The sequence below is a fragment of the Staurois parvus genome, unplaced genomic scaffold (assembly GCF_062004578.1).
Source record: "Staurois parvus isolate SC_StPar_1 unplaced genomic scaffold, SC_StPar_1.0 ptg000347l, whole genome shotgun sequence".
NCBI classification, from domain to species: Eukaryota; Metazoa; Chordata; class Amphibia; order Anura; family Ranidae; genus Staurois; species Staurois parvus.
The window spans coordinates 7255700-7383827 of record NW_028318143.1 but is presented as its reverse complement, the minus strand read 5'-3'; the positions used below and the strand labels follow the sequence as shown (position 1 = coordinate 7383827).

The following is a 128128-nucleotide window of genomic DNA, read 5'->3' as shown; positions in this document are numbered from 1 at the left end:
AAGCATTTGTCCCCTTCCTGATTGTTTTTTTTTTATATATTTCACACTTAAATGATTCAGTTCATCAAACTAATTTTAATATTACACAAAGACAACTCAAATAAATACAAAATGCATTTTTAAATCAATATTTAATTTATTAAGGGAAAATAGCTGTCCAAATCTGCCTGGCCTTATGTAAAAAAGTGATTGCGCCCCCCCCCCCCTCCCAGCTATCAGGGAGTGTCTCTGGTAATAGAGGGAGAGGCAATAGGGCTGGGGTATGATTTTTCTTTCCTTTTTGGCCAACTACTAGCAATTATGTAACATGTGGTGCATGCTGGGGAAAGGTATGCAAATCTAAGTCAACTCTGGGCTTAGGCCTGGGGATGAGTGCTGTCAGTGAGGCTCACCTCCTAGACCTGCTGCTTAGATTGGGCAATACTTGTTTGAGTGTCAGACTTGTGCACAGCCAGCCTTTAAAACCAAACACATATTAATGACACAGGTTCCGGGGCTGATTTAATGAAGATAAGGCATTAAGTGAGTTTAATTACCACCTTAATCAGCCACAGAACCTGTGTAATTAATGTGTGTTCGGTGTTAAAGGGATGAGGTGGCAACCCTAGTTCTCAGTACTCCTGGACATTGCAGTGATCAAATTCATTGCATGAGCATACCCCCCCCAACTGTCCCCGATTTCGAGGGACTGTCCCTTATTTGGAAGAAAGTCCCTCTGTCCCTCTTTCCTCCTCATTTGTCCCTTATTTTGGTCTGATCTATATAATTGTATATAAAATGCATTATTTATCTTTTAAAAAGTGTTTCACAGTGATAAACCTTTCATACAGTTTCTAAATGATTGCATTTGTAAACTTCAAAAGCCAGTATAAAGGATAGTAGTTGTAAAAAAAAGCATTTGTGGGTTTAACTAATTTTTTTTTGTATAATTCTCTTTTAAGGGGGGTGTGGCAGGAGGTGTGTCCTATGCCTACATACCTTTGCTAATTGGTGTTCCTCATTTCCATCTCAAAAAGTTGGGAAGTATGTATGAGCAGCATACTTTCCAGATAGACTGCCAATCATTGCCACTGAGGAAGAAGATAAAGAACCTGTGACATCAGCAGAATGGCCAGAGGGCTGCAGGATTTAAAGTGGTTCCAAAGGCAGAAAGTTTTTTTTTACCTTAATGGATTCTAGGCATTATGGCAAAAAAAACCTTCTGCAAGCAGCTTCCTCCCAGACCTTCTACTTACCTGATCTTGATCTTGATCCAGCAATGTGCACGAGAGCAGAGGCCCTTTCTCTCCTCATTGGCTCAGACACAGCAGCGGGAGCCATTGGCCATCACATCCAATGAGGACAGAGAAGTGGGGCAGGACCAAGCCATGCTCTCTGTGTCTAATGGACACTGAGCCAGCTCGGGGGCAAGCATGAATGAGTGTCCCCCTAGCAAGTGGCTTGCTACGGGGGAACTCGGTAGGAGGGAGGGACCAGGAGCAGTGGCCAGGGACCTGAGAAGAGGAGGAACATTTTATGGTAAATATGTACTGATTTTTATTGAAAATACACAAAGGGGGCTTTTTTGGGAGAGCAGGGAGTAGGGCGGGGGTGAGAACTACACAAAAAGTAGAGTTAGGCTTTAAGTTCTCACCCTATCCTCTGAAAGGGTAGCCATGTGCCATATACCTAAAGTGGTTATAAACCTCTGACATGAAATATGTACAAAGTATATCCCTCTATAGTGTGTATATCCCGCTATAGTGTCAATCCAAAGTGTAATTTCTATCTGCTGCCCCATTTCTCTGCTATCAGCATGAATCACTTCTGTCAAGTTTTCCTGACACCAGGAGAAAGGTGGGAGTAAGTTCAAGAATAGTTAGTGTTTGACTACAATTTGACTTTAACTCCAGCCCCACTCCTGGGAACTTTTCAGTGTCGCCTTGTCTGGCACAACCTGTACTGTGAAGTAAAAAATTATGGTCACAAGCAGCAACTATTACTCAGACCTATGAATTATTATGGCTGGGGTATGGACCCCGTCATTGGAATGAATGGGTTAATAGTACCATATGTGCAGTGGTAGCTGGACATGGCCTGCCTTTAATATACGTCCCTTCACATGCTGGAGGAGGAGTCATCTTCACCCTGCACACGGCAGTACCTTTTTCTGCAGAGCGTGTTCATCAATGCTCAGGACCAGGCGGAGACTGCAGTCAAGTGAAAAATCTAACTTTAAGGCACTTCCCTGACTTAGAGATGAGCTTACACTGTCAAATACAGAGTTCCTCTGAAAACGTGGCATCCTATGTCATACACTCTGTGCCTAGTAGTTGTTGCATTAGGAGGGACAGGCTGAGTCTGCCCCCACTCCACCAGTCCAGCGTACCTCTGTTTCCTCTCTCCCAGTAACAGAATGGGGTCCCGCCGAGCACATAGTGTTGACTTCATGCATGCTTAGTGTTAATGCCTTCACTTCCCATACCTTGCAACCAGGTCATGGATCTCCATAACGCAGGTTACAATCTCCAGTTGCTATGGGAGATGGACCATTTGAGAGGGATCCAAACAGAGACCCCCTCGGTAATGAAGGACTTACCAGATACCATGCCTACAACTGGCTGCTTTGTGTCTTGAACTGTGCTTGGTTACTATTAGCAACAGCATTATTCTTCATTGACTTGCTGAGTTAACCTTTTTTGTGTAGTGTGACTTCATACCACATATGTGCTTTACAGACCCTGGCTCTTGAAATACTCCAGAACCATTGTGCACTCCTTTGAAGAACTTCAGACCAGGCTCGGGACAGTTAATGTAGCTTTACTGGAGAAACTTCAGCATTACAGTCCAATTAGAACAAGTCCAATCCTTAATCCTAACTACAGTTGTGTGGCTGCTCAGGCATACCTGTATGAGGTGGTAGGCCATGCTGGTAGTCTCCATAGCTTGGATGTCCTCCTGAACCTGTGGACTGCAAAGCACAGCAGTCCCTCTCACAAGTTGAGCCAAGAGCGGGAAAATCATCCTGGCACCTCTGCCTTCCTCCTTTTTATATCACAGGTGGGCTGGCTGAGAACCAAAAGCCCAGGAACTAAGCACACATAACCTAACCCTTTCCCCCTAGCCTGGGACAGCCACTAACTTACTAAACCAGCATTACAACCTATCTACATGCTGGCAACCACTTTCACTGAGACTGAGAATGGAACTTTCAATGAAGAAATATGAAGACAGTTCCTTGAGGGTGACATATAAAATAACACATGACAGAGGTTCTAGCCCTGCTAAAATTTAAAAAAGATGTGACACGTGGTCTACATTATATACAACATGATAGCTTATTACAAGTACAAACAGATGGACAGTAACAACAGGAAATAATTACAGCCATTTGCAGTTTGGATAACCATTGGCCCAGGGAGAGTCTGTCATCTGATTCATAGTAAACCTACATGTAATAAATAAAATCTAAACATAAATTACCTCATGCCGAAGTTGTCATCCATTTCGAATAATTGCTAGATACACTTTTATGCTGCTGAAGTGTACTAAGTGCTATTGATCTCAGAAAATGCGGGTGTTCTCTAATCTTACCATATAATAAACTGGATTTTAAAAAAGATATATTTACAGTGGACTATTTAGTAACATTATAAGTCTGACATGTCTTGATACATATGGCAGTGGTATATGTTTTCCACAATACTCTTTTATCATAAAAAAAAAATCCTTGAACCGCACTCCAAAGACTTTAGGGAAAAGGAGAGGTTCGGGAGATCATGGAGGATATAACAAGGAGGCAGAAAAAAACAGTAAGAAAAATGTAATGAAAAATAGATTACAGGGCCATTACGTAGTAGATGTGTATGGATTCATTTTGGAGAATAAGGATATCGTTTAGTGTCATTATAAAGCCCAGTCACAATGTAAGAGTTCATTGGAGTTTTCTACCTTCCTTCTACCTCTAACACCTTCCTAAAGCCCAGTCACAGTGTGAGAGTTCATTGGAGTTTTCTACCTTCCTTCTACCTCTAACACCTTCCTAAAGCCCAGTCACAGTGTGAGAGTTCATTGGTGTTTTCTACCTTCCTTCTGCGTCTAACACCTTCCTAAAGCTCAGTCACAATGTGAGAGTTCATTGGTGTTTTCTACCTTCCTTCTACATCTAAGACCTTCCTAAAGCCCAGTCACAGTGTGAGAGTTCATTGGTGTTTTCTACCTTCCTTCTACGTCTAACACCTTCCTAAAGCCAAGTCACAGTGTGAGGGTTCATTGGTGTTTTCAACCTTCCTTCTACGTCTAACACCTTCCTAAAGCCAAGTCACAGTGTGAGTTCATTAGTGTTTTCTACCTTCCTTCTACATCTAACAGCTTCCTAAAGCCCAGTCACAGTGTGAGAGTTCATTGGTGTTTTAGACCTTCCTTCTACGTCTAACACCTTCCTCCAGCCAGTCACAGTGTGAGAGTTCATTGGTGTTTTCTACCTTCCTTCTATGTCTAATACCTTCCTAAAGCCAGTCACAGTGTGAGAGTTCATTAGTGTTTTCTACCTTCCTTCTACCTCTAACACCTTCCTAAAGCAAAGTCACAGTGTGAGAGTTCATTGGTGTTTTAGACCTTCCTTCTACGTCTAACACCTTCCTCCAGCCAGTCACAGTGTGAGAGTTCATTGGTGTTTTCTACCTTCCTTCTATGTCTAATACCTTCCTAAAGCCAGTCACAGTGTGAGAGTTCATTGGTGTTTTTTTTTATACCTTCCTTCCACGTCTAACACCTTCCTCCAGCCAGTCACAGTGTGAGAGTTCATTTGTGTTTTCTACCTTCCTTCTACGTCTAACACCTCCCTAAAGCCAAGTCACAGTGTGAGAGTTCATTGGAGTTTTCTGTCTTCCTTTTATGTCTAACACATCTAGAAAAACTTGAATGACTTCTAGGTTATGAAAGGATTTGAACAGGTTCACCGGTGGAACCTCCCTAAAGCCCAGTCACTGTGAGAGAGTTCATTAGAGTTTCCTAGATTATGAAGTAGCTCTATGATGCCAGTTAAAAAAAAACAGGCTAAACTCATTTAACCCAACTATAGCAATCTGAAGAACTATATACAGTGCCTTGAAAAAGTCTTCCTATCCCTTGAAATTTTTCACATTTTGCCATGTTACAACCAAACACATAAATGTATTTTTTGGGGATTTTATGTAATAGTCCAACGCAACATAATTGTGAATTGGAAGGAAAATGATGAATGGTTTTCAACATTTTTTACAAATAAATATTTGAAAAGTGTGGCGTGCATTTTTATTCAGCACCGAGTCAATACTTTGGAATACCAGCTTTTGCTGCAATTACAGCCACAAGTCTTTTTGGGGATGTCTCTCCCAGCTTTGCACATCTAGAGAGTGAAATTTTTGCCCATTCTTCTTTGCAAAATAGCTCAGGCTCTGACAGATTGGATGGAGAGCATCTGTGATCAGCAATTTTTAGTTGGATTTAGGTCTGGACTTTTACTGGGCCATTCTAACAAATGAATATGCTTTGATCTAAACCATTCCATTGTAGCTCTGGCTGTATGTTTCGGGTCGTTGTCTTGCTGGAAGGTGAACCTCCGCCCCAGTCTCAAGTCTTTTGCAGACTCTAACAGGTTTTCTTCTAAGATTGCCGTGTATTTGGCTCCATCCGTCTTCCCATCAAGTCTGACCAGCTTCCCTGTCCCTGCGGAAGAAAAGCATCCCCACAATATGATGCTGCCACCACCATGTTTGTGGGGATGGTGTGTTTGGGGTGATGTGCAGTGTTAGTTTTCCACAACACATACCGTTTTGCTTTTAGGCCAAAATGTTCAGTTTTGGTCTCCTCTGACCAGAGCCCCTTCTTCCACATGTTTGCAGTGTGTCCCCGACATGGGTTCTTGCAAACTGCAAACAGAACTTCTTATGGATTTCTTTCAACAATGGCTTTCTTCTTGCCACTCTTCCATAAAGGACAGATTTGTGCAGTACATGACTAATAGTTGTCCTGTGGACAGATTCTCCCACCTGAGCTGTAGATCTCTGCAGCTCCTCCAGGGTTACCATGGGTCTCTTGGCTGCTTCTCTGATTAATGCTCTCCTTGCCTGACCTGTCAGTTTAGGTGGACAACCATGTCTTGTTAGGTTTGCAGTTGTGCCATACTCTTTCCATTTTCATATGATGGATTGAACAGTGCTGTGTGAGATGTTCAAAGCTTGGGATATTTTTTTATGTCGAGATACAACATGAAGTGAGAAGAAATACAGTATATTAAGATATATCTTCTCTTATACAGTTGCCACTGGAACAAATGTCTCCTTTGGAAGATTTCCTCTCCATCCCTGTTTTGGTGACAACTCATAGGTCACCATGACAAATAGAGGTTAAATCTCCCTTGTAATAAGGCAGACAGCAAACTGGAATGGGACTCCATCATTTCCCTATTCTATCCAAAGCTAGAAAATAAAAGTTCCTACTGAACAACACTATGACCGCTTCAGGACCACTCACTGTAGGACAGGCAGCCCAGCTGCGCTGGATCATGTACATGTATGCGTGATCCAGCATTTCCAGGTAGAGGGCGCGCGTGCATGCCTGCCGCCCCGGCTGTGCCATCCTTCGTTACAGCACAAGCTGACCAGTGTGCTCCTACCAATGATTTATGGCTGGGACCAGCTGACTGGCTGAATGACAGAAGAGAGCCCTGTGTTGGTAAACAATACAGGGCTCTCTTGGAGTGCAGTGATGTGACTGTTTTTTTCAGTCACATTTATTAGTAAAACCAGCATACGGTACACCTATTACACTTGTTAGGCACACAGTTAACCCTTTGATTGCCCCTAGATGTTAACCCCTTCCCAGCCAGTGTCATTATTACAGTGACAGTGTACAGCATTAGCACTTAGGGGTTTATTTACTAAAGCTGGAGAGTCCAAAATCAGACTCCCTTCTGCATAGAAACCAATCAGCTTCTAACCTCAGCTTGTTCAATGAAGCTTTGGCAATGAAACCTGGAAGCTGATTGGTTTCTATGCACAAGGGAGTCTGATTTTGGACTCTCCAGCTTTAGTAAATAAACCCCTTAGTGTCACTGGATATTTCAGTGTCATTTAATCTGTTCTCGCCCAGCGTCCGTTAGTGTCAGATTGCCTGCCGCACTGTCCCAGTCCCACTATAAGTCTCTGATCGCTGCCATTATTAGTATATTTAAAAATTTCCAGTATACTGTATATACCATTGCTTGTAGACAATATAACTTTCACGCAAACCAATTAATATATGCTTACTGGGATGTTTTACCAAAGACATGTAGCAGAATGCATTTTGTCCTACATTTACGAAGAAATTTGATTTTTTTAAATCTTTTATTGGATATGTTTTATAGCAGAAAGTAAAAAATATAGTTTTTTCCCCAAAATGTTCAGTCTTTGTTCATTTATATAATAAAAAACCCAGTGGCTGATAATGGATCCTGCTGCCAATGTAGCAGGGACAGCTCCTGAGATCTGTGACACATCTGTGCATGGAGCCTGTCAAGCATGGTTTTGAGACACCACACCCACACTGCAAGCATGGAAAAACATGTGTTCATGTGCCAGGAAATATCATATCCTTCTATCTTCCTCTTTGACATAACACAGTTCTGCATTTCCTAAGCATGTGGTATCAGCCCTGCCTACTTCATTTCTGATGTATTACCAGCAATACAGCCCTCTATTCTTCTTCTCCTTGTCACCATAACTCCTCCTTGGGCACAGACAGGGAGCACAGGAAGTTATTAGCCTATGTGCTGACGTCACGCCGCCGTGTCCACGTGATGGTCCGGCGGCCATATCTGTAAGTGCTTTTTATCCATTGAATATTTTATGCTCCACGTGGTTACTATCTTTTTAATAAAACATACTACACTATGTGATGCTGTCTCCGAGCTCAGTCTATGAGCTTGCCCTCTAGAAGGAATCCCTTTCCTTGGTTCACCATGGGCTGGAGTTGGAGACTTGGCTACTCTACTTTTGATTGTTAATTTGGTGTATCACTGGCTTCTGGAGAGATCCCACCTTCAATCGGGTCACCGGCAGGAGGAACAAGCAAAAACACCTTTTAGTGTCATTCCGCTCTGGGCTTGCTTGCTACTTACTTCTAGTGAGTACATTATGGTGGAGGTGCAGTGCGGAAGGCACAGAAGTCACAAACTTTTTTTGATTTGATCACATCACTAATTTTGGTGTTTTTGCATTAGTGGACAGATTTAACAAAACTCTTTCAATGGTATATTTAGAAGGCTGAAATGGAGCACAAAAGAGAAGTTCAATGTTAGGGTTTACATTCCCTTTAATATGGTCTGACTGTGGAGAAATTTTAACTGGCAGTCTCAACCTGTACAAATGTCCAGCTTTTTGTATATTTTTAAATAATATTAATAGGTGGGTGTATGGTATTTAATATATTAGGTAGGTGTCTCAACTGTAAAGTCTTGTCAACAGGATGGAGTACATCGATCCATAAATGGCAAGAAGCGTACTTTACATTCCTGCCCTTTTCTTTGAAAGATGATACTCTGATCTACAGAGGAAAGTATATTATACAGTATAGTTGATTATCACCCTGTTGGGGCCCAATTGGTGTGAAGTTGCATCCAAGGGTGGATGATAGTTCCTCAAGGTAGTCACAACAAAGATAAATAGCAACAATTGGCATGAATGTATATGGACAAAGATAACTCCCTCTGGATGTCAAAGGCAAAAGATTAACAGTAGTAGGGATCCTGCTCTGCAGAAAGAGAGGGGGTCTGTTGATTTGGTTTGCACTGCTGTATCTATAACTGTATGTCTTGTGGTCAGCTTGGATAATAACTGTCTTAAAAGTAAATAGATAGAAAGGCGCTGTAATAAACCACATTATATGTGATCTAAATTCTAACAAAAACGAATCAAACACAAATATAAAGAAGTGCATATGGCATATGTGTGTTTCTAACAGCAAACCGTGAAAAACACACACACGCCATTAAACATACACCATCTCTTAAGGTATGTGAACATGTGATACACTCAATGTCCAATAAAGATGATAGTCTCTTTCTCACAATTTTAAGGTGCCAAAAAATTAATTTTTAAATCTTCGCTGTGTGCTCATAAAATGTAAGTGAATTACTAATTCACCAGTCATTTATGACCCCAGTTACGGTGGTCAAAGAGCATTTGTCTGAACAGATATATCCAAGAATCAGCCCCTGGGTGTCTTATGGTATCTTCCTTTTCATCCATAGACCACAGGCATTGTATCATCGGGGGGATACTAATAGTTATCCAGCAAACCACACCATGTACAAATGCTCCAGTGCCGGCTCTCTTTACTTTTAGTAGAATGCGTGCCACTCAAATAAACCAAAAGTTAAGCCATTCTAAGGCCCCATGTACACGGGACACTTCTGAAAGATGGAAACTGACTGCTGGAAAACGTAGGTTAAAAAATGTCTGTTTAGCCGCGTTTGCATACCGCGTTTATGTGCGTTTCCGTTTAGAAGTATTTTTTAAAGATAAGCACAGGAGAACCTCCCAAATGCCCAGAATGCACTGAAAAGTGGTAAATTATTAACTATTTCAGACTGTTTCAGAGAAATACAGAGAGTAGAAGCAGAGACAGCAGTATGTGTTGAGATAATTAGGTGTGAATTGCTCATTAACATTTCTTTTATTTCCAAGGGTGGGAAAGGTGTCTGGTGGAGTGAATCATTAAGGCCACCTGGCAGGGGGTCATCATGAGGAATTTGAGGTGTGACTGGGCATTAACATATCTTTTGTTTCCAAGGGTGGGAGAGGTCTGAGGTGTGAATTGGTCATTACAATGTGTGACAAGCTTGGTAGGAACATCCTGTGTTCACTTCTAACACCAAAGTTATAAATGTATTTATCACAGTGGCGCCATAACAATAATCTTGCACATTTTCACTGGATAATAACTGTACTGCATGTGTATTCCAGCAATGGTGCCGGTATAACTAGGCCACAACTGGGGCAACTGTATTAAATATTCACAACTATGTGCAAGCAGATAACTCAGGTTACGAACTATCAATGTTCACTCTATTAGTGGATGCCTGGGTCTCTCTCACCCGATCAATGTAGTGCACCAGATTGCCGTGGTCCATCTTTCCCGATGGATAGAGACAGTCCACAGGTCCTCTGTTTCAGACTTGGCGTCCCACTCTGTCTCCTGCTGTCAGAGTGGCCTGCTTGGTAGTGTGGCAAGCCGGATGATCAGGGAGTTCTCTCTGCTCTCTCTTTCTCTCCAATCCAGGCTCTGCGACCTAGCTGTCAGAACACCTCCTTCTCCTTCAATCTCCCTTCGCACTCTTCTGGCCAATCTCCCGCACTTTGATATTTAAATGCCCCTGCCCACATGCTACCTCTCCTGGGAAATGTAGTCCCAGGCACTCTGCATATCAGCTAAGTCCTGCTGTTCAGAAATACAAGTTCCAGAGGGCTGTTCTGTCAATGTGAGCAACCCTGAATAGCAAGCCACCACCATCTAATGTCCACTTTAGTGTATTGCAAGTAATAACATTTCCATGGGTTACATATATATATATATATATATATATATATATATACACTATATTGCCAAAAGTATTTGGCCAGCCCTCCAAATCATTGGATTCAAGTGTTCCAATCACCTCCATGGTCACAGGTGTATAAAATCAAGCACCTAGGCATGCAGACTGCTTCTACAAACATTTGTGAAAGAATGGGTTGCTCTCAGGAGCTCAGTGAATTCAAGCGTGGTCCTGTGATAGGTTGTCCATCTGTGCAATAAGTACATCCGTGACATTTCCTTGCTCCTAAATATTCCACGGTCAACTGTTAGTGGTATTATAACAAAGTAGAAACAACTGGGAACAACAGCAACTCAGCCACGAAATGGTAGGCCACGTAAAATGACAAAGCAGGGTCAGCGCATGCCAAAGTGCACAGTGCACAGAAGTCGCCAACTGTCTGCAGAGTCAATAGCTAAAGACCTCCAAACTTCATGTGGCCTTCAGATTAGCACAACAACAGTGTGTAGAGAGCTTCAAGGAATGGGTTTCCATGGCTGAGCAGCTGCATCCAAGCCTTACATCACCAAGTCCAATGCAAAGTATCGGATGCAGTGGTGTAAAGCACGCCGCCACTGGACTCTAGAGCAGTGGAGACGTGTTCTCTGGAGTGATGAATCACGCTTCTCTGTTGGAAATCCAATGGACGTCTCTGGGTTTGGCAGTTGCCAGGAGAACGGTACTTGCCTGACTGCATTTTGCCAAGGGTAAAGTTTGATGGAGGGGGATCATGGTGTGGGGTTGTCTTTCAGGGGCTGGGCTTTGCCCCTCAGTTCCAGTGAAGGGAACCTTTAAGGCATCAACATACCAAGACATTTTGGACAATTTCATGCTCTCAACTTTGTGGGAACAGGATGGTACCTTCCTATTCAAACATGACTACGCACCAGTGCACAAAGCAAGGTCCATAAAGACATGGATGAGCGAGTTTGGGGTGGAGGCACTTGACCTGACCTCAACCCGATAGAACACCTTTGGGATGAATTAGAGTGGAGACTGCGAGCCAGGCCTTCTCGTCTGACATCAGTGCCCTGACCTCACAAAATACGCTTCTGGAAGAATGGTCAAACCTTCCCTTAGACACCCTCCTAAAACCTTGTGGACGGCCTTCCCAGAAGAGGTGAAGCTGTTATAGCTGCAAAGGGCGGGCCAACTCAATATTGAACCCTACGGACTGAGACTGGAATGCCATTAAAGTCCATGTGCGTGTAAAGGTAGGCAGCCCAATACTTTTGTCAATTTAGTGAATATATATATATATACATACACACACACACCTGCTCTGACTGCACTAGCATAGTAAATCCAACCATGAGTGAAGGGAATTTGTGTATGACCCCTGAATTTGTTGGCTGTCAACTTTTGATAGAAAAAAAGAAATTAGACCTATACCAATCTCTATGATTTAGCACTTTCACTCCATACAAACTGATTCTCCTGGCAAAGGGCAGCACAGTGGCTAAGTGGTTAGCACTTCCACCTAGCAGCCTAGGGTTGTTGATTTTAATTCCAACCATGGCAGTGCCTGCGTGGGTTTCTTCCGGGTACTCCAGTTTCCTCCTACACTCCAAAGACATACTGGTAGGTTAATTGGCTTCTCTCTAGTTAGCCCTAGTATGTATATGTAGGACTGTGAGTTAGGGACCTTAAATTGTATGCTCCATGAGGGCAGGGACTGATGTGAATGTACAATATATATGTAAAGCGCTGAATAAATTGATGGCGCTATATAAGTACCTGTAATAAATAAATAAACCCCATTGGAAATCTACCATTCAGTAGAGAGCTGTCACAGTAAAACAATCATTTGATGTAGTCAGAAGTTTCACTAAGTGTGGAATCCAGGGCTTCAACACCTCAATACCTTCAAGCAACTGGACCGATTTACAAAAAGGAGCAAAGAGAACTATCTAATAAATAATACAAGCAGACCAGTCAGATTTCAGTTTACTGAAACAGGTGTAGTTTGTTATCATATTGGTGAGAGATAACAATTCATTACAATCATTGCCTTTTTTTTTTTTTTTCTTTATTTAAAGTTGAACTGCACTGCATCTGAGCATCACAAACTAAAAATGCTATTTAATTCATTGTTAATATTCAAAGCAAACTCCCCCATCCATTCATTTATTTATTTCAGGTACTTATCTAGTGCCGCCAATTTACACAGCACTTTACATATATATTGTAAATTCACATCAGTCCCTAACCCTGAAGGGATGTACAATCTAAGGTCCCTAACTTACATTCATACATACACATACTAGGGACAATTTAGACAGGATCCAACCAGAGTACCCAAAGGAAACCCACGCAGGCACAGGGAGAACATGCAAACTCCAGGCAGGTAGCACCGTGGTTGGATTTGAACTAATGAGCCTAGTACTGGCAGGTGGAATTGTTAACCATTTAGCCACTGTGCTGCCCGTGTCTCAATGCTTTATTTTTCTGAAAAATCATTTTGAAAAACACAATATTTCTGGCATTTACATGCAGTAAACGTAGGTGATTCATGTAGCACTTATTTCCTGGAATTCATCTGTCCTTAGTTCAGGCAGAGCTAAGAACCCTCCCTCCCCTCCTGAAGACTCCTGAGATGTATGACATCATTTGCCTAGGTAGGAAACCAGGAAGTTACTGAAGAAATGCAGAAAAAAGCCAGTTCACACCACAAAAAAAACACTCCAGATGTATTTTGGATGTTTTTGCTTACAGTTCACACCACACTCTGTTCCCGTGCAGATTTGATGCAGTTTGCTATTTTCCAGTACAGTTCTGTGCAGAAAAATGTAGCATGTTCTACTTCTTTTTCTGCACCAGAAACTGAGTGGAACTGACTGCGCTGGTGTAAACTAGGGCCATTGAAATACATGGAAAACAATGTGCATGCATTTTTGATGCAGACAACAAATGTACTGGACTGAATCTGGTGTGAACTAGCCCTATACGTTCCTATCCTTTCACTAATGCTGGCAGCGTACTGATTAAAAATAGTCCACATTGACTGAGAGGGTGAAGTTCTACTTTATTTTTTAAGAAATTTACAAAAAGGATTACCAGTTCATAAAATTACACTTTTGTCTTTTTGGAAGAATCTATTTTCTTTAGGTACAGATGTACTCCATTTAAGGACCGCAGGATTAGCTGAGCAAGTATTAAGGGTTCCTGTTCTTTATCCGGGTATAATTCAAACCTCTGTAATGTCAGTGCGAGGGCCACCTTCATCTCATTCATCGCAAAATTCTGTCCAATACAGTTTCTGGAAAGAGACATAAAGGGGTGTTCATTTATTTTTTAATACAGCAGTCCTATAGAAGTATCTTTGTACTATTGTCTTCTGAAGTTAAGCTGTGTGTTCAAAACAGGCAAAATGATAAGTATCTGCTTCAAATAGGCCCTATAACATGGCTGCTATACCCCATCCTTCCAGTGGTGTATTTAGGTTTTGTGCTGCCCTAGGCAACACAAAAATTATCTGCTCCCACAGACACCAACCAACACAACCCCGCCTGTGGAGAAAGCCTGACATTGACCAACAACACCCCTGTCCCCCACCCGGGAGAGTCTTCCACTACCCCCCCAGCGATAGAGAGACACTCATCTTCACAGCTCCTGACATCCTGGGGAACAAGAGTCAGGCTCTACATACACCATCAAGCTGCCCGCAGCCTCACTGGGATCCCACCTGATTCCCATGGTGCGCGTATCCCTTCTTTCATCCCTTCTTCTGGGGGGAGGTGCTGCCCCCCTGAAATATGCCACCCTAGGTAAGTGCCTTGTTTGCCTTGTGGTAAATACACCCCTGCATACTTCCATGCAAATATCAGCTTCTGAAAGTCATGATTTGTAGAAGCTTAGTCACACCTCCTCACTAGGGTTGCCACCTCATCCCTTTAAACCCGAACACATATTAATTACCCAGGTTCTGTGGCTGATTAAGGTGGTAATTAAACTCACCTAGTGCCTTATGTGCATTAAATTATCATCAGAACCTGTGTCATTAATATATGTGTTCAGTTTTAAAGCGATGAGGTGGCAACCCTACTCCACACCCTACATGAGCCCAGGGCTGCTGTTAGAAACCACAGGGCCCTGTACAGCCACCCTGACAGGCCCCCCAAACAACAGGGCCCCATACAGCCAACCTGACAGGCCCCCCTAAACAACAGGGCCCCATGCAGCCAACCTGACAAGCCCCCCCCCCCCCCCATCCCCACAAAAAACACAGTTTACTAGGCTTCAATGAACACAGTGATTGATTGGTACCAATCACTCATTGTGTTCATTCAGGAAAGGAACGGAAAGGGCTGGTAAATGTGACATATTTACCAGACCCTTCCCCCACTTTCCATCCTGAAGGATCCTATTGTATGCAGCCGATGGGAATGAGAGGAGGGAAGCCTTCAACATTACAGGGGAGGGGAACATTATGGTGTACAGGGAGGTTCATGGGTGCACCAGGGTGGGGCAATTACTGTAACTGTTTCCCTGTATGGCCCTCTCTGCAGCAGCTGAAAGCTGGCTTTTTCCCTCTCCCTCCCCTTTGCTTTCAACTGCTGTAGAAAGCTTGCTTCTTCCTTCTCCCTCCCGTTGGCTTTCAGCTGCTGCAGACAGAGCCATGCAGGGGATCTGTTCCAGTAATTGTCACCCCCGCCATGCCGATCACTGTCCCTGCCCACATCTAATTCACCCAGCTGCCTGATCCTCTCTGCTGGCCTGGGCCCCATACAGGAGGACTGGTGGTACCCCCTCATCCACGGACCTACATGCACCAGTGCTTGGGCCTGGTGACTTGACACTCAGGTACTCAGCAATGTCACGTAGAGGACGCATCTACTTCCCAAATCCCAGACGTCTTCATAATTTTTCTCTGAAGGGCAGGGTTGCACTGTCAGAGAGGATAGCAAGGTCGGTACATTTAGGCACCTGTTTTTCGACACACAGCTAACCTTTATCAGGATCACTATAGTGAGCAAGGAAGTACAAAAAGCAGATGCACATGAACCCAATCAGAATTTCTCTTTTATAGTTTTAGGCTGATGGCACACTGAAAGACGATTACCAGCTGGCTACTCTGGGTTAAAATGCAACACCATTCAAAGCTGATATTTCCGGGGGGTTTTCTGGATGCCAGAAAGTTTAATCACATTCTAAATTTTAATATTACACAACTCATAAGACATGAGCAGGGGATATCTCATAAATGGCGTCTATAAGAAATATAAGAAGTCAATAGGTGATTCTATCCAGCAATATCCATCAGTAACTGAATTATCACTTTATGGCAGAGTTGACCTATACACAAGTCTGTAGCTGTAATATCCTATCCTGAATTGGGAAAATCTATGAAGAAACCAAGTTCAACCAGGGTTTCAGGGAATCCTAAAGTTCCTCTAGAGGTTTCAAGGGGTTCCTTGAGCTCTGTCTGATTGACCTTTCATTTGATGATGCCCACATATTTCTTAGGCAAATGGCATGACACTAATGTTTTCTAAGCTGTCTGTAAGGGTGGCATTCTGACTACCACTGTAAAGAGGGCATTCTGCACTAAGTGCGAGATGTGAGGGCAACCTCCCTGATTTTTTACATTTGTTTAGTGCTTCCACCTGTGGTTAGGTGCAGCATGGTGCGGTGGCAGAAAACACTCTCCGGTTGCAAATAACAAGACTTGTATTAAAGAGACAACCCAAATATAAAACAACCCAGTGGGAAGGCATCACTCCGGGAAACACTCACAGTTCTGTGCAACTTGCAGTGTAGAGCAGATTTTGATGCACCGACAGCGTCTGTCTCCAAAGGGCAGAATTCGGCCTGGCCAGTCGGAGCCCAATGGGTAAGATTCCAGTGTAGGATGGTGTGTCCCTAGCCTGTCCCTATTCATCAGGAACCTCAATTTCTCTGACTGGTGAGTGCTCTGTCCCTACACTATCTACTCACAAAAATGAGCACCAAAGCCTGGGGGCAGGCACTTAAAAAGGCTCTGTTGACCCAAGATGGCTACCAAGGTCAGCTGTATGCAGTATAGCCAACTGGAACACTGATTCAGGGGGCCAAGGAAACCAGAGAGAAACCAATTGTTTCTCGACTTCCTCTCCAACTGCAGCATCTTCTATGGCCCATACAGCTCCTTTGTCTATCAGTTCTTGGGTGGGTCTGAGAATTTAGGAGCAACAGCTTTTTACTGGAATAATGCAGCCACAAAACAGGAGGTTTTTTCTGCAGCTCATTGACCCTATCAAGGATCAATTTGGACACAGATGGGCTCAAGACGCATAGCCTGCACAGAGGGTCACAAACTCTAGGCCCAGGTTGCAGGAAAGGGGCCACTCTCCAAGCACATGGTCTGCTCACAGGGAAAATTCCCCTCAGTCAAAGATTCTTCTTATTCTCAAAGGTGAGGACTGAACAAAGCTCAATCGTTTTATCAAACTCACCGGTGGCTGGCCGGATGACAAGACAGAGAGAAATCCCCATCTGCATACAATGCTTATTCCAGTCTCATGGACCAGCAGCAATTGAGTTAGGTGTTCTAATGTGGTAGACTGACTATCCCCCCCCCCCCCCAGAGCAGCCAGCTAGATTGGGCAACAGTTGTGTGCATGGGCACCTTTAGATTGATTAAAAGTTTGATCAAAGCATGTATTTAAGATAGAATTTGCCGCAGCAGTGATACCTAGATCCAGCTGAGAAGGGGAGGAAAGCGTGAGAATGTCTTTTGGAGGCATTTTCTGGTGAAAACCTCAATGGATCAAATATCTGAAAGCAAGAAAGACAATTATTGTTCAAGTCTCCAACAGAAAAGCAGTTCCACAACTTTCTTATATTTAAAAACAAACAATTGTCTGCACAGCTGTCACAGCTAAATACAACAAAGCAGAGAATGTAAAAATGAGTCATTTTCACCCACAAAATATGAACGAAAGGGGTTGATTTACTAAAGGCAAATAGACTGTGCACTCTGCAAGAGCAGTTGCTCCAAAGCTTAGTAAATGGGCAGAAGCTCTGCTGACTTTCATCATCCAATCATGTGCAAGCATGTGCAAGCGTGATTGGGTATTCTTTGCAAAGTGAAGCTTTACTTCATTCACTAAGCTCTGGAGCAACTGCACTTGGAGAGTGCAGCTGCGCTTTGAAAAGTGCACAGTCTATTTGCCTTTAGTAAATCAACCCCAAAGTCTTTTATTTTTGGCCACATGGCGACTATCCAAGGCACCATATAAATCATAATTACCTCTGGATCGTCCCACAAGCTAGAGCATCTGTTGATGGCGTATAAACTTAGCAGAACATTAACACCTGCGGAGACAGTAGGGACACAAATCAGTTTTCAGATATTACAAATTTTAATATTGTGGAGAAAAAAGAAACAGTTGCTGACCTTTAGGCAGGCTCCGCCCATCAGAGAATGTGATTGGTGAGGTAAGTTCACGAGCCACTCCTGGCACAGGTGGATACAGGCGCATGCTCTCCTTAATACACATGGTGGTGTACGGCATCTTACCCAGATCTTCCCTGATCACACACACAAAGCATGCATTTTTATGGCAGATAAATACACTTTACGTATATATATCAAACCTCTTTAACTGTTACTAAACCCACAACAGTAATATCAGTCTGTATATGCAGTAAAGCATGCTTGTTATACTCACTGTGGAACTTAAGGGTTTAATTCTCTGTATTGTGTAAAAAGGATGTTTGATCCTGTCTTCTATGATCCTCCCCTTCTTCCAGTGTCCCCCTTTTATCTCCTGATATGACATATTGTGTGGACTCACTCTGCACATGCTCAGTTTGGTGTGTATTGCTAGAGAGGTTTTTTTTTTCTTGGGAGAGTGCATGTGATCAGCACAGGGCCAATCAGCACTGTCCAGACAGAAGTCAGGGGTTGTGCATCCTACTAGAGCAAAATGAAACCCCCTCCTACAAGCTTTAACATGTGCTTTGCTGGACACTGATAGAAGTCACAAAACTGCTCTAACTGCTAATGAGAAAAGGTATTTAGCAGTTTATATTTACTAAAATAATTGCATTTCCATGCCCTGTGTACTGTGGGAGACCAGATATAGTGAATGCAGGGTCCTGGGTTTAGTAACACTTTAATCTCTGTTCCGTATCTAGAACAGAATGTGAAGGGCAATTTCCTGGACAGGACACAGAGAGCAAAAAACAAGAAAAAAATGCTTGTTTACATACACTTTTAAATGCATTGTCCACTCTTTGAAAGAAAACAATACACCCACAAACAATAACGAATGAAAAAATGTACATTATTTGTTTTTTGCAGTAGAGCCAGCAATTCATTGCAACCACAATCAAAGCATCTCGAGTGCAATATACATGCTTCTGCAGACTATTCCGCCAGCTTCAGGTCCATACGGAGGTACAGTCCTTCAGGTATGGGTCTGGAGGAATTATGTGATGTCACCGCGCTCGTACTCTATGGAGATCTACAAGTCCCTCTGGCGTGGTAGCAGATGGGACTTAGGCACTGTTCACACATATGCAGTTTGCTTTTTGTCCATTTTGCAGTGCTTTTCACAGTTCGGTTTGCGTTTTTCTACATGCTTTTTTTACGTGGTTTTACCGCTTTGTTCAGCTTTTTTTTTTTTTTGTCAAGTAGAATTTTTTTGCTGGCAAAAACGTGGCAAAACGCACTACCATGCATTTCAGCAGATTTTCCATTGAACTCTATTGTAGCAAAAATGCTGCTTTTTGCTTTTTAAAAAGTCCCTGACCCTTTCCAAAAATGCAGCAGCTCAAAAAAAAGTATAGATGTGAACATACTATACTTTTAAATCACTTTTACGAGTGCTAATCCAGAAAAGTTCAGGAGCAGGGTTGCTGGAGCTGCCAAAAGGTCTGTCAATGTACATTTCTTATATGCATGTTAAAACCATACTTTTAGGCTGGCATCATAGCTATGTGTTGCAGTAATGCACAATTGGAATTGCAGTGTGTTGCAGTTACATTCATTTTTAATTGCAACTAATGTACCTTGGAAATACACCTGAAAGCACATGAGCCATTGCAGTGCATCACGAAAAAAGTCATTTTAGGTGCATGGTGGTGCATTGGTCGCCCCCATTCAAAATAAAAGAGCTGCCTTAATAAAGAACCCATGTTAACCGTGACATATTGAACATTAATGTGCATGCATAAAGCAACGTACAAGGGTGAAGATCCCCTAAACATTATTGGTACCTCTCTCTGGCTTTTATTGTTGTCCGTGGCTCTGTTAGGAAGATTGCCCCTCACTTCTTTAAAAAAAAAAATACTGTATAATGAAAATTCTCACCATTCCACAGTCTCCCGGTCTCCTAGGACCTCTTTGATCTCCTCTCGACATTTCTCTTGGTGTTCGGGGTATTTGGCCATACAATATAATGTCCAAGAGATCCCACTGGCCGTTGTGTCATGTCCTTCAAACATGAATGTGTTCACTTCTGCACGCAGGTCCTCATCAGACAACCCCTGACCTTTCTCATCCTGCATAAAATAAAAACATCTTATATAATAAGAGGATAGATGATTTATATCATACAACAGAATTCCTGTAAGCAATCTAACTGCAAGATACTGCTAGTCACCACCAATCATTTTTTGTTGACATGGTTCTACTCGCACACCTCAGGGAGGTAATAACAAAATCAAATATCTTCATCTTAGCAATGCTTCTCTACATTAGACAGGTGCAGAAAATGAAATAGGTTCCCTTAACTACCTTAGCACAGAGAAGAATGTCCAGAAAATCCAGATGTCGCTTTTGAAGGATCTTTTCCAGCTCTTTGTCCTCCTTGAGGGACTCTTTCCTTTCCTTAATGACTCCATCTAGTAAGAAAAGAACCATGTATAAGGAATCATTGCAAAATACAAAGTTGTCTTGCATTGCTAAACCCTTGATGTTTGAGATTCCCTATAAATGGGATCCTGCAGACATGGAGAAGAGAGAGGTGGAGTAATAAAACAGCTCCCACATTATAAAATTCAATATATCAAAATGCTCCAATTCTTGTACAGAAATATCTATGCCAGTGGTGGTCAATATACTTGACAAAAGGGAACTCAAGTGTGGCCACTGAAATCACCAAATATTCACAAATAATGTTCAGTAGAGATAATGCTAGAGAGGAGTGTTGAGGGTTATAGACATGCTATAGGAAATGGTAAGAAACTGCAGACACACTACAGGAGTGGTTGGTGACTGAGGACACGCTGCGTTAGAGACATTGCTAAAGATAACATTAGTCTCCTTACAAATCCATGTATCCACGTTTGTGATATCTACATCCCTTTAAAAAATAAAGATGCAACATTTGAAATTCATTTCAGAAACATAAATTATAAAAAAAAAAAAGCGAACTGACAGCACTGAAAAATAATAAGAAAAAAATCGGATGAACTTCATAATGGTCAATGAAAAACTGACGGCCATATTGTTGGATACCCATACAAAATTTCTGCAGATATGGCGTCCCTGGCTGGATATAGCGCAGCCCTCGAGATTCGACCAGTCCCTTTTATCGATATGAGGATGGATTCTGCTGTGATCCCCCCGGAGCCCCTCCCTCTCCCCCCTTTTTTTTTTTTTTTTTTTTCTTTGTGTGTGTGTTGTCCATGTCTCTCTACTATTTGTCTTTTTCTACTCTTCTGTTTACTCTGTTCTTAAACATAATTTACGTATTGTACCTGCTGTTCTCTGCGCTGCATCTGTAAGGCTATTTATGCAATCTAGATTTCTTTTTAAATTCTAGGTCATGAATATGTACTGTTTTTTGATGCGGCCTTTTCTTGGGCCTTTCCTGTTTATTATAATGTTGATGTAGCATTACTTCCCTTTGGAGTTTACATTATCATTGACCCACAAAGGTCTGTTATCCGTTCCCTCCCAACCTCCCTCCCCATCCCTTCCCTCAGGGCACCTATGTAAACTTTTCAGATTTTGTCTTTATCGATACATGCCTTACACCAGCTTCCCTTCATTTATTGTAATATGTAAATGTTGGTCATTGAATTTTTGCTACGATTGTCTGTTCATCTTTGCTTATTATTCAATAAAGCTTTTTGTAAAAGAAAAAATAAAAAGAATAAAAAAGTGCAGCGCTAAAATCAATGAATATACTGTACTGATAATAAATGTAATAAAAATGTTAAAACATCATATCATAAGATACCTCTATATGTACATCAATATCAGGTGATAACTTAATGGCAGGTGATAAATCTTGGAGTGACTCTAAAATATATCATATAACAGTCCAGGTATAGTGCAAACAAATATATATATAAAATAAGGTGCCGAAATGGTTATAAAACTCAAGAAATAAAATATCAGGTGACGGTGAAAGTTCCCAATGGACAATCTCAGATGGAAAACTTCTATATCCGAGTGTGAACCAGTAGTAATCCGGTGATAAGCGACAAATTGTAAGATTGCACAGTCACCGGAAGCGCAATCCTAATGCGCATTGATCAAGTAAATCAACCGGAGGTCTCCTTTAAGGTACAGCCTGGTGCAAGATAACCTCCTCTTTTGATCTGGGTGTTAAAGATGTCAATCAGAGGGCCCCTTTATCAGGATATCTGCAATAGGGTCTGGTCATAGGCTTCCCTCCTCTGGTCCGGATAGATCACCTGGGGTCCTGGGGTGGGTTTAATTGCTCGGTGCAGAGCAAGAAATATAGATGCCCATAGTGTAGTATGTATCAGTATTTATTGGGTAAGCATTAAAATAGAGCATATAATAAACATACAGAGGGTATCTGTGAGTATAAATGATGAAGCAGCATCCAAGCTGCTGAATACACTGACCAGCTGGTGATGAAAGATGGCCGCCGGACCTCCGTGATCCGGCGGCAAGACGTCACGGCGTACAAAGGCTCCTCCTTGACGCGTTTCGTATCAAAATACATCTTCAAAAGGGGTGTTGATTGTCTGATTAGCAATTTGTGTTACCAGGCATTTGAACAGATGTACCTAATAAAGTGGCCAGTGAGTGTATTTGTACAGGCTTGGGGGGGAGAAAGTGCCCCTGTTGGATTTTTAGACACATATAATACTGCTTCTAGTGTCTTGAGGCGATTATGAATGAAAGAGCCAATAAAAAATGAAGTGTGATTTTATTCTATCACACAATGGTGTCAAATAAACAATGTAAAGCGTATTATGAACAGTTCCATGTAGATACAACTACTGTAAAACTGACAAGCGAAAGTTCAAAGAAAAAGTCACCATTATCTGTCATGGCTGTTCTGTCTTTGCCATGTGCTCCATGCTGTCCTTCCAATGACTTAGTGAAGGAGGAGAAGCCGGATGTGACTAAATTGTAGCTGGAAGTGATCTCAGTATGCACCTGTTGCAGCTTCTCAGACGTGTGTATGCAGGAATCATGTAGCTTGTGTGTATCAGAGAGAGTGTGTGTGAGCGTGAGTGTGTCTTGTCCGTTCCGATGGTCTTTTATGAGGCAAATGTACGTCATAGTTAGTGATCATAATACCTTCTATGGAAAGTATTACTGCTTAGCAAAGCCAATTCATAAAAGGGAAAGATGTCAAACATATGATGTTTGATGGACAGGAACATATGTATGCTGATGTACCAATGATGTAACCCTTAGCTATATATTTAAAAGATAGTATAGCTTAAGAACATATCAATGTATAATCACTAAACTATATATGTATCAGTGTTAGAGACGTATACTAAATATACACAGAAAATACGTAATGTAATAGTAAGTCACTTCTAATAACCTTGACATAACTACCAAATACTTTTAACCAACTATCTCTAAATATAGTCTACTCAACTTTCAACTGGTATATACTATTTCAGCTTAACTTGTATATCTTTTGGTCTCAGCTATAATTGAAGAACAGTAAATACTACCATTTGTCACAGACCACTTACATATATTAATATTAATTATGACTAATCATAAAAACCAAATATTTTGCAAGCTTGCCATCAATATAAGTGCCGAATCATCATTTAGATTTAACAGCCCCCTACTCCCTGCTGTGTTTCCCTGGGCAGGATGAACATAACAATTGTGTCTTCCACCCATACAACCCAGTAAGGTAAACGTTATCCAATATCTGTCCAATGTTACTACAGGCTGACCTGTGTGCTGATGTGCTGTCCTCAGGGCTCTCCTGAAGCGAAATCCATGAGGACTCAGATGGAATAGGATATCGCTGTGATAGGGCAGACAGACGAATCTGTAATCCACCAGGAAGGAGAGGTCATATACTGCCTTGATGTAGGCGCTTTCTCTAGGGAGAAAATAAAGTACACACAAATGAAATCTCAAATTTAAAAACCTCACATTTTAATGAGCTGCTCTATTATTTAATTACATTAAATGTACGTCCTTACTAATAAATAAAAGCCTACTGGCCATACATAGTACATACATTGTGAGAGGGTTATCACATCTTGTGCCATTAAAGGTCCCTCCCAAGCTGCGGCCTCTGCTTTTTCGAGACTCTCTGCAGTTTGGGTGGCTCTGTGGGATTCTGATTGGTAGATTGCACATTGCATTTGTACAACAGATCCCTAGTTTGATGATACCACACTTATAGCAGAACTCCAAAACACTTTTATACATGTTGCTGATTTCCTACCTTCACTGAATATGTCCTCCATCCTCTGGTTCACTCAGTAATTGCTCTGATATAGCCTGGTAATTTTCATATAAAATAATTATGTCCCTGTGGTTTCCTGTTTGTAAGACCAGTGGCTGCCGTGCCTCCTACTGCCCCAGCCACTGGTCTTGGCACATCTCTTCTGTAGTTCTTTCTAGCAAGCAGTGATGTACGTCCGCCCCTGGTGGCTGACTGTCGTGGGCAGACTGAGATTCTCAGACTCCCGGTCTGTACCACCCATGGAGGCTGAGTCCTAACAATTACAGCTCAGGACACTCTGGGTCTGTCGTTTAGTTGGTTTAGTGCTTTGTATGGGGGGGTATACTAATGGATGACCTTTTTTTTGCCCATCCAGGAGTTCTTCTTTAACTTGCTCCTGTTCATTTTTTGTTTTTTGTCATAATCAGTCTGAGGAGGACAAAACTATAATGACAAATGCTTGCTGACAGTTGTCTCAAATTTATTAGGACAGTGATTACATAAAAAGACCAAGGGATTTGTATAAAAAAATTGATGAAATGTAGACAGTTCTGGGCCAACTAACCAATTTATTAGAGAATTGCACTTACACTTTAAAACACATAAACAATGCCATAAACGACATGAATCGTATAGATACCAGACTCTCCGTGAGTCACTTCTGATCCACGCTGTCACAGCAACGCACCCTACGCGTTACGTCACCATCACGTGACTTTATCCATACAATACATTTGGCTTATGATGTTGTTTATATGTTTTAAAATGTAAGTGCAATTCTCTAGTAAATTGACTGGCGTTATAAGAATACTACAGTATGGAAGCCCTTTTCATGTGCTTATTCTGCTGAGAGCTCTAACCAAGATCGCATGAAGGCACCTCAGATACTGGTTTGAGAAGATATGAATTGATAGCCCAAGGGAGACCCCTGTGGACGGAGGCTGCAGTGGTACATTGGAAATTTTGATCTGATATGCTGGTATATGTGGATTGGAGGTGAGAGTTTTGGGAGACTGATGGAAGCACATTGTGTTTTGAAAGCACAGAAAGCATTTATGTGATTCACAGTTTGGTGTTGCATAGAATACATTCACAGATGACAAAAGTATTTATAAGTGAAGATTTTTTTATGAATGGACGTGAAGATTTTTTTATGAATGGACTGCACCTTGAACTTTATTGTTTGATTTTGATTTCTTATGGGATATTTATGATACAAGGCTGAAGAGGGAAGAGAGACTTTTTGTAATTTGTAGATTCTCTATGTAATCTATCATGCTTGTTCTGCAATGTAGTGAATGTGTTCACATTTATCATTTGATTGTTTGGCAGCACTACATGTTTTCGATATACAGTATATAAGACAGTTTAACACTTTTCATACATAACACTTAGCCTTTGGGGTCTATGCATAAAACATTTCTTGGATGGATGTCTGAAGCATTCGCATAAACTAGCTGAAATATCCCCACATTTTTTTGTAATAGAACAACTCCAATATCTTCAGCTACATTTAGTGGCCAAAATGCATTATATTTTCTCATTGAGTTATTTTGGAATTAAATACTGGAAGAGAAGAGGAGTTCTTAGAGTGCATCTGCCTTGGAGACCAATGGAGGGGGACAGTGGGAATAGGCACTAGAGCAGCACTTCCAGGAGTAGAAGCAGACTCTGGATAGGACAGAAGAGAACAAGAAGGCACTTCTAAGTGCAGTACATCCACATATTTACACAAATAAATATGTGAATGTACTGCACTTAGAAGCTTCTTCTTGTTCTCTTCTGTCGGAATGATATACTGTATTTTGGCCACTAGGTGGAGCTGATGATACAGGAGCTAATCAACCCTGGGGTGCCCAGAGGTTTCTTCAGGGGTGCCTTGGCAAAATGTCTAAAAATTGCCCAAAACTTGTATACAAGCCAGTGGGTGGAAAAATCCTGCCTTTTAGTTACACAAAGCCACAGGTTTTCATTGTGCACCATTACAACCTTTTAGCTGCCGGCATCCTGACAACCAATGACATCATCAGTTGATAAGGAGGATGTCAGCTGGCTGCACAGCATCCTAATTTGACCCTCCCCTGCCCCTCTCCATCAGTGCTGGGGTCACATCAGCTCAGTGATGAAGAAAATCTGAGGGAGAGTAGAAACATTGGAATACTAGACAGTACCAGGGTGCAAAAGTGTATTTTATTTGGAAGAATAAATCACCTCTAATGTTGGGTGTCCTACATGTGTGGATGTTGCTGTGTTATATAAAACTATTAGAATAGTTTTTCACATTTTAGAATGGGGTGCCTCAAGACTGTCCATAATTTTAAAGGATGCCTCGGGACTGTCCATAATTTTAAATAGTGGTGCACCGAAATGAAAATTCTGGTGCCAGAACCAAAAATTCAAAATGCACTTGGCCGAAAACCGAAACCAAAATGCGCAGTTTTTAAAAATGAATATATATTTTTTGGGAAAAAATACACTTTGATTAAACAAAACAATATATACCCCAATTTTTTTGTAAAATATGAAAAAGAATGTTACGGTGAGTAAACAGATACCCAACATGTCACTCTTTAAAATTGTGCACGCTCATGGAATGGCGTGAAACTGTGGTACTTAAAAATCTCCATGGGTGATGATTTAAAAATTTCTACAGGTTAGCAGTGTAAAGTTACAGAGGAGGCCTAGCGCGAGAATTATTGCTGTTGCTCTGACGTTCGTGTCGATACGTCACATGTGTGGTTTGAACACCATTTACATATGTGGGCATGGCCTACGTATGCGTTCACCATGCGAGCAAGGGGGGATGGGGGCACTTTAAACTTTTTTTTAAAAATGTATTCAATGTTTTTTTTTTTTGCACTGTTCCTTTAAAAAAAAATGTAATCACTTTTCTTCTTATCTAAGAAATGCATGCATCCCTTGTTATAGAAATAATTAGTGACAGGTCCTCTTTATGGAGAGCTGTGGGGTCAATAAGACCCCACATCTCTCCTCTACAATGTAAAGCATTGGATCAAAAAAAAGCATTGATCTAGGGCTTTAGAAAAAAAAATTGGCTGGAACGGGAAGTGATATCGCTCTGGTCCTGCAAGGGCATAGAGATGTGTGGAGGCCATCTTTCCTTCACTCATCTCTATGCCCAACGATGGGATCAATGGTTTCTCAGGCAAGGCTGAACTACCAAGGGGTGGCAGCGGCCGGCGGCGACGGTGGGCGGAGGTGAGGGGCGGGGTATTTTCGGCACCTGTATCGGTGCTTTTTTTCATTTTGGCCAATGGCCGAAATGTTTTGACCACCAAAATTTCGGTGCATCCCTAATTTTAAAGGGTGCCTTGACTGAAAAAAGGTTGAGAAACACTGATATACAGTATGTATTTGATTTTTCCCATAGTTCTTTTAGAATGTGCATTACTAGGTTAGATATGTTAAATAATGGAAACTAGTGATGGAATCCCCGAATACTGACCTGTCATTCTGGCAGTTGCTCTGGTAACTGAAGGCACATTTCATGATGGTGTCCAGCGTCATGAGGCTGACATGATGGAACAGCTCCACTGGCTTCTTATCTGGGATGATGTGTTCCCATTTATCCTGAAATAACAAAAGGCTATGAAAAGAACATACAATTCATAAGAACACAATTATATAAGAAATGATTTCAGCAGTAAGTCATTCAGTAGAAGTTATGACCCTTACATATTTATTTATTTCAGGTACTTATATAGCGCCGTCAATTTACGCAGCGCTTTACATCTATATATTGTACATTCACATCAGTCCCTAACCCTCAAGGGGTGTACAATCTAAGGTCCCTAACTCACATTCATACATACACATACTAGGGCCTATTTAGACAGGATCCAATTAACCTACCAGCATGTCTTTGGAGTGTGGGAGGAAACCGGAGTACCCGGAGGAAACCCACGCAGGCACAAGGAGAACATGCAAACTCCAGGCAGGTGGTGTCATGGCTGGGGTTCAAACCAACGACCCTAGTACTGCCAAATGGAAGTGCTAACCATTTAGCTACTGTGCTGCCCAAAAATGTTTGAACGGAAAGTGCTTTGCTCAGATCCCAGCAGTCTTACCCTAGGTTCATACCTAAGGGTTTTCCGCAGCATTTTGCAGAAACGCACTACAGTCCATTTAACATGATTTCCTATCGGACACGTTCACATCTCTGCGTTTTCACTCGGTGCGTTTTCTGGAAAGGGTCAGAGACTTTTTTGAATGCAAAAAGTAGCATTTTTGATACTTCAATGGAAACGGTACTTTAGACTTCAATAGAAACAGTGCAGAAAAGCATGTAGTGTGTTTTTGCTGCATTTTGAATTTTAATCTGACAAGCAAGAAGAAAAGAAAAACAAAATGCATCAAAAATTAGGCAAAAACACGTAAAAAATGCATGTGCAAAAATGCAAAACACACAGCAAAAAGCACTGCAGAAACAAATCAAACGTAAACTGCATAGGTGTGAACTGAGCCTTAAAGCGGAACTCCACCCTAAAGGGGAAGTTCCGCTTTAAGGACTGCTCCCCCGCTCCCCATTAAGGATTGGCACCTTTGGGGGATGGGGGGGGGAACGGGTACCCGAATTTGACAGGTGCCCGCTCCCAATTCCGGTCCAATCACCTAGGCAATCGGAAGCGGAAGGTGTCCTTCCTCCCTCCCTGTAGTCTTTTGGGACACGTGACAGGTCCCAGAAGACTACAGGACCATTCATGAAGCGCAGCGCTACTCGCACATGTGCAGTGGGTACCCGGCTATGAAGCCGCAAGCTGTCATAGCCGGGTGCCCACACTGAAGATGCCGGTCTCCTAGAATATAGGACGGCTGGTGAAACGGGCTGCGGGGGACACACTGTGGGACCGAGGGACAGGTAAGTGGCTGTTTTTTAAAAGTCTTTTATTTTTTGACAGGTGAGTGGAACTCCGCTTTAAGCAGGGTAGACACATACAGAATTCTAATGACCGTTCATAGACTTGGCAAAAAATAGTTAGAAAATGAAAGGCGTAATCTGATTGTTTTGGGTGATGCAGACACTGTGAGGCTGATTTACTAATGGAGCTCAGAATCTTCACACAATACATGGTACCCAATCATGGGAAAACAAATAACTGTTTACTAGGGATGCACCCATACCCTTCTTTGATTGCCAAGTACGAGTACCGATACTTTCGGGCAGGTATTCACCGATATCGAGCACTGATACCTTGTGGTGCGATTTCCATCCATACAAAATGTATAGACGCAAATTACACCGCAAAGAATAGCATGCGATTTGAACAGGAATGTGAGTCCTGTCCAAAACGCATGCGGTTTCCTCACTGCTCATGTGTAAAACCCAGACTTGTCATAGCCTGAGTTTACATGAGCGGTGCAGGAAACCTCCCTACACCAATCCCATACTGCTCCAGATTCTCAGCTGGAGGACAGGAGAGAAAGATGCGAGGATTTGAAATCTCTCCTCTCCTTGCAGGGATGACAGTAAAGTCTAAACGTCTTTTGATTGGTCAGCACCATTTGAGTTTACAAAGTGTGCATGAAGCCTTATTGTGTGAAGAGTCTTAACTCCATAAAGCTGAACTCCAGGTTTGGTTTTCTGGGCATAGATTGATAAAATTTCCAAAGAACATTCTTAGGAAATGTCTTAGGAAAACTTGAAAGAACATTCATTTGTCGTTTGAAAGATTTTGTTTGCCTTTAACCAGTTCCCACCAGGTTTATTGTAAAATTTAATTCTCCTGGAACGCACTGTGGTCGCAATCTGTCACCAGCTGTGTCCACCAGACACAGCCAAAGACGGATAACTGGACCGGTCCGCTGCCAGTACCATGTGATCACTGTGACCAATCACAACAGATCACATAACAATTGCAAACAATGAATGGCTTCGATTCATGCCATTCTTTGTGTACAACTGTGTTGCTAGCTATGATTGGTCACAGTGATCACATGGTACAGACAGGGCCAATCACAGCCCATCTGTACCATGTGATTAGATGTGGCCAATCACATCTAATCACAACATAACACATTGAATGAATCTGTTTCATTCACTAAAAGTGCTTTCTTACAGCAGTAAAATTCATTGGTATAAGCAATCATGTGTAAAAAAAAAAAAAATCCTGATCACTTTCACAGAGTAGTACAATGTTCATGTTCTGACTGAAAAAGCCCTTGTTACTTTCTATAAGTGTACAAATTCAATACCTGTCCCATTCCTATATAAGCAGAGAATCACTGTAGTAGTCTCCACTACTACAGAGATCCCGGCTATTCTACAGGCCATATGCCAAGCGGCTGCCCTGCGATATAGTAACCAAATAGAGCTGCCATCTTGGCACAGGTGACATTCAGAGAACGCCTTCTACTTTTCTCAATAAAGACATGACAATCTCTTTGATGAGGTGAAGACTGTGACACTATCACCCCGCCTCTCCACTTCATCCAATTAGAGAACGCTTCGAATTCATTGAGAATAATAGAAGGCGTTCTCTAAAAGGAGGTAAAAGGTGTGTTTACTGCTTGATAATACAACACACAGCAATGCAGGGCACTGCCATTGGAACTGCACTCTGGGGGTCCTTTCATTCAGAATGGCACCCCAACGCACAGTACAATAGATTCTGACTGACCCACATTAATGTCACAAAGCACACATGTTCCTGCAGGGCTCGACAAATTTGCTTTGATTCTCGGAGCCATCTAAAAAAAGTTAGGAGCCAGGTTTTTTCTTTGGCATAGCATAGGTTGTCAGCGCTCGAGGCAAGACTTCTGTGCGATAGGCTTCATGTGATTCGATTTGCTGTGTGATAATCTCAGCAAAACTGCACCACGTTTTAGGTGGCACCTGAACCTGCGGTTTGCGATCACAGTGATTCTGTCGCAATCCCAAAATGCTCAAGTGTGAATGGAGCCACCCTGGTCCCCAATATGCGATACTGCATGCGTTTTAAAACTCACAGATTTGCATGAAAGGCTAGATATTCTGTGTTGCTATTGAGGTGGTTCACACAGATGTGATACACACGTATTGTTTTTTGAGTGGAATTACAAAAAAAGGGTCAAGTGCAAGTTTGTAGCGGTGCACTCCAGACTTGCAAGTGATAAAGTAGAGTGGCATGGGGAGATAAGTGTTCTCATAGGATTGTTATTGACAGGAGTTTTTGCACCGAAGTCAATGGGAGGCGTTTTTGCACTGAGGTCAATGGGAGGCAGTTTTGCATTGAAGTCAATGGGAGGTGGTTTTGCATTGAAGTCAATGAGAGGCGATTTTGCATTGAAGTCAATAGGAGGCGATTTTGCATTGAAGTCAATGGGAGGTGGTTAAGCATTGAAGTCAATGGGAGGTGTTTTTGCATTGAAGTCAATAGGCCGTAGTTTTGCATTGAAGTCAATGGGAGGTGTTTTTGCATTGAAGTCAATGGAAGGCGTTTTTGCATTGAAGTCAATAGGAGGCGATTTTGCATTGAAGTCAATAGGAGGTGGTTAAGCATTGAAGTCAATGGGAAGTGTTTTTGCATTGAAGTCAATGGGCCGTAGTTTTGCATTGAAGTCAATGGGAGGCGTTTTTGCATTTAACACAATGGGACGCGATTTTGCATTAAAGTCAATGGGAGGCAATTTGGCTTTGAAGTCAATGGGAGGTGGTTAAGCACTGAAGTAAATGGGAAGTGTTTTTGCATTGAAGTCAATGGGCTGTAGTTTTGCATTGAAGTCAATGGGAGGCGTTTTTGCGTTGAACACAATGGGACGCGATTTTGCATTGAAGTCAATGGGAGGCGATTTGGCTTTGAAGTCAATGGCAGGTAGTTAAGCATTGAAGTCAATGGGACGCGATTTTGCATGGAAGTCAATGGGAGGCAGTGCGTGAACCCAGGCGCCAGGATGCAATTTCTAGTTGACATGCCGACCTGGCTCCTGGGATTTCAAGTCCTACGTTACTGTGTGTTATGGTGCACTATATGAAAGAATAAGGTACAGGTCTTGCTTTCATCATGTTACCATGTGTTGGCGGCCCAATCTAAATGAATACACTTCCTTACTGCAACCCATCTTTCGTTAGTTTTAGCAAATCTTAATATTACCAGATGACTGAAATGAAGGAATTTATCTGTGATTATTGTTCATCGTTATGTGTATAGTTGATATTAGACACACTGACTGCCGCATACTGTTTATTGCAAGATGTGTAATTACCAGCATGACATTCACACAGTCCGACATGAGTCTGACATACGGCTTCAATACATCATAATGGAAGGCAGGGGTCAGCAGCCGGCGGTGCTGGAACCACTTCTGGCCGGATAACACCAGCAGCCCTTTACCTGAGGGATGAAAAAGATTATGACAGATTTTGAAAGAAAACATAATTTTTTAATGACATTTATGGTGTTGTTTGTGCTTTCTCTTTACTGTTCCCTTGAGCACTTGAGCAATATTCAGTTCATGTCTATGTTATATTTGATGCATCATTAATGTGAACATAATTTGCAAAGGCCATCCCCCACTGAGTTCAGCCATTCTCGGACTTGCATGTAGGCCTAGGCTGATCTCCTTATCAAAACCTCACATTTTGGCACTGGTATCCTGGAATACAGAGTTAGCTATTGACGTCTTGATGCAAGAGTCAGGCTTAGTGTTAGACTTGCAGGAAGGTTAATGTGAGCAGTACTGTTAAACCTATAGAGGGATGGTGTGAGCCTTAGGGTTAGACTTAGTGTTAGGGTTATAGGGAATGATAATGGTTATAGGGAAGGATTAGTGTTAGGGTTATAGGGAAGGATTAGTGTTAGGGTTATAGGGAAGGTTAGTGTTAGGGTTATAGGGAAGGATTAGTGTTAGAGTTATAGGGAAGGATTAGTGTTAGGGTTATAGGGAAGGATTAGTGTTAGAGTTATAGGGAATGATTAGTGTTAGGGTTATAGGGAAGGATTAGTGTTAGGGTTATAGGGAAGGTTAGTGTTAGGGTTATAGGGAAGGATTAGTGTTAGGTTTATAGGGAAGGTTGGTGTTAGGGTTATAGGGAATGATTAGTGTTAGGGTTATAGGGAAGGTTAGTGTTAGGGTTATAGGGAAGGATTGGTGTTAGTGTTATAGGGAAGGATTAGGGTTATAGGGAAGGATTAGGGTTATAGGGAAGGATTAGTGTTAGGGTTATAGGGAAGGTTAGTGTTAGGGTTATAGGGAAGGATTAGTGTTAGGGTTATAGGGAATGATTAGTGTTAGGGTTATAGGGAAGGATTAGTGTTAGAGTTATAGGGAATGATTAGTGTTAGGGTTATAGGGAAGGATTAGTGTTAGGGTTATAGGGAAGGTTAGTGTTAGGGTTATAGGGAAGGATTAGTGTTAGGTTTATAGGGAAGGTTGGTGTTAGGGTTATAGGGAATGATTAGTGTTAGGGTTATAGGGAAGGTTAGTGTTAGGGTTATAGGGAAGGATTAGTGTTAGGGTTATAGGGAAGGTTAGTGTTAGCGTTATAGGGAAGGATTAGTGTTAGGGTTATAGGGAAGGATTAGTGTTAGGGTTATAGGGAAGGATTAGTGTTAGGGTTATAGGGAAGGTTAGTGTTAGGGTTATAGGGAAGGTTAGTGTTAGGGTTATAGGGAATGATTAGTGTTAGGGTTATAGGGAAGGATTAGTGTTAGGGTTATAGGGAAGGGTTAGTGTTAGGGTTGTAGGGAAGGATTAGGGTTATAGGGAAGGATTAGGGTTATAGGGAAGGATTAGTGTTAGGGTTATAGGGAAGGGTTAGTGTTAGGGTTATAGGGAAGGGTTAGTGTTAGGATTATAGGGAAGGATTAGTGTTAGGGTTATAGGTATGGATTAGTGTTAGGGTTATAGGGAAGGATTAGTGTTAGGGTTATAGGGAAGGATTAGTGTTAGGCTTACATGAAGGGTTACTATTAGCATTACTGTTGAGGTTACAAGGTGAGTTTAGCTGGCCATAGATGATTTGAATCTTAGCTGGTTCAGCAGGGACTGTCTGAGATTTAAACCATGTATGAGCAGGCTGATTGTACCAAAGTTGATTGATCAATCAACTTAGGTACAACCAGATCTTTCATGCAATTATTGCCAGTGGCTATAGCCGATAGCAATAACCACTATGTGTTCTCCTGGCTGGGATGGCTCCCAACCCGCCAGGAGAACACAATAGCTCCGCGGGAGGGATTCCTCCATCAACATTGACTGTGTTGATAGGGGGAACCAAGGGATTTTCTTTGCCGCAACCATGGTTTCAGGAAAGAAAATCTGTCCATCTATGGCTGGCTTTAGTGTTAGGTTTGGTTGCAGGGAGGATTAAGGCTATCGATAAGGTTACAGGTAGTATTAATGGTATTGGTATAGGGAGGATTAGTGTTAGGGCTGCAAAGTGGATTAGTGTTAGGGTACTGGACGGGTTACTGTTATTGTTACAGGGAGGGTTAGTGTGAGTTTTAGGGTTAGCCTTACTGGGGGGTTAGTGGAAGCAATCGTGACAAGGTTATAGACAAAGTGTTAATGTTTCAGGAAGGGTTAATATTAGATTTTCAGGAAAGGTTGGTGTTAGGGTTACTGTTATGATTATAGGAAGGATTAGTGTTAGGGTAACAGAAAAGTCTAATGTTATTGGTACACGCAGGGTTAGTGTGAGGGGGCCTTAGGGTAGTGCAATGCTCTCAGTACAAATGGCTCTGCACTGAAATTTACCACCTAACGTATCTCCTATACCCATTTAAACATAACTGAATGATATCTCATCTTCAGCTGATTTGTATGTGCTCTCGTGTGAATGATTTTATTTTAATTCAAGACATTTTTTACATCCCCTGGAAATTATAGTTGAAATGTTAATTGCAAGTAAAATGACTTGAATTATAAATGTGTCCTGGTGCAGGGGCCTATAAGACTCTGTCCTAAAGACAATTCATAGTAGGACTTCTTGGTTCAATGACCTCCAGATCTCAAAACTTCTGTAGGATTTTGGACTTAGGCCTGGTTCACACCTTTGTATTCTGCAATCTGCTACGGGAAAAATAAGTCCCTGACTCTTTTTCAAAAACACAGCAGTTGAAAACACATAGATGTGAACTTGTCACATAGGAAACCATGTTAAATGGACTGTAGTGAGTTTTTGCACTAAAAAACCCTAACACTAATCCTTCCCTATAACCAGGGCTTACACTTCATTGCTGATTTTTTGGGTTAAAGACTTACATCTGAAGGGAAGGGGAGAAACTACAGAACTAGGCCGGGCAGGATGTAGGGCAGGATCAGGGGCGGACTGACCATTTGGGAACTCGGGCATTACCCGAGGTCCCGGGGTCAGTAGGGGGCCCCATGAGATGCACCTGGTACCTTTTTAATAGGCTTTTTTTGAGTGTGGGCAAGGACATAGGGGCCCCATGATCCCCTATTGCCTGAGGGCCCCATGAGTTGTCAGTCCACCCCTGGGCAGGATGTAGGGCAGCAAGAGGGAATTATGCATGTTCAAGGCATATGGTCCACCCCAACATTCCTATCTATAATGCACAGTACATAAATCACATTTTTATTTTGGTATGTAGATCTGTTCTGTGTATATTCAAATTATGTTACTTGCCAATCCATGGAGTAATGAAGTAATAGCCAAAATTATCCTTTGGATCTGTCAGGAAAAAGATACTACTATCAGAAGGCAGCATTGCAGTGAATATAAAGTAAATCATTGAGTGTAGTGAATGGAAGCTCTTACCCTGTCTGGACAGAATGGCCTTTGCATAATCGGGATGACAGATAATCAAAGATGCAAAGAAATTCCCCAGCCATAGTGGGTAGGCGTAAGGGTACTGTTCCGCGTAACGCATGATGATGTCCATGTCTTTTCCATCACCGTGGAACTAAGGGTAATAAAAATACACAACAGACCATAAATTCCGAGAACTGCATTTACATAATGTAGCGCCGCTCTAGATAGCGTTTAATTTCTAGTCAGGAGGGCTGAGTCAAATTTTGGTCAGAGCTGCAAGGTTCTGCTGGTCAGTTCCATGACACCTTCTCCTGCTCTAGAATCTTGGAGAAGATTCTAGAAGCAGTGGGCGCGGGTGAAGAGGGGCTGGCCTGCACACTTGGAGGACCTGGACAGCCTTTAAATGTGGTGGAGCCTACTCAGCAGCAAGAGAGTTTCGGTGGAAGATGGAGAGAGAAGGCTGAGGAGCAGGAACCTGGGAGGGTGCCCAGTTGGAAGGGGCTCACCCACAGGCAATGTAGCTGTAAAAAAGGAAAGCACAGGACCTCATTGGCCCCCAGGGTGAGGACAACCTGTGCACCAGGGAAGGAGCGACCCAGCAGAAGGCCTGAGAACAGCGACTGACCCATCAGCTCACAGACAAAGGACTGAGTGAGTAGACCTACACCTCCTGGGCCAGTAAGAGGAAAGAGCACTCTGGTGGGAAGCTGGATTAGCTCCTTACCTGGGACTGTTTCACATTCAAGATGACAGCTTTAGACAGCTGGATAGAGGAGAATCTGGGGTTTGGGGTGGTATATTAGGAGAGGCTGGCTAGCTCTCCAAGAAGAGAATTAGCACAATGGCTAAATGGTTAGCACTTCCACCTGGCATTACTAGGGGTGTTGGTTCATAATCCCAACCATGGCACCACCTGCCTGGAGTTTGCATGTTCCCTGTTTCATCCAGGTACTCTGGTTTCCTCCCACATGCCAAAAACATGCTGGTAGGTTAATTGGATCCTGTCTAAATTGCCCCTAGTATGTGTATGTATGAATGTGAGTTAGAGACCTTAGACTCTACACCCCTTGAGGGTTAGGGACTGATGTGAATGTACAATATGTATGTAAAGCACTGCGTAAATTGACGGTGCTATATAAGTACCTGTAATAAATTCAGCTGTTTAGAGATACTTGTTCATAGTTCCAGGAAAATTGTCCTCAGTTGCCGTTTCCTTGGGCATCCCATACACCCCTTACCCCATCTAAGTTCAACACCCCTAAAAAAACACAAGCTCTGGTTACTGACTCCTGGATCCAAGTCTGTGTAGAAAATGTGTGTTGCCTGGCTGTGCTGGACTATGGGGGGACCCAAATATCTAGCAACCCCTAAGGGGGTAGTGCTACAATAAGAAACCTGATGATCCATAACTGATTAATGTTGCTGCAGATGAAATATATGATTTAAATGCCCTATGCCAGTCAGTGAAGGTTGAGAAATCTGTAACTTCCCACTTTGTTCAGGTTTGGGTGTTGGGGGGCAGGTGATGTGCTTAGGGGGTTATAGGAGAGAAAGGGCTCAAAGTGAACTACATCACTATGGATAGCTAGTTGTCCAACTTGAGCGTACAGAATTACAAGCTCTGAATTGTTGTCATTCCACCATGGTATGTTTCCATATTACATCAGCAGTGGGTGGGTCACAAAAAGAACGCCCTTTCTTTTGCAAATCTTGGCAAGTCAATCAGATTCTGTATGTTTGTTTCAGCTGTGCACTTATCTGTTTGTTCAGTAGGAAGAACTATCCATGGCACATGGATATACGGAGAATCAGAAATCTGAGTGGAAATTTCAAGCACATCATGACCTTAACACAGACAAGGTGGTTTATGTCAACACACAAAAAGTAATATTGTGCTGATTTATTATGTATTATTAAAATGCATGTGATAGAGTTATAGACCATACAGAGTACAACAACAACAGATAACAGGGACACGTTATCAGATTGAAGACATCCCTGAAATCATAAGTACAGTTCAAACTCCAGACCCCGATAAGTGTATAGATTACAAATATTACTGCAACTAATGTAACCAATACAGATCAAGTGCCTATAGATGTCAAGAGCCCCATGCACAGCTCAGCGATCATTCTGACACAAATCCTGTTTGCTGGGACGACAGAACTCCTACGTATGCACAGGAGAGATGTCATCCCTGTAAACATTATAGAGGGATATGCTTTGTTCATTTTTCATATCTGAGGTTTACAAACACCCTATAACCAACTTAAAAAATACAGGTAAAATCATGGAAAAATCAAATATTTAACCGCCTCCTACCCGCCATATAAGGAAATGACAGATGGGCGGCGGTTCTCTTGTTTTGAGAGGATGTCATATGACGTCCTCCCACTCTAACCGCGCGTGCACACCCCTGGGGGCGCACAACGCGGCAATCAGTGGTGCGCTGTGTCCCTGGGACACAGCGGATCAGCGGAAAGAGCCGATGACGCCGGCTCTGTCATGTGTCCAATCACAGCTGATCGCATATAAATGAGGAAATGTCATTCCTCAGAGGGGACATCTACACTGATCATCAGGGCACTGATGATCAGTGTTTCCCCATCAGTGCCACCTGCCATCAGTGCCACATATCAGTGCCTACCAGTGCACATCAATGCCACATATCAGTACCCATCTGAGCTGTCTTTCAGTGCCAACTATCATTGCCGCCTATCAGTGCTGCCAATCAGTGCCACCTATTAGTGCCAGTCAGTGCTGCCTATCAGTGCCAATCAGTGCCCCCTATCAGTACCATTAGTGCCACCTAACAGTGCCAGTCAGTGCCGCCTATCAGTGCCAGCCAGTTTCGCCTATCAGTGCCATATATGAGTGCTGCCTTTCAGTGCCCATCAGCGATGCCTGTCAATGCCCATCAGTGCCACCTATCAGTGCCTCCTCATCAGTGTCGCCTATCAGTGCACATTAGTGCAGCCTATCAGTGCCCATCACTGCAGCCTCATTAGCGCACATCAGTGAAGGAGAAAAATTACTTATTTACAAAATTTTATAACAGAAACTAAGAAAAAAATATTTTTTTACAAAATTTTCAGTTGTTTTTCGTTTGTTTAGCAAAAAATGAAAAAAACCCCAAAGGTGATTAAATACCAACAAAAGAAAGCTCTATCTGTCTCAAAAAATTATAAAAATTTCATACGAGTACAGTGTTGCATGAGCGCGCAATTGTTATTCAAAGTGCGACAGCACTGAAAGCTGAAAATTGGTCTGGGCAGGAAGGGGGTGAAAGTGCCCTGTAGGCTAATGGTTAAAATATTTGCTAACGGTTAAAATATATTTTGCCTTTTCGCTTTTTCGATTTTTTCGCTTGCAATGTGCCCTGCTAAAAAGTTTGACTACTCCAGGAAGAGTCAATTCCTTAGCATAGCCCCCTCCCTCTTTACACATCATAGCTCATTCCTCTTGTAGGAGTGTCAAAAAAATGCTGGCCCAGCTCCTATACCTCCTCCTTTACCTCCCTACATAACTCTTTATGGGGAATAGCAAGGAAGAATACTACAGTGTCACTTGAATGGCCATTCTGAGTCTGCTGAGGCTGCCAACGATGGCGGCCCCCAACAGCAGTCTCATGGCTTTTGGAGGTCTACACAAGGGAAGCTTGTCTTAAAATGAATGGTCTGGTGACCATTCTGAGTCTGCTGAGGCTGCCAACGATGGTGGCCCCCAGCAGCAGTCTCACGGTTTTGGATGTCTACACAAGGAAGGCTTGTCTTAAAATGAATGGTCTGGCGACCAATCTGAGTCTGCTGAGGCTGCCAAGGATGGCGGCCCCCAGAAACAGTCACGTGGCTTTTGGATGTCTACACAAGGGAGGCTTTCTTAACATGATTGGTCTGGCGACCATTCTGAGTCTGCTGAGGTTGCCAATGATGGTGGCCCCCAGCAGCAGTCTCACGGTTTTGGATGTCTACACAAGGAAGGCTTGTCTTAACATGAATGGTCTCGCAACTGGGTGCAAAAAAAAATCGTTATGACACCGTAAATGCGATTTCCCCTCCATTCTGGATGAAATATCCCAGATATGCATCTTACCTCGTGGGCATTGCCATACAGCCAGTGACGTTTAGGACCTGGGAAAGGACTGACTGCTCTGCTCAGATCCCTCCATTTCACATACAGCTTAGAGCCTTTGAACAGAACAAAGAAAAGGCAGAGCCAGGCGGTCCAGTGACACAGATCATGGAAGCTCAGAGACAGAAATCCAAACAGCCAAGTGACAGACATGACACATTCCCTGACAGGAGCAGACTGGAAAAAAGTGACAGCAGGAAGCACTTGACGTGGATGACAGAGGACAGAGGAGGAGAAAGGATCAGAAGGCAGAGAGGTGGAGCTGAGCACGGTGTAATATTGTACAGCAGCTGGGGAGACCTCACCTGGAAATAGTAATACATTTTATGGTCCATTACTGGGACTGCGCAATCTGGCACCAACATCCCTGCTATATCGATCAACTAAACACACACCATAGCAACTGTAATAAATTCATAACATGTACTGTCACTAGTGTCTACAAATTATCCGCAGGTGAATAGCTGATGATTTTCTCAACTTATGGGCCATGAGACTACAGTATACATTAGAGAAATCGTTGTTTTTCCCAGTGGGATCATTAGTTGTTAGTTTGGGCTTGATGCAAAAGAGAAGTCATTCTGCTCTAAACATGTCTGCTCAGCTGTTAGATAACCCATTCACATTGTGGATCTTTTTTTTTCCTTCATCACCAGTTCACACTATGCCCTAAGCTGAATCACACTGGAACACGCTGTGCGCTCCTGCCTATTCATTTGAATGGACTGAAATTGCACTGTACCACACAAGTAGTAGCTCATTCACTACTTTTTGAAACGTACAGCAACTGCATTGCATGGTACTTTCTACTATGCAATTTGGCGCAGGCTAGTGCGGGCAAATGCAATGCATTTGCGACCTGTGTTTGGGGTGTCCTTAAAGCGAAGTTCCACTCAAAGGTGGAAGCTCTGCTTATTTTCTTCCTCCCCCCCCCCTCCACTGTCATATTTGGCACCTTTTAGGGGGGAATGGGTACCTGGTTTTGACAGGTACCCTCTCCTGCTTTTGGCTCAGTTCGCATAGGCGAAGTAAGCCGGAAGTTCAGCCCCTTCCTCCCTGCCACAGTCTTCTGGGAACTTTCACAGGTCCCAGGACACTGCCGGACCAATTAGGAAGTGCAGCATGACTCGTGCATGCGCAGTGGGCACCAGGCTGTGAAGCTGCAAGGAAGAAAAGAAGGGGAGAAGGGATGGTGCAGGTGAGTACATCGCTGGACCTCAGGACAGATAAGTGTGTGTTTATTAACCTCCTCGGCGGTATGATTATTTCCGATTTTTTGTGCTGAAAGCGGTACCATTTTTTTGCATGGAAATATGTAGTTTTTTATTGTAGGCTGTAATTTTTAGGAATAACTCACTCCTGTGCTGCCTGTTTCTGCCTGCAATGGTCAGACATGCCCCGCTGCACAGCTCTTCAATGGGAGAATCTTTCTCTGCCTCTTGCTCTTGCTGACATGGCACTTATGTAGCTGAGAACAGAGGTGATAATGATCATTTATAAAAAAAAAAAAAAGGAAGAAAAAAAAGTATTTACAATGTATATGTACAGGTATATATATATATATATATAAAATATATATCCTTTCATTTCTATTTTAAACCAAATGGGTTGTTTTACAAGGTGATGGTTCACATACACATTGATAAACATACTTTGTTTTTGTCTGCGGTACTCCATTTCTCCCCAGCTTTCACTGATGTCAGAGCCATCTTGGATTCCTTCTTCCTTAATTTTCACTGCTTCCACTTGTATCATGAGTTAAAACAGCTCCCTCTAGTGGCTGGGATACAACTATTACCAACATGTTACTGGCCGTCCAGCAGCTTATTTTTTTTATCAGGCAATTAACCGTTTTGCTACCAGAGCAGTGTTTTTTTTGCACATGTTTTTAAAAAAAGCATTTTAGGCCTGAAGAGTGCATAAACCCCCAAAACGTTATATGTTTTCTGAAAGCAGACACCCTAGAGAATGAAATAGTGATAGTTGCAATTTTTATGTCACACAATATAACCACAAATTAAGTTTTTTTTTCAGTTAAAAATAAACCAGTTATTTTAAAGCACACTAAATTCCCTAATGTTGTTTTGGTAAAATATAAAAGATGACTATACAGAGTAGATACCCAACAAGTCAAACCTTAAATTTTTGTGCGCCCGTGAAATGGCGACAAACTTCAGTACCCTATATTTTGCATAGGCAACATTTTAAAAGCCCCCTATGGGTCATCAGTTTGGTGTTACAGAGGAGATCTGGTGCTAGAAGTATTGCTCTCACTCCAGCGTGTGCAGAGGTAACGTAACTTATGTATCGCAAGGTATAGGCACCCCCAACCTGTGCATTAGTGTATATGTGGTGGAGGGGGCCATCAAACATTTTTGGGGGGGATTTTATGTGCTTGAGTGTAACTTACATTTTTTTTTTACTTTATTTTTTTTTCATCACATAGTGAGCACTGTTTGGGCCATAATCTGATAGTGGAAAGAACATCATTTAACTACAAACCGACCATGACCAGGTGCTCCTCGCAACATTTCTGACAGAGGAGTGAAAAGAGTTATCAGAAGAGTTGTCCAAGAGCCAAGGACCACTTTTGGAGAGCTTCAGAAAGACCTGGTATTAGCAGGTACAATTGTTTGAAAGATAACAATAAATAATGCACTCAACTGCCATGGCCTGTATGCATGCTCACCATGCAAGACTCCATTGCTGAAGAAAAAACATGTTGAAGCTCGTTTATAGTTTGCGGCACAACATTTAGACAAGCCTGTGGGATACTGGGAGAATATAGTCTGGTCAGATGAATCCAAAATTGAGCTCTTTGGATACCATAATACACACCATGTTTGGAGGTCAAATGGCACTGCACATCACCCCAAAAACACCATACCAACAGTGAAGCATGGAGGTGGGAACATCATGGTGTGGGGCTTTTTCAGCATACGGTACTGGCAGACTTCATGTCATTGAAGGAAGGATGAATGGAAAAATGTATCAAGACATTCTTTATAAAAATTTGCTGCCACCTACCAGGAAGATGAAGATAAAATGAGGGTGGACATTTCACCAAGACAATGATCCCAAACACAAAGACAAGGAAACTCTCAACTGGTTTCAAAGAAAGAAAATAAAGCTGCTAGAATGGCCCAGCCAATCGCCTGACTTGAATCCAATAGAAAATCTATGGAAAGAACTAAAGATCAGAGTTCGTGGAAGAGGCCCACAGAACCTTTAAGATTTGAAGACTGTTTGTATGGAAGAATGGGCCAAAAGCACACCTGAGCAATACATGCAACTAGTTTCTCCATACAGGAGGCATCTTGAAGCTGTCATTACCAACAAAAGATTTTGTATGAAGAGGTAAATAAATTTCAGTCAGCATGTTCAATACTTCTTCCCTGTGTCATTCTATTTTATTACATTTCTGAACTTATTTGTTTTGGTTTCTTTGTATGTATAGATTGCATGGGTTGTTACCGACATGTGCTGAAAATTTCAAAATGTCAATAGCACCTTTAGAAATATATTTACCTAGAAAAATGGTGACGTGTTCAATACTTATTTTACCCGCTGTATATGCATTTCAGACACATTATTGAATCTTTTTTTTGCCCTTGCACAAGCTGCTAAGGAGATGGAGAGACAAAGCAGTAGAATGCTGGATGTTGAAGCCTTCATCCATCTAGTCAGAGAGAGGCCATTGCTGTATGGTCCTTCCCACTACCAACAGGAAGATCGCAGAAAGCATCTATGGCATGCAAGGAAATGGTCTGTGAAGTGTTAGATGATTGGGATGTTTTACCCTCTTCACAACTACACATGCAACAACACCTAGGAAGCAGGGAGTTCGAAGGAAGACGATGTGTAATGATGTCACAGGAGATATTGGTTGTTTTTGGACAAAACAAAAAAAATTAATTCCATTCAAAATCCATGAAAACAACATAAAAAAAATCAGGATAAACACATCAAAACGCAAAAAAAGTTGCACAAAAAAAATGCAGACAGACAAGTGTAAACCTTGGCTTAAGGAAAATCTTATGCCATTATTGGGAGATTGCTCCTAAATGGATTGGAGTATCTTCTCAGCATGTTTTGTAGAATGCAGCTACCTCCCACCTATACATACTCCTGTTAGCCTATCACTATGATGGGATGCCTCATTCACCAATAGAAATGTGCAGGAGGCAGGAAGGGATGGGCAGATTTTGTCACTAACCTGGAGGCGGCATTCAGAACTGCTGGCTTAGCAGGGTTTGTAACCTGATGTAGTGTATATAATCGAAACCAATTTCCTCTTATACCTGTAGATTTTTTTTTAATAACAATGTACCAGAATGTTTTGGAGCAGTGTCAGTTTTGTTTCCTATAACTTTTAACTTTTGTAGTTTATCCTAAATTGTTCTACTCCTTTAGAGGAGTTTCATTTGGAAGCAGAATTGCATCATACAGTAAATTTTACTCAATATAACTCAAAGTTTCAGACGTTATCTTCAAAATGTCATTGCCAAACAAGCTGCTGATCAGGCCTGTGCTTTCAATTCACACTGGAATAAATACCATTGTAGGTCCAGTTCACTTAAGGTTTGTTCACTTTGTTGCCAGCCAAGCCCTGATGAAGGGGGCACTTAGACCCCCGAAACGTGTTGGCTACTTTTTGAATTGTAACCCTGACCTTTAATGGAATAAAGTTGTATCTGGACCTCTTAGCAGTAGTACGGCATTTAATTTTCAACTCTTCTTACATTACACCACAAGCCAAGGAGACTGTGGAGATCCTCTGGGGTGTAGTAGCTGCCTGCCTAGGAACCAGAATATTTACACCAACATTAATACCCATAAGATAACAATACCAGTAGAAACCCAACAGGTCCAGTGCTATCTTTGCACTTTCCTCATTTCACAAAGTAAGTCAGTTTCGTGGAACAGTAAAATTTTGTAAAGTAATCATTTGTGAAGCTTTTTTCCCTTTTTTTTTCTCTGGATCAATAGGAATTTGCCAGAGATAGAAGGAAACATGGCTAGTAGTACAGCTAAAGGTTTGTGAGCTTACACTTAGGGCACCATTAGCTGTACCCAAAGCTCCCAACTTTAGAACTTAAGAAAGAGGGAAGTCTAAGGGAGACACTTCCTTTAACCACTTCCGTATATGTATATAAACGGCCAGACGGAAGCACTGCAGGAGCGAGTGGCCGTTTATAAATGTCCTCCCCGCTCCCCACCTGTGCACGCTCCTGATCGCTCTGTGAGGTCCCGATCATGTGATCACTGATTGTTCAATCAGTGATCACATGAATAGTAGTAAGCAAGATGTCACTTCCTGACATCATTGCTTACTACTAGTGAAATCTGTGAATGATCACATTATTGATCACATATTCACAACAGCCTTGTACCATGTGACAGGCTGTGACCAATCACAGCTCACACAGTATTTCTCAATGGCTGCAAGAATGCAGCCAGAGAGTAGGTGAAATTATTGCTTTTACAGCCTTTATGGGTGAAAAGCAATCAGTGTAAAAAATAAATAAATCTTCAACACCCCCCACAAGTAGTACAGTGTCACTATGGTGACACTGTACTGCTAGGGTGACAGTGTGTTAAAAAAACATAAATAATAATATAAAAAAATAAAATAAAAACATCAATTTTTTTTATAAATTATAATTTTTGGTTATAAACTATTTTGGGTTGTTTTTCATTTTACTAAAAAGATAGATGAAAACATTTTGGCCAAGATTTATGAAGAAAGATTATTTATTTGCAAACTTTTATAAGAAAAACACTTTTTTTCTAAATGTTTGGACTTTTTCATTTATATAGCAAAAAAATAAAAATCCCAGTGGTGAATAAATACCCCCAAAATAAAGTTTTATCTGTCTCAAAAATGCTACAAAATTCATATGGGTGCAGTGTTGCATGACCGCGCAATTGTCACTCAAAATGTGATAGCGCTGAAAGCTGAAAATTGGCCTGGACAGGAAGGGGGTGAAAGTGTCTGGACTTGAAGTGGTTAAAGAATGTTATCAGAACCATGTAATAATAATAATAATATCTATCTATTCTGCCATTCTCAATTAGCTTGCTGTCCCCTTGCTATCATGCTGCTCCTAGGGATTCAGTATCACTCAGCTAAGTAGCCATTAAAGTTAGAATTCTTGAGTGCTGAAGCTAAAGGATCATTAGGATGAGCAGATTACTTATATTTTCAGAAAAGGGTTAAAAAGGCAAAATGTGAAAGAAAAACTGAAGAAAATAAATGTCAAATAAAAAATAGGGGACATTTCTTTATCCATATTCCATTAGAGATAAACTTTATTCATCTGCATAAGTAATGTATAAATATGTTATTACAGTACTAACGCTTCTTTTATTAAAAGTTCAGTTCAGCACATGATTTGTGTGCCGTATTGATTATACTTGTTCTGTTATTTGAGTAGTTGTCCTGGGATTGTTCAGAAAAGTTTGTGCTTTTGTATTGCAGGTCTTTGACGTTACCAGTCTTTCTCTTTCATAGGGTCTATTTTCTTCAGATTCAAGTGGATTCCATTTAAGGATTTCAAAACGAATTGCTGAGTCTTTATGGGTTTGTTTCTGGGATCCGGGTACAATTCAAACCTCTGTAAAGTGAGCGCCACAGCAACCTTCACCTCATTCATCGCAAAATTCTGTCCAATACAGTTTCTAGGAAGTGGGATAAATGGTTTCAAGTTCAATTTTTTTCAACATAGGTTTTATAATTTTTAATACTTCTACTATACATACTTTTAGGAAATCTATGGTCACAATATACACTTTTATTTTATAACATCAGCATTGTAATAGTAACACAAAAAAGGGCCTTATGGTCTTCTTGTATGTAACTTCTCAAAGTCCTGCCTAAGAGCTGTCACCACAAGAGGGGGGGGAGGAGCCCGAACATGGCGGCCGAGGAGAGCGTGAGGCACTAGCACTCTGCTAGGCTCCGCTTTCCATCCTTCCCAGGGACCCTCGGAAATAAAAAAATGAAGGGGCAGACTCACCGGAGTTAGGTGGGCCGAGCAGGAGAGGCCGGAGAGCAGGGGAGCTGAGTGGCCCGTGAAGAGAGGCAGGAGCCGGGTCAGCCGGGAGACGAGGAGACGCGGCGGGATCATGTGACAAGCCGCGGAGGATCTCTGGGAGGAGGTGAGACCGGCCGGCATCCCGAGCAGAGAGGGAAGTGCCGGCTCACTCCTGGCCTCGTTCCCCGGCGTGCAGACTGGCCCTGGACCCTGGAAAACTGTGAGAAGCAGCCTGTAGCCTTGTGATGACCTCCAGGTGACCGAGAGACCAAAGGAGACCCGGAGGAATCCCCCTGGGACTGAGAAAGGCCCTCTACCCGACGACCAGAGCCTCTTACAAGTAAAGAGACGGGTGAGTGTGAGCGGCTGGGGCTTTTTACATACTGGAACATTGTGTGTGTACTATAATCTCCTGTGGCAGAGGGGAGAAAAAAAGGTGAAAGAGAGGAGGGGGGATTCCCAAGGGTCAAGAAGAGGTGGAGAAGAGAAGAGGAATAAGGAGACACAGAAAAGTTAAATAAAAGGAAAAATAGCAAGGCAAGGCTGGGTTAACAAGCCATAGACATTTGACTTACATTTGTATAAGGGGTCATAGAAGAAAACAAGACCCATAGAGGACATGAAGAATAAAGGAATTAAAGGAGCAGGACTCAAAGGGTCTCAAACGGGAACGATTAAGAAATATACTACTCAAGGAAATAGTACTCCAGAAAGGCCCCAAGATACTAGTGAAAAGGGTGAAATGGAAATCAGTCTGGGAAGTAACCCTAGATTATCACTGGACATGAATAGCAGCTGTAGTCAACAAACGGTGGAAAGGCTGGAGAAAAACGAACCTGAGGGTGAACTACATGTACCAAATAAAAAAGAGATGACAGAAATGTTTCAAAGTCTGGAGAAAATGATAAAGCAAGAAATGACATCTATTCGGAATGATTTGGGGCACCTGTTGCTGAGAGTGGAGGAAACAGAGGAGAAAGTTAAAAATCAGGCCCAAACCATTGTTAAACTAGACAGGAAGATAATAAATATGGACTTTATTCAGAAAAAACTTCTTTATAGGATGGAGGTTCAAGAGAATAAAGAAAGAAGGAGTAATCTTAGGGTACGAGGAATCCCAGAGTCTGTAAAAGGGGAATCACTGTATGAACTAGTTAGTAAAATTCTAAACTCCATAATGGATAGAGCGGAATCAGAAGTGATTAATCTGGATGGAGTGTTCAGAACAGGAAAGTTCAAACAGATCATGGGGAAGGAGAGACCGAGGGATACAGTTGTTCAATTTCAAAAATCTGGGGACAAAGATAAGATTTGGAGGAAGAGTAAAGGAAGATCAATAATTAAATATAGAGATTTAGATATCCAAATCTATGCGGACTTAACATCAAAGACCCTATGGAGAAGAAGATCCTTGAGACCTTTATTGGAACAAATGAGAAAGCAGAAGGTGCAGTATAGATGGGGAACCCCAGAATGCCTAATTGGATGGAGAAACGGAGTCACAGCCTATCTGAGATTTCCAGAGGAACTGAGAGTCTTTTGTGAGGGATTGGACTTGCAAAGAATGGAAATAGAAGGATGGGAAGAAGAAAAGGGAGAATTAGAAGATATAAGAAAAGAGGACTGGCTGCGGGTTAGGGGAAGAAGAGGGGGAGGTTTGGGGCGGGGGAGAGAGGGAGGGGAGAAATAGAGACTCGATTTTTTTTTTTTTTTCTCTCCCTTCCACGCTCCTCATTTCCCACCCACCTCCTTCTGAAAATAGGGTATTTCTTCTGGACTGATTTCATCTTTTTTTTTTCTTTCTGAGTCAAATTTTTAGAGAGAGGTAAACTGGGGAGGATGGAGGAGAGGTGAGCCGCCCATGGGCGGAGGTCAACCCCAAAGTCTTAAATCAAGGGTGGGAATGATCCCACAAATGATTAGTAGGCACTTTACAAGCCTAAAAAGGGATGGGGGGAAGGGGGGGAGGGAGGGGACGAGAGTTGGGTGGGAGGGAGGGAGGGGAGGAGGTATTGGGTCAATACTCTGCATGACAGAAGGGATAAAGAGGAAGAGGCAATCTGGAAGAGAGATGGAGTTAATTGGGAATGATGGAAGAAATACAGTTTATAACCTATAATGTGAACGGGTTGAGTTGTCCAGGGAAGAGATTTAGGTTGTTTAATGAGTTACATCATAGGGCTACGTCAGTGGTATTTTTACAGGAGACGCATTTTGAGATAGAGGCAAACGTGAAATTGAAATCCAAACACTACCCAACATGGTACTATGCAGATTCTCCAATTAAAAGAGCAAAAGGGGTTGCAATAGGTTTTGCAAAGAATATGAGATTTGAGCTGGAGGATAGAAGAACCGACCCGGAGGGGAGGTTTTTATTCTTAAAAGGTAGACTACAGGGGATTGAGTGTACTTTAGCCAATATATACTGCCCTAATAAAAACCCGGAGATGTATATGAAGGGTCTGCTGAAAAAATTAATGGAATTTAAAAAAGGGCGCCTGATAGTAGCTGGAGACCTAAATTTCTGTATGGACCCACAAAAGGATAATACCTCTTCCGTGCAAAGAGAGGGGAGTAGGTCTCTGAGAGCTCTGAAAAAAGTGATGCATGAATATCAACTAGTGGACACTTGGAGAATAAAGCATATGAAAGACAGAGACTATACCTTCTTCTCTAATGCACATGAGATATACTCGAGATTAGATTACATCTTAATAGACCATCAATTTATAGATCATCTGGTTAAAATTGATATAGAGACAAGGACGTTCTCGGACCATGCTCCGGTTGTAATGAAAATGGGATGGGGAAGAAGGTGGACGGGAGGATTAGGGTGGAGGTTAAATGAGGGTCTTCTTCTGGATGAGGATGTAGTTCAGAAAATCGAGAAAGAGATTAAAGTATACTTTAAGGAGAATGAAACAGAGGACGTATCGATAGCTACAGTCTGGGAAAGTCATAAGGTATTCATAAGAGGAATCTTGATTGCGGCGGGAGCAAAGAAGAAAAAGGAAAGAAGAGAGAGGGTCAGTGGGCTCTTAAAATAAATATTGGACTTGGAGCAGATCCATAAGAAGAAAATAACAAAAGATACGAGACAGAGGTTATCGGATAAAAAAGATGAGCTAGAGAGGTTGATGGATGAGGAGAAGAGAGAATACAACAGGGTTTTGAACGAGAGATATAGATGGGGGGACAGACCAGGAAGATATCTAATGAGAGCTTTGAATAAAAAGAAAAATAGGAACTATATAGAAAAGATAAAAAGTTCAAAGGGGGAGTTGGCCCACTCAAATAAAGAGATTATTAAAGTGTTTACGGAGTATTACAAAAAGTTATATAATATTAGCCCCCAAGGCCCCCTAAAAGAAGCCCAAGAGGGAATTAATGAAAAAAAGATGACATACTTAAAAAATGCGGGATTACCAAAACTAAATGAAGCACAGTTGAACTCCCTAGACGCAGAAATCTCCCAGGAAGAAATTAAAATAGCATTAAGAAGCACAGGGGGGGGGGGAAAGCCCAGGCCCGGATGGATATACAGTTAAGTACTATAAGAAATTTAGTGAAGTACTGCTACCCAAGTTGGAGAAATATATGAATGCTCTGGGAGGTGGGATGGAAGTGAGGAGAGAATCCCTACAGGCCCATGTAGTACTTATTCACAAGGAGGGAAAAGATCCATCTCAGTGCTCCAGCTATAGACCTATCTCATTATTGAACACAGACACTAAACTGTATGCAAAGGTGTTAGCAAACAGGTTGAGGGATCTGATGCCTGAATGGATTCATGGAGACCAGGTGGGCTTTGTATCGGGGACAAGACAGGGCTGTCCACTGTCCCCTCTGCTATATGTATTGTCACTCGAACCTCTGTTGTCAATAATAAGAAATAGTGGATCGGTAAAGGGAATTCAGATAGAATCCATAGAACATAGAGTAGCGGCCTTTGCGGATGACTTATTGTTCTATGTGGGGAATCGCCGAATAACTCTCCCAAATATAATGAAGATTCTGAAGGAGTACGGTGAACTATCAAATTTAAAAATTAATTCAACGAAAACAGAGATCCTGAATATTAATATACCAAAGAATGAAAAAGAAAAACTACAAAAAGAATTCCCCTTTATATGGAGAGAAAAAGAGATAAAATACCTAGGAATAAAACTCACTGCCTCATCTAAGCATTTGTATAGATTAAATTATATCTCTTTAATAAATGAGATCAGGGAAGACTTAAAAAGACTAGAAGGAGGAAATCCATCCTGGATAGGACGTATAAACCTAGTCAAAATGGTAATTATGCCTAAAATACTGTATAGATTTCAAATGGTACCAATTAAAATTCCAGAAGCCTTCTTTAAGATAATGAAAAAAATGTTAACAGGATATATTTGGAAGAATAAATAACCTAGAATAGCATATGAAACATTGGGTAGGACTAAAGAGAAAGGGGGATTGGGCCTACCAGATGTCAAGAGATACTATAAAGCAGTGGTTTTAGCAAGAATATATGACTGGACATTTAACCATAAGGGGAAAAGCTGGGTAACAATTGAAAATGATCTTAGTGGCAATAGATTGAGTCAGATAATATGGGTTCCACCACAGTTCAGGGGAATTAAAGAAAGCACAAGTATCTACACTTTAAAAGTCTTTAGGGTATGGGACAATTTACACAAAAACATGAAATGGGAATTTAACTCTATATTAATGCCTCTCACAAATACTGAGTACTTCCCCCCGGGACAGGATAAGATATCAGGGAGATGGTTTAGAAAGGAGGATACCCAATTGAGAGATGTTTTGGTGGAGGGAGAATTGAGATCACTTAAAGAGTTAATAGAGAAGAAGGGAGATATTTTTATTAGAATAGATGAGTGGAAATATCATCAATTGAAAAGTTTTATTGGAAACCTACCGAAACCCCTGAGAATAAAACGGGAGTGGAATATGTTTGAAAGGTTGTTAGAGACACGAAGGGATGGGAAGCACGGTATCTCAAAAGTGTATAGAATACTCACAGAATTAGACACAAACACAAAGTTAATTTTTATGACAAAATGGGAAAGGGATATGGGAGTTGGGTTTGATGAAGATAGACAGAGAAAGATGTTTAGATTGATACACGATAATGTTAGTATGAGAGAGGTTGAGGTTAATTATAAGTGTGTGACACGATGGCATATTACACCGAGTGGAGAGCACAAGATGAACGGGGAAAACTCAAATATGTGTTGGAGAGGATGTGGAGAGATAGGCACGGTGTTTCACATATGGTGGGAATGTCCGAAAATCCAGGCTTTTTGGAAGATAATAGTTAAATTAATTGAAGAAATAACTGGAATTGACATAGGGTTAGACCCAACAACGTGCCTCCTACACAATGTGGAGACATCTGTAAATAAATATAAAGATTCAGGTATTTGGTACTTCTTGAATGCGGCGAAAGGGTTGATACCCAAATTTTGGCGGAAAGCTGAGGTACCGAAGGAGGTAGACTGGATTAATAGAGTAAACCAGATAGGTAGAATGGAAAGATCATACCATATGCAAGAAGATAGGATGAGAGTTTATTCCAAGAGATGGGAAAAGTGGGAAAGAGCAGGATTGAAAGAGAAATATAGGAAGATATGAACTAGGATGTTAGCAAAAAAATTAATAAGCCTCAAGAGATTAGAAAGGGCTAGAGTCTGCAGAGGGGGAGGAGGGGGGAGGAGGGGCGGGAGGGGGGGGGGGTAGTGGGACGGGAGGGAAAAGAGTTTTTAGTAAGGGAAAGGTAGAAAGGTTATATAATTGTCTATTTGTATGAGAATTATTTCCTTTTTGGGTTTTTGTATTAATATGAAAAATTTAATAAATATTTAAATTAAAAAAAAAAAAAAAAAGAGCTGTCACCACAAGGAGCCTGATTATCCTGTAAGCCGAAAAAGGGGTTACCCAACACTCTGGTGACCATATAAAAGCCCCTTCATGACCGGAATATTTTTTGCTATTCAGCACTTGTTACTTTAACTGGCAATTGCGCAGTCATGCAATGCTGTACCTAAATTAAATTTTTATCATTTCCTCACAAATATTGTTTTCTTTTAGTGATATTTGTTCAGCACTGGGTTTTTTATTTTTGTATAATATAAATGAAAAAACACTGAAAATTCTGAAAAAACGATATTTCTTACTTTCAGTTAGAAAACATATCCAATGAAAAAATTTTAAAAAGCAAAATTCTTCCTATATTTAGGCCAAATTGTATTTCGCTACAGGTCTTTGGTAAAAAAAAAATCCCAAAAAAGTGTACCGTATTTTTCGCTCCATAAGACGCACTTTTTTCCCCCAAAAAAAGGGGGGGAAATGTCAGTGCGTCTTATGGAGCGAATATAAAGCGGCCGGTCCGGTATTTCTGATGCCACCATGTCAGAATGCCGGGCCAGCCGCTCAGCTGTTCTCTCCTGCAGGGCCTTACCTGTTCCTCGCTCCAGCGCTGCACAGTCTTCCCGCGCTGGCTTCTGTGACAGCCGGGTGCCCACTGTGCATGTGCTGCGCTTTGTGAATGGTCCAGTGTTTTCTGGGACACATGACAGGTCCCAGAAGGTGCCGGGCCATTTACAAAGCGCAGCACTTCTCGCGCATGTGCAGTGGGCACCCGGCTGTCACAGAAGCCGGCGCAGGAAGAAGAGGGAAAGACACCTCTGCGGAAGTGGGAGCGGGTATCTGTCAAATTCAGGTACTCGCTCCCCCTCCCTCCCTAAAGGTCAGCAGTCTCTGGTCATCCCCTGCACTGTCTGCAGTCTCTGGTCATTCCCTGCACTGTCTGCAGTCTCTGGTCATTCCCTGCACTGTCTGCAGTCTCTGGTCATTCCCTGCACTGTCTTCAGTCTCTGGTCATCTGTACTGTGTCCCTGGTATTTTCCCTGTACTATGTCCGCAGTCTCTGGTCATCTCCTGTACTGTGTCCGCAGTCTCTGATCATCTCCTGTACTGTGTCTGCAGTCTCTGATCATCTCCTGTACTGTGTCTGCAGTCTCTGGTCATCTCCTGTACTATGTCCGCAGTCTCTGACTGTCTCCTCTAGTTTGTCTGCAGTCTCTGACAATCCCTGTACTGTGTCCGCAGTCTCTGGTCATCTCCTGTACTGTGTCCGCAGTCTCTGGTCATCTCCTGTAGTATGTCCGCAGTCTCTGGTCATCTCCTGTACTGTGTCCGCAGTCTCTGGTCATCTCCTGTACTGTGTCCGCAGTCTCTGGTCATCTCTTGTACTATGTCCGCAGTCTCTGGTCATCTCCTGTACTATGTCCGCAGTCTCTGGTCATCTGTACTATGTCCGCAGTCTCTGGTCATCTCCTGTAGTATGTCCGCAGTCTCTGGTCATCTCCTGTACTGTGTCCGCAGTCTCTGGTCATCTCCTGTACTGTGTCCGCAGTCTCTGGTCATCTCCTGTACTATGTCCGCAGTCTCTGGTTATCTCCTGTACTGTGTCCGCAGTCTCTGGTCATCCCCTGTACTATGTCTGCAGTCCATTGGTTCAGAATATTTTTTTTTCTTGTTTTTCGCCTCTAAAACCTAGGTGCGTCTTATGGTCAGGTGCATCTTATGGAGCGAAAAATACGGTATATTAATTGGTTTGTTCAACAAACTATGGTATATATACTTTGGTATATATTACACAGCTACGACACTATGCTAGTAATGGTGGTGATTAGCGACTTATAGTGGGACTGTAATAGTGTGGTGGGCAATCTGGTGCCAGCTGACGCTGCCTGTGAGGTACATTACCTGACTGACTATGACATCAATAGTGACACTAATACAGGGATCAGTGCTAATACTGGACACTGTCACTGTACTAATGACACTGGCTGGGTTAACATCTAGGGACAATCAAAGAGTTAACTGTGTTGCTAACAATGTGTAATGTGTCATATGTGCTTCTCTTACTTTACCATATGCCTCTTTATTCTCCTTTCTTTGCAGGGAGAATAAACAGCCAGATTGCTGTTCCTTGTCTACAGAGTTTAGTGTTTTCAAAACACAGATCTCTGTGTGTGACTGGACACAGCCGATCAGCTGACTTCAACCAAAGTCATTGGCTGAAATCAGCTGCCAAACTTGTGCTGTGTCCAATCACAGCATGGTCGGCAGGGGGAACGCACATACATGCCACAAACTTAGAAGGATCACAATGTACAGGTACATTGCCTGGCCTGGAGCTGCTGCTCGCTTGCAATACAACTAATGTGGGCGGGCGGCAAGGTTCTATGGTCACTGCATACGCTTTCATTTTATAACATCAGCATTGTGATAGTAATACAAACAGTTATTATTATACAGGATTTCTATGGTGCTAACAGTTTGCTCAGCACTTTACAAAATAAAGGGAGACAATACAGCAACAATACAAGAGGGTTAGGAGGGCCTGATCCTTGGAGCTTACAATCGAAGAGTTTATGACTTGAAAAATCTTGTGTTCATGTTGCGAGTGCTGCCTGTCTGCTGACCGTCTCTTTCTACAACTTCCTAGAATCCCTGCATGCTTTCCCTGTTTGTACCAAAGTGAATATATAACCACAGAGGTACATAGTGGTTAGTTTCTACAGTAAAATGATTATTCAATGTTAAATGTATTGTATGTATTTACTAAATAACCTGTCGTGCCGGTTCACATATATGCGGATTGGATGTGGTTTGAACAAAATCCAATTCGCATGACATGTGAAAGGATTGCTTCCTATGGTGCTTGTTCACAAATGTCCAGTGCACTGGTGGTGTGGATTCAAAACGGTTTTAAAAAGAGTCCTGAATGATTTCTGAGCAGTGTGGTCCGGTTCAGGTGCGGATTACAGGCTATTGACTTCTATGGAAACCGTTCCTAAACCGCATATGTGTGAAGATAAAATTCTGACCTAATCATGTCCTGAACCGGGTGTAAACCTGACATGAACCGCTGAACAACTAGAGTCCTGAACGATTTCTGAGCAGTGTGGTCTGGTTCAGGTGCGGATTTCAGGGTATTGACTTTTATGTGAACCGTTCCTAAACCACATATGTATGAATATAAAATTCTGACCTAATCATGTCCTGAACCTGACATGAACCGCTGAACAACTACTGTGTCAGTTAGCTGTGAAACCTGATCTTCAATCCGCCCGGCACATGTGTGAATCAGCTCTTCTATTGGAAATGCAAGATATATGTAGTGCTCTGTATTGAAGCTGTAATAAAGGATTTCAAACTAAAGTGTCTACATAAACAACTTCTCTTATTGTCCAAAGCAACCAATTAAATCGGTTCCTTTCACTCTCCCTTAATGCAAAAGAAAACTAAATGGAACAATCTGATTGATGGAAGAAAAACAGCTTTTCCCTCAGTTATTTTGATAAGGACCTTTAAAAAAAGCCTGCCAGGTTTTAATCTTTCAGACAGTGCAAAGATACCTTCCTCCAGCAGAAAAGGGCAGGAAAGCGTGTGAATGTCTTTTGATGGTATTTTCTGGAGAAAATCTAAGGGGATCAAACACCTAAAAGGAGAAAGAAAATACACTTTATTAATATATGTGTAGGAAAAAAAAGGAATTGTCAACGTATTTAATAAAGGGTTTTTTTGGTATTGACTACAATGGTCCTCACAGCAGGGTAGAAGCAATTTAACAACAACTTACACCTTCAGACATGTGACTTGAACAATTAACACCCATCCCAGACATGGCATTATGGTTATTGGATTTTCAGATAAGAACAAAATGAATTTACAAACTTTCACATCTCTCATCCTGTTCTTGAATAATCAACATCTGCCTTAACAAATTAATTAGTGATGGGATTAAGATGAGTAACCTGTGACTATGGATGCTGGGGGTATGTTCCTAACGCTCATTAGAAATGAAGAATCTGCCTGGCTGGGAAGTTAAATGTCTTTACAATTATACAGTATGCCCAGTTGAATAAGGCTATCTACTATTATTATTATTATACAGGATTTATGTAGCGCCGACAGTTTGCTCAGCGCTTTACATTATGGTGGGAGACAGTACACGAGACAGTACAGTAACAATACAGTTCAATACAAGAGGGGTTCGAGGGCCCTGCTCCTTGGAGCTTACAATCTAGGAGGGAGCGGATGGTGGTACAAGAGGTAATAACTGTGGGGGATAGAGTGGTTGGAAGAGTAGAGGATTTCAGTATTAGCTGAGGGTGGAATAGGCTTCCCTGAAGAGATAGGTTTTCAGAGTGACCCTAAAAGTGAGCAGAGTGGGCGATAGTCTGATTGACTGGGGTAGGGAGTTCCAGAGGATGGGGGAAGCCCTGGAGAAGTCCTGGAGACGAGCATGGGAGGAGGAGACAAGAGAGCTAGAGAGCAGGAGGTCTTGTGAGGAGCGGAAAGTATGGTTTGGGTGATATTTGGAGACAAGATCGGTGATGTAAATTGGGGCAGAGTTATAAACGGCTTCATACGTCATCTACTACTAGCTATGAGTGTCTGTGCAGTTAATAACGGCCAATCAGATTCTGGCTTTCAATTTTCCAGTGCACATATAGTATGAAAGAAACCTTCTGACATCTGCCCTATTGCCCTGCCATTAAACAGCCTTGTTATTCTATAACATCACCCAGTTTCAAGGGAAACATCACTTCAGATAGAAGAACTGTTATATACAATACATTTTCATAAATATACCCACAGATATAAATATATATATACACATACACATATATATATATATATATATATATATATATATATATATATACACCATTTTATCATTAATTGTTATTAAAGCCTAATTTTCCTTTTTAATCTATAGCTGTTGTGATTTACTAAACCTGGTGAAAAGTTCCAGATTCAAGGCAACCTGGGGTATTCTGTACATCAGAGCGTACAAGTCCCCTCCAGATATTACACTTCCTGTATATATGATTGGATTACTGCTCTTCCCAGTTTCCTGCAAAGGGCTTGAAAGCAGACCTTGCTACAAGGACAGTCCGCTTATTTACTGAGGGCCCCCTCCACCATGAAAAAACACTGCACTACAATAAAAAGAATGAAAAACCTGCAGACTAAAAGAATATTTATTATAATTACCTTACTAAGAGGTAACGTCACCATCCTTCTGCCAAGATGTGTGAGACAATCTCACAAGATGATGCTCTAGCACAGTGATGGAGTGTCCTCTCGCAAGATTTGGGCTACTTGGCATTCCCCGACCTCATAAAAAGGATGTAATGTTACCCTCACCTAGGTGACACGGGCAGAAGCCGGGGGTGAGATAAGTATGATAACTAACTTTTCTTATCCACTACCCGTGCCGCCATTGACGGCTACAGTTGTCGATCACCGGGTCCCGGACGGAGATTACCCACCGGAACCCCGCGATCAAGGAACACTGACAGGGGAGAAGTCTGTATCTAAACCAGGGGCAGACTGACCATTTGGAAACTCGGGCACTGCCCAAGGGCCCGGGGACAGTAGGGGGCCCCATGAGATGCCCCTGGTACCTTTTTCATAGGCTTTTTTGAGTTTGGGCAAGGATACAGGGGCCCCGTGAGTTGAACTCCTATTGCCTGGGGACCCCGTGAGTTGTCAGTCTGCCCCTGATCTAAACAATACAGATCTCTCCCCTGTCAGCACCAGCATGCTGCTTTGTATTGCTCTGCATAGTAGAGCAACACAAAGCAGCATGCTTACACAGTATAACACACACAGGGGACACAGTAAAACAGCACATAGCACACAATTAACCCTTTGATCGCCCCAGATGTTAACCCCTCCTGCCCAGTGTAATTAGTACAGTGTCCATGCTTTATATTAACACTGATCAATGTATTAGTGTCACTAGGGATGTCAGTGGCAGTTAGTCAGTTGCCAACCGCAGTCCTGCAGTCCTGCTATAAGTCACTGATCGCCGCCATTACTAGTAAAAAAATAATAATAAAAATTCCAGTATATATACCTCCATTTGTAGACGCTATAACTTTTATGTAAACCAATTAATTTACACATAATGGGATTTTTTTTCAGCAAAAACATGGAGCAGAATACATTTTGGCCAAAATAGCAAAAAGTCAAAAATATTGGTTTTTTTTTCAAAATTGTTGGTATTTTTTTGTTTATAGCGCAACAAATTAAAAGCGCAGAGGTGATCAAATACCACCGAAACAAAGCTCCATTTGTGGGAAAAAAAGGGCATAAATTTACTTTGGGTGCAGTGCTGCATGACTGTGCAATTGTCAGTTAAAGTAACGCAGCGCCGAATCACAAAAAATGGCCTGGTCAGGACGGGGGGGGTAATGCCTCTGGAGCGCAAGTGGTTTAATGTTGTATTCCGTTTGGAAAATTCCATACCATCCAAAATCTGATGTTAAAAGCAAACAAAATTTTGAAGTACTTTCGAACAACATTCAACAAGTCCCTTATGACATTATCAAATGTATTGATGAGATCTTTCATAGAAATGTTTGTACAAAAAATTGTACAAAAATCTACCAGTGTATGGCCAGCTTTAGACTGCTGAGTTGGGTATAAGGAAATGTAGATCTACCCATCTGTAGTTATTTTTGAAAAAAGGGCATGAGAAGACCTAATTCATTATCTCCAGACCAGGGTCGGACTGACAACTCAAGGGGCCCCTGGGTAATAGGGGATCATGGGGCCCCTGTGTCCTCATCCACACTCAAACCACACCCAAAAAAGCCCATGAAAGGTACCAGGGGCATCTCATGGGGCCCCCTACTGACCCTGGGCCCTCGGGCAATGCCCGAGTGCCCGAATGGTCAGTCCGCCCCTGCTCCAGACCAAAATCAGTTAAGAAACTGCAGTAAAATCTGCTGATATTCTTGCAATGTTGTGTATAGTTCACCAGAGTGGGTTGTTTTTTACTCAGTAAAACTGAACTTTCACTTTAAATATACCATATAAATGTAAAGTATTCTTTTGTTTCCTTTTGTATCAGTCTGACCATATTGGGTCTTTTGATGTTTATGTACCCTACTGTCAATTGTACTCTCTGTAAAAAAAAACGATTGATAAAAAAAGAATGCATAAAAAAAGTACTCTTTTGAAAAAAGAAATGCCGATCCACAGACGAGATATCATTTGTTCACACAAATGTTTTTTGCACAATTGAGCAAACACAATACAAACATTTCACAGTGTAAGCACTTGCCTCTGGATTTTCCCATACATTAGAACATCTGTTCATTGCATATATGCTCAGCAAAACACCTGCACCTGTAGATATAGGAAGGACATGAGTGGATGAGCGGGTGATTTGTATAGTATACAAGAAAACTAGCCATAGTGATTATGTTTTAACATATACATATAAAACCCTTTGTTATATTTCTAAACAAGCAATTCAGGTCAATATATGTTTTGTTCTGATTCCATGGTTGTAACATATTATCTTCTTACAATGCAGCTGATCCTCCCCACAGCATACAATATCAGTGCAGTGAGAAAAACACAGTTCATGTACACCAGAACGAGTGAGAGTAGGCAACCCTGGAGTGATGGAGTGCAGCATGATAACCCAGCAGAGCCCATCAAAAAGTAATGAAGGTTTGAAGAATTCAGGGGTCAGTAGTAAATAACACAGAGTTCAGAGGTCAGTAGTATGTAATGAATAGTGGAGGATCATGTGTAAGTAATGCAACATTCAGGGATCAATAGCATGTATAAGTGTACGGCCCAGAAATAGGTAAGCAATGTTCACAGGTCAGTAATATGTAATGCACAGTTCACAGGTCAGTAGTATGTAATGCACAGTTCACAGGTCAGTAATATGTAATGCACAGTTCACAGGTCAGTAATATGTAATGCACAGTTCACAGGTCAGTAATATGTAATGCACAGTTCACAGGTCAGTAATATGTAATGCACAGTTCACAGGTCAGTAATATGTAATGCACAGTTCACAGGTCAGTAGTATGTAATGCACAGTTCACAGGTCAGTAGTATGTAATGCACAGTTCCAGGGGCGGACTGACAACTCATGGGGCCCCCGGGCAATAGGGGATCATGGGGCCCCTGTGTCCTTGCCCAAATTCAAAAAAGCCTATGAAAAAGGTACCAGGGGCATTTCATGGGGCCCCCTACTGACCCCGGGCCCTCAGGCAGTGCCTGAGTTTCCAAATGGTCAGTCCGCCCCTGCACAGTTCACAGGTCAGTAGTATGTATTGCAGAGTTTAGGGGTCAGGAGTACATAATGCAGAGTTTTGGGAGTCAGTAGTATGTAATGCACAGTGCAGGGGTAAAGAACAACGCAATGTTCAGAGGTCAGTAGTATGTACGTAATACAGAGTGTAGGGGTCAGGCGTATGTACCAGAGTCCAAAGGTAAGCAGTATGTAACATAGAGTGCAGTTATGAAAGGCAGATCCTCCCATAGGTGAAAAGTATGTAAGGCATGTGGAAGGGTCAGGAGTAAGTAACACCGAGTGCAGGGGTCAGTATTATGTAACAGGCTTACGTAACAGAGTCCAAAGGTAAGCAGTATATAACACAGAGTGCAGTCAGTTATTATAAAAGACAGATCCTCCCATAGGTGAAAAGTATGTAAGGCATGTGGAAGGGTCAGGAGTAAGTAACACCGAGCGCAGGGGTCAGTATTATGTAACAGGCGTACGTAACAGAGTTCAAAGGTAAGCAGTATGTAACAGAGTGCAGTCGGTTATTATGAAAAGCAGATCCTCCCATAGGTGAGAAGTATGTAAGGCATGTGGAAGGGTCAGGAGTAAATAACACAGAGCGCAGGGGTCAGTATTATGTAACACAGAGTTCAGAGGTCATGAGTATCTAACACAAAGTGCAGAGGACAGTACTAAGTAATACAGCGTTCAGATGTCAGAAGTACGTAACACAGGAAGCAGGGATCAGGGGTAATTAATGCAAAATTCAGAAGTCATTGATACATACCACAGGGTAGAGAGGTCAGGAGTAAATGACACAAAGTGCAGAGGTTTACTCACCAAAGCCTCAGATGTAGTGGCACGCAGCAGAGTAAGGCAAACCACCCCAGGTCTATTCTTGGCTTTGTCACATGGTATGATAGAGCTTAGAAATAGCCTAGGAATTCTCTCAGGTCTACATTCACATTGCTGCTCTGATCTGGGGTCTGAGGCAGCACAGCGGGGTCAGAAGGTGGTGGCAAGTCGGGGACAGTCACAACCTACCCATCACATGACCATAGTTGCCAGGTAAATTGTGATCAACAGGTTGCCAACCCCCCGAGATAGAGGAATCTAATTTCTTGCTGCTGCTTGGCTGAAATTCTCAATAACATAAAAGTTTCACACTGATGTTCAAATGTAAGATACAATTGAGCTGGTTTATTAAAGTAGCTGACAATCTGCACACAATAAGTGATACGAAAGTTCACTTCAATTTAAGTAATCATGTGCTGATTAAATAAATGCTGAACTGGATAACTCGTTTAGTAAATCAATCGCATTTATTAACTGAATACTTGTAGCTACAGATAGACAGACATATGTCTGCCCAAAAAACAGGAAATGATGTTCCTATTCTTGCAAGAGTCTACAGGAGACCTGCTACAATCCTTGCACAATGCTGACAGACATGCCATCCTCTTTTCTTGGACACAGTTAGGCAAGCCATAGATTATGTGATTTTCTTTCCTGCAACCACGGGTTACAGGAAAGACAATCGCTTGATTCCCCCATCAACACAGTCAGTGTTGATGGGGGAACCCCTGCCACAGAGCTGGAGTCAGGGGGGCTGCCCCTGCCAGGAGAACACAATGATTATTGCTATCAGCTATAGCCGCTGGCAATAATCGCATTCTGAAAATATGACATGCTGATTGATGGATTCATTTTGGTACAATCAGTATATTCAAATAGATAATTTGTATATATATACACTGTATATGTACATTTTCTGGAGAGATGCAAATCTCATCTTTTGGGCAGAAGACCCTTTTGCACCTAAAAAAAGTGCCCCAGACATATTCTTAACTGACATTTTTGAAGCTGATATGTTCATGAATAAAACACACACTTCTGTAAACACTGATGAATGTATCACAACAAACTTTATATTTAACATAAGAGAAATGATGACTGACCTTTTGGAAGGCTCCGCCCATCACAGAATGTGATTGGTTGGTTGAGCTCACGAGCCACTTCAGGTATAGGTGGATACAGGCGCATGCTCTCCTTAACACACATAGTGGTGTATGGCATCTTAGCCAGATCCTCCCTGACCACACAAAAGAAAAAATATTGGTACAGATGGATCATCCAAGCATTTTGACGAATTTCAGTTTAGATGGAGTGACAAACCCAACCAGGACAGGGGCTTTTGGAGGGGACTAGGGCTAGCCTTCTACCCACTGATTATGGCCCATAGAGGAGACCGGGGATTTTCTCTGCTCCTCCCAGTCAGAGCATGGAAAAGAACTCAGTTCAGCCTCTGATCACATGGCGATAGCGGATCACCCTGGGATGATGGATAATAACATGATGAATGCTAAAAGCGAGTTTGGATTAATTCTCTAAATAAAGTCAATAAATGTTCCCTTCTGGAGTGGATGGAAAGGTGTAGTATTGATCTTGTACAGGTTAATGGTCAGAGGAAATATGGTGGTCCTCCTGCAGACTGGGTTGGAGAAGCTCCTTCTTTTGGGACAGAAATATTTATCAACAATCTCCCTCAAGAAATCTAAGAAGATAAATTAATTCCACTTTTTCTAATGGTGACTTTTCTAGTGGACAGATTACACAAGTCACCTGAAAGACAGCATGAGTAATGTACTTTGTGTATTCAGGTTTGGAGATGCCGGGCTGTCTATGGTGGGCTCCTGGCTGGCCTGGGTGTCTGGCTGTTGATTAGCTTACTGTCAATTAGATCAGCCCTCAACATTTCCACTTCAGGACTAGAAGTGATTAGGAGGGGCGATGGTGGGGGCAGTTGCAAGCAGCGATCTCCCTGTATGGATGTCAATGAAGCAGCTAAAAGCCATGGGAGGGAGAGGAGGAGTAGCTGCTTCATTGAAAATCATACAGGGAGTTCACTGCTTGTAACTGCCCTCACCGCTGCACCAATCATCCCCAATCCTTTCTTTCCAGGCCCCCCTATGTGCTCCTTAGTGCCCAGCCTTTCCCCCTAATCTCCACACTGCTCTGCCTCCCCCTGTGCCTGCCCACACTCCAGTCTATGTAGCTTGAAGAGTATGTGCGGGCGGGAATTATTATACAGAGCAGCCAGTAGCCCTGTGATGACAAAGCCATGTGAGTTTTCCTTCCTCTCTTCTCTTCCTTCCCCTTCCTTCTTTCACTCCTTCCTTCCCTCCTTCCTTTCCCTCTTTCCCTTCCTTCCTTATCCCCCTTCCCTTCCTTCCTTCCTCTTTTCTTCTTTTCCTTCCTTCCTTTCTTCCCTTCCGCCCTCCTGCCTTTCCTTCCTTCCTTCCTTCACTCCTTATTTCCTTTCCTTCCCTTCCCCCCGCTTCCTTCCCTCCTTCCTTTCCTTTGTTCCTTTCTTCCTTCCTCTCCTTCCTTCTCTTCCTCCCCTCCCTTCCTTTCCTTCCCTCCCCCCTGCTTCCTTCCCTCCTTCCTTTGTTCCTTTCCGTTTTCCTCCCCTTCCTTCCTTTCCTTCCTCCCTTCCATTCCCCCCTTCCTTCCTATAATCCGTAACCCTCTCCCTGCACTATGCATCACACCACTGACCTCTGCACTGTGCATTATTTTGTTTCCCTATTGATGTAAAGCACTTACTTTCCCTTCATGTTTACAATGTTTTATGTCAATATTGTTAAAGCTGTTGTTGTTAATGTTTGTTTTTGTACCTTTATTTTGCCTAAAACACCTAACAGTGTCAATTCATGAGATAATTTTCGAGGGCGTGTTTAGGGGTGGAATTAGGGGCATGGCAGGGTAGGGGTTGGGTGGGGCAACTGGTGGCGAGTAAGGCCTGGCTAGTAGCTCAGAATTTGACATTTTGAGCCCTGGAATAGATCACGGTTAGCTGTTGGCTGTTCATTAGATGTACTGATGATAAAGTTTGCAATATTTAGGATTATGTGATCAAGCTCTTATGATTTTGTGCGGTATAAATTCTGTGTGGATTTTCAATAAGGGGAGAGTACCAGTTTGCACCTAAGCTAGTGTCGTCTAGTCCTTGGGTGCAATGCCCTGCTATAATACCTTGGTCCTGTGTCCCAATGGTGAGGAAGCAGTTCTCTGATAGATGCACCCAGGTGGTCCGTCACAGATGGAAATCCCCTCTCTGCTTAGGACCCTTCTGAGGTAAAATGAAGGCTAACTGTGGCTAAAACCAGATTCCTATAGGCTTGTTCAATAAAACATTGCAAATATGCAGGCGGCACCTGTAGCAATCTGTTCAAATCTCTGACTGTAGCTATCCCTAAATCTGATTTGACGTTTCATATATGCCTCTGCTGTCCTAAGATATAAAAATAGATAAATAATTGGTTTCTTTATGGTCACATTATGACATGAGATTTCACCAGCAGGTAGCAATGAAATTTGGATATATATAGCTTCTGTTTTCAGGAAAACCCAGAAGATGTCAAAAGACAGGACCTCTTTGTGCTAATAAATGTCTAAGATAAGGCATGGCATGATGACGTTAATTACTCCACACTGCGACTGAGGATGCTGTCAACAAAAATGATTTTTTGGGCTATGTGAACAAACCTAAATTCCCCCCTAATCACACTGAAAACATATTGGGGAAGATTTACTAAAACCGATGCACTGGTGCAGTTGAGCACAGATAACCAATCAGCTTCTAACTTCAGCTTGTTCAACTAAGCTTTGACAATAAAACCTGGAAGTTGATTGGTTTCTATGCAAAGCTGCACCAAATTTTGCACCATGCAGTGTTAGTAAATAACCCCCATTAAGTCTGACCAGATAGCAGTGATGGAAATAGATCCCTGGATCCCAGGCTTGCAGCACTACATTCATGCTGCTCAGAAGTATCTGAACCATTAGTTTAGCTTTGTATTAAACCAGTAATAAACAAAGTAATAAAAATCAACACATGAATAATAAGTTCCTACCACAACACAGTGTCCCGATCTCTCAGCACCTCTCTGATTTCCTCCCGACATTTTTCTTGGTGTTCGGGGTATTTGGCCATACAGTACAATGTCCATGAGATCCCACTGGCTGTTGTATCATGTCCCGCAACCATGAACGTGTCCACCTCAGCACGCAGGTCCTTATCAGACAAACCTTGACCGTTCTCATCCTAAAAATATATACATGACTCTGTTTCTTTTTTCAGAATATTTAAAATTGAATTTAGGTCCAAAAGCTAAATACACCATTGGAATACATCATTGTAAACTGTTTTATATGACAAAGAAATTGTAATTCCTTTCAGCCATTTTTGTGATTCCTACGCCTCCACATCCAGGAGGGTCATACACCCTTCTTTCTTAAGCCGACCACAGAGGGATCGCATATCGGCCAGTTTGGTAAGGATCAGCTGAGATTCAAACCATCTATGTGCAGGCTGGTTGTACTGAAGTCGATCCATCGATCAACTTTAGTACAACCAGCCTGTCAGATTTTTTGCACACAATCATTGTTGATGGCTGCTGCAGTTCTCAGTGATCATTGTGTTCTGCAGGTGGGGAGCCTTCTAGAAAATAGTGCTACAAGAGTGATACTCCCATCAACACTGACTGTGTTGATGGGGGAATCGGGCAATTTTCTCTCCTTCCACCTGTCTAATGCGTGTCAAACGCTATAGGGGCATTTAGCAAGAGTTAGAAATAAAGTCAAGTGTGAACGAGCCCTTATGCAGGCCATACACGGGTCAAAAATCGGCCGATTTAAAAAAAACAAAAAACGAAAAAACGGTGGTTCGATCAGCCGACGTTACCACCAACAGTAAAAAAATCAGCTGATTTTCGTCCTGTCAATGGCTGGCATTATGGCCCGCATTAACCCCATAACTTCTGTCCCTTGCAGAGACAGGGGAGCACGCCATATGTGACAGCAATACAGAAGAAGAAGAAGAATTAGAAGAAGAAGAAGAAGAAGAAGAAGAAGAAGAAGAATTCCAGTCCGCTATTATATTTTATATGAAAAAGTCTTGCGGTTGCAAAAAATGTATTCATTTGTATCCAAATAAAAACATCTGTATCCAAATAATGTATTACAATGTTTTTAAAACATTATTTGGATACAGATGTTTTTATTTGGATACAAATGGATACATAGAATAATTTACCTTAGCACAGAGAAGAATATCAAGAAAGTCCAGGTGTCTCTTCTGATGGATCTTTTCCAGCTCATTTTTTTCCTTGAGCGATTCCTTCCTTTCCCAAACTACTTTATCTGGAAAGAAACACATTATATTTGGTGATTAGGCCTGGCAAGATGAGGATAGGGATAACACATGGTACCTTGATGGCAGCTAGTCTGAAACAGTGCTGATTGGTCAGACCGGGCACTGATAGCACAGCATCAAATCAGCCAGGATGCACATATCATGCAATTACAAACATTGTATACAGCTTAGTGGTGCAGCTTGGTTGCCTGTGAGAAGTACCATGTAAAAGCAAAACAAGGCAACACAATGCATTTTTTTAAATTTCAATGGATTATTGACAAGAGCGTGGCTTTGTGTTAGATATGCCACATTGGGTTTAAATATTCCCCTAGTTACTTAGTCTATCCATCATGTTATCCAACCCTACCCCACCTAAGCTAGTGTATGCAAATTATTTAATGGGTCATAACAGGTCTATAAGCAACTAGCAAGCAGTCATGGCCAAAAAAATTGGCACCCCTGTATTTCTGTCAGATAATGCACCACTTCACCCAGAAAATTGTTACAATTACAAATGTTTAGACATTCTCATGTTTATTTCTTTTGTTTTTATTGGTATCACACAAAAAAGTGGAGAAACAAAAAGCCAAATCTGACACATTTGACGCAAAACCCCAAAAATGGACTGGACAAAATTTTTTGCACCCTCAATATAATATTGGGTAGTACACTCCTTGGAAAAAGTAACTGAAATCAATGACTTCCTGTAACTATCAGTGAGTTTCTTCCACCTCTCTACTGGAATTTTGGAGCACTCTTCTTTCGCCAACTTCTCCAGGTCTCTCAGATTGGAAAGGTTAATTTTCCAAACTTCTGTTTTGAGATCTCTCCTCATTTGCTCTATGGTATTGAGATCTGGACTCATTGCTGGCCAGTTCAGTACTCTCCAGCGCTTTGTCTAAAACCATTTCTGGATGCTTTTTGATGTGTGCTTTGGGTCATTGTCCTGCTGTAAGACTCATGATCTCTGACAGAGACCCAACTTTCTGACACTGGGCCCTACATCACATCACAGAATTCTTTGGTAGTCTTCAGATTTCATAATGCCATGCACATCCAAGACATCCAGTGCTTGAAGTAGCAAAGCAACCCAAAATATCAGTGAACCTCCACCATGTTTGACTGTAGGGACATTATTCTTTTCTTTAAAGGCCTCATTTCTTTTTCTGAAAACAGTAGAATGATGGACTTTACCAAAAAGCTATAACTTTGTTTCGCATGTCCATAGCACATTCTCCCAAAAAGGATTTTGGCTTCCTCGGGTAAGTTTTGGCAAACTCCAACCTGGCTCTTTTATGTTTCTGTGTCAGCAGTGGGGTCCTCCTGGGTCTCCTACCATAGCATTCCTTTTCATTCAGATTGTGACGTATAGTACGAGCTGACACAGTTGTACCCTGTGCCTGAAGGTCAGCTTGAATTTGCCTGGAAGTTGATCAAAGTTCTTTATCCACCATTCGAACAATCCTTCGTTGCAATCTTTGATCAAGTTTTTCTCTTTCGTTAACGTCCAGGAAGATTAGCTACAGTGCCATGGGCTGTAAACTTCTTGACAATGTTGTGCACAGTGGACACAGGAACATTAGGATCTGTTAATTAATACAGGTGATTTTAATTACAAGTTATAAGAGCATCACAAACTTGGAATGCAATTATTTTTTACCATTTTGAGAAGGTGCCAATAATTTTGTCAAGTCCATTTTTGGAGGTTTACGTGGAATGTGTCAGATTTTGCTTTTTGTTTCTCCACTTTTTTGTGGCATACCAATACAAACAAAATAAACATGAGAATGCCTAAACTTTTGTAGTTGCAACAATTTTCTGGATGAAGTGGTGCATTATCTGACAGAAATGCAGGAGTGCCAATATTTTTGTCCATGACTGTTCTTAGAAACAGGGATGAGTAAATAATAAAAAAAATCCACATAAGCCTGACTGAGAACTGGTAAAAAAAAGAAAAAATAAAGAGTCAATCCAAGGGATCACTTACCAGTTCACTACAAATAAAGTGGAAGAGAGGCCCCAGGAACATGCAGCCCTAGGTAACTTCCAGTGACCAAGTAGGATCCAGTGGAGATCCTGCTCATAAAACCGCTCACGTATATAAGGCAAATGGTCGGGTAGTCTTGTAGTCCTTATAATGAAGAGCAGTACCTTCCTATTATAGGAATCATGTCAGACAGTTGAGTAGTTATTAGAATAAAAATGAAACTTTTTTTTCCTTTTTCTTTCTTTCTCAATGTTTATTTTGTATTTTGCGGACCTTGGGGAAACATGCAGACATGGAGAATTTGATGGGCGAAGTCCAGAGAGGTGACCAACTCAATGATGTATAAGTAGGGTCACCTGCACTGCTTTCCACGGTAGCTGGTGACCTGTATTACTATCCTTCTAGCTAGATGAATACTATATAAGTTTCTCACTTCGTGTTACTCCTTATGATGAGACACAAGGTCCTCTTCTGTAATGGACTGTATATTTATGTATTTATTTATTTATTTCAGGTACTTATTAGAGATGAGCGAATCGAACCAGGCGAAGTGGAATTTGTTTCGAATTTCAGGAAAAATTCGATTTGCGTCGAATCCGAATATTTGCATAATTCGGGTGCGCGAATCGGATTTTTCCCGATCAGCCGGCAAAAGTGTCCCTGCAGAGAGCTCCGCTATTTCTGACAGTTCTCTGACAGTTCCTTCACATGTACAGCGGTTGAAACATTGTATCTATTTGTTTCCATTTAGGATACAGATGTTTTTATTCGGAAATAAATAGATACAATGTTTCAACCGCTGTACATGTGAAGGAACTGTCAGAGAACTGTCAGAAATAGCGGAGCTCTCTGCAGGGACACTTTTTGCTGTACTGGAATACTTCTTCTTTTCATTCTTCTTTTCATTCTTCTCATTCTTCTTTTCATTCTTCTTTTCATTCTTCTTTTCATTCTTCTTCTCATTCTTCTTTTCATTCTTCTTCTTCTTTTCATTCTTCTTTTCATTCTTCTCATTCTTCTTTTCTTCTTCATGAAAAGAAGAATGAGAAGAAGAATGAAAAGAAGAATGAGAAGAATGAAAAGAAGAAGAAGAATGAAAAGAAGAATGAGAAGAAGAATGAAAAGAAGAATGAGAAGAAGAATGAGCAGAATGAAAAGAAGAATGAGAAGAATGAAAAGAAGAATGAAAACAAGAAGAAGAAGAATGAAAAGAAGAATGAAAAGAAGAAGAAGAAGAATCTTTTCATTCTTCTCATTCTTCTTTTCATTCTTCTTTTCATTCTTCTTCTTCTTCTTCTTTTCATTCTTCTTCTTCTTTTCATTCTTCTTCTTCTTCTTTTCATTCTTCTCATTCTTCTTTTCATTCTTCTTCTTTTCATTCTTCTTCTTCTTTTCATTCTTCTTTTCATTCTTCTTCTTCTTCTTTTCATTCTTCTTCTTCTTTTCATTCTTCTTCTTCTTCTTTTCATTCTTCTTTTCATTCTTCTCATTCTTCTTTTCATTCTTCTCATTCTTCTTTTCATTCTTCTTTTCATTCTTCTTCTTTTCATTCTTCTTTTCATTCTTCTCATTCTTCTCATTCTTCTTCATGAAAAGAAGAATGAGAAGAAGAATGAAAAGAAGAATGAAAAGAAGAAGAAGAATGAAAAGAAGAATGAGAAGAAGAATGAAAAGAAGAATGAGAAGAAGAATGAGAAGAATGAAAAGAAGAATGAGAAGAATGAAAAGAAGAATGAAAAGAAGAAGAATGAAAAGAAGAAGAATGAAAAGAAGAGGAAGAATCTTTTCATTCTTCTCATTCTTTTCATTCTTCTTTTCATTCTTCTTCTCATTCTTCTTTTCATTCTTCTTCTTCTTTTCATTCTTCTTTTCATTCTTCTCATTCTTCTTTTCTTCTTCATGAAAAGAAGAATGAGAAGAAGAATGAAAAGAAGAATGAAAAGAAGAATGAGAAGAATGAAAAGAAGAAGAAGAATGAAAAGAAGAATGAGAAGAAGAATGAAAAGAAGAATGAGAAGAAGAATGAGCAGAATGAAAAGAAGAATGAGAAGAATGAAAACAAGAATGAAAACAAAAAGAAGAATGAAAAGAAGAATGAAAAGAAGAAGAAGAAGAATCTTTTCATTCTTCTCATTCTTCTTTTCATTCTTCTTTTCATTCTTCTTCTTCTTCTTTTCATTCTTCTTCTTCTTTTCATTCTTCTTCTTCTTCTTTTCATTCTTCTTCTTCTTTTCATTCTTCTTTTCATTCTTCTTCTTCTTCTTTTCATTCTTCTCATTCTTCTTTTCATTCTTCTTCTTCTTCTTTTCATTCTTCTTCTTCTTTTCATTCTTCTTTTCATTCTTCTTCTTCTTCTTTTCATTCTTCTTCTTCTTTTCATTCTTCTTCTTCTTCTTCTTTTCATTCTTCTTTTCATTCTTCTCATTCTTCTTTTCATTCTTCTTTTCATTCTTCATCTCATTCTTCTTTTCATTCTTCTTCTTTTCATTCTTCTTTTCATTCTTCTCATTCTTCTTTTCTTCTTCATGAAAAGAAGAATGAGAAGAAGAATGAGAAGAAGAATGAAAAGAAGAAGAAGAATGAAAAGAAGAATGAGAAGAAGAATGAAAAGAAGAATGAAAAGAAGAATGAAAAGAAGAATGAGAAGAATGAAAAGAAGAATGAAAAGAAGAAGAAGAATGAAAAGAAGAATGAAAAGAAGAATGAGAAGAAGAATGAGAAGAATGAAAAGAAGAATGAGAAGAATGAAAAGAAGAAGAAGAATGAAAAGAAGAAGAAGAATGAAAAGAAGAAGAAGAATCTTTTCATTCTTCTCATTCTTCTTTTCATTCATCTTCTTCTTTTCATTTTTCTTTTCATTCTTCTTCTTCTTCTTTTCATTCTTCTTTTCATTCTTCTTCTTCTTCTTTTCATTCTTCTTCTTCTTCTTTTCATTCTTCTTTTCATTCTTCTTCTTCTTCTTTTCATTCTTCTTCTTCTTCTTTTCATTCTTCTTTTCATTCTTCTTCTTCTTCTTTTCATTCTTCTCATTCTTCTTTTCATTCTTCTTTTCATTCTTCTCATTCTTCTTTTCTTCTTCATGAAAAGAAGAATGAGAAGAAGAATGAAAAGAAGAATGAAAAGAAGAAGAAGAATGAGAAGAAGAATGAAAAGAAGAATGAGAAGAAGAATGAAAAGAAGAATGAGAAGAAGAATGAGAAGAATGAAAAGAAGAATGAGAAGAATGAAAAGAAGAATGAAAAGAAGAAGAAGAATGAAAAGAAGAAGAAGAATCTTTTCATTCTTCTCATTCTTCTTTTCATTCATCTTCTTCTTCTTTTCATTCTTCTTTTCATTCTTCTTCTTCTTCTTTTCATTCTTCTTCTTCTTTTCATTCTTCTTTTCATTCTTCTTCTTCTTCTTTTCATTCTTCTTTTCATTCTTCTTCTTCTTTTCATTCTTCTTCTTCTTCTTTTCATTCTTCTCATTCTTCTTTTCATTCTTCTCATTCTTCTTTTCATTCTTCTTCTCATTCTTCTTTTCATTCTTCTTTTCATTCTTCTCATTCTTCTTTTCTTCTTCATGAAAAGAAGAATGAGAAGAAGAATGAAAAGAAGAATGAAAAGAAGAAGAAGAATGAGAAGAAGAATGAAAAGAAGAATGAGAAGAAGAATGAAAAGAAGAATGAGAAGAAGAATGAAAAGAAGAATGAGAAGAAGAATGAGAAGAATGAAAAGAAGAATGAGAAGAATGAAAAGAAGAATGAAAAGAAGAAGAAGAAGAATGAAAAGAAGAAGAAGAATGAATGAAAAGAAGAATAAAAAGAAGAAGAATGAAAAGAAGAATGAAAAGAAGAATGAAAAGAAGAAGAAGAATGAAAAGAAGAATGAGAAGAAAAATGAAAAGAAGAATGAGAAGAAGAATGAGAAGAATGAAAAGAAGAATGAGAAGAATGAAAAGAAGAATGAAAAGAAGAATGAAAAGAAGAAGAAGAAGAATGAAAAGAAGAAGAAGAATGAAAAGAAGAATGAGAAGAAAAATGAAAAGAAGAATGAGAAGAAGAATGAGAAGAATGAAAAGAAGAATGAGAAGAATGAAAAGAAGAATGAAAAGAAGAATGAAAAGAAGAAGAAGAAGAATGAAAAGAAGAAGAAGAATGAAAAGAAGAATGAAAAGAAGAAGAAGAAGAATCTTTTCATTCTTCTCATTCTTCTTTTCATTCTTCTTCTTCTTCTTTTCATTCTTCTTCTTCTTTTCATCCTACTTCTTCTTCTTCTTCATCCTCATCCTCTTCTTCTTCTTCTGAGGATGAGGATGAAGAAGAAGAAGAAGAAGAAGTAGGATGAAAATAAGAAGAATTCCAAGCCGGCAAAAAGTGTATCTGCAGAGCTCCTCTATTCTGCAGATACACTTAGAGGAGCTCTGCAGATACACTTTTTGCCGGTTTGGAATTCTTCTTATTTTCATCCTACTTCTTCTTCTTCTTCTTCTTCTTCATCCTCATCCTCATCCTCGGAAGAAGAAGAAGAGGATGAGGATGAAGAAGAAGAAGAAGAAGTAGGATGAAAATAAGAAGAATTCCAAGCCGGCAAAAAGTGTATCTGCAGAGCTCCTCTAAGTGTATCTGCAGAATAGAGGAGCTCTGCAGATACACTTTTTGCCGGCTTGGAATTCTTCTTATTTTCATCCTACTTCTTCTTCTTCTTCTTCTTCATCCTCATCCTCTTCTTCTTCTTCTGAGGATGAGGATGAAGAAGAAGAAGAAGAAGAAGAAGTAGGATGAAAATAGGAAGAATTCCAAGCCGGCAAAAAGTGTATCTGCAGAGCTCCTCTATTCTGCAGATACACTTAGAGGAGCTCTGCAGATACACTTTTTGCCGGTTTGGAATTCTTCTTATTTTCATCCTACTTCTTCTTCTTCTTCTTCTTCATCCTCATCCTCATCCTCGGAAGAAGAAGAAGAGGATGAGGATGAAGAAGAAGAAGAAGAAGTAGGATGAAAATAAGAAGAATTCCAAGCCGGCAAAAAGTGTATCTGCAGAGCTCCTCTAAGTGTATCTGCAGAATAGAGGAGCTCTGCAGATACACTTTTTGCCGGCTTGGAATTCTTCTTATTTTCATCCTACTTCTTCTTCTTCTTCTTCTTCATCCTCATCCTCTTCTTCTTCTGAGGATGAGGATGAAGAAGAAGAAGAAGAAGAAGTAGGATGAAAATAAGAAGAATTCCAAGCCGGCAAAAAGTGTATCTGCAGAGCTCCTCTAAGTGTATCTGCAGAATAGAGGAGCTCTGCAGATACACTTTTTGCCGGCTTGGAATTCTTCTTATTTTCATCCTACTTCTTCTTCTTCTTCTTCCTCTTCATCCTCATCCTCTTCTTCTTCTTCTGAGGATGAGGATGAGGATGAAGAAGAAGAAGAAGTAGGATGAAAATAAGAAGAATTCCAAGCCGGCAAAAAGTGTATCTGCAGAGCTCAGCAGTTGAAACATTGTATCTATTTGTTTCCATTTATGGAAACAAATAGATACAATGTTTCAACCGCTGTATGGAGTGAATGTCAGAGAACTGTCAGAAATAGGCTATTTGTGACAGTTCTCTGACATTCACTCCTCAACCACTGTATGGAGTATTGAATGTCAGAGAACTGTCAGAAATAGCCTATTTCTGACAGTTCTCTGACATTCACTCCATACAGCGGTTGAAACATTGTATCTATTTGTTTCCATTTATGGAAACAAATAGATACAATGTTTCAACCGCTGTATGGAGTGAATGTCAGAGAACTGTCAGAAATAGCGGAGCTCTGCAGATACACTTAGCGGAGCTCTGCAGATACACTTTTTGCCGGCTTGGAATTCTTCTTATTTTCATCCTACTTCTTCTTCTTCTTCTTCTTCATCCTCATCCTCATCCTCATCCTCTTCTTCTTCTTCTGAGGATGAGGATGAAGAAGAAGAAGAAGAAGAAGTAGGATGAAAATAAGAAGAATTCCAAGCCGGCAAAAAGTGTATCTGCAGAGCTCCTCTAAGTGTATCTGCAGAATAGAGGAGCTCTGCAGATACACTTTTTGCCGGCTTGGAATTCTTCTTATTTTCATCCTACTTCTTCTTCTTCTTCCTCTTCATCCTCATCCTCTTCTTCTGAGGATGAGGATGAAGAAGAAAAAGAAGTAGGATGAAAATAAGAAGAATTCCAAGCCGGCAAAAAGTGTATCTGCAGAGCTCCGCTAAGTGTATCTGCAGAGCTCCGCTAAGTGTATCTGCAGAGCTCCGCTAAGTGTATCTGCAGAGCTCCGCTAAGAAATAGCGGAGCTCTGCAGATACACTTTTTGCCGGCTTGGAATTCTCCTTCTTCTCATCCTTCTTCTTCTTCTTATCCTTCTTCTTCTTCTCATCCTTCTCCTTCTTCTCATCCTTCTCCTTCTTCTCATCCTTCTCCTTCTTCTCATCCTTCTCCTTCTTCTCATCCTTCTCCTTCTTCTCATCCTTCTCCTTCTTCTCATCCTTCTTCTTCTTCTCATCCTTCTCCTTCTTCTCATCCTTCTTCTTCTTCTCATCCTTCTTCTTCTCATCCTTCTCCTTCTTCTCATCCTTCTTCTCATCCTTCTCCTTCTTCTCATCCTTCCTGCAGAATAGAGGAGCTCTGCAGATACACTTTTTGCCGGCTTGGAATTCTTCTTATTTTCATCCTACTTCTTCTTCTTCTTCCTCTTCATCCTCATCCTCTTCTTCTGAGGATGAGGATGAAGAAGAAGAAGAAGAAGAAGAAAAAGAAGTAGGATGAAAATAAGAAGAATTCCAAGCCGGCAAAAAGTGTATCTGCAGAGCTCCGCTAAGTGTATCTGCAGAGCTCCGCTAAGTGTATCTGCAGAGCTCCGCTAAGTGTATCTGCAGAGCTCCGCTAAGAAATAGCGGAGCTCTGCAGATACACTTTTTGCCGGCTTGGAATTCTCCTTCTTCTCATCCTTCTTCTTCTTCTCATCCTTCTCCTTCTTCTCATCCTTCTCCTTCTTCTCATCCTTCTCCTTCTTCTCATCCTTCTCCTTCTTCTCATCCTTCTCCTTCTTCTCATCCTTCTCCTTCTTCTCATCCTTCTCCTTCTTCTCATCCTTCTCCTTCTTCTCATCCTTCTTCTTCTTCTCATCCTTCTCCTTCTTCTCATCCTTCTTCTTCTTCTCATCCTTCTTCTTCTCATCCTTCTCCTTCTTCTCATCCTTCTCCTTCTTCTCATCCTTCTCCTTCTTCTCATCCTTCTCCTTCTCCTTCTTCTCATCCTTCTCCTTCTCCTTCTTCTCATCCTTCTCCTTCTCCTTCTTCTCATCCTTCTCCTTCTCCTTCTTCTCATCCTTCTCCTTCTTCTCATCCTTCTCCTTATCCTTCTTCTCATCCTTCTCCTTCTTCTCATCCTTCTCCTTCTTCTCATCCTTCTCCTTCTTCTCATCCTTCTCCTCCTCCTTCTTCTCATCCTCCTCCTTCTTCTCATCCTTCTCCTTCTCCTTCCTCATCTCCAAGGGCATTTAAATTAAATGTACAGTGTTCTGCACTAATTTAAAGGCTCTCTGAAGCCTAGAAACCCTTTTTATAAGTTAAATTCGTAGCGAATAAATTCGCATCGAATCGAATTTCTTCCTCAAATTCGGCGAATCAGCCGAATCGAATTTTTGAATAATTCGCTCATCTCTAGTACTTATATATAATAGTGCTGTCCATTTTACGCAGCTCTTTACACATATATATATTGTACATTCACATCAGTCCATAATCCTCAAGGGGCATACAATCTAAGGTCCCTAACTCACATTCATACATACACATACTAGGGCCAATTTAGACAGGAGCCAATTAACCTACCAGCATGTCTTTGGAGTGTAGGAGGAAACCGGAGTACCTGGAGGAAACCCACGCAGGCACAGGGAGAACATGCAAACTCCAGGCAGGTGGTGCCGTGGTTGGGATTCAAACCAATAACCCTAGTACTGCCAGGCAGAAGTGCTAACCATTTAGCCACTGCGCTGCCCATATTTGCATTTTGTTTATTGTACCCAACTCAGGGCGGTTTCTCTTGTATTATTTTTGCTATTCCAATTTGTGTTGGATGTTTTAGAATACATGTAAAATAAATTTTTATTTTCGAAAATAAAGAATGCATAAAAAAAAAAAAAAAAAAAAAAAACATTCCAGGGGTATTTCCTGCAAACCTTTGATAGCTTTGATCGGTGGGTTAAATTATTATTTGGTTTCGGGATCAATTTGGTTTTATCAAATAAACAAAAGAAAATTATGTTTCCATGAAAAAGCGTAGTCATCACAAGACATTATAGTCCATATACTACAAAAGTAGAAAAATCTATTTCAGTGTCATATAAAAAGAGGTTTCTGTCAGTTATCTCATACCTTCATGTGATCACAAAACAACCCGATAATTATTAACATCCTCATATACCATCAGTGTCTCAACCACCTGCTTCTTAATGCCATTGATAGATGGTACAGTCAAGGTGTGTCAAAGATATAAAAAAACAACTGAACTAGCTGGAATAACTACAAGAGGTCACCTTCGACTTACTGAGAGCTGCATCTACCTAATTCTAAAAAACACTAAACCATTTCAATGATAAGCATTATAATACTAAACATAATACTAAAACAAGCAATTTAAAAAAAAAAAGTACTAATAATACTTATATTTATAGCTACATTGGTTACTACAAAATGGTATCAGAAAATAATTTAAAAAAAGATAAATACTGTAAACTTATTTATAGTGTTACTAAACCCACAACGGTAAAATCAGTCTGTAAATGCAGTAAAGCATGCATGTTATACTCACCGTGGAACCTAAGTTGTTAATCCTCTGCTTTGTGTAAAAAAGCCATTTGATCCAGACTTCTCTGCTCCTCCTCTTCTTCAAATGTCCACCTGATAAGACAGACTGAACCCGTAGCCACATGCACATGCTCAGTTTAGTGTGTATTGCTAGAGGGTTTTTTTTCTTGGAGAGTGCATGTGATTAGCACAGGGCCAATCAGCACTGTCCAGACAGAGGTCAGGGGTTTTGCATCCTCCTAAAGCAGAAAGAAAACTCCTCCTACAAGCTTTAACCAGTGCTCTGTTATAGTCACAAGACTGCTCTAACTGCTGATGAGAAAAGGTATTTAGCAGTTTATGTTTACTAAAAAATGTTGTGTGTGCTGTGGGAGACCAGATATAGTGAATGCAGGGTCTGGGGAGACCAGATATAGTGAATGCAGGGTCTGGGGAGACCAGATATAGTGAATGCAGGGTCCGGGAGACCAGATATAGTGAATGCGGGGTCCGGGGAGGCCAAATATAGTGAATGCGGGGTCCGGGGAGGCCAGATATAGTGAATGCAGGGTCCAGGGAGACCAGATATAGTGAATGCAGGGTCCTGGGAGACCAGATATAGTGAATGCAGGGTCCTGGGAGACCAGATATAGTGAATGCAGGGTCCGAGGAGACCAGATATAGTGAATGCAGGGTCTGGGGAGACCAGATATAGTGAATGCAGGGTTCGGGGAGACCATATATAGTGAATGCAGGGTCAGGGGAGACCAGATATAGTGAATGCAGGGTCAGGGGTTTAGTAATACTTTAAAGTGCACCTGTGCCCAGACTATGAACACTAATGCAGGCCATATATGGGTCAAATTCTGAATGAATTTATTTTAGAAAATTGCAAATTTAGTGCGTTTTGTAATCCAATGGTGCCACCATTGATTTCGAAATTCGACCAATCAAGTCTTCAATTTCACCTCATTTTGCTGCAGAACATAATTTTCCTGGCTGGGAATCTTATTTTCCTTCCAGGTCACTGCTCACGCTCATTTCTTTTTTGATTGTATTTATCGCACAATTCTCCTATCATGTCCGATCACTAGAATTCGATAGCCGCACAAAAATCGGCTGATGCTGCGGCCCACTAATGATGCAAATTTTGAACGAAAATTCTTAGTTACGACTTTCAAAGAAAATTTTGTTCAGAATTCGACCCATGCATGGTCCTCATTAGTCTTCATTCACACCTGATCAGAGTGTAATCATAGTGTATTTCTTGTGATTTTGAAGCTTTTTTTTCAAGCATCTTACAGGCATTTTTTTTGTGTATTACAGTAATTTTTGCATGGGTATCAAGCTTCAGGAGTTTGTTTCCTGCGCTGAGGGGGGGAGGGAAATTAGTCCTACTGTAAAAGAGAGGAATTCTTTAGGCATAAAAATGCAAGTATCACTCATTTACATGTATTCCTATTGAAGTCTATGGGATCAAAACTGCTTGAATATGCTCAAAAAGTTTATTTGGAGTGTAGGGTAACTGAACAGGCACAATTAGAACAAATGGGATTCTGCATAGTCAGGCAAAGTAAGATGTAGGGAAACAAGAAGAAAAAGTGTGAATTTGGGACTAAACTATAGCAGATTGTACAAAAATTGTACAAATTGACTAGTTAATGGCCAATTTAACAGCTTACACACTGCAGCTTCAATCAGGTCCCTCAGTCAGTGTTTCAGGTGGAAGAGGATGAAAGAAAGAGCGCACAAACCTTGCGCATTACCTCAATAAATAGTGACTAATTTTATTTTATTTAGGAAATATACTCACAAAAGTGACGGTAAAACAGGCATAGCTTAACCATAATCCACACAGGGTTACAGGTAAATCCAAAGGGGGGGGGATAAAAGCTAACACGTTTCGAAGGGTGCTCCCTTCTTCATCAGAGCTGGGTTTGGCAGTTAGAAACTTTAGTATAGCAGAGTTCCCAAGGCAAGGAGACATTCAGCCACTGAGTGTCAGTATTACAGCAGTTCAGCCTGTTTCAGCCTGTTTCTATCTGCCAGACCCAGCTTTGATGAAGAAGGGAGCACCCTTCGAAACACGTTAGATTTTATCCCCCCCCTTTGGATTTACCTGTAACCCTGTGTGGATTATGGTTAACCTATGCCTGTTTTACCGTCACTTTTGTGAGTATATTTCCTAATCAAAATAAAATTAGTCACTATTTACTGAGGTAATGCGCAAGGTTTGTGCGCTCTTTCTTTCATCTTCTTCTACAGTTTTATCAAGCTTCCCCAGCTTCATGATAGAGCTGCACAACCTCTGATCACCAGCAGATGAACACGCTGTTTGTTACTAATGCCCATTTGATCTGAGTCTTTGAGCGCAGGAGATAATGGATCTTTGGTGATTGTTTCAGGTGGACCAGATTGGAAGGTCCATTCATCCCTAGGGACAGGCAAGTGTAAATGGAGTTGCGTCCATTTACACCCACCTACCTCCTGGTCTGATCTGGTCCTCTAAAAATAATACAGAAGGAGATCTGTACTATTCTGTTTTGTAGGAGCAGATTGGAGGATAGTCTGGTGTATATGGACAGTGGAGTCCATTTACTCCCGTCCGTCCATAGAGCAGAGTGGTCTCTGTCTGTGTCCGTTCTACAGAAACTGAGCAGACACGGAAATCTTGACAAAGGAGGCAGAGTTACTGAAATGCGTTGTGCCCATCCACTTCAACCCTCCCGTGTCTTGCCCCAAACATTGAGGGCGGCTTTAAATGACACTGCCAGGTGTTTTCTTGGTGGGTCTGGCTCTGCACTTTGACATCATCTGCACTTAGCAGTCTTCTGGTTCCACCTTGTTAGATTGTCATCTTCTTCTCCACGTCCAAGCTGCACCATCCTAACATTAATGTAAGTGTGGATATTTGTTTTAAATAAACTGTTATAATGCTTTATAAACGCCATGCTAAATGCACCCTTGGCTACTTTATTTTCTCACAGATTTATCATCCGCCTGCTTTGCCACCATCATCAGGGGATCTTTGAGCTGATACCCTCCTGAAAGGGAAACACATGCTGGCTGTTTTCAATAGAGGACTGGAAGGCTGCAAAGGCTGTGGTGCAAAAGAAAATAATAGGGAAAGAGCTAGAATTTTGACACCTATATTGTACACTTTGAAAATAAATCTATCCACAATACTTATAGATACAGAAATGAATAAGGGCTTGTTCTATAGTATTTGTTCAGAATATGTAAATACTATATTATGCATAATATGGGCAATGGTTCACTTTAAAGCAGAATTAAACTTGTAGAAACAGCCCCCCTGCAGGTTTATGCCATAATGTACATAATGGGGCAGCACAGTGGCTAAACGGTTAGCACTTCCGCCTGGCAGTACTAGGGTTGCTGGTTCAAATCCTGACCATGGCACCACCTGCCTGGAGTTTGCATGTTCTCCCTGTGCCTGCATGGGTTTCCTCTGGGTACTCCAGCTTCCTCCCACTCTCCAAAGACATGCTGGTAGGTTAATTGGATCCTGTCTAAATTGGCCCTAATATGTGTATGTATAGATGTGAGTTAGGGATCTTAGATTGTACACCCCTTGAGGGTTAGGAACTGATGTGAATGTACAATATATATGTAAAAGCACTATGTAAATTGACGGTGCTATATAAGTACCTGCAATAAATAACAAATAAATAATAATGTACTGATATGCACTGCATAATAGCATAATATGACAGACTCTCTGATAAAGGATGTCCTCCAGCACTACGCTGTCATTGCTGGGGCACTTCCATCTTCAGGCTTCCTTTTGAGTTTGCTCTGTTCAAGAGGCCAGGTTGCAATAATGTCACACACATAAATGTACTCTGAACTGCGCATCTGTAGCTGAGTGTACAATGCCGCTGACAAGCAGGGGGAGCATTTAAGAAAGAGACCTGCCAGTCAGCAGTTTATTAAATTTTGAGTATCACTATCTTTATTTGTCATGTTGTCACTGAAAGTGAAAGCAAGGAAAAATCCCAAATTTTGGGTTGTTCCCAGAACAGTAATAGAGGGGAAATCTCCCAATGGGGACACTAGCTCAGGTGGCCCTGGTGACAACCAAGGATTCTCTCACTTTAGAGGGATTTCCTATCACATTCTCTTTTGGCTATGGGACAGGATGTGAAGGGAGAAAAAAACTGACATGGGTTATAACTCTTACTCCATTCAAAATGAAATAAAACAACACAAATTACTAATCAGACAGTCACATGACAGCAACTCAATGCAGTTAGGCATGTAGATGTGGTGAAAACGACTTGTTGAAGTTCAAACCAAATGTGGCATGGTTGTTGGTGCCAGACAGGCTGGTCTGAGTATTTAAAAAACAACTGATCTACAGGGATTTTCACGCACAACCATCTCTAGAGTTTACAGAGAATGGCCCAAAAGAGAGAAAATATCCAGTGAGCAACAGTTGATGTCCGAGGTTAGAGGAGAATGGGCAGACTGGTTGCTGCGACATTCAGATGGTAGGGTCAGAATTTGTTGTAAACAACATGAAAGCATGGATCCATCCTGCCATGTATCAATGGTTCAGGCTGGTGGTGGAGTAATGGTGTGAAGGATATTTTCTTGGCACTAGCAAGGTGTACCTAATAAAGTGGCTAGTGAGTGTATATGGACAGCAAGCTTACCTGTGTGCTGATGTGCTGTCCTCACAGCTCTTCTGAAGCGGAATCCATGAGGACTTAGGTGAAAAATGAAATCACTGTGATAGGGTAGGCAGGCGAATCTGTAATTTGCCAGGTAGGAGAGATCATATACTGCCTTGATGTAGGCATTTTCACTGGGAAGAGAAAGAAAGAAATGTGAATGCAGTAAACGTAGTACTTTGAACCTGTAAAATAACGCTTGAGTCGACTTGAGATGGTTGCTGATGTATTAGTACACTTACAACAAAACCAACTTCGTACTGTCCATGATATTTTTTATTTGCACTAACAATAACATTTTCAGGACAAGTTTTTGGTGTTTTCCCTCCTTTTCGGTCCTAGCAGTACTGTAATAAACTGTATTTCGTATAAATACATATATGTGACTGTGCGTGTAAGGGTCATAACATGATGGAAGATATAAGGTAAATGTGAAAAGGGATCCCTAATTTATTTTGAAACAACAGACATAGAAATATATTTAGTATAATGAAACACGCTGAGAATCCAATTCCAGGTTGTAACCTAAAGAAACTGTAGCTTCATTCTGTAGTAACCTTCTTCAGGCAGACAGGTGCTCAGTTCATCTTTTAACCCTGGTCTAAAGTAGAACTATAGGCAAAAAGTTTTTTTTTTATATTTTGGATAGAGCAAGGGAGGGTTATAACCCCTGCAAGATTTTTTTTTTTTGCCATCCATGTCCCTTTGCGAAGATTTCCCTATACTTCCTATCCCATAGTCAAACAGGAAGTGGTACAAAATCTTTGCAAATTAAGGGAATTCTTTGGGGACCCCCCAGGTCAACAAAACTAGTGTCCCCGTTGTATGATTTCCCCTCTATTACTTTGCTGGGGTCAACCCAAAAGTTTGGATTTTCTTTTACTTTCACTTTTAATGAAAATGTTAAATAGGAAAAATAAAGTGGGTGTAATGGACCGCCTGACAGCACCTCTATCAATCCCCTGGCAGAGCCTCCCCAGACAAGTGTTTGTGCAGAGCTGGCTTAAATAGCCCGCCCTGCACCTGACAGGTGCAGCCTAGGTCCTAGTGCCTGCCTAGTACTGTCAAGACGACGGCTGCGCCTGGGTCCTAGTGCCCTGCCACCTACACGTTTTGGCAGACACCTACGCCTGTGTAGACCCATGCGTCGCGATGGTCCCGGACAGTGGGTGAGTCTTCCTAGTGGGGGTACAGACAGCAATGAAAGCTGACAAGTGCTCTAATCCCTCTCCACTCTATCAAAAACTAATAAAAAAAAGTTTTCCCTTTAGTTATACTTTATAGTGTGTGTAAACCCTAACAATAAACTCTCATTTGGTCTCTTGTGGACTAATAAATATACTATTGAAAGCATTTTGTTACCTCTGGGTTTTTTTAAGGTTTTAAAATTTGTTGATCTTATTACCAACCAAACATTTATATAGATAGCACTAAAGAGGCACTAACCTATAGAAAGCCCTCATACGTTCGGGATATTAGGGATGTATTAGGCAAAATTCACCAGATTAGAGTGGCTGAAAATGTGTTACTAGTTGGTGTTGATGTGGAATCTCTATACAAATCTATACCTCATTAAATGGGATATAGCAGCTGTCTCTCATTATCTGGATCAGAACCATCCAAGCATGTGGGCCCAAAATGAATTAATTTTAGAACTTCTAGAGTTTGCTTTAAATAACATCTGCTTTCAATTCACTGGGCAGTACTATCAACAAATTTGGGGAACCTCGATGGGGGCCCTGTGGGCCCCATCTTATGCATGTCTCCACCTATGCTGGTGGGAAGAGGATATAGTGTTTGCTTCAGAGATGTACCTTGGCCATGTTGGATTATGGCTAAGGTACATCGACGATGTTCTGATGCTTTAGTACAGCACAAAGCCTGAATTGGAACAGTTCATGGTGGAACTTGGGAGGAATAGCCGTAACGTAAGACTAACCTTCTCTGACGATCCCATTGAAATTCCTTTTTTGGATCTTAAAATTTGTGTCAAAGGAAATAGGTTGATGACCAGGACTTATGGGAAGGAGACAGCGGCCAATACTCTGCTTCATGCCTCTAGTCACACCCACAATCCCTAATTAAGGGGATCCCATGTGGGAAGTTCCTGAGAATACGTAGGAACTGCACTGAGGATGGGGACTACAGGCATGAGGCAGAAGAACTTTATGACCACTTTAGAGAGAGGGGTTACCCACATTGGATGCTTAGAGAGGTTTGGAAAAAAGTGGCTAAAATGAAAGGAGTGAATTGCTTATTGCAAAAAATTCTCAGAAAAAGAAAGAAGATGTTGAAGGGCCAGTGAGAATAATAACACAGTATGGAGCACAATGGAAGGAGGTGTATGACATCCTAAACAGACATTGGCACATCTTAACAGTCTCCTGAGATGGAAAGGATAAAGGGTAAAAGACCGCATATGGTGGCTAAAAGGGCCAATAATTTAAATGACTTGTTGGCTCAATCTGAATTTGTTAAAACATCAAGTAGGGATTGACTCACTGATCTCCCTGAAATGAAAGGTATGTTTCCAGGTGGGCATTGTAAGATCTGCAGGCATGTGGATCGCTCAACAATGTTAATCGATTCTGACCATTCTAAAGAATATGAAATTAGGCAGTTTATTAACTATGGCACTGAAAGGGTGCTCTATATTATTGAGTGCTCTTGTAGAAAATTCCATGTGGGAAAAAACAAAAAAGACAACTGAGGGTCAGAATCGGAGAGCACCTGAGCAGTATAAAATTACAGGCTGATACCCCAAAAGCTCAGTATTTTGCTAAATACCATAGTGATAAAGTGGGGTAAAAGTGAAATGCCCTTAAATTGACAAGCAGGAGGGGTGACTGTAAGGAAACATGTCTTATTAGCTGGCATCCATTTTGTATAATGCCTCCATTTCTAGATGTGTGAACAGTTAGTTTCACTTCTAACTCCTTTTTCGTTTCTGAGAATACTTTCATTTCACTGTAAGCGGAACAACCTTACATGGTATCTCTCAGCTATTTGCTGTTTCCGTTCTTCACATAACCATATTGATAAGAGTGACATGTTTAATAGGTCATCCTAAGATGAAGCACCACCTACTGAGTTCTGTATAACAGGTCTTGTTATGCATTAAACTTTCAGAGATTTAGCTTGCACACTTCGGTGTCTGGAGATTTATTTCTCCCAGGCCTAGTGGGGAAAATAATGAGGACAGGGGGCTACAGACATAGGCTGATTCCTATCAGTGACTTAAATACTATTCTCCTTAAAAAATAAAAGAAGTGGATTTTTAAATTAGGAACAATGAGCCCAAAAGGGTTAAATACGGAAATGAGTTTGAAAATCTTGGAACAATAAGCTCTTTCGGTTATGTACATATAACCTAGTTTTTTTCCCAATGTATTTGGAATGAGAGAGATAAGGTGATTTAATCCCACTCAGTAATGCTATGATGAGCGATATACACATTCTTTCTCTTTTTCTTGTTTAATGAATTCATTGTGGTGACTGCTATCTAGAGGTTGGGCGCCCCTGCTGGTGAGATTCGAGATTAAGGTGTAACAATCGCCTTAAAAAGTGGCAGGTGTGGACACCCATGTGTCCTGACAAAGCTCACGATTCAGTGAGCGGAATGCATTGACGACGATAGTGTCTGTGAACTCTGGCTGTGTCCATGCTGTCGGCACCTTGTAGCTGCACCCACTAAGTATGCACCAAATAGTTACAGGACTAGTCACAGGCTGAGGATTCTTCCCACCACAGCAGCATGTCCTGGGATGAGAGACAAGGTGGAGACTGACAGACGGAACCATTGCTCCAAGTGCTGGGTGGATGAGAGCCTCCATGTACTGAAGATTTGACATGCTAGTGGGTTATGAGAAACTTTATACGCAAAGTATAAGTGCCATGGGCATTTGGAACATTTGAATACAGTCGTTACTATAGCATTGTTCTCCCCATTCAAATGCATGCCGCTGGTCTACTCAATGCCATCTGCTGCCTAATCTGCTCCTCATTTGTCTCTGGCCATTGTTTCAATACAACAGTCTATACACGGTGCAATGCTGATTGATCCAGCTGGGGACTATCCCTAGTGGTGCAGTAATGATCTGTCTTTGAATGAGTACTTACATGCGTTATGAGGCAATGAAGGATAGTTACCCATGCAATTAGTATCTCTGTTGCCATCTGCACCATTAGTATAGGAAGCACTGCCGTTTAACCACTTGCCCTCCAGAGGATTTACCCCTCTTTTCTGACCAGGCCATTTTTTGCGATATGGCACTGGGTTACTTTAACTGACAGTTGCGTAGTCATGCATCGCTGCACCCAAATAAAATAACATAGAGCTTTCTTTTGGTGGTATTTGATCGCCTGTGCCTTTATTTATTTTTTTGCTATCAACAAAAAAGACTGACAATTTTGATAAAAATATAATATTTTTGACTTTTTGCTATTTAACATGTCCAGTTTAACCTCCCTAGCGGTATGATTATTTCAGATTTTTGGTGCTGAAAGCAGTACCATTTTTTTGTATGGAAATTTTTTTTTTTTTTTTTTTTTTTATTGTAGGCCTGTAATTTTTAGGAATAACTCACTGAAATCTGCCCAAACAAGAGTCTAGTAAACATCCCGGATTTGATAAATATTGAAACACAAAATCATAAATTATAATTTAATAAATAATCATAAAAAAATAATAATATAATAATATATTTAATTAAATAATATAATCAAACCAAAAACACTGAAATTTGAAATATAGCGCCAAGTTCGCACATTGCTAAGCAAAGTCGCAGAATCGTTTTCAGTGTCTGATGAAGAATTTCCCCACGAATCATTATCACTCAATTCTGCAAGTGGTTCTGATTTACTATCGCTGTTCTCTAGCCGGTCTAACACCGTGTCTGACATAAAGGGACGCTTTTTGGACGCCATGGACTTTTCTAAGTTTCCAGGCAGAAAGAACAGTCAAAATGCAGGCAGGGCACAGGACAAAGCAGTAGGGACAAAATGTATGTGAAATGTTTTGAAACAGCAATGTTTTACTATGTAATAATCATTTTTAAAAAAATGACATTTTTGAAAAATGTCAAATTTGCCGCCGGTTCCGGCGCCCGTACGTCCCGACGTCACAGGGACCGGAACACGGAAGCCGGATGCCGGCATCGGCCGGAGGAGATGGCCGGGGACGCTGCAGGGGACACATCGTGGGAGCGAAGGACAAGGTAAGCGCTGCAGGGACTCCCTGAGCAACGCCGCATGGTATTCCTGAGTGTAGCTCGGGGTTACCGTTTTTGGTACTGAAACTTTACCCCGAGCTACACTCGGGATTACCGCTAGGGAGGTTAATAAAAAAATTTAAATTTCGTCTTAAATTTAGGCCAAAATATATTCTGCTACATGTCTTTGCTAAAAAAAATCCCAATATGTTTAAATTAATTAGTTTATGTGAAAGTTAGAGCATTTACAAATGGCGGTATACTGTATATACTGGAATTTTTTTTTTTACTAGTAATGGCGGCAATCAGCGACTTATAGTGGGACTGTGGGACTGCGGCGGGTATTCTGACACTGGGGGGAACTGACTTGGTGTCACTGACATCCCCAGTGACACCAGTACAGTGATCAGTGCTAATAAAAAGCACTGAGACTGTACTAGTTGCGCCGGGGTAGGAAGGGGTTAATATCTGGGGCGATCAAAGGGTTAACAGTGTGCTGTTTCACTACTTGGCCTGTGTGTGTGCTTTACTGTAAACACACTGCTTTGTATGGCTCTGCTATGCAGAGCCATACAAAGCGGTGTGCAGGAGCTGACAGGGGAGATTTGTGGTGTTTATACACAGGTCTCTCCCCTGTCGGAGATACTCGGCAATCACCTGGTTCCGGCAAGTAATCACAGGCCAAGACCTGGTGATTGACAACCGAGACCACGAATGGCAGCATGGGTAGGGCGCGCAAGCCCCCTACCTGGAACTGCAAAATCACGTATATATACATTACATGATTTTATGTACCCGTGCCGCCCTGTAACAGTGTTTCTGCTATAGGACGGTGCAGAACTGGTTAATATCTTCCCTTGATGCATCTAGGTGTTTGCCTTTACTTGCTTTCAGTATACCACAGGGAATATCAAGTTCTAAGTACCTGATATCTCATATGAGATGGAAATTTTATAAATCGGCTTGAAATGGAGCATTCCTTATGGTACAATTTTGTGGTATTGAACTCAAGTTGTGCTGATTCAAATACTGAGTATTGAGTGATATGCATGTGGGTATGACTGTAGCGTGTGACACTCCGGGCTCAAATGGGGAAATATTGAGGTGACAACGTTGTCAGCCCCTATTTTAAAAGTGGTTTGGGGAAAATCAATTATATTAGCCTTTTGATGATGATTAATTTTTTATATATAATCTGTATTTTATAAAGGTTGTTTTTTTATGTCTTTTCACGATATGCTGCAGTTGGCTTTCTATTGAGACTGCTTTGTATAGGTTAGTTCTTCTTTAGCGCTATCTATATACATTTTTGGTTGGTACTGTGCATAGCCTATGGAACCCCACCCTATTTGGTGAGTCGGTTTTTATGAAGCATTTTCTAAAAAGGGCCACCTTATTATTGATCACATAATCACTGTATGGGTTCAGACTAGATTTAGAACCCAAGACACCCTAAAGTTTTTTATTTTTTGGTTGGTTGTTGTTGATCTTAGAAATTCAGAGCTGTCCTGTGCCCTTTGAGGTTGATTTACTAAAAGCAAAAAAAAAAAATGTGCACTTGCAAGTGCAATTGCACTCATCTTCCCCAGAGCTTAGTGAATGTAATTAAGCGCTGCCCGATTTCCATCATCCAATCATGTGCATGCAAAAATGCTGTATTTTTTAATTTTCCTTGCACCTGATTTGGCATTCTTTATGAAATTAATCTGCAAATGGTATGTATAAGTGAGCGCACTAAAGGATCAGAGTATAAAATGTCAGCCGCTGTGCACAAAGGTAACCAAATAAAACATTAAATAGACAAAAGGTATATCAGAGGGGATCATCTGGGCCAGGTCAGGTGTAGAAATGGCTCCCTCTCAGGGTGGGGTAGATCCTGGGGCTTTATAGGGTGATCCAAGGGGGTCCAGAGTTCCCCTTTAAGGGATGGATGGGTGCAGCTCACAAAGGTTTAACAGGAGGCTCCCTCTCTGGAGGCTTGGGACTGGCACTGGGCATCTGAGAAATTAGTACTCCCCAAAGGAGTCAAGATAAAAGATGCCCATAGTGTAGTATGTTTAAATTAACAATTTATTAGTTAAATAGATGCATCCGAGTAAAAATAAACAGTAAGATCAATGTGACAGATCAATGTGGACCCCCTTGGATCACCCTAAAAAGCCCCAGGATCTACCCCACTTTGAGAGGGAGCCATTTCTACACCTGACCTGGCCCAGATGATCCCCTCTGATGACATCAGGATATAACATACAACGCGCATAATTACTGCGCGTCCGGTGAGTGTGCTTTTTTTCTGTTTTTTGGAAAGCACAAACACCGACCACAATTATCAATATTAGACGGGCACGAATTGTCACCAATACAAACTATCATTTGATTGCTCATTTTTAAATATTATTTATGCATTATATGGACTTTGCATCTATTCATTATTACTAAGTTTTTAGCGCTCCACTTATATACTTTTTGTTTATGAAATGAAGCCTCACCACATTAACTAAGCTCTGGGTAAAATGAGCACAACTGCACTTGCAAAGTGTACAGTCTATTTACTTTTAGTAAATCCACCTTTTGCATGTTATCTTAAAGTATCTGCTTAGGCCTTTTAGTTCTTCGCCAGAGTCAACAAGTCAGTTAGTACCTATGCTTTCCCGATAAAGACAGCTGGAATGGTGGAGTAGTTTAAGCCCTGGTTTACATCTATGTGGGTGGATGCGGGAATCACAGTGATTCCCGTACATGCAATCACCCACAATGAAACTGTGTTCCCATGGGAAAATGTAGGGGGCTGCCAATCATTCTGAATGGACTCCCTCGTGCATGTAAAATCAAAGTGCATTTGAGGCTGCAGGAACTGTAGGGGAATGGTATGGTCAAAAGGAAGATGACATTTCCCTGCGGGACACATTTTTTCTGCGGGTAACATGGGCACAGTAGCCCATTCAAATGACCCGCAACCTGCTCACATGCAAAGGTGTGAACCAGGCCTAACAAACGAAAACTGGGCAGGACCAACACCACTCAGACCACAAAAATCCTGTGTGTTGTCAGTCCACAATGGGTAACTAGAAGTGCTTTTCTGCCAGTATTCTTTGTGCTTGCAGGGTCTTTTTAAACATAAAACACAAGAAACTGTGCATATATTGCAGATATTGTTGGATGTGTTTTTTTTTTTTATTTTGCCTTACGTTTCAACCTAAACACATGATTAACTGCATAGGTGTCCTTATTTCATGCAATTATATAGGAGGGTAGAGATTCACACATTTGACTTCAATTATGAAAATGAAAGGAAAAGGAATTATATTGTTTTTGGTACCAGCTCTATTCCATCTGTTATTTTTCTAGCAGCAGTGAACAAATTGATAGAATCTCGCTGGCTGCCAAGAACAAGGCAAACATTTTCTTTATGACAAGGCTCAGAATCCCTCGCTACTGACCTGTCATTTTGGCAGTTGCTTTGGTAACTGAAGGCACATTTCATGATGGTGTCCAGCGTCATGAGGCTGACATGATGGAACAGCTCCACTGGTTTTTCATCTGGGATGAGGTGCTCCCATTTAGCCTGAAAAATATAACAATCCGTCAACATGGAAGTCCGGGAAAAACTCATGCGTTTTAGACAGCATTCCATCATTCATATAGGAAAAGAACAAAACGTTGATTATTCAGCAGGGAAAGCACAGAATCTATAGGATCTTAATTTAACAGACACTTAAAAGATGGTTGGATATGCAGATTACTTTTAACAAAGACCAGCTTTGCCGACTGTTCATGTTAAACTTATGCAAAGGAGAAAGGCATGTAGACGTGCAAATCTGAAAGAGGGGGAAAAGGAAATATACAAAGGGAGAAAATGGACTTTAAAGGCACAGAATACATATACACATATTAGTAAAATCATTTGTACTTTATTATGACAATAAGTCATGACAGAAAAACATTTTTAGTTGTACAATATCCCCGTGGAAGGAACAAAACTAGTGATAAAACATACTGTAACCACCAGGAAAAGTCCTATGGGGGGTGAGGGACATTAAGCCGCTAGAAGAATGGGGGCACAATAATGGCCAGCAAAACACAGGCCTCATAGGTCTAAAAAACCATATAAGGGATAGAGGGTCATGATATATATGTTACACCTCTAACTACTTTTTTAAACCTATAAGGCCCGTGTTTTGCTGGTCATTGGTATTGTGCCCCCATATCTGGCTCTTGGATGGCCCCCTACCTTATATGAGCAGTAGAGGAGGTCGGAAATAGGAGGTCTTTTGTTGCTTGGCACACAAATACTTAATGTAAGTTCGATTATATATTCATTTGGATTCTCACGTGTTTATGATATAAGCTGTTACAACCAATATATTTACATGTATATGTTTTCCTTTTTAGATTTTATAATTCAGCCCCTGAGGAAGCGATTGTTGTCGCGAAACATGTTGGGCCATTCTTCTAGCGGCTTAAAGTTACTCACACCCCCCATAGGACTTTTCCTGGTGGTTACAGTATGTCTTATCACTAGTTTTGTTCCTTCGGTATGGCAGGATGTGTGACATTGTCCACGGGGACATTGTGCAATGGAATTTTTAATAAAAAAAATGTTTTCTGTCATGGCTTATTGTCATAATAAAGTACAGATGATTTTACTAATATGTGTATATGTATTCTGTGCCTTTAAAGTCCATTTCCTCCCTTTGTCTATTTCCTTTTCCCCCTCTGTCCATTTAGCAAACTAGGACGTGGTCACGTGGCACCAGTGTATTAAAAATTTGAAGTGACCTAACACCCGAGTGCACTCCAAATCTCTTTTTTTGTTTAGTCATGTAAACGTGCAAGCTTCACAGAAAAGATAATAATAATCAGACAAGATTTACTAGCCTGTACAAGTACTGTTTCCCCTGTTAGTCAACCCTAAGTCCTCATGCACACGGGACGTTTTTACAGCGGCTGGTTTTGGTTTTGGATGTTTTTTTCTACAGCCAGTAAACCCCCCAGCATGTTATCCTATGTGTCCATGCACACGTAGACTGTAATCAACGTTTTTTGGCAGGAACGTTTTATGGCTGGAAAAAAACCCCAGAACTAGTGGGTTTCTAGAGGAGTTTTTTAGCTGTAAAAACGCTCTAACACTGAAAAACGTGGTAAAGCACAGTTATTTGGACTTTTTTTGGCCCCCCCCAAGGCAGACCCAGCAACATTATGGGTGGCCAGGTATAAACAGACTTCTCTGTTCATTTTTATCAGGCTACCTCCAGTCCGATTCTCAAAAACAGAAAAGGATGCAGTCCTTTTCCATTGTTTCTTCTGGTAGGTGGGTGTAAATGGACACAAGTCCATCCATGTACATCTGTTCAGAGCATCTGAACAGAAAACAATGCAACCTTGTTCCAATTTAAAAAAATGGACCTAAATGTAAACATATGTAAACGATTGGTCATACGGTTAGATCAGTAAGTCTATAGTGATGCATTGCTGTACATTTTTCATCCAAAAATGGATAGATGAAAAACGGACAAATGGAACGTCCATGTGAAAGGACCCTAGAGTTCTCTCCCTTTTTGTAGCTAGGCTTAAATATATATTATTATTATTATACAGTATTTATAAAGCGCCAATAGTTCGCTCAGCGCTGTACATTACAAAGGGGGACAGAACATGTGACAGAACAATACCAATACAATGCAAAACATGAGGGGATCGAGGGCCCTGCTCTTTCGAGCTTACAATCTAGGAGGGAGGGGATGGTGGCACAGGAGGAGATAACTGTGGGGGATGGAGTGGTAGGAAGAGTGGAGGAGGTCGACAAGTTAGCATGGGGCGGGGTAGGCTTCCCTGAAGAGATGGGTTTTCAGGGTGCGCCTAAAGGAGAGGAGTGTAGGTGATAATCTGATGGGTTGGGGCAGGGAGTTCCAGAGGATGGGTGACACCCTGTAGAAGTCCTGGAGGCGGGCATGGGAGGAGGAGACCAGGGAACTAGAGAGAAGGAGGTCTTGTGAGGAGCGGAGTGTGCGTGCTGGGTGGTACTTGGATATTAGGTCAGTGATGTAGTTCGGGGCAGTATGGTGGACAGCTTTGTACGTCAGCGTTAGGATTTTGAATTTGATCTGTTGCGCAATCGGAAGCCAGTGGAGGGATTGGCAGAGGGGGGTGGCGGAGACCGAGCGGTTGGAAAGGTGAATGAGTCTGGCAGCCGTATTCAGGATGGACTGAAGCGGGGATAGCCAGCGGAGAGGCAGGCCAGTGAGGAGGGAGTTGCAGTAGTCGAGTCGTGATATGATGAGGGAGTGGATGAGCTGTTTAGTGGTTTCTGGGGTTAGGAACGTGCGTATTTTGGCGATGTTGCGGAGGTGGAGTCTGCACGAGTTTGTTAAAGGATGGACTTGGGGCTGGAAGGATAGGTTGGAGTCCAGAATGACACCAAGTACTCTGGCCTGCGGGGCGGGTTTGATGGTAGCGTTGTTCGATGTGATAGAGAAGTCAATGGGGGGTGGTGTCCGGGCTGGGGGGAAGACAAGAAACTTGGTTTTGGAGAGGTTCAGTTTAAGGAAGTGGAGCGACATCCAGTCTGATATGTCGCTCAGCAGGTGTGTGATTTGGGCGGAGACCGAGGGGGTGAGGTGGGGGGTTGAGAGATAGATTTGTGTGTCGTCGGCATAGAGGTGGTAGTTGAAGCCATGAGAGTGTATGAGTTGGCCAAGGGAGGAGGTGTAGATGGAGAAGAGAAGGGGCCCGAGGACAGAGCCTTGAGGGACCCCAACAGAGAGGGGGAGTGAGAGGGAGGTGGTAGCATTATAGGTAACGCTGAAGGAGCGTTGTGACAGGTAGAATGAGAGCCAGGAGAGAGCAGAATCTCTGAGGCCGAGGGAGTGTAGTTTTTTGAGGAGGAGGGGGCAGGAAATCCAATCTGCTTTTAAATATATTAGTTAGAAAATAAATCAATATGATCAATAATGTCCTACTGATAATAATGCGGGTTTAAAATAGCACCAAGCCATGCCAGATACTCCTGGAATTTATACTTAGTGATTGTAGAATGTATATAAAGTATGTGTGTAATTACCAGCATGACATTTACGCTGTCTGACATCAGTTTGACATACGGCTTCAATACATCATAATGGAAGGCAGGAGTCAGCAGCTTGCGGCGCTGGAACCACTTCTGGCCGGATAACACCAGCAGCCCTTTACCTGAGGAAAAGAAATGAGAACAGGTAATGGATGGAAATGTCAGTCCAACATGTAACAATCTGGTGTTTTTCTACATGCCATCTGAAAGTATGCTTTGTGCATCTAACCCCTAACTTCAGGATCTAACAATAAAATTGCTTTACCCACAACCTTAACCATCAAGTCCAAATGTCAATACTGTACAAATTGACCTATTGTAGTGCCACTTGGTGTTCCCCACAGAAAGAAATAAGAACATTTTAGCATCATTATATGGTGCATTTTTATAAATCAGAGTACTATAGTGGCTTATTTTAACATGTTTTGTCATTGCTCTGTTGGCTTCTGGTGATGCTCTATTTGCGTTTGTGGAATCGGTTTTAGTTTAGGGTACCAGTGGGCTCATCTGTGAACCTGGTGTGCTCACTGGTTGTCTTTTTGTAGGCTATAATCAGCCCCACCTGAAAGCCATGATGCGTTTGCTTTGGCCAGCCATCTTCTGTTTACTCTATACACAACTACATTATCAGTTTGCACCATTTAAGAGCTGGAAAATTTAAATTTGAAAAGTTATACAATTTAGAAGGCATGTTTTCACAGGTCAAAATGTCATGGCTTGGTTTCCCTCCAGCAAAACAATTAATTGCCTTGTATCTCCATTGTGGAATTTAGCTTGCGTTTTTGCTTAACCTTCCAGTTTTTCTGGCTAGGGCAGGCAGAATGACTCAAGTCTGCTGCTGGTTGCTTTTCACAAGCCTGTTATAGGCAGGGTGTACACCGCTGGCCTAAAGTTTTGAGAATTACACAAATATTAATTTACCTGCAAGGAAAAACATACAGTCATCATTGCTTTGCAAACACAAAGGGATTCATAGGCAAGGATATTGCTGCTACTAATATTGCACCTAAAAGAACCATTTATCGGATCATCAAGAATTTCAAGGACAGAGGTTCAATTGTTATGAAGAAGTCTTCAGGGAGCCCAAGAAAGCCCAGCAAGCTCCAAGACCATCTCCTAAAGTTGATTCAGCTGTGGGACTGGGGCACCACCAGTGTAGAGTCCTGTGTCATGCCAACAGTAAAGCATCTTGAGACCATTCATGTGTGGGATTTCTTCTCAGCCAAGGGAGTGGGTTCACTCACAATTTTGCCTAACAACACAGCCATGAATATAGAATGGTACAAAAAGATCCTCCAAGAGCAACTTCTCCCAACCATCCAAGAACAGTTTTGGTGATGAACAATGCCCTTTCCAGCATGATGGAGCACCTTGCCATAAGGCAAAAACGATAACTAAGTGGCTTGGGGAAAAAAAAAATTGAAATGTAGGGTCAATGGCCAGGAAACTCCCCAGACCTTAATCCCATCCAGAACTTGTGGTCAATTGTCAAGAGGCATATAAACAACCCTCCCCCCTCCACAAATTCTGACAAACTCCAAGCATTGATTATGCAAGAATTGGCTGCCATCAGTCACGATGTGGCCCAGAAATTAATTGACAGCATGTCAGGTCGAGTTGCAGAGGTCTTGAAAAAGAAACACTGCAAATATTAACTCTTTGCAGAAACTTAATGTAATTGTCGATAAAAGCCTTTGACACTTATGAAATGTTTGTAATTATACTTCAGTATACCATAGTAACATCTGACAAAAAGATCTAAAAACATTAAAGCAGCAGACTTTGTGAAAATAATATTTGTGTCATTCTCAAAACTTTTGGCCAGGGCTGTAGTGTATTTGCAAGCTGTTGAGTATCTGAGCTGTTGATCCTGCATTGGTAGTGGGGGCAATCCTCTACCAGCATGGCAATGTATGGATGTCCATCATTTTGCTTTGCCTGTGAGATTAAATGTATGACAGTGTAAGGAAATTTTCCAGTTAGAAGGTTAAGAGTTACAGTAGGAAGCTCTATATTTTAGCAAACCTTTCAAATTATGTGGGTGCAAAATGAAAATCAGTGTCTGATACAAACCTCTTCTGGAAACACATTTAGAAGAAAATTGTTTTCAGCTTCACAGAGCCCATGCACATTAGGAATGCATGTGAACCGCACAGGAACGCTGTACGGTTCCTGTGTGATTCACATGCAATTCTGTGCAGTGCGATGGGCTGAAATCACACTGCACCAAAAGTAGTGCATGCACTACTTTTTGAAACACATGGCAACTGCATCGCATGTTACTTTTGTGTTTGCGACCTGTGTTTGGGGTGTCCTTAATTTTGCGCTGACACCTGCAGCAGATCGCAAGGGCAATGCGATTGAAAATGTGTTGTGGGAAGCCACACGGGAACATGGCACTGCATTCTAATGTGAACAGGCCCTCAATGATGTAAGCATAGGTGCTTTTAATGGCTTATGTAATTTCAAGTACATTTAAAATCAATTTGAGACCCTACACAGGTAGGTACTGCTGACCTGCATTGACTATCCCCTAAACTGCACCAATCTACCTTTGCATTCCCATTGACTTCTTACATGAGAAAAGCAGTTTTGGTGTAAACAAAACTTATGTACACAAGCCTTAAAAGTTCTGTCTCAAAAAAAGTTGCTGAAATAGTCCTCAACCAAAACATAGTTTGCACTGTCCAGCCGGAAAACATGGGACACAACTGTCTTCTTGGTCTTGAGCATGTGGGTTTAATGGATCCATTAAGTTACAAACACAGTGCTACAAGCAAAGTCAACAATGAAGTATCCTCTCCTCAATATGGACAGTCATTCCTGTCCAGCAGAATAAATTCTAGGTGATGTGTATACAGTTCTCACGTGTCCCTGAACCCTCTATGGAGTCACCTTTTTATGCAGGACTAGAGTTGTGTCTCCTACACTGTGTGCATCACTGTGTTCACAGCCCCATGGCCTAAGATGGCATGGCATCCTGCGAAGGATAAAAGTTCAGGGGAGACAAGAGAAGCCAGTAGCAATGAAAGTAGTAAATTGTAAGTGGTGGGGTTAGAATTTTAACAAATAGTTTACTGAGAAACGTTTATTTTGTTGTGCTCAATGTGTTACGCTAAAAATACTACTTTAATAATTAACTTTTAGCAAAAGTTACAAAACTCTACTAGTGTTGATGTACAGTGGGGATCGAAAGTTTGGGCACCCCAGATAAAAATTTGTATTAATGTGCATAAAGAAGCCAAGGAAAGATGGAAAAATCTCCAAAAGGCATCAAATTACAGATTAGACATTCTTATAATATGTCAACAAAAGTTAGATTTTATTTCCATCATTTACACTTTCAAAATAACAGAAAACAAAAAAATGGCGTCTGCAAAAGTTTGGGCACCCTGCAGAGTTAATATCTTGTACTGCCCCCTTTGCCAAGCTGAGACCTGCCAGTGTCATGGATTGTTCTCAATCATCGTCTGGGAAGACCAGGTGATGTCAATCTCAAAGGTTTTAAATGCCCAGACTCATCTGACCTTGCCCCAACAATCAACACCATGGGTTCTTCTAAGCAGTTGTCTAGAAAACTGAAACTGAAAATAGTTGACGCTCACAAAGCTGGAGAAGGCTATAAGAAGATAGCAAAGCGTTTTCAGATGTCAATATCCTCTGTTCGGAATGTATTTAAGAAATGGCAGTCATCAGGAACAGTGGAAGTTAAAGCAAGATCTGGAAGACCAAGAAAAATATCAGACAGAACAGCTCGCAGGATTGTGAGAAAAACAATTCAAAACCCACGTTTGACTGCACGATCCCTCCAGAAAGATCTGGCAGACACTAGAATTGTGGTACACTATTCCACTATAAAGAGATACTTGTACAAATATGGTTTTCATGAAAGAGTCATCAGAAGAAAACCTCTTCTACGTCCTCACCACAAAAATCATCGTTTGAACTTTGCAAATGAACATATAGACAAACCTGATGCATTTTGGAAACAAGTTCTGTGGACCGATGAGGTAAAAATTTAACTTTTTGGCCGGAATGAGCAAAGGTACGTTTGGAGAAGAAGGGGCACAGAATTTAATGAAAAGAACCTCTGTCCAACTGTTAAGCATGGGGTTGGATCAATCATGCTTTGGGGTTGTGTTGCAGCCAGTGGCACAGGGAACATCTCACGAGTAGAAGGAAAAATGGATTCAATAAAATTTCAGCAAATTTTGGATGGTAACTTGATGCCATCTGTGAAAAAGCTGAAGTTAAAGAGAGGATGGCTTCTACAAATGGATAATGATCCTAAACACACCTCGAAATCCAGGGGGGATTACATCAAAAGGCGTAAACTGAAGGCTTTGCCATGGCCTTCACAATCTCCTGACCTCAACATAATTGAAAATCTATGGATAGGCCTTAAAAGAGCAGTGCGTGACAGACAGCCCAGAAATCGCAAAGAACTGAAAGACTTTTGTAAGGAAGAATGGGCAAAGATACCTCAAACAAGAATTGAAAGACTCTTGGCTGGCTACAAAAAGCGTTTACAAGCTGTGATACTTGCCAAAGGGGGCAGTACAAGATATTAACTCTGCAGGATGCCCAAACTTTTGCAGACGCCATTTTTTTGTTTCCTGTTATTTTGACAGTGTAAATGATGGAAATAAAATCTAACTTTTGTTGACATATTATAAGAATGTCTAATCTGTAATTTGATGCCTTTTGGAGATTTTTCCATCTTTCCTTGGCTTCTTTATGCACATTAATACAAATTTTTATCTGGGGTGCCCAAACTTTCGATCCCCACTGTATATGAACACTTTGCTTTTGGACAACAATTTATCGTATATACAATTATGAAACCTGACAAACCCCAAACTGTGTTGTGAGCAGGGGCGGACTGACCATTCGGGTACTCAGGCACTGCCCGAGGGCCCGGGGTCAGTAGGGGGCCCCATGAGATGTCCCTGGTACCTTTCATAGGCTTTTTTGGGTGTGGTTTGAGTGTGGGCGAGGACACAGGGGCCCCATAATCCCCTACTGCCTGGGGGCCCCATGAGTTGTTAGTCCGCCCCTGGTTGAGAGAATGGGAAAGTGGTAATGAACCCAGTGCCACCTTAATTTTCCCCCCAGATTCACAAGTCTGTAACAAAACTGTCAGAATAAAATCTGTCTATGCTAGGCAGTCACGGAAGGTGACACATTTGCAAAACATAATCCACGGTAAAAAAAAGATATTATACAATTCAACTAGTCAGGGTCTTCAAAGGACTTCTAATGAGACCCTGTTGTAAATGGCCAAGTCATAAATAGTTTGGTGTATAGCTTAAGAAATACACATCTATGAGACTATGTACCTATAGCTGAACTCTCATACATCTTAAACTCTCAACTTTCATTTATATCCCTGAACTCCTACGGTAATAGAGGTACCTTCCCAAAAATACTTACATTAATGTAGAAAAAAATACCACTCAGTTAGACACCACACTTATATTACAAGGTCCAGAAGTATAATACATTAGTCCTACTAGGAGAAAGACATCCTAGATCTCCACTTCAGCCAATCAAAGGAAGCCTTGTATTTATTGATAAAAATACAAGGAATCTCCTGAATGGCAGAGATGCACTCAGCCCTACACGCTTTAATTAGCTATTAAACCCAAAACCAAAAATGGTCTTTTTTCCTCTATTTTCACCTGGTGGTTTGGCCAATAACACACCTCGTGTTTTAGAATTCCCCTACTCTGGATGCATGAGCATAGGAGGCACAGCAGACAGCAACATTGTCAGTCTGGGGAAAGGGAGGTAGTGTTAAATGTTCTCTCACATTTAAATACATTAACAAACTGAAGCCAAACTCCAGCTCACACTTTATAGTCAGTTACAGCAAACAGTTTATTTCCTTTTGGGATAAATACCAGTCTTAAATGGTTTGCCCCATCTCTGTAATCTGATACATCTAGAAGAGAGCTTGTTCTTTTGACAAGCAACAGACGTATTGGCTTGGTCACCAGATGAAAATAGAAGAAAGAAAGCCTAAAAAGAAAATGAATGCAGACACCATGTCTAAGAATTGATAAGCTGTAATATAGTAACTGTTAGCTTTAAGGTTTAACTCTGCTTTAACTTCCTCAGCAAATGCTGATGTAGCACCCTCCTGGGTAGGTGCTAAGATTAGATAGATAGAATTAGTTGTGTTTTTGATAGGTATAAATAGTTGTCACTCTGTAGCCAGAGTAACTGTAATTATTTGTTAGGTAAAAGCATAGGCAGGTCACTGTACTTGGTGAGCTGTGATCATTTAGTTAAGTCTGCTCTGTGTGCTCAGGTCCTGCTAGTCTGCCTAGTCTGCTCTGCATGCCTTTTGTATTGCTCTATGGCATACTGGGTAGCTGTATTTATTCAGTGAGCATACTGAGTTCTGAGTCTTTCCTGTATAGGATCATCCAAGCCTGGGAGAAGGCACGTTGTCCTCCTAGGCATCTACTGCCGTGTGGCCTCAGGTGGGTGACCTGAAGACCTGAATGCTCTGCTATGCTGACTGAGGGGCTCCTGAAGATCTGGTGTGGTACCATGGAAGAAGGCACCCAGCTGCTCTTGGGCCTTTTGAGTACAGACATTCCAAAAGGATCTTTGAGACTTTGTGCTGTTTAACCCCCTCTGGTGCTAGGAAGTCAACTCCAGGTCTAACAAACAGAACACCGTCTGCTGTTCCGAAGAGCTTTGTCCAGCTGTCCTGCTTTTAAAGGGACATTGCTCTGGGCTCTAAAGAAGTTACTACTAGCACTGTTAATACTACTTTGTTCCTACTGCCTTAAAGATGAAGTCCACTGTTTGATCCAAGCAGAGACTTTGACATAGCTTGCCCAGAAGATTAGACAAAGCCCTCAATGAGTATAGTTCCTACTTTTGGAGTATCCCACTCATCTCCCTCAACCCTATCCCAATTCTTCAAAAATTAAAACAACACCCCTAGACTGATTATTGGAGAAACGTGTGAATGAGCCTGCGTACCTGGCTGCAGGGAAAGTAACCGGGGAGGACAGTATTCCTGCGGCTCCTACAGGAGTAGTGCTACACTACCACAGTATATTACAGCACACCACAGTTTTGTAGTGGAAATAGTTAAGTTGTGCCATATTGGTACAAACAAAATATTTTAAACTGAAATAAAGCTGGCATTCTACTTTAATAGTGTGTGTACTGGAGCATTATAAAACATTTCAGCACACCCAGAAAACACTCTGTCCTTTTAATTGGGAAGGGGGGGGGTAGCTTTATGACACCTTCTTCAAAGACTAGAAAACTTGATTGCTCAAGTGGCTGTGAGCTTTTATTTTACCACCACAAATCCTAAAATTACACTACGGGTCACATTAAGGGGGCCAGTGACTCTTGCAAACATCAGATTAGATTTTATCTTCAAGTGATCAAAACTGTGCAATTTACTGAGACCAGGTGAACTCTGATTAAAGTGGAGCTTTACACAATTTTTTGTGTTCCACTCATCTGGCTCCTCCTTCCCCCTTTTAGCAAACTGAACAAAAAATATTTTTTTAGGGGTGATCCTTTTTTTTTCGAGGAGTGCAGCCAGTTCTTCTGCCTTCTGGCCTAGGACAGAATGGCATCACCCCCTACCCCTCCCCTTCCTTTCTGGGATGCGTATATAAGACATACAGTATATATAACCCACTACACATGCACTGTGCATCAGGAGAATGGGTGCAAGAACCCGGATAAGACCGCCGACCTCTTGATGAAGTCACAAAGAAGATGGCGGCGCTGGACCTGACAGTGTGGCACCTTTCAGGGGATGTTATCGGGACAGTACTGGATTCACTGGGAAAAACTTCACTCTCGAAGGGTGAAGTTCCTCTTTAATTATTTTTCACTTTTAAACCCTTTTAGTCTACTGTTGCCTATTTCTGTTTTTGTAATATCTTTTCTGTAAATATTTCTTGCACCATTTTGCTAAATCTTTCAATGCTCTAAGTAGAAAGTAGGAACTCTGCCTCTTTAAAGAGGCTACCGCAGTGTAAACTCCGTTATATTCCTGTCTGGGCATGGCAGCAAGTGACAGACATTTTTTAAAAGTCAGAATCCCAACAATGGATGCAATGAAGGGTGTGTGTTTCAGTTAAAACATGTAGTAGAATTCACTGTGTTTATGTAAACGGTTAACAGCTTATTCTCCCAATATTTGTGGACTTGCTGTAATTTTTTTTATTTGTGTTACATACCAATCCATGGAGTTAGGACGTCATAGCTAAAGGTATCCTTGGGATCTATAAGAATGAAAACATTACATTCATTATATCAGACTTCCTTGTTAGTGATTACAGTCTAATATATTGTAGTACAGGGTATAAAAGTTCTTGTTTTGGCCCATGAGAAGAGTCTTTGAAGAACAATCCTTACAGATTTATTACAGATTCCCCTTACGCATTACTCAAGGTTCTGCGTGGTTGCTAATTAAACCTGGTGACAGATAATACTCGGTGTCATCTGTTTTTTACCTTGGAGCCCATAAGAGGGTCCAGTTTTTACATTCATAATAAATAGTTCTATGACAGTCTGCATAAGCTGATTTGATTGCTAGGAAATTACTCAAAAGAAGGCCATCAGATTTGAAGGTTTAGCATTTTAATCTTTGTAGTGCTCCACAGTGTTACTACTTGCTTTGTCAAATAAAGACCTGAGCTTCTTGGGGACGGTGGAGACTCGGCCATGGTATTGGAGGCGGCAGTTCTAGGATCCTACGAAAGCTTGCGACTTCTTTTGTATCGGGGTTCAGGAGCTACCATCCCTCTCACTGACACATGAGGGTCAAGGCATGGGAGCTCACTCGGCGCATTCTGGCCCCTGAGTGCATGGCTGTCCCTCCAGCCTCCCCACTCTGGTGGAATCCTAAGTTTCCTCATTTCGCCTCTATTCTTGATCCCATTTTGTGTGCCTCCAAAGGTATCAAAACTATAGGGGATGTAGTGGGGGGAGGTGAACTACTCGAGTTTGATGCCCTGAAACACAAATATGATCTTCCCAATGTCTATCCTTTTCGCTATATGCAACTAAAATATGTCTTTATTGCTCAGTTTGGCTTCATTCGTATAGAGACTCAGCCTTCCACACTGGAAAATGTTCTTACAGATGATTCAATGAAAAAAAACAGGTCTGAATTATACAGGGAGCTTTTTCAGACTCCCCCTTCCTAGGTTCTCTGGTGTTGGGTGAGGTGGACGTCCACCTCACAGAATGTATTATACCCCTGCCAGCCTGGCTCGGATGTACCCTCGGGTGTCCACAGAGTGCTAGTGTTGCTGGCACTCCCCGGCCACATGTTTTGGGACTGTCCGGTGGTTCAACAGTTCTGGAAAGATCTACTGCATTGTATTCTTAGGATTACTACCGTACCAGTGCCAGTAACCGTGTCTGTTTGTCTCCTTGGTCTGGTGGAGGGTCTTGCTCTTACTAGGGCCCAGTGTACCCTGCTTAGCCTCCTGTTGTTTTATGCTTGTATAGCTTTATTTATTTGAGGTACTTATATAGCACCATCAATTTATGCAGTGTTTTACATATATATTATACAATGACATCAGTTTCTAATCCTCCTGGGGCATACAATCCAAGGTCCCTAACCTACATTAATACACATACTAGGGCCAATTTAGACAGCAGTCAGTTAACCTACCAGCACGTCTTTTGAGTGTGGGAGGAAACCAGAGTACCCAGAGGAAACCCACACAGACACAGAAAGAACATACAAACTCCAGGCAGGTGGTGCTGTAGTGGGGATTCGAACCAATGATCCTAGTACTACCAGGTGGAAATAATAACCATTTAGCCACTGTGCTAAAGCTTTAATTCTGTACTGGATAAAACCTGAGGTTCCTTCTTTATCATACTGGAAGGGGCTGGTTAACAAAATGGTCCCTTTTTACAAGGTCAGTTACAGGAACAGGGGATGGCCAAAATAAATTTGATAAGGTGTGGCAGGTCTGGTTGGATAGCCCTTCCTTCTCTGACTAAAATGGATCTATCATAGACTTCCACTGCTTTACACTGTGTTACTTGGCAAGTGTTTGGACGCCCACTTTGGAGATTTTTTTTTTATGCCTGGGCATAATCATTAGTAAATGATAGTTCCCCTAGTTTCAAGGATGACACCATATATGAGTATATCACCTCTTGAGGTATATTTTCTTCAGGTGTCATTTCTACTGTACAGGGAGGTCATCTCTTCTACGTATGGCCCACAGAGGCTCCAATATCCGATATAGGTTTACACTTGTGCTGGTGCAGTAACACCTGTTCCCACACCCGCAACCACTTGCAACAAATGCGCTGCTCCTTTGCCGAAGCATTGGGATGCCATTAATTTTTAATGACACCCCCACACATCTGAAAAAAACAGTACGTTTTGTGTTGCAGTAAATCAAATGTTGCAAAAGCACCATGTAAATTTCCTGCAGCTGAGTTTCAAAAAAGGTGCAGGAGCAGCAGCCCATTCAAATGAATAGGCTTCCATGCCTGTGCAAATGCGGCTCACAAGGTCGCATATATGGGAACCTAGTCTAACAACAATTTCTTGAACATAAAAACATATTAAACACATTTTCACAAGGTCTCACCCTGCCTGGAAAGAATAGCTTTTGCATAATCAGGATGACAGATATACAGCAATCCAAAGAAATTTCCCAGCCACAGAGGGTAGGCATATGGATACTGTCCAGCATAGCACATTATAACGCCTAATTCGCTTCCATCTCCAGGGAACTGAAATAATAAAAATGCAGATAATGAAGCTTATTTATAGAAACTGGACCACATTAAGGCTTATGACACGTGAAGTCTCAGTACAAAGTGAGCTGACTACGGGAGAATGACATTGTGGTGGGTTATGACCCTTTGTAAAACGCTAACGCTGGTCACAAAATCCGATTAGACCATCTTTTTTTAAAGTGTTACTGAACTCACAACAGTAACATCAGTCTGTATATGCAGTAAAGCATGCTTGTTATTCTCACTGTGAAACCTAAGGGGTTAATCCTCTGCATTGTGTAAAAAGGCTGTTTGATCTTGTCTTCTCTGATCCTTCCCTTCTTCTACTGTCCCTAATCCATCTCCTGATAGAACAGAGACTTGGGGGCAAGCTGCACATGCTCACTTTGGTGTGTCCCTGGTTTCTCTGATCCTCCCCAACTCATCTTCTGATAAGACAGTCTTTGGAGTCACTCTGCACATGCTCAGTTTAGTGTGTATTAATAGAGTTTTTTTTTTCTTTGGGAGGGTGCATGTGATCAGCACAGGGCCAATCAACACTGTCCAGACAGAGAGTCAGGGGTTATGCAGCCTCAAAGGGCAGTTAGAGCAGAATGAAAACTCCTCCTACAAGTTTTAACCAGTGCTTTGCTGGACACTGATAGAAGTCACAAGACGGCTATATACTGCTGATGAGAAAAAAAATTTAACAGTTTATTTACTGAACTAATTACATTTTCATGTTCTGTGTACTGTGGGTGACAAGATATAGTGAATGCGGGGTCCTGGGTTTAGTAACATTTTAACCTCCCTGGTGGTATGATTATTTCAGATTTTTGGTGCTGAAAGCAGTACCATTTTTTTGCATGGAAATATGTATTTTTTTTTTTTATTGTAGGCCTGTAATTTAGGAATAACTCACTGAAATCTGTCCGAACAAGAGTCTAGTAAACATTCCGGATATGATAAAAATTGAAACACAAAATCATAAATTATAATTTAATAAATAATCATAAAAAATAATATAATAATAATAATACATTTAATTAAATAATATAATCAAACCAAAAACACTGAAATTTGAAATATAGCGCCAAGTTCGCCCATCACTGAGCAAAGTCGCAGAATCGTTTTCAGTGTCTGATGACGAATTTTCCCACGAATCATTATCACTCAATTCTGCAAGTGGTTCTGATTTACTATCGCTGTTCTCTAGCCGGTCTAAAACCGCTTTTGACATAAAGGGACGCTTTTTGGACGCCATGGACTTTTCTAGGTTTCCAGGCAGAAAGAACAGTCAAAATGCAGGCAGGGCACAGGACAAAGCAGTAGGGACAAAATGTATGTGAAATGTTTGGAAACAGCAATGTTTTACTATGTAATAATCATTTTTAAAAAAATGACATTTTTAAAAAAATGTCAAATTTGCCGCCGGTTGCGGCGCCCGTTTGTCCCGACGTCACAGGGACCGGAACACGGAAGCCGGATGCCGGCATCAGCCGGAGGAGATGGCCGGGGACGCTGCAGGGGACACATCGCGGGAGCGAAGGACAAGGTAAGCGCTGCAGGGACTCCCTATGCAGCGCCGCATGGTAAGCCCAAGTGTAGCTCGGGGTTACCGCTTTTGGTACTGAAACTTTACCCCGAGCTACACTCGGGAATACCGCCAAGGAGGTTAAGCTCACCATACATATTACCAACCTACATATATCAAACACAAGGTCCCCAGGCATATGGCCCTCACACCTCTCTTGCAGCTGCGGCACCCCCCTTGCCTCCACCCCCACCTTGTCTCAGCAGTGGACAGCAAAGAGGAGGACAGAACTCATAGATCCTGTGCCTCTCTGCGCAGCCGCAGCACCCCCTGGTAGCCACCTCTCCTGGTCTCAGCATTCAACAGACTCCGGCTGCTGTCTCAAGCTCTCCTCAGGTCCTCCTCCAGACCCTGAACTTTCTGCTTATCAGCTCCTCTCCCAGCTTCTTCCCGGCAGCAGCACAAGGTAAGAGGTGTGCACTGTGATGTAAGGAAAGGTGGGGGACTCTTGACTTATGATGCTGGGGGGCTTTTGACATCTGATGTTAGGGGTGGTTATCTGTTTGCCATTATTTTTCCTAGACTTCTACTTTCAGAGCTATTTATTACTTAAGTGATAATTAAAAGCAGTAATAATTGAGTGCAGAGACAATTCCTTAATATAAAGAGTAGATACATTTATATAGTCTTACAGATACAACCGGCCTTTGAGGGCAATAATGCTGACGCAGCCCGCGGTGAAAATGAGTTTGATGCCCCTGAACTGTACAGTTTCTGTGCAATCAACTTTAGATTTACCATACCTTTGCAATATGAGTGCGCACCTAAATTATACATTCTGTATCCAATCAGGCGGATCCATGCACTACACACAGCTAAAGTACAGACATATTGTAACGTGCATGGTGAGCTTTAGAATCTCCAACAACTCATTTATGAAAGTACCTGTTGATTCGGACATCATTTTAAGTTTTTAAATTGTTTAGCATTCACTCTTACTTATCTGTAAATCTATAGGTCATTGTACGAAGTTTGAACAATCAAGAAGTAATATATGTGGCCAGCTTGATTTACTAAAGGCAAACAGACTGTGCACTTTGCAAGTGCAGTTGCACTCTGCAAAGGCATTTGCTCCAGAGCTTAGTAAATGAGGTGAAGCTTCACTTTGCACAGAATAGCCAATCACATTCAAGGAAAGTAAAAATAAAACAGCCTTTTGCTTGCACATAATTGGATAGTGGAAGTCAGCAGAGCCTCTCCTCATTTACATGAGCAGCACAGTGGCTAAGTGGTTAGCACTTCTGCCTGGCAGTACTAGGGTCGTTGGTTTGAATCCCAACCATGGCACCACCTGCCTGGAGTTTGCATGTTCTCCCTGTGCCTGTGTGGAGGTACTCCAGTTTCCTCCAACAGACATGCTGGTAGGTTAATTGGCTCCTGTCTAAATTGGCCCTAGTATGTGTATGTATGAATGTAAGTTAGGGACCTTAGATTGCACACCTGTTGAGGGTTAGGGACTGATGTGAATGTACAATATAAACATATGTATGACAGAGCTATATAAGTACCTGTAATACACCCTGTTCCAAATGATTATGCAAATTCTATTTAAGTGTCAAAAAGATTAAATATTTTGTTTTTCAGTTTAACTCATGGATGGCATTGTGTGTCAGGGCTCTCTTGATCACTGAAAACAATCTCGGACACCTGTGATAATTAGATTGGCCGGTGGGCCCAATTTAAGGAAAAACTACTAAAGGAGGGTGTTCCACATTATTAAGCAGAGCACCATTTTCAAGCAAAATGGGGAACAAAAAGGATATCTCTGCTGCCGAAAAGAGTGAAATAGTTCAATGCCTTGGAGGAGGTATGAAAACATTAGATATTTCTCAAAAACATAAGCGTGATCATCGCACTGTTAAGAGATTTGTGGCTGATTCAGAGCACAGACGGGTTTGTGCAGATAAAGGCACATTGAGGAAGATTTCTGCCAGATCCATGCATCGGATCAAGAGAGCAGCTGCTAATATACCATTACATAGCAGCAAACAGATATTTGAAACTGATGGTGCCTCTGGAGTCCCACGGACATCAAGGTGTAGAGTCCTCCAGAGTCTTGCAACTGTGCATAAACCTTCTATTCGGCCACCACTAACCAATGCTCACAAGCAGAAACGGCTGCATTGGGCAGAAAAATACATGAAGACTAATTTTCAAACAGTCCTGTTCACTGGTGAGTGCCGTGCAACCCTGTATGGAGTAATGGATGGTTGGTGGACAGCCACCCTGTTCCAACAAGGATGCGACGTCAGCAAGGCGGCGGTGGAGTCATGTTTTCGGCTGGAATCATGGGAACAGAGCTGGTTGGCCCCTTTAGGGTCCCCAAAGGTATAAAGATGACCCCTGCAAAGTATGTGGAGTTTATGACTGACCACTTTCTTCCCTGATACAGAAGGAAGAACTATGCTTTCCGTAATAAAAGCATCTTCATGCATGACAATGCACCATCTCATGCTGCAAAAAATACCTCTGCATCAATGGCTGCTATGGGGATAAAAGGAGAGAAAGTCATGGTGTGGCCTCCATCCTCCCCTGACCTCAATCCTATTGAGAACCTTTGGAGCATCCTCAAGCAAAAGATCTATGAGGGTGGGAGGCAGTTTACATCCAAACAGCAGCTCTGGGAGGCTATTCTGACATCTTGCAAACAAATTCAAGCAGAAACTGTCCAAAAACTCACAAGTTCAATGGATGCAAGACTTGTGAAGCTGCTATCAAAAAAGGGGTCCTATGTTACAATGTAATGTGACCTGTTAAAGTGTTTAAAAAGTTTGATTGAAATAGCTTTTGATTTCAGTAAATATGCTGCAAACCCAACAAATGACAATTTTCAGTTCTTTACAACCTATAAAGTGTTTTGAAACTTACTGTCTGTAATAATTTGGAACAGTGCATTGTACGTTTTTATGTTTAAAAAAAATCCTGTTATCATTAGGAGGTTTGTTCAATAAAATGTGAATTGTACTCTTAATAGTTGATAACATGAGAATTATGCTGACTGTTATTTACATCAATTATTTAGGTAAATGAGAAAAATATCATTTGCATAATAATTTGGTACACGGTGTAAATACTAAGCACTGGGACAAATGCCCTTGCAGTGTACTACTGCACTTGCAAAGTGTACAGTCTATTTGCCTTTAGTAAGTCAACTCCATGTAGTGTTTTTTTTTAAATAAAAAGTAAACATTTGTGATATTTTACATGAGTTCTTTGACTTCCTAAAAAAAAAAAAGATATGCACATTATACATTTTTGACATACCACAGTCTACACAGGTGACACACCTAGGTGATCTAATGTTTTTTTCTCTGGGTTTATTATTCTAGATTTTCCTAGCTGTATATTTACGCACATACGTCTTACCTCGTGGGCATTGCCATACAGCCAGTGACGTTTAGGACCTGGGAAAGGACTGAATGCTCTGTTCAGATACCTCCATCTCACAAACAACTTAGAGACTTTGAACAGAACAAGGAGGAGGCAGAGCCAGGCGGTCCAGTGACACAGATCATGGAAGCTCAGAGACAGAAAGCCAAACAGCCCAGTGATAGCCATGAAGGACAGTATCCAGCAGCAGACCTGGAAGCACACTGGAAGGTGACAGCATGTTCACAGACCATAGTAATGCAGAGTAGGAGAATGAGGTAGATGGGAGGGGGGGGGGGGGAGGAGCTGATATAGGTAATGCCTGCAAGGAAGCTCCATGACTGAGGACTGGTTCACACCAGAAGCATTGCTCTGCACTCGGATGCATTTTCGAAAGCAGCAAATGACACGGACAAGAGAACACGTTGTTTTTAGCAGGACAAGTTTTCACCAACGCAATGTATAATATGGATTACAAAACACAGACATATCCTGCATGCCAGATTTTTTTAAAAGGTTAAACTGAACTTTGCCATTCACATCAGTTAAATAAACCTTCTTTGCAATGCAATCTCATCTCAAGGTAATGGGGCTGATTTACTAAAGGCAAATAGACTGCGCACTTTGCAAATGCAGTTGCACTCTGAAAGGTGTGTCGTTACGTTTGTCGGGTTGTATTAGATATGTGCAGGGAGATCACAGAAATACAAAATAAGTATAACATTTCATAAAAGTAATGACAGATACAGATGACAAATATTAGAAATATAAGAATACTTAAAGTGGTTGTACAGGCTGAAGGTTTTTGCATAGAATACATGAAGGTAAAAAACCTTCTATTTACAGCAGCTCCCCCAGCCCCTCAATACTTACCTGAGCCTCATCGTGATCTAGTGATGTGAATGACAGCCTCGGCTGTCCCGGGTCTCTGCCTCCTCACTGGCTGAGACAGCAAGTGGGAGCCATTGGCTCCCACTGCTGTCAATCACAACCAGTAAGCCAATGAAGTGAGAGAGGGGGTGGGGCCAAACCACCGCTCCGTGTGTGAATGGACACACGGAGCAATGGGTGCCCCATAGCAAGCTGCTTGCTGTTGGGGCACCAGACAGACAAGAGGAGCCAGGAGAGCCTGCAGGGGCCTTCCTGGGACACAGCTGATCACCAATCACAGTAAAGAGCAGATAACACAGGCTCTATCATGTGTTCAGCTGCGTCCAATCACAGCTGATCACATGTAAAACGAGGAAATGACGGTTATTGGCAGTCCTCTCCTCACGCTGACAGTGGGTGAGGAGAGGAGAGCCGGTAAGTGGCATTCCTCAGAGGCGACATCTACACTGAGCATCAGGGCACTGATGATCAGTACCCTGATGATCAATGTAGACCTATCGGTGCCACCTGTCAATGCCATATACCAATGCCCATCAGTGCACATCAATGCCACATATCAGAGCTGCCTTTCAGTGCCAGTCAGTGACACCTATCAGTGCCACCTATCAGTGCCTTTCAGAGCTGCCTATTAGTGCCGCCTATCAGTGCCATATATGAGTGCTGCCTTTCAGTGCCCATCAGTGATGCCTGTCAATGCCCACCAGTGATGCCTGTCAATGCCCATCAGTGCTGTCTATCAGTGCCTCCTCATCAGTGCCGCATATCAGTGTCCTGCAGCCTCATTAGCGCACATCAGTGAAGGAGAAAAATTACTTCTTTACAAAATTTTATAACAGAAACTAAGAAAAGAAAATGTTTTCTTCAAAATTTTCAGTCTTTTTTAGTTTGTTTAGCAAAAAATAAAAAAATAAATACCTCCAAAAGAAAGCTTTATCGTCTCAAAAAAAATAACAATTTGGTTTGGGTACAGTGTTGCATGACTGCGCAATTGTCATTCAAAGTGCGACAGCTCTGAAACTTGAAAATTGGCCTGGGCAGGAAGTGGGTAAAAGTGCCCAGTAGGCAAGTGGTTAAAAAATGAGGGGAAGCTCTGTTGACTTCCATCATCCAATCATTAGCAAAAAAATGTTGTTTTTTTTTTATTTTCCTTGCATGTGATTGGGAATTATTTGCAAAGTGAAACATCACCTAATTTACTAAGCTTGGAGCAAATGCCCTTGCAGAGTGGATGAGCTGAAGTAAATGATTTGCCTTTAGTGATTCAATCCCAATGTATCCAAATGCACACATGACATTTTTACTAATGCAGGATGTTATCTAAAGATTGAATTAATCTGATCCGTGTCACAGTTTAGGACAAAAACTACCCTTGCAGTGTTATATAGGTGGGCCCTCAGTGTCCTCATATATAATGCAGGAATTCTGGTCCAGCATTGTACACAATGACCAATATAAATAATAATTGGTTCTAGAAAGCATGACACATCCCCTTAATTAGAAATTCTATAAAGGTAAGAAATGACAGGACTTTTGAAGCACTGCACTGCGACAACTTTGTTCTTAAAAACTTACTGGGGGAGACTTACTAAAACTGAAGCATGCAAAATCCGATTGATTTGGGCAGCACAGTGGATAAACGGTTAGCACTTCTGCCTGGCAATACTAGGGTCATTGGTTTCAATCCCAACCACGGCACCACCTGCCAGGAGTTTGCATGTTCTCCTGGTGCCTGTGTGGGTTTCCTCCGGGTACTCCAGTTTCCTCCCACACTCCAAAGAATTGCTGGTAGGTTCCTGTCTAAATTGGCCCTAGTATGTGTATGAATGTGAGTTAGGGACCTTAGGCCCCAAGTACACGGGACACTTCTGAACGATGGAAACTGACTGTTGGAAAACGTAGGGTAAAAAACATCTGTTTAGCTGCGTTTGCATACCACGATTATGAGCGTTTGCGTTTAGAAGTGTTTTTTTAAGATAAGCTCGGGAGACCTTCCAAAATGCCCGGAAAACACTGAAAAACAGTAAAAATTTAAGAGAGAAATAGAGAGAGCAGAAGCAGAGAGAGCAGTATTTGTTAAGATTAGCTGTCTTTTTTTTGTGGTGTTTGGATGTGTTCCAGTTCATTTCTGTGCAGAAATTATTGCAGTGGTGTCTAACATATTTTCTTTCATGCAAAACCTCAAAGTATGGTGTACCAAGTCCATTTGAGTACCAGGAAAAAAGGTTCTGGACAGCATCTGGAAATGAGAGAGTTAAAAAAAAATTTAAACACAAACGCCTATAAATGCGGTAAGCCGCGTTTAGCCACGTTTACAAGTGTTTTGCGTTTGGAACGCTGATAAAATCTACTCCTGAACGCAAGTTTTCTGCGTTCAAAAAAACTACTGTAAACTCAACTGCCTGTAAACAACTGTAAACGACGATGTGTACATGGACACATAGGAAAACTTAAGGGAGAGTTCAGGGGCTGCTGAAAAAAACGCTGAACTGCTCCTAAACGTGAGTTTATCAGCTGCAGTGTACATGAGCCCTTACATTGCACACCCCTTGAGGGTTAGGGAGTGATGTGAATGTATAATATATACATATGTATATTTACACACATACACACATGTTAAGTGCTTTGTAAATTGTTATACAAGTACCTATAATAAATAATACTTTTTGACGAGTGTTCCAGCTTTAGTAAATCTCCCCCAAAGTCTTTATTCATAACATACAACACATTACAATCAATCTTAACTTAAATTCTATCGGAAACTCCAGATATGACCCCAGTAACATGCACTACCACCCGCTGGATCAAAACACAACTCACTAATGGGTTATTCCCTAAATAACATTTTTACATATTTTAATCACGGTGATTATAGGCTCTATTAGAAACTCAATGCTATTCTCTAATTTGAATGTGGTGGTCTGAACTACCTCTTGTTCATCCAGAGAGTCAAAGAGTCCAAGCAGGGGTCTAGGTGGGAACCCCCAGGAAGGGTCTTCCCCAAAAAGATAAGCACAACCATTAAAGCACCCTGAACACACTCAATACAAAATGATTAGCATTCCATAATAAGAGGTCTACATGCAAAACATTTTTGAACCATAAAACTATATTAATAGAATAGAACACAGTAACAGAAAAATGCTCTTATATATCACTTTGAGAAGATATTGTTATCCCCTATATGTTGTAGATTATCTTTGATAAGTTACCTGTATGGTAAAATTGCAGTATTACAAACTGAGTATCAAGGGTAGGTTTCCCCACAGAGATTACTCTCAGGCATAAAGCTTAAAGAAAATGCTACTGCAAATAGTGAAAAGAGGCCAATCTCAGTAAAGATAAAGTAAAGGCCAGTCATTGCTGTGGATTCTTTTATAGCTATTTGAATATATTCATGCATGCACCTTATAAATGGGAGCACAAACTTAAAGCGGAACTAAACCCACTGATTTAACGGATTCCCAAAATGAATGATAATTGTCACTTTATGGCCTTGTTCACACCATATGTGCAGAAAAACTGATGGGAACTGATTCGCAGATTTCACTTGCAGAGACAGTTTACATCATTTTTAATGCGTGCTTCAATGAATTTTTTAACCACCTCCCGCCCGCCATATAGTAATATGATGGACGCAAGGTGGTTCTCTCGCTCAGGGAGCGCGCAGCGCGGCGATCGGCAGTGCGCTGTGTCCCTTGGACACAGCGGATCACCGATCACGGAAAGAGCCGAATATGTCGGCTCGGTCATGTGATCAGCTGTATCCAATCACAGCTGATCACATGTAAACAGGGAAATGCCAGTTATCAGCATTTCTCTCCTCTCGAGCTGTCACACTGACAGCTCGAGAAGAGAGGAGAGCTGGTAATCGGCTTTCTGTGGAGGGGACATGTACACTGATCATCAGGGCACTGATGATCAGTGTGCCACGATGATCTGTGTAGCCCCAGCAGCGCCACCTATCAGTGCCCATCAGTGCCCTATGTCAGTGCTCATCAGTGCCTTGTGCCAGTGCCCATCAGTGCCACATCAATGCCACATATCAGTGCCTACCAGTGCACATCAATGCCACATATCAGTGCCCATCTGAGCTGCCTTTCAGTGTCACCCGTCAGTGCCACCTATCAGTGCGCATCAGTGCTGCCTATCAGTGCCTGTCAGTGCCGCCCATCAGTGCCAGTTAGTGCCGCCTATCAGTGCCAGTCAGTGCCGCCTATCAGTACCAATCAGTGCCGCCTATCAGTGCCATATATCAGTGCCATGTATCAGTGCTGCCTTTCAGTGCCCATCAGTGATGCCTGTCAATGCCCATCAGTGCCACCTACCAGTGCCTCCTCATCAGTGCCACCTATCAGTGTCCATCAGTGCAGCCTATCAGTGCCCATCACTGCAGCCTTATTAGCGCATATCAGTGAAGGAAAAAAATCACTTATTTACAAAATTTTATAACAAAAACTAAGAAAAAACTTTTTTTTTTCAAAATTTTCAGTGGTTTTTGTTTTTTTAAGAAAAAATAAAAAACCCAGAGGTGTTTAAATACCACCAAAATAAAGTTCTATCTGTCACAAAAAAATGATAAAAATTTTATATGGGTCCAGTGTTGTATGACCGCGCAATTGTCATTCAAAGTGCAACAGCGCTGAAAGCTGGAAATTGGCCTGGGCAGGAAGGGGGTATAAGTGCCCTGAAGGCTAGTGGTTAAATGTTGCAAACTCCTGTGCAGAAAAAAAATCTGTGCACGATACTAGTGTTGTGGTGTAAACAGGGCACATAGAGAACAATTGATTTTGTTGTGCCCTTGTAGAACGCATGCAGAAAAACTGCCATCTCTGCCCCATGGTGTGAACGAGCCCTTACTTATACTCTCAACTGAACTGTTAAATCTTCAAATTGCTGAGTCATAACTGTGCAGCACCATGGCAACTGCAGATCAACAGATGCCAAGATGGCAGCTTCCCTGGCTGTAAGGTAAAGGAGGATTTAGACGTGCTTTAATGAATGCCTTAAGTGCCAGCAGGAATGCGTCATACTGTGGGGGTAGAGATTGCTCTCCTTTCTATATCCCATATATTGGCCACTGTAGCCATTCCCCAAACATCAAAACTATGGCGTCAGGAGTTGGCAAGATAGTGGCCACCCACACATTATCCCCAGGCCACCAACAATGACATTAGGGGGCTGCAGTCAGGCACCAAGGAGGACTGAACATTTAGGAAACCCCTTAAGAAGCATAAAAATATATAAATCAGCCGCTATCAATGGACTGGTAAGAAGGTCCTAACATCAGTTACAGTTGTGTTTTCCATGAATTGAAGGAGAAGGGAGGGGGCAAGTTCACTGTGGCTATGCCTCTTCTTCTGTCTGCCACTGTAGCCATTCCCCAAACATCAAAACTATGGCATCAGGAGATTTCAAGATAGTGGCCACCCACACATTATCCCCAGGCCACCAACAATGACATTAGAGAGCTGCAGTCAGGCACCAAAGAGGACTGAACATTTAGGAAAACCTTTAGGCAACATAAAAAAATAAACCAGCTACTATGCCACAATATCAAAATGAATTTGATAGGTCAGAATAAAAACGATCCGGAAGAGGCACAGCGCTGGTTCTCCCACCCACTACACAGTGATAAATCCTCAATAAATAATATAACAAGGACAAGAAATAAAAGGTGAGTTATTTGTGACTAAAATCAACATGAACCACAGTATCATATATAATGAACATAATATACAGTACTCCCTTCAGATACAAATAAATATATAATAATGGGTACTGCATCAATCAATAATAATTTCACTTTGAACAATGGGTTTATGAACGGATATCTGAGGATTATTATTGAATAAAATATCTCACTGTTTATTGGCATTTTTATTATTTTTTATTATATTTTATTATTTATTTAGGTTTTATCATTGTGTGCTGGGTGGCAGATACAAGGAGTAAAGTAGCTCAGGAGGACCGGTCTTGGAGAGTAGAAAGCGTGCGGAAATAAAGAATAAGGTAAGCTTGTGCAACCACATGGTTCATTTTTTCATGCTAAGCAGAGTTGGGAGTGAGTTCAAAAGCTGTTTTAAATTGTATTTATAGCTGCATCTTTTAACAAAATACCTGATGTAGGGATCTACTGCCCTCTATTGTCTCAGTTTGTAAATGCAATTTTAAGTGCAAAAGAATGCAAATATCAATATTTATGCCGAAAGCATGTAGCTAGTGTGATTAGCAATGTGTTCAAGGTGTAACAGAAGGCAAAAAACATATTATTTCTTTTGAAGGTCAGGTTAATATAACCCAACACAGAGCAAGGGGGGATTCTGCAGACCCTGATGTAAAAGGGAACAATACAGATATAAAGAAGAACTCTGAGGACAATGATGTAAGGGGGGAATGCTGCACACTGGTGTAAAGGGAAACTCTGATGTAAGGGGGTCACCACAGCCCCCTCCTTAGAAAAGAGTCCACAGAGACTGCAGAACTACTACAGAAGACAGAGACTACAGACATACCACAGGAGACGGTCAAAGACTGCAGATATAGTACAAGAGACGACAAAGGCTGCAGACAGTGCAGGAGATGGTCAGAGACTGCAGATATAGTACAGGAGACAGTCAGAGACTGCAGTCATAGTACAGGAGATGATCAGAGACTGCAGACATACTACAGGAGATGGTTGGAGACTACAGACACAGTACAGGAGATGGTCAGAGACTGCAGGGAGCTGAGTGAGAGGGCATTCCTGGAACCAGGGAACAGTTGGCTGCATAGGTACATATATAGTGCTAATAAGCAGATACCACCTACAGTTATAGGAATTCCCTTAACAGGGCAACCAGGTGCAGTAAATAAATATGAAGGCGATAATTGGAGTTAATCAGCAGTTGCGTTTTCCAAATCTTTTGAAAGGAGGAATTCATAAAGCTGCATATTACACCAACTTCTGTATTCAGAGATAGCTGTGCTGTAGAGGATGCCGATCCGAGAGGATGGGGACCACTTCCTGCCCCGCTCATGAATCACAGGCTCCGGCTCCCTCTCCAGTCCGGGCTACTGTGTTTTTAAAAGGTGCCAAACAGCACCATGACGTCACTGGCATGTGCCCCCCCCCCCCCTCCCCAAGCTAGACTAAACACAGACAAGATCAGCGGTGTTGAGCCGAGCTCAACCGAGTTTGCCTAACTTTGAAACTGTGCATGCACAGTTCCAAAGTCTGCCCACTGCCATTTTGTTTTTCAGGTGGCCACTATCCATAACAGACATTTATGGAAAGTTTGTAAATCGCCCAAAAATTTACAAACTGTCCGTAAATTTACAGATGGTTGGCAACCTTGAAGTGGGTAGAGACGGAAAGATTTAGCCACATGTCTTGTCCATGCCACTAAATTCTGAAGCTATTATACACTACTAGAGAGGGGCTAAAGAGCAGAGTAAATAGGCTGGCTGAGTCCCAGTGCCACACCACAGCTCCTGGATGTTCCATTCCATGATGGTCGAACAACAGTTGGAAGGTACCCCCATGACCGCTGATCTTCAGATCTCCAGCACAAATACAAACAATACATCATCCTCATGTATATACTGTTATGAATCATTTCTGAAATAAGGCATGTATTATTTCTATACTGTTGTGTCTCTATATGATTATGGTTATTTTTACATGCTGGTTGCAGTGGTTTCTCTGCTTCCAATTACTTTGTTTAGACTTCTGGTTAATTTTCTAGGAAGAGAATCCCCTCTGTTCACAGAGTCCATGCCCTGGGAGAAGGCATTGCCAACTTTATTATCAATCCCACTCTTCCACTTAGCGAAGATTCTGATTCTCTTATTTTCCTACAGGTTTGGAGCAATATTCTGTTTGCGGAAGGCCATTTATTCATTGTGCACCATTACAGCCTTCTAGCCGCTGGCATCCTAACAACCAATGACACAATCAGTTGGTGTGGAGGATGTTGGACACCTGCATGGCATCCTTGTTTAACCCTCCCCTGCCCCTCTCTGTCGTCAATGGGGTTTAATTATCTGAGTGATAAAGAGAAACTGAAGGAGAAGAGAAACATTGGAATACTATTCAGTACCAGTGTGCAAAAGTGTACATGCTTTGGAAGAATAAATCCCCTCTAACATTGGGTGACCTACATGTGTGGGTGTTACTACATTAAGTAAAACTATTAGAATAGTTTTTTACATTTTAGAATGGGGTGCCTTGAGACTGTCTATAAATTTAAAGGGTGCCTCAAGATTGTTCATAACTTTAAAGGGTGCCTTGAGTGAAAAAGGTTGAGAAACACTGGTTTAGATCATTCAACATTGACAGGGCTTGTGCTGCCTTGTATTACACAAGGCATTCTTTAGCATTCAGCAGTGTCTGTCCCTTTAAGGCTAGGGACGTCCTGTTTGCTAACTTGGGAGGAAGTGACCTCATCTCTTCAGACTGAAGAAATTCTACAATGCAAGTACATGTGGGATGCTGTTCCCTCTTCATATATGGGCTTGATTAGACCCCCAAAGTCTGTAAGTACCCTTCCTATGTACTGTGGAATGTTATGCACATAGCTAGGAAGTTAGATATGTACTTATGTTTGTTTATTCTGTTTGTATTTCAGTTTTACCGCATTTGTTCACATTCATTTATTCACGCGCATTTATTCATTCTCATTATGTCACATGTTATCAGTAAAAGATCATCGGTTATCAATCATCGACTCTTTACTGTGTGGACATCAAAGGTTATACTGCCTGTAATCCTCTGTAACCCTTTCATAACTGCAGAGAAGGCAGGACAGTAAAAAGACTTACACAGTTACTTCAGAGCACATTGTGTGAAAAATCTACAGCAAGCCCCACAACACAGAGGATACTCTTAACTGTTAATACAGCAGCACGTGTGTGTGAAATCCCCACAGCACAGCCAGTCTAGGCATAGCAAAGTGAAACTAACTCAGCTTCGTGTACACGCTGTGTACTCCACTCAAGCACAATGCAGCACACAGACACAGAGAAAGATATGAAAGATATCACTAAATTAACCCTTCCTAAAATCTCGTGCAAGCAGGAAGAAAATATGCACAGTACACTGGAAACTAGGTCACAATGCAGCACGCCGAGAACTTATAACAAATCGGATCTGTCGTCATCCAAAGCAGAAACCGCCAGATCTAAGCGTTCAAGTTCCAGGCATTCAAACGTCACAGACCTATCATCAGTCAGTGCTGGGGCAGCCAGGAGTAAGCATACAAGTTCCAGACATTCTAGCGTCACAAACTTGTCTTCAGTCAGCGCTATCGCTGCCAGGGCACAAGCCAAGGCCGAGGCCGCATGCGCCATGGCCTCCTATGCCATACAGGAAGCAGAGCTTATGAAAGAGCAAGGCTACCTAGATGAAGAGCAGCAGAAGAGTCAGGCTGAATTAAAAAAGAGACAAGCCGAAGGGGAAGCTGAAATGAAAAGGAGAGAAGCAGAAACGCTTAGGAGAAAAGCAGAAACGCTTAGGAGAAAGGCAGAAGTGCAAGCCTCTTTACACATACTTCAGCAACAGAAAATAGCTGCAGCAGCCATAGCTGAAGCCGAAGTTCTCGCGAGAGCTGCAGATATTCAGTTTGTAGAGAGCGATGTACTGGAAACCCTGATAACACCTCTCAGTACATTCCAACGCACCCGTGAGTATGTGCAATCACAAGCAATCCTATACCCTGATAAACAGCCTAGTGACGCACCGAAACCATCAAGGACCCAGTTGGGAGCAGACAGCTTTGATGTTACGCATCACTACAAGACTGAACCTGAACCGCCACGTGATAATTCAACCAATCACGGGCTCAGATACCAAACCGCCAACACGCTAAAAAACCAAGTAGATGGCGATATAACCTCTCCTTGTGCAAAACCAGATCTAGACTACAATAGAGGAGAGCAACCATCTGACCAAAATAGACTTAGTCAAATACCTCAACGAACCCATCAGTCACTATCAGCCAGTAGTCCCGCATTTGTACCCAGAACAAACGCACCTGACACAGCAAGGGTTACAGACGTGTCGAAATACCTGATGCGCCGTGAGATGGTGAGCACTGGTCTCTTGAAGTTTGACGATCGTCCTGAAAACTACTGGGCCTGGAGGTCATCCTTCCTAAGCAGCACCCAAAACTTAGAGCTGACAGACAGAGAGAAGCTCGACCTACTCGCCAAATACCTAGGACCAGAGTCCTCAGAGCAGGCCAAAAGAATCAGGTCAGTGCATGTCCATGATGCAACAGCAGGACTTGCGATGGTCTGGCAGAGAATGGAAGACTGCTATGGGTCACCTGAAGTAATAGAAGAAGCACTTTTAAAGAAAATTGAAACTTGCCCGAAAATGACAAACAAAGACAATCAGAAGCTGAGAGAGCTTGGAGACCTACTCCTAGAGATAGAAGCAGCAAAGACTAGTGGAACTCTGCCAGGTCTCTTATACTTAGACACAGCACGTGGAGTAGAGCCCATAATCGAGAAGCTCCCTTTCAACCTGCAAGAAAGGTGGGTCTCTCAAGCATCCAGATACAAGAAAGACTATCGAGTTGCATTTCCACCGTTTGTCTTCCTTGCTGAATTCGTTGTAGACCAAGCTAAGACACGCAATGACCCAAGCTTCGCCTTCCTGAACAAGAGAGTTGCAAGCTCCCCAAGGACAGAGAAGCAGCCACCAGTACACTACAAAGAACGCAGAGCAACAGTGTCTGTGCGGAAGACAGAAGTCCCACCTGAGGCTGCAGCCAATCAGGAAGACAACACAAGCAAGGAAGTTGAGTATCCAGACAAACAGTGCCCAATACACAACAAGCCTCATCCACTAAGAAAATGTCGCAGTTTCAGAAGTAAGACATTAGAGGAGCGCAAGGCTTACCTTAAAGACAATCACATTTGTTTCAGATGCTGCGCCTCAATGCAACATCTTGCAAAAGACTGTAAGAGAGAAATACGGTGCACAGAATGCAACAATGACAGACATCTGTCAGCACTGCACCCAGGACCACCACCATGGAGATCAGAAGTTCCAGCAACTCAAGAAGATCATGGTGGGGAGCAAAAAGAAAGTGCAACACCAGCGATAACTTCAAAGTGCACTGAGATCTGTACAGAACCAGGACTCTCTAGATCATGCTCCAAGATATGCTTAGTCAAAGTGTATCCCAACGGTCTCAGAGAAAAGGCAGTGAAGATGTATACAGTCCTAGACGAACAAAGCAACAGGTCTCTAGCAAAGACAGAGTTCTTTGACCTCTTCGGGGACAAAGGAAGTTCAACTCCATACACCTTGAAGACATGTTCTGGAGTTATAGAGACATCAGGGAGAAGAGCAAACAACTACACCATCGAGTCATTAGATGGAAAGACGCAGCTGACTCTTCCTACCCTCATAGAATGTGACATGATACCAGATGACAGGTCAGAGATTCCCACACCTGAAGTGGCACGTCACTACCCTCATCTCATGCGAATAGCAGACAAGATCCCAGCACTCAACCCAGATGCTGCAATCGTCCTTCTACTAGGAAGAGACATACTGAGAGTGCACAAGGTCAGAGAACAATACAATGGGCCGCACAATGCACCATTTGCTCAACGTCTTGATCTTGGATGGGTTATCGTTGGAAATGTATGTCTTGACGGACTTCACAAACCCGCAAAGGTGAATGTCTACAGAACAAATCTGCTGCAGAACGGTCGCACGTCATGTCTTTGCCCATGTAACAACAGCATGCAGATTAAAGAGAAACTATCTAACCCAACACATCCCCAGAACATCCAGAGGTTCCTGGAAGATACAGCCTCAGCTGAAGATTCAGATCAGCTAGGCCACAAAGTGTTTGAGAGAACTCAAGATGATGACAAACTAGCACCATCTGTTGAAGATAACCTCTTCCTTGAGATCATGGACAGAGAAGTCTTCAAAGACAAAGCAGGCAGTTGGGTAGCCCCACTACCATTCCGTACACCACGGCATCGTCTTCCCAACAACAGAGTGCAAGCAGAGAAACGCCTTGCGCTATTGCAGCGCACTCTTGAAAGAAAGCCAGACATGAAAGAACACTTCCAAGAATTCATGCGGAAAATCTTTGACAAAGATCAAGCTGAAAAAGCACCAGCACTGCATGAAACACAAGAACGCTGGTACTTGCCAATATTCGGAGTGTACCATCCTCAAAAACCAGGTCAGATACGTGTAGTATTTGATTCCAGTGCAAAGCATGAAGGTATTTCCCTTAATGATGTACTTCTCAGCGGACCAGACCTGAACAACACACTTCTTGGAGTCCTTATCAGATTCCGAAGAGAACTTGTTGCAGTAACAGCAGATGTACAGCAGATGTTCTACTGTTTCCTTGTCCGTGAAGACCACAGAGACTACCTGAGGTTCCTATGGTATGAAGACAACGACCTCAACAAAGGTATTATAGAGTATAGGATGAAAGTACATGTGTTTGGGAACAGTCCCTCACCAGCTGTCGCTATCTACAACTTGAGACGAGCAGCACAGCAAGGTGACAGACACAACCCTGAAGCCAAACAATTTGTTATGAAAAACTTTTATGTAGATGATGGACTTGCTTCCTTCTCCAGTAGTGGAGAAGCCATTGACATTTTGAAAAGCACTAGAGACTTGCTAGCAGACTCTAACATAAGACTGCACAAAGTGGCTTCCAACAACAGCAAAGTAATGGAAGCATTCCCAGCAGAAGACCGTGCAAAAGACCTCAAAGACCTAGATCTAGGTACAGATTCACCACCCCTTCAAAGAAGCTTAGGGCTTAGTTGGGACTTGAAAACTGACAGCTTCACCTTCCGAGTATCCAGGGAAGAGAAGCCTTTCACAAAGCGAGGTGTCTTGTCTACGGTCAACAGTCTTTACGATCCCTTGGGGTTCGTAGCACCCATCACCATGCAAGGCAAAGCTCTTTTGAGAGAGATTACAACTGAGCTAGAACAAAGTGATTGGGACACACCTCTACCTGAAAAGAAAGAAATGCAGTGGAAGTTGTGGAAAGACTCTTTGCTGGAGCTTGAGCGATTTAGCATCCAAAGACCATACGTCTCTGTTTCTTTGTCTGTTACAAAACGAAGAGAGATACACGTGTTTTCAGATGCATCCACCGTGGCTATAGCAGCTGTAGCCTACCTTAGAGTCATAGACACTCAGGGACAAAGCCATGCAGGATTCATCTTGGGAAAGTCCAAACTGGCTCCAAGACCTGCTCACACGGTCCCACGCTTAGAACTTTGTGCTGCTGTCCTAGCTGTGGAGATAGCAGACTTACTCATTGCGGAACTGGACATCGAGATCCATGCAGTGAACTTCTACACAGACAGCAAGATTGTTTTAGGTTATATCCACAACGCTTCAAGAAGATTCTACACATACGTGTCAAACAGAGTAACACGTATCAGAAAGTGTACAAGTCCAGAACAGTGGCATCACATCAGTACAGACAAGAACCCTGCTGATCATGGGACTAGACTGGTACCAGCTGCTGTCCTCAAACAGACTAACTGGTTCACAGGTCCATCCTTCTTGACTGGACCAGAAACTGAAGAGACTGATCAGAAAGGAACTTTTCAGCTTGTAGAACCAGACCAAGACAAAGAGGTAAGACCTCTAGTTGCAGTTTACAAGACTCTAACCACCAGAGAAGGTCTTGGCTCATGTAGGTTCGAAAGGTTTTCCAGCTGGAAGTCACTCATCCGTGCCATAGGGAAACTCATCTGCTTGGCCAGATCCTTCAGCAAAACAGCCAGTGTTGACCAGGGTAACAATGACTATCTTGAGCAAGCCAATGTCACCATTATCAGATGTGATATCTTCTGGAAGAGATGGAGGCAGGAGTACCTGACGACCCTCCAACCACGCAACAAATAGCAAGCCGACAAGCCCAACTTACAGGTTGGAGATGTTGTTCTACTAAAAGACTCTCAGGCCCACAGGAACGAGTGGCCAATTGGACTCATTGTGGGGACTGATGCTAGTAGTGATAGCAGAGTCAGGAAAGTAGAGGTCAGAGTAGTAAAACGGGGCACCCCTAAGGTGTACCTTAGACCCATCACGGAAGTCGTTTTACTCCTTCCAAGAGTTTAATAGTGGCATATCATTATTATGCCAGGTGGGGAGTGTGCTGCCTTGTATTACACAAGGCATTCTTTAGCATTCAGCAGTGTCTGTCCCTTTAAGGCTAGGGACGTCCTGTTTGCTAACTTGGGAGGAAGTGACCTCATCTCTTCAGACTGAAGAAATTCTACAATGCAAGTACATGTGGGATGCTGTTCCCTCTTCATATATGGGCTTGATTAGACCCCCAAAGTCTGTAAGTACCCTTCCTATGTACTGTGGAATGTTATGCACATAGCTAGGAAGTTAGATATGTACTTATGTTTGTTTATTCTGTTTGTATTTCAGTTTTACCGCATTTGTTCACATTCATTTATTCACGCGCATTTATTCATTCTCATTATGTCACATGTTATCAGTAAAAGATCATCGGTTATCAATCATCGACTCTTTACTGTGTGGACATCAAAGGTTATACTGCCTGTAATCCTCTGTAACCCTTTCATAACTGCAGAGAAGGCAGGACAGGGCTGCTTACAATGGTCAGCTTTTAAAGGACTACGTCTAGTCACACTAAGACAGGGTATGGGTTACTAACTGGAGCGTCATGTGAAAACAAAGTGTAAAAGAATGAGAACACGACAAAGTAGGGCTCTTACACATACCCATACATTAAGGCGAACAACCATACTGTCAAGGTCCTACCTTTTCCCAGAGATTGTGCTGCTTCCTGTGATCCGCACATGCCCTTTGCACTTGTGTCTTGTGTTTTTGTGTTGCTACAGCTCTGTGTATACTCTCGTGACTCTCCTGGAATCTGACTTGGTTTGTGACTAGACCATCTTTGTGTTTTCCTTTGATCTAACCTTCCATTGCTGAACCCGGCCCGTGACCTGTGATTCTTGTCCACTGTTTCTGTACCGTTTTGTCCCGTTGTTGTCGACCCGGCCTGCCTGACTACGCTATTGTCATTCCTACCAGCTACACGCCATTGGCGGCGGCCATTGCCGGGGTGTCTCGGGGGCCGCGACCTGGTTCCTGGCTGCGTCAAGTCCATCCCCACCATCAGGGGCTCTGGTGAAGGGCAGCCTGGGACTTAGACTCCGCGCCCTGAGGGACTTCGGTCTGTGGGTGGTGGTTGTCGTCAGTCAGTGCGTTACCCTGCCACTAGGCCTGCCTGTCCGTTCCACAGCCCCTGCCCTGACACATACCGAGTATAGTATGTCTGTTGTTGTGACCCCTAGGAGCCACAATGGCAGCATAAACATTCCCTTTGACATGCAGTATAGTGGCTACTGATGGGAAAGATGTTTAAGTACTCCGAGTGCTTAATTAGACAGAGCAATATCCCGTCCTAAAATGATCTCTTAGAAACATTCAAGACTGCATAGAAGTAGTATATTAATAACCTGTTGGAACAGATTTGCAAGCATACATGATTTAGCCGTAGGTCAGCATCCTCAATGCCTCAATGCATTCCACATAAAAATAAATCTTTATTGAATATTAAAGGTATAAGGTATAATTATACCTTTGCATGAAACTTAAAATCTTGCGCTGCGGATGTGGCTCCCCCACAACAAAAAATGTATTTTACGTATGTTACAGCCATACACTGTAACGTGTGGCCATATGCATGGGCCCTTAGTGCCATGCAAGTAGAGATTTATTCTTCATAAAAAGACATAAGAAAAAGCCATAGCATTTCGGGAGCTCAGAAATCCCCCTTCATGAAGGATAAGAAATAAGCTGATTTAAATTGATATAACTCATATAAACCCGAAGATGGTATAAAAATAACTACCTAAATAACTTCATATGTCATAAAAATACCCAACAATAAAAATTAGATATATGTGTGCATCATAAAGGAAAAAGCATACAAGGGCATTCTAAAAATAAAATAGATACAAAAGGTTTGTCAGTGCAGTGAAGTAAAGGAAAAAAATTGTCAAGAAGAAAACAACCACCACATCTAAGGATTGGGAAACTGCAAATTATTATTATTTATTTTAATTTTAGATACATTTTACAATGGCTTGTGCCATTTTCTTCAGCTGGCTCCTGGCTGTAAAGTGATCCAAGAGGCTGAATAGCCACCTGATCATTTTCACAGTGCAGGTGGTGTGGTTCCTCTCCATCCCACATGGTTCCCAGGCTCTACCACACTTCCCAGGACCACATCAAACAGCAGCTTCAAGATGCCAAGTGGGGGGAGACCGAGGAACATTCATTCACTGATCTCCTCTGCACTGATTGAAGCCGAAAGTGATGGTGAGTTAGTCACTTCTGGTTTCAGAGCTGTCATT

At 41.7% G+C, this 128128-nt stretch overlaps 2 protein-coding genes across 3 annotated transcripts; both read right to left on the bottom strand.

Annotated features, from left to right (window-relative positions):
- Nucleotides 1-13584: 13584 nt before the first annotated feature.
- LOC149456823 (cytochrome P450 4A4-like) lies at nucleotides 13585-40294 on the bottom strand. 2 transcript variants are annotated; one of them, XM_089684428.1, is made up of 12 exons: nucleotides 40010-40292; nucleotides 35924-36068; nucleotides 35792-35836; nucleotides 32407-32534; nucleotides 27671-27795; nucleotides 23702-23853; nucleotides 20304-20410; nucleotides 19878-20068; nucleotides 17958-18091; nucleotides 17811-17875; nucleotides 17253-17335; nucleotides 13585-13838 (listed from the first exon to the last, which is right to left on the bottom strand). In XM_089684428.1, the coding sequence occupies exons 1-12, from the start codon at nucleotides 40199-40201 to the stop codon at nucleotides 13649-13651; spliced, it is 1557 nt and encodes a 518-aa protein (XP_089540554.1). In that variant the 5' UTR covers nucleotides 40202-40292; the 3' UTR covers nucleotides 13585-13648. The 2 variants fall into 2 exon arrangements, with proteins under 2 accessions (XP_089540554.1, XP_089540553.1); XM_089684427.1 differs by having other exon boundaries at nucleotides 35792-36068; nucleotides 40010-40294.
- Nucleotides 40295-46342: 6048 nt separating this feature from the next.
- Nucleotides 46343-111111, bottom strand: LOC149456822 (cytochrome P450 4B1-like). The gene is made up of 12 exons (XM_089684426.1): nucleotides 110846-111111; nucleotides 105756-105900; nucleotides 103368-103412; nucleotides 95137-95264; nucleotides 91517-91641; nucleotides 82849-83000; nucleotides 67302-67408; nucleotides 66121-66311; nucleotides 63163-63296; nucleotides 60242-60306; nucleotides 56517-56599; nucleotides 46343-46729 (listed from the first exon to the last, which is right to left on the bottom strand). Exons 1-12 carry the CDS (start codon nucleotides 111035-111037, stop codon nucleotides 46540-46542), a joined length of 1557 nt encoding a protein of 518 aa, XP_089540552.1. The 5' UTR covers nucleotides 111038-111111; the 3' UTR covers nucleotides 46343-46539.
- Nucleotides 111112-128128: the final 17017 nt, after the last annotated feature.

Excerpts from the sequence above, each read along its gene's own strand:
- LOC149456823 (XM_089684427.1), bottom strand. The coding sequence starts at position 40,201 with ATGTCTGTCACTTGGCTGTTTGGATTTCTGTCTCTGAGCTTCCATGAT. Across the intron at positions 27,796-32,406 it reads ACTGTGTGAATGTCATGCTG|GATAAATGGGAACACATCAT; the intron begins GTAATTACACAT and ends TTGTTATTTCAG. Across the intron at positions 17,876-17,957 it reads TGGGCGGAGCCTGCCTAAAG|GTGTTAATGTTCTGCTAAGT; the intron begins GTCAGCAACTGT and ends CTGTCTCCGCAG.
- LOC149456822 (XM_089684426.1), bottom strand. The coding sequence starts at position 111,037 with ATGGCTATCACTGGGCTGTTTGGCTTTCTGTCTCTGAGCTTCCATGAT. Across the intron at positions 105,901-110,845 it reads TGTATGGCAATGCCCACGAG|TTCCCTGGAGATGGAAGCGA; the intron begins GTAAGACGTATG and ends TTATTATTTCAG. Across the intron at positions 95,265-103,367 it reads CGTCCTAACTCCATGGATTG|GTAAAGGGCTGCTGGTGTTA; the intron begins GTATGTAACACA and ends TCTTTTCCTCAG.